Source organism: Myxocyprinus asiaticus, chromosome 13 (assembly GCF_019703515.2).
Source record: "Myxocyprinus asiaticus isolate MX2 ecotype Aquarium Trade chromosome 13, UBuf_Myxa_2, whole genome shotgun sequence".
Lineage (NCBI taxonomy): Eukaryota > Metazoa > Chordata > Actinopteri > Cypriniformes > Catostomidae > Myxocyprinus > Myxocyprinus asiaticus.
Genome location: NC_059356.1, coordinates 16767913 through 16889808, shown reverse-complemented (window position 1 = coordinate 16889808; position 121896 = coordinate 16767913). Strand labels below are relative to the sequence as shown.

At 40.0% G+C, this 121896-nt stretch overlaps 4 protein-coding genes and 1 pseudogene across 8 annotated transcripts; 2 read left to right on the top strand and 3 right to left on the bottom strand.

The window, feature by feature from the left end:
• The first annotated feature begins 14495 nt into the window (after nt 1–14495).
• Nucleotides 14496–23263, top strand: gper1 (G protein-coupled estrogen receptor 1). Its single transcript, XM_051713641.1, has 4 exons — nt 14496–14591; nt 15000–15115; nt 16128–16244; nt 21208–23263. The coding sequence occupies exon 4, from the start codon at nt 21587–21589 to the stop codon at nt 22649–22651; it is 1065 nt and encodes a 354-aa protein (XP_051569601.1). The 5' UTR covers nt 14496–14591; nt 15000–15115; nt 16128–16244; nt 21208–21586; the 3' UTR covers nt 22652–23263.
• Nucleotides 23264–28807: 5544 nt separating this feature from the next.
• Nucleotides 28808–32219, bottom strand: h3f3a (H3 histone, family 3A). The gene is made up of 4 exons (XM_051713663.1): nt 32073–32219; nt 31061–31203; nt 30690–30843; nt 28808–30323 (listed from the first exon to the last, which is right to left on the bottom strand). The coding sequence occupies exons 2-4, from the start codon at nt 31186–31188 to the stop codon at nt 30195–30197; spliced, it is 411 nt and encodes a 136-aa protein (XP_051569623.1). The 5' UTR covers nt 31189–31203; nt 32073–32219; the 3' UTR covers nt 28808–30194.
• A 420-nt stretch (nt 32220–32639) lies between these two features.
• Nucleotides 32640–63798, top strand: unkl (unk like zinc finger). Of its 5 annotated transcripts, none has more exons than XM_051713599.1 (16): nt 32640–32942; nt 33811–34020; nt 39032–39208; nt 41690–41823; nt 42015–42150; nt 48295–48412; nt 48544–48628; nt 48830–48993; nt 49482–49670; nt 50303–50365; nt 52973–53150; nt 54137–54229; nt 54330–54563; nt 56683–56879; nt 58158–58415; nt 58648–63798. In XM_051713599.1, exons 1-16 carry the CDS (start codon nt 32878–32880, stop codon nt 58801–58803), a joined length of 2457 nt encoding a protein of 818 aa, XP_051569559.1. In that variant the 5' UTR covers nt 32640–32877; the 3' UTR covers nt 58804–63798. The 5 variants fall into 5 exon arrangements, with proteins under 5 accessions (XP_051569559.1, XP_051569560.1, XP_051569561.1 ...); XM_051713601.1 differs by having other exon boundaries at nt 32641–32942; nt 58508–58787; XM_051713600.1 differs by lacking the exon at nt 50303–50365.
• Nucleotides 63799–63932: 134 nt separating this feature from the next.
• LOC127449956 (dynein axonemal assembly factor 8) lies at nt 63933–72217 on the bottom strand. Its single transcript, XM_051713611.1, has 16 exons — nt 72141–72217; nt 70992–71146; nt 70745–70871; nt 70497–70628; nt 68721–68888; nt 68291–68584; nt 68158–68214; nt 68038–68076; nt 67782–67951; nt 65645–65840; nt 65459–65553; nt 64914–65022; nt 64541–64755; nt 64368–64453; nt 64205–64274; nt 63933–64116 (listed from the first exon to the last, which is right to left on the bottom strand). The coding sequence occupies exons 2-16, from the start codon at nt 71058–71060 to the stop codon at nt 64045–64047; spliced, it is 1899 nt and encodes a 632-aa protein (XP_051569571.1). The 5' UTR covers nt 71061–71146; nt 72141–72217; the 3' UTR covers nt 63933–64044.
• A 10799-nt stretch (nt 72218–83016) lies between these two features.
• Nucleotides 83017–84659, bottom strand: LOC127449962 (insulin-like growth factor-binding protein complex acid labile subunit; annotated as a pseudogene).
• Between the last annotated feature and the right edge of the window lie 37237 nt (nt 84660–121896).

Sequence of the window (121896 nt, the reverse complement as noted above, 5' to 3'; positions counted from 1 at the left end):
CAGGACAACGACCCTAAGCACACAGCCAAGATAACAAAGGAGTGGCTCTGGGACAACTCTGTGAATGTCCTTGAGTGGCCCAGCCAGTGCCCAGACTTGAACCCGATTGAACATCTCTGGAGAGATCTGAAAATGGCTGTGCATTGACGCTCCCCATCCAACCTGATGGAGCTTGAGAGGTCCTGCAAAGAAGAATGGGAGAAACTGCCCAAAAATAGGTGTGCCAAGCTTGTAGCATCATACTCAAAAAGACTTGAGGCTGTAATTGGTGCCAAAGGTGTTTCAACAAAGTATTGAGCAAAGGCTGTGAATACTTATGTACATGTGATTTTTTTTTTTCGTTTTTTATTTTATTTATTTATTTATTTATTTATTTTTAATAAATTTGCAAAGAGTTTGTTTGAAATTCTTTCACGTTTTCATTATGGGGTATTGTTTGTAGAATTTGAGGAAAATAATGAATTTAATCCATTTTGGAATAAGGCTGTAACATGAAGTGCTGTGAATACTTTCCAGATGCACTGTATCCAGGGGTGTAGTAACCATTATAACTGGATGGGACATGTCCCTGTCACTTTTTAGAAATAACTAAATTTGTAAAACATGAGAGAGTTTCAGATTGATGCCTGCTGATACATTCTCTCACACGGCGACGCTCATGTGCGCTTGCTGCAGCGTGACATGAAAACGTGATGGCTTGCGGCGTATTGAATCATAACATATGTGTCATGTGTCTATCTTATCGTGAATACATCGGCGATACACAGCTCTATTAAAAATTGCTATCAGAGAATGTTAAATATAATATTTAATATTTAAATATTTTAAAATATCTAAAAACCCTTAAAATAAGATATATTTACCAGGGAAGCAAAATATAAGATATTTAGACTTGCTTCCAGAGAATATACTGTATCTTGAATAAAAGTGTATTTGTCTTCACCACACCTTTATAAGTACAAACAAGTTAAAATATACACTTATATATAAAATTCACTTATATTCAAGATACTATTTATTGTCTTAAAGCAAGTCTAAATATCTTATATGTTGCTTCTCAAGTAAATGTATCTTGTTTTAAGGATTTTTAGATATTTTTCAAATGGAAAACAATGATTTTTTTGACTGAATTAAACTTTTTTTTTTGTTTTTTTTTTTTGTTTTTTTTTACCTTTAATTCAGTGAATGTCATTTAGAGGTATTTTTAAAAGATGATTTTGTCCTCTCTGTTGTTAGTAAGCACATTTAATACATCCTTTTAACTTGAGGCACAAGCTGAATAGTCGGTTAAGGGCCAATGATTAATCGTTGCAATAATAGCCCGAATAATCGAATAATCGTTTTAATTATCGTTAGATTAGTCGATTATCAAAATAATTGTTTGTGGCAGCCCTACAATCTACCAAGACGGGAGCAAAAAGAGAAGTCATCTTTGACTATTGTAAGTTAATGTTGTTAAATAGATGAAAACATTTTACATTTTGGGAACTTTTGGCGAGTTTTCAATCTTGGACGTCTTCATTGTTAGTCTTTTTCACAGAAACACTAAATGACTAAAATTTCTAATGAACATCCACCAGTCAAAAAAATAAATAAAATTGAAGGGGACCGATATTCTGGACTTTTTTCATCAGCATCATGTGTGTGACAACAATAATCCTATGTCATAGTATTCATCTAATTTAATAAACAAAACTATTGTTTTCTATAATAAAAATGCTTGATTGACTGATGTTTCATAAAAGTTCAGTTGTTATGCTTTCAAATTATATCACATATTCTTCAAAACATATAGCATCTGTCTGTCTGTCTGTCTGTCTGTCTGTCTATCTATCTATCTATGTTTCTCTCTGGTATCCATCTATTTCAGCTCTCCAAGTGAATGAAGAAAAATGTCAGCAGAGTGCCTTCGCTAAGTTGCTATGGTGATTCTTATCATTGAGACAGATCCAATTCCACTACAAGAATCATGTAGCCCTGGGGGCCTGGGTAGCTCAGCGAGTAAAGACGCTGACTACCACCCCTGGAGTTGCGAGTTCGAATCCAGGGCGTGCTGAGTGAATCCAGCCAGGTCTCCTAAGCAACCAAATTGGCCCAGTTGCTAAGGAGGGTAGAGTCACATGGGGTAACCTCCTCATGGTTGCTATAATGTGGTTCTTGCTCTTGGTGGGGTGCATGGTGAGTTGTGCGTGGATGCCGCAGAGAATAGCATGAAGCCTCCACACGCGCTATGTCTCCGCGGTAACGCACTCAACAGGCGCGTGATAAGATGCGTGGACTGACAGTCTCAGATGCGGAGGCAACTGAGATTTATCCTCTGCCACCCAGATTGAGGCAAGTTGCTATGTCACCACAAGGACTTAGAGCACATTGGGAATTGGGCATTCCAGATTGAAAAAAAAAAAAAAAAACAGCACTGTAAATGTATGTTCAGTAATAGAGGCCCTTTTATTTATCTAAGTTGATTGTTTTAGATCAAGCTCTCCTTCCAGTAAAGTGTGAGTGTATAGAGCTATTGTTCATTGCTTTAGAACAGGAGAACCAAAGAACATTGTACATTATTAGTATTCTGTCTAAAAAAAATGATGAGTGTATCAACTAATTTAATGGATCTTCTGCTGTCTGTAATTCATCAGTTGTTTCTGGCGTTATAATTAATCAGTTCCCTCTAGATTATTCTATGAGTCCCTGCCAGTTGCACTGATGGAGAGTTTAATGGTAGAAGTGTGGGAGGCAAACAACAGCCACCCCATTTATGATCAATACCTTTGAGAAAATATTGCTTGGGAACAGGTGAACACTTTGGGACTGTAATTAAGATGTGTAAGCATAATATAATATATTAGCATATTAGATGTGTTTTATAAACTATTATGGAACAATAAAGTAAAATTATGAGAATGATGCATGGTGCGAAAGTGCGAGCCAGTGGAGTTCCCTACCTGTCACTCACTCGACGTTGGTGTCGATGTAGTGACACTAGGGGTCACTCTTGGGAGCCCGAGACACCTCTGGTCTTTGATAAAAGGCCAATGAAAATTGGCGAGTGGTATTTGCATGCCACTCCCCCGAACATACGGGTATAAAAGGAGCTGGTATGCAACCACTCATTCAGATTTTCTCTTCGGAGCCGAACGGTCATGCTCATTGAGCTGAATACTACTGTTCATTCACCTGCTGGATCTGACGGCGCATTTCAGCGGCTTCTCCCTCCTCTGCACTGGTGCACTGCAGAGAACGCCCCTGGGCGCTTCGGCAGAAAAACTAGAGAGTATATTTTCTGAAAGAGCATTTTTCCCCTCTAAAAGAGTATATATTTCTCTAAAAGAGCGCACACACGGAACGTCTTTTTAAAGACGCGTCTTTTTAAAGATGCTTTTCCGATTGTGTGTTATTCCTGGTTGTGCTCATTATCTCTTGCCTTCTAACGGTCACGGTCACTGTCTTTCGTGTCTGGGCACTGCTCACGCGGAGACAGCGTTCGTGGATGGTCACATTCTCATTGCGCGAATGTGTCCATGGCAACGTTGCGGTCGCGGCTCGCCTTCGTAAGGAAGCGAGCCACCCCAGAGGCTCCCGCCTCGGTCCTTTTACCCACGGGTTTGAGGCCAGCGCGGCTAGCACTGGGGGCGATTTGGGGACCCCAATGGGACCGCCTCCGCCGGGTATACCCCCGCGGACCTCCCATTCCCCAGCACGCTCGTCTGCCCCGATCGGGCTTCCGGGTGAGTCCGCCGGCTCGTCTCACGGCGAGTTCGACCTCTTATTCGGAGCCCGCGAAAGTGATGAGCTCTCGAGCGCAGCATCGGAGAGCGGGCTCGTCCAGTCGGAAGCCTCGGCTGGGCTCCTCCCTTCGGGGTCGATCGCCCAGTCACAGGCTGACGCGGAGATGATGACATGCTTTCCCGGACAGCCGCGAGCGTCGGTTAGAGTGGATTTCACCGCTCTTTCCTGAATCCTCGCGGCTCTGTGATTGGTTCCTGGGCTCGCGGCGCCGCTCAAAGCCACGCCCCGCCCCGTTCCTTTCTTCCCGGAAGTGCATGAAGAGCTGACAAGGTCGCGGGAGGCACCTTTTACTGCCCGGTCCCAATCTTTTCAGCTTCCCCGCTCTCACTACCCTCGATGGTGGGGCGGCCAAGGGTTATTCGGCAATCCCCCGGTGGATAAAGGCGCTCGCGGTGCACCTATGCCCGCAGAGCGCCGCCACCCGGCGCGGGTGCCCAAAGCCCCCGTCCAAGGCCTGTAGGTTTACGTCGTCTCTGACGGTCAAAGCCTACGGCGCTGCTGGACAAGCCGCCTCCGCCCTGCACGCCATGGCTCTCCTGCAAGTCCGCGAAGGCGCTAAAGGAACTGCACGAGGGTAGTTCCGCCCCGGGATTGATGCAGGAACTGCGCTCGGCGACCGACCTCGCTCTCCGAGCGACGGTGGTCACGGCGCGGTCTCCCGGGCGGACGATGGCCACACTAGTGGTCCAGGAGCGCCACCTTTGGCTCAACCTGGTCGAGATGGGTGAGGCCGACAGGACACGATTCCTTGCTGCCCCCATTTTCCAGGCAGGCCTATTCGGCGACACTGTCGAGGACTTTGCCCAGCAGTTCTCGATGGTAGAGCAGTAGATGGATGCTAGCCGGCTTGTCCTGCCCCGGCGTGGCTCAAGATCCCCCCATCTACTCATCGCCGAGGGCGTCCCCCTGCGGTGACTGCACCGGCTCCGCCGCAGCCCGCCCCTCCGGCCCGGCCCCGGCGTGGAGCCCACCGCAGGAACCCGACGCCACCCACCTCACAGCCGGCACCGAAGAACCCACGGAGGTCTTCGAAGCGCCTCTGAGACGGGCGACCCAGGGACAACGAAACCCGCTGCTCTGGAGCTGGTAAGCAGATCTTCTTTTTGTTACCTTTTGCATTTAATTGCGCTGCATGCCCAAGTGGCTGCAGTACTCAAGAGCTCCGCAAGAGTGGTTTCCTTGTTCCCTGGGTCACATATTCGGTGTGTACGGCTGGCATCACGACCACCGTCCACCACTCCATTTGGCAGGTTGGCGCTCCAGCGGCGGTCTCCCGCCCTCAGCGCCCAGCTGTGGCACAAATCCGCCCCCGATGTGACAGTCTCCACGGGTTATGAGGACAGGCCTCTTCCTCCCCTGTCCCAGGCTGTTCCGGGGGTGGTCACAAGGAGCCAGGTAAGTGCTTCGATGTCCTCGGACTCAGCACGGCCACGATGTGGTGTGGCACCTCAAGCTCCGCCCCGCCGCGAGGCCCCACCCGCCGGTACATCGGATGACATTGTCCCTTTGGTCCCCCTTGCGCGGAACTCGGGTGCATGGCTTGCGCTTTCCAGTCCGTCACGAGGGCTGGTCCGGACCGTCCGACTCGGCTGCACGATTCACTTCGCTGGGCATCCGCCCAGGTCCAGTGGTGTCCACTTCACCTTGGTGAAAGATGGAAACGCTGCTACCTTGCGCGGAGATTGCTACCCTCCTACGGAAGGACGCGATAGAACCTGTCCCTCCAGCCGAGATGAAGAAGGGGTTTTACAGCCCCTACTTCATTGTACCGAAAAAAGGCGGTGGGTTGCGGCCAATCTTGGACCTGCGAGTACTGAACCGGGCCTTACACAGACTCCCGTTCAAGATGCTGACGCAAAGACGCATTCTAGCGAGCGTCCGGCATCAGGATTGGTTCGCGGCGGTAGACCCGAAGGATACGTACTTTCACGTCTCGATCCTTCCTCGACACAGACCCTTCCTGCGGTTTGCGTTCGAGGGTCAGGCGTATCGGTACAAGTCCTCCCTTTCGGCCTGTCCCTGTCTCCTCGCATCTTTACGAAGATCGCAGAGGCTGCCCTTGCCCCGTTAAGGGAGGTGGGCATTCGCATTCTCAACTATCTCGACGACTGGCTAATCCTAGCTCACTCTCGAGACGGGTTATGCGCACACAGGGACCTGGTGCTCTCACACCTCAGCCGACTAGGGCTTCGGGTCAGCTGGGAAAAGAGCAAGCTCCTCCCAGTTCAGAGCATCTCTTTTCTCGGTTTGGAGTTGGACTCAGTCTCCTTGACGGCGCACCTTACGAACGAGCGTGCCCAGTCGGTGCTGGCCTGTTTGAAGGCGTTCAAACAGAAAACAGCGGTTCCACTGAAACATTTTCAGAGGCTCCTGGGGCATATGGCGTCCTCGGCGGTGGCCACCCCACTCGGGTTGATGCATATGAGGCCGCTTCAGCACTGGCTCCAGACTCGAGTCCCGAGACGGGCATGGCGCCACGGGACACACCGCGTGGCCATTACGTCGGTCTGTCACCGTCTTTTCAGCCCTTGGACCGACCTCTCGTTTCCACGAGCAGGTGTTCCGCTAGAACTGGTCTCCAGGCGCGTCGTGGTCATGACAGACGCCTCCAAAATGGGCTGGGGCGCTGTTGGCAACGGGCACGCAGCCGCCGGCCTCTAGACGGGTCTGCAGCTGCGTTGGCACATCAACTGCCTCGAGTTACTGGCAATTCTGCTCGCCCTGCGGAGGTTCCGGCCGTTGATCCAGGGCAAGCACGTGCTAGTTCGGACAGACAGCACGGCAGCGGTAGCATATGTCAACCGCCAAGGCGGTCTGCGCTCCCGCTGTATGTCATAACTCACCCGCCGTCTCCTCCAACGGAGTTAGCAGCACCAAGTCACTGCAAGCCACTCACATCCCGGGCAACCTCAACACTTCGGCGGACGCGCTGTAACAACAGGTTACCCTCAAGGGAGAGTGGAGACTCCACCTTCAGGTGGTCCAGCTGATTTGGAGTCGATTCAGTCAGGCACAGGTGCACCTGTTCGCCTCCCAAGAATCCTCCCACTGCCCGCTCTGGTACGCCCTCACCGAGGCCTTCCTCGGCATAGACGCGCTGGCACACAGCTGGTCCCCTGGCATTCGCAAATATGCGTTTTCCCCAGTGAGCCTGCTTGCACAGACCCTGTGCAAGGTCAGGGAGGACGAGGAGAAGGTCGTCCTGGTAAGCACCCTACTGGCCCGCCCAGACGTGGTGCTCGGACCTCACACTCCTCGTGACAGCTCCCCCCGGGCAAATTCCCCTGAGAAAGGCCCTTCTTTCTCAGGGAAGGGGCATCATCCGGCACCCGCGCCCAGACCTCTGGAATCTCCATGTCTGGCCCCTGGATGGGACGCGGAAGACCTAAGCTGTCTCCCACCTGCGGTGGTAGACACGTTCACTCAGGCTAGGGCTCCCTCTATGAGGCACCTGTATGCCTTTAAGTGGTGTCTGTTCGCTAAGTGGTGTTCTTCCCATCAGGAAGACCCCCAGAGGTGCGCAGTCAGATCAGTGCTTTCCTTCCTGCAAGAGAGGTTGGAAGGGAGGCTGTCCCCTTCCACCTTGAAGGTGTACGTTGCTGCCATAGCAGCACACCATGACGCAGTCGACGGTGAGTCCTTAGGGAAGCATGATCTGATCATCAGGTTCCTAAGAGGCGCCAGGAGGCTGAATCCCTCCAGGCCACGCCTTGTTCCCTCATCGGACCTCTGTAGTTTTTCAGGGTCTACAGAGAGCCCCCTTTGAGTTTTGCAGTCAGCCGGGCTTAAGGCACTCTCCTTGAAGACTGCCCTCCTGACTGCGCTCACTTCCATCAAGAGGGTAGGTGACCTGCAAGCGTTCTCTGTCAGCGAAACGTGCCTGGAGTTCGGTCCGGGCTATTCTCACGTGATCCTGAGACCCCCGACCGGGCTATGTGCCCAAGGTTCCCACCAATCCTTTTAGAGACCAGGTGGTGAACCTGCAAGCGCTGCCCCAGGAGGAGGCAGACCTAGCCCTGTCGTTGCTGTGTCCGGTGCGCGCTTTACGCATCTATTTGGATCGCACGCAGAGCTTTAGAATCTCTGAGCAGCTCTTTGTCTGCTTTGGTGCACAGCAGAAAGGAAGCGCTGTCTCCAAGCAGAGGATCGCCCACTGGCTCATTGACGCCATAACTATGGCATGTCTCGCCCAAAACATGCCGCCCCCAGTAGGGCTACGAGCCAATTCTACCCGTGGTGTAGCGGCTTCTTGGGCCCTGGCCAGAGGTGCCTCTCTAACAGACATTGCAGAGCAGTGGGCTGGGCAACACCCAACACCTTTGCAAGGTTCTACAACCTCCGGGTGGAACCGGTTTGGTCCCAGGTAGTGGCACGCAACACAAGCGGATAAGCCCGGGATAGCCGGCTGGGTGTATCGCTTGCACATAGCGCCTTCCACCTCCTTTTGAGCTGAAGACGTGCGCTGTTAATTCCCAGTAGTGTTCACAAAAGTTGTTCCCTGGTTGACTTCCTCCGAGCCCTGTGGCAGTCGAGTTTTCGGAGAGACTCGCTGCCGGCCCAGTACACGCGCTAACTAAGAGCCCGGTTCTGGGGTAGGTGCTCCGCATGTGGCGGTTCCCTGTAAGGCTAACCCCATGCGATCTATATCTTCCGCTAGTTCGTTTCCCTACTGGCAAACTGCGTCTTCCTTGGGCAGAGCCCCTCAGTCTCCATGTTGTAGTAACTCCTCCCCCATTGGGTAGGATCTACCTTGAAGGCTCTCCACATGGTTGGAAAGACCATGTGATGTATTTTTCCACTTAAATACCCCCCTCTCTTGGGGCGAGGTGTGGTCTCCGCGGTGTCCTCCCCTTGGGAGGGACACCCCCGACTAGACCTGGCGGCCCAGTCGGATAATCCCCCTTCTTTTTTAGGGAGTGGAAAAAGAGAAGGGGAAAGAGGCCATGACTGGGTTAAGCCTGTCTCTATCTCTGGGTAGTCGACTTGTCCCCAAAAAGGGCCGTTCGACACTCATAACTGTGTTGGGGGAGGTTACGTGTCGACCTGGTGTGCTGGCTATGAGGCACACAGCAAGTCTGCCCACCACACACCGCCAGTTCACGTAACACAGTTCAGCCTTGTGGCGTTTTGTATAGGGACCCCTAGTGTCACTACATCGACACCAACGTCGAGTGAGTGACAGATAGGGAACGTCATGGTTACTGGTGTAACCTCCGTTCCCTGATGGAGGGAATGAGACGTTGGTCCCTCCTGCCACAACGCTGAACTACCCGCTGAAATGGCCGGACCTTATATCGGCTCCTCAGCGTAAAACCTGAATGAGTGGTTGCATACCAGCTCCTTTTATACCCGTATGTTCGGGGGAGTGGCATGCAAATACCACTCGCCAATTTTCATTGGCCTTTTATCAAAGACCAGAGGTGTCTCGGGCTCCCAAGAGTGACCCCTAGTGTCACTACATCGACACCAACGTCTCGTTCCCTCCATCAGGGAACGGAGGTTACACCAGTAACCATGACGTTTCTGGTGCCTGAGGATCATACCTAATGGTTATGTAAAGGAAGATAGGTTCTAACTTATGGAAATCTTTCTAACAGTTTCTTTTTATTTTGTATTTTTTAAGTAATTTAGTGCTTTCCAGCAAACATGTGCTACAGTTAGTGAGCTGCTAAAAATTTGCCAACACTTTTTTTATTGTGGCCCACCCAAAAGTCATTTTCTGGCTACGCCACTGACTGTAATTTTGACAATTGTGACCATATCAATCTGTTGAATTGATATTCAATTTATTGTAAATAAATAAATATATATATATATATATATATATATATATATATATATATATATATATATATATATATATACATATATACAGTATCTCACAGAAGTGAGTACACCCCTCACATTTTAGTAAATATTTTATTATATCTTTTCATGTGACAACACTGAAGAATTGACACTTTGCTACAATGTAAAGTAGCGAGTGTACAGCTTGTATAACAGTGTAAATTTGATTTCCCCTCAAAATAACTCAACACATAGCCATTAATGTCTAAACCGCTGGCAACAAAAGTGAGTACACCCCTAAGTGAAAATGTCCAAATTGGGCACAATTAGCCATTTTCCCTCCCCGGTGTCATGTGATTCGTTAATGTTACAAAGTCTCAGGTGTGAATGGGGAGCAGGTGTGTTAAATTTGGTGTTATCGCTCTCACTCTCTCATACCGGTCACTGGAAGGGTTATGTCTGCTGTACTGTATTTGTTTTATTTATTTCGTTTTTATAGATGAACAAATAATACAAATAATATCAGCAGTCTGGTTTGCCTATATGCACTGTTTGACTTCTCAGACATTATGTGTGTGTGTGTGTGTGTGTGTGTGTGTGTGTGTGTGTGTGTGTGTGTGTGTGTGTGTGTGTGTGTGTGTGACAAGCGCTAATGTAAACAGACTTGGCTGTGTGTATCGGATAATCACGCTCGATCAGCATGTTTTCACTGTGAGTATATGAGTTTTAAACTGTTATCGTGGTGCTTTTGTGATAGTTTGAGAAATCTGTTTAAGAAAAAAAAAACATATTATTTGCCTGAAAAGACTTTGAATTGCTGTTTGTGAGAATAAACCTAATCAGCAGACGTGGCTGTGTGCATGGGAAGATCGTGTTTAGATAGGATGGCTGTGCATATACAAGCTGTGAACAATTATCATGGTACTTTGGTGACAATTTGGCTGTTTGTTACATAAAATAAACATATTATGTGCTTGGAAAGATTCTTTGAGTAGCTGTTTGTTTGACAAATGACAACTGCTACTAATGTAAACAAATGGCAGCATGCATCGGAGGAAGATCGCGTTTGACATATTGACTGTGTGTATAAGAGCTGTAAACTTTTTATTGTGGTATTTTGGTGAGGAGTTGGATGTATGTATATAAAATAAACATATTCTGTGGTTTAAAAGACTGTATGAGTAACTGTTTGAGTGAATAGAAATAACAGATGCTTGACCAGCGCAGCCTGTGTTGGCGTGAAAGCCGATTTGAATCTGGCTGGCGGCTTGTAATGTAACTGGCAGTTGCAGAAACACATACAGTATGTGTGACGCTACTCTGCGGGGTCCAGTTATTAACCGTCACATATGTGTATGTGTATGGGTATGTATGAAAGGGTTAAGCAGTAAGTTCATTTCACTGGTTTTCTTAGGTAGCTCTGCAGGTGGCATATGGTCCTTTAAAGAGTTAGTAAATTGAACAAGTTTCCTCAAAAATAGATTATTGCATCCATAAAGATAATTCACTCTGCCATAATGCAAGATGATTAAATTTGTTTTCCTCCACTTCGACAATGATACAAATAATCCCCTGGGATACCGATTGTGATGCCACAACCTGCTGAGGGTGATAAGACAGTAAAACAGACCCTGAAACTTCTGTTAGTCCTCACATGTTTTTTAATCCTAACATTGTGATATTAAGGAACTATCATTAGTAAATAGTTCACTCCAATAAATAAATAAATATAAAAAAGATTATTTACTTTTTTTTTTATCCTTTTTGGAGTACTTTTTGTGCCACTGAAGGGAACTGCAAAAATAAACATTGATTTCAAACAGCTTTTTCGCACACTCCTCCCTTGAATGCTGTTGTTCGAACCAACAAATAGTCCCACCTCCAAACTTAGCCATTGGTCGAGTCAGTGTTCCTGTGACGGGTGGTCGTGATGCTCAAAAAACAGAAATATTTTTATAGTGCCACAGAAATAGTGTTACGAGTTTTCAAAGAAATCATCATATGGATGGTTTCCTTAAACAGTAATCTGCATATTAAGATGGAATAGCAGAAAATATTTTAACATCGAAAAAGTTACACTATTGTTCACCTTAAAACAAAAATTCTCTCATGATTTACTCACACTCATGCCATCCCAGATGTGTATGACTTTCTTCTGTTGAACACAAATGAAGATATTCAGAGGAATATTTCAGCTCTGTAGGTCATACGATGCAAGTGAATGGTGACCAGAATTTTGAAGCTTAAAAAAGTGCATAAAAGCACCATAAAAGTAATCCATAAGACTCCAGTGGTTTAATCCATGTCTTCATGATATAATAGGTGTGGGTAAGAAACAGAACAATATTTAAGTACTTCTTTACTATAAATTCTCCTCCCTGTCCTGTTGGGGGCGATATTCATGAAGAATCTGTGTTGCAAAAAAAAAAAAAGAAAAAGAAATAAAAAAGAAATAAAATAAAATAAAAGAAATATAAATAATGTGAAATTTACAGTGAAGTTAGAGATTTATAGTAAAAAATTGACTTAAATTTTGATCTGTTTCTTACCCACACCTATCATATCGCTTCAGAAGACATGGATTTAACCACTGAAGTCTTATGGATTATGTTTATGCTGCCTTTATGTGCTTTTTGGAGCTTCAGTGTTTTGGTCACCATTCACTTGCATTATATGGACCTACAGAGCTGAAATATTCTTCTAAAAATCTTAATTTGTGTTCTGAAGAAGAAAGAAAGTCATACACATCTGGGATGGCATGAGGGTGAGTAAATGATGAGAGAATTTTCATTTTTGAGTGAACTACCCCTTTAAACTGTGCTGTATCCATATGTTAATAATTTTTTATAACTTTCTGTATTTTTGTATTTGTTGATTTGAAAATGTATATTGGCCATAAGAAAGAGGATACATCAAATAAATTAACAGGCAGCCCAGTACTTTAGGACATGGATTCACACCAAACCATTGACTTCAGTGGGTGTTCGACATAAAAGTTGATGACACATCTGATAAGGTGACAAGAACCCTGTTCAGAAAATCAAATTACAAGCATAATAGTTTGTTACTCAGTAATCTCACAGACTGCAAACGTTTACTTGTCCCCGTTCTCTCAATAAAAGTAAGTGTCGGTTGTCAACGTTGTACTTTTCACCACTAAAAAATTAACATTACATATAATTCTGTATTCTCTCTGTTTTCATGGTACTCTTTTCAGATACATTTTAATAAACATTTTGCAGTCAATAAACAAAATGTAAAGTCCCTTAAAGGTGCACCACCAGCATCACCCAATGGAATTACAAAACTAACTGTTTTCATACAGGTTTCCCACACCCTGTTTAACATTGGTTAGCAAACAGATAGTCCTGCCACAAACTCATGCCATTGGTTGAGCTAACGTTGCTATGCTAGGTTAGGTGAGATGCAGTAGTGTAGACTAGGGCATATGCAGGCATATGCCGTATGCCCAGCTATCTTTGTAAGGATTTTGCGTATGCTTATCTAAAATGAGTAATGATACGTATGGCCGTCAGAAAATCAAGTAGGCTTTTGACCAGTAAATTTTCAATCTACTGAGGTGGTGATGCAACACCGTTGAGTGAATTGTGTGTGTGTGTGTGTGTTTTTATTTGGTTTTTTTTAAAGTGTACAGAGTTCCTCTCTAAATGGGCATGGAGCAGCAGGAGGCAGAGCACAACTGAAGGCATGGCCAAGATAGACAGTCCGACTAAGTTGAGCGATCAGTCAGAACATTTGTTTGAGACGCGATTGGATATTTGCTAATCAATCATATTTTCCGTTTCAGTAAGGGGCAGGACATCTCTAGCATCTACAGTGAAATGATGATGCACCAGTAGCGCAGGAGTCACCATAATTTGCGTTGTATATTTACTTTGCTGCTAGCCTGCTAATTGTAAAAATATTTGTGCATGTAAATAAGACTTATGCAATTAAACTTTGTGAAAATACTGTGTGTCCAAATGCTGGACCAGCATGTTTTATCAAATATTACATAAAATTTATCGTTTTTATATCAAATGTCATTTTTATCTGACTTTTACATGCTGTCAGTAGTGATATTTCAATGTATATTTCTAAGATGGAAAACCATAGACATAATTCTTATGTATAGGTTGAAATAAGATAATTTATATTGTGAACATTACTACACTTATATTTGCTATACAATGCTTAACAGTTTATAACGTATTATGTATTTTATTAATTAAAAGTATTTATAAAGGATTACCCATTTTACTAGAAATAAAAAGAACATTAATCAAACCTATTAATTTAAACAGAAATTTAACATTGAGTTACCATGCCCTGGTTCTCTTTATAGCGTACTGTACACCATTCCAGCAAGACATACTTATGTTTTATTCTGACATACGTTCATATGGGACTGTGAATACAACAGACCATAATATACTGTGTGTATGCCCACAGTATGGGGGGGGGATGCCCACAGTATGCCCACAATATGCCCACCTCTTCAGTCACTACTACTGTCACGACAGGACTGTGGCATCATTGTCCCATGTCTGTCTTGTGTTTCATTGTCTGTCTTTGTGTGAGCGCACAGTTTCGGTTTTATTCCCTGCCGTGTGCTCTTCAGTCTGTCTTGTTTCATGTCTGGAGCATGGTGTCTGGATCCTGACTTCCTGTCTGGTTCATTTTCGGTCTGTGACAGGATCCGGACACTCATGCTCCATGTCTGTCTGTTACTGACTTGGGTGCATCGTGCTTAAGTCATCTTGGCAACATGCACACGCGTCAATAGTTTATGTCTGTCTCTTGCGAACACGGGTGCGCCTCACGTTGCTGCGCCCGGGTCGCGAGCTGTGTTGTGTTTAATGTCCGGAGCATGGTGTCTGGATCCCGACTTCCCTGTCTGGTTCAGTTTCGGTCTGTGTCGGGGTCCGGACACTTATGCTCCATGTTCTGTGTCTGTCTCTCACGACCGCGGACGTGCGTTGCGCCCGGGTCGTGAGCTGTCTTCACACTGTGCTGAGGTTCGGTCACTTCAGTTTGAGATTTTGGGTTTTGTGTGTGGCTGAACTCTCGCACAGGTGTCCTGTCTAGTTTTTGTCGCCTGTTACATGCATTGCGTGCCGTTTGCCTCGCGATGTACGCTCAGGTTTCGTTTAGTGTGAGAATGCGTGGCATTGCTTTGTTTGGCGTTGCTAGGCATTCTCTTGTCTTGTTTGTCAGTTGGCATGGGCGTATATTGCCTTATTGTCTTGGCGATGTGCGCTCATGCCATTCGGGTGTTTTGTTGTCTTTTGAGAGCACGTGGCTTTGTTTTGTTTCTGTATTGCCGTGTGTCTCTCTGTCTTACGTCCTACTTGTTTGACCATTATTAGATTATTAGTCACACCTGCCCTGTCTTGTTAACCTGTTGATTTCTCTCCCTATTTTAGTCTCCTCATGTTTGCTGTCTGTTTCCAGTTCATCTTGTTTCCATTCGCTTGTTTGGTCTCCCATGTCGGTCCGGTCTGTCGGTCCTGCTTCATCCCTTTTCCTGTAGCCCGGTTCTGTGGGTCCTGTGCCCTGTTTTCCCTACCCCAGCCTGGATACCCTTTTCCCACTTTGCGGTAGTTTATGTTGTTTTTTCCCGCTTGTGGGAGTTTTGGTTTGTGTTTTTTGCCCTTTGGTATTAAATTCCCTTTCATTTTTCAACTCTGCGTTTGGGTCTTGCCTCTGCATCCCTGACATCTACACCACTGGTGGGACGCTCAAACAAACAAACCAATGTTTTGATAGCACCAGAGTCACCATTTTAATAGTTTTTGTTTTTACGGGAATCAACTTAGGACTATGAATTACCTCAAGAAAATTATTTTAACATAGAACAAAAAAAGCGCTTCATCTTTTTAAAAAGTTGCACAATAATGGAATATTCCTGCTGCTCAGAGAGCAGGAATTCTACAGTGAGGAGATACATTTGTTTATTTAGCATATCCATTATTTAAACACTCTGCTAGGTGTTTTATTTGATGTATAGTGACTTTTATTTGAATCTCACTGTGCAAATATCCTCTTTTATAGGGACTAACGCACTGTGTATTTAAGATACCAGCACTTTACATCATCTTTAATAGTTTAAACTTTACAAAATCTAATAAATATACTAGATTATTCAACCAAGTGCTTGATTAAGACATGGTCAAGGGATGTCTCTTCCCAAGTCTGGGGCATTTAAAATCCTGCACCTGTTAATTTAGTCATTCTTTGAACTAAAAAAGACTGTAATGAGCGCTAGTGTCACATGTCTCAATTATTAAGACAGATGAAATGAGCCAGCACCCATATGTCCTGTGCTAAGTAGCAGTCATTGGTGGGTCTCCTGCTCTTGATGCTGTCCACATGCATGTAGTCATGCTGGGGGGAGTCAGCGGAGAGAGGAGAGAATGAGGAGGAGAGATTAGACAAGAAGGGGTGGCTAGTGAACAAGTGGTCACAAAGACAGGAAGCTATAGTGATAGTCTTATCTAGACCTTCCTTGGAGGCAACTAGTTCTGTGTTGTCTTGTCATTGCCTTTTAACAGTAGGTGGCGCCAGCAGTGGAACTTGTCCTGGTAAAGGGATTACAAACCAGTGGCAACTCTTGAAAACATCTGCAGCAGAACTCGATATTGACTGCATCACAAGCCCTCGCCACTAAAGTGAGTGTCCATCCTTTTTTTTTTTTTTTTTTTTTTTTTTTTTTGCTCTATGATTTTCACTGTGGTTTATGGATTTATTGCTAAATTAATAATACTGCTGAGAAAAGAGGGTTATTGAATCACATGATAGTTTAATTACAACAGAGATTCAGTTTTTGAGGCACTAAAAAACAATTATCCAAAAATGTCCTTCATGTAATATGTATGTAATATCTAAATTAACTGGTTTGATTCAAGTCAAAATATATAACATAAATATATAAAAAGTATGTTATATTTTTAACATCACTAAATCAAACTTAATGTAATAGGTTATACCAACTAAATTAATTGTAAGAGTTAAATCAAGTACAAATAGCTCCTTTTGGTAACAAATGCTGGTTATCACTTTTTGCAGTGTATGTTGTGTATTGAATGTTGGTGTAAAAAAAAATTTTAAGCCTATTTTTAAGATTTATGCTTTTTAAATTCCATAAAATTGAACTGTAATGTTGAACAAAATGAATAAAACTTTAATAAATTTAAGTTTTTATGAATTCAGTTTTGTAAAAAATTACTCAATTCAATTTGATGGAATTTTGTTATGAAATTAAAATGCATAAATCTTAAAAAAATCTTATTTATTTAGTTTAGTTTACTCACCAGGCTTTTTAACTAGCTTTACGAACAAACTATGTCAGTCAACCAGCTTCAGCAGTTAAATTTTGTTATTATTGTACAACATGGCTATGCTGGTCCACCAGCAAGACCAGCACCAAACCATCAACAAGCTGCCTGGAACTTCATAACTGGAAATTTGATCTTAACTCGAAATTCATGCAGTGTAAGCTTGTCTTTTCAGCAGCAAAAACTCCACTTCCAAAAAAGAATTTTCTTAACCTTAGAACACATATGTGGGTCAAAAATGTCCCAGCGTCTTGTTTTTATGATTTTTCTTTTCTTTCTTTCTTTTTTTTTTTTTGTACAAGAAATGGTCTTTTGATCTGCCACTCCAGACATTCCTTGTATCTTCTGTCATGTGAAGTGACTTTTATTTAACATTTAGTTGAATACTTTTTGAATTATAAGAGAATAATTTGCATCACTATGGCATATGTGGGTCCTTTTTAACCCGTATGTGTTTCCTAGAAGATTCAATGCATTTAAAACTGGTATTATTTTTGTAATACATTGATTGTTTTCAGTTTTCATTTGTTATGTAATTAAATGCAAGTTAAATGCCATGTTCACGATTATATTTATGTTTAGTATCCAAGTATAGAAAGTTGTCATTTAGCCAATGCTTATATCCAAAGTGCTTGACATTACACCCATTATTGGGACAGTCTTAATGGAGAAAACTGAGGTTAGATGACTAGTTCAAGGCAAGGGCACAATGGTAATAGCTTCTGGAACACTTTTTAGTGTGTTTGAACCAGAATTATTATGTTTTTTTTTTTTTTTTAAGTACACCTCACCACTACAAATAACGTAATATGTATTATATAGCTACATAATATTGAAATATAGTGCCATATAGAGAGATACATACATGTAGAGTTGATAAGGTTGTCAGTTTATCATAATTCTTTTTGTAAAAAAATAAATAAATAAATAATATTTTATCCTAGTCCATTGTACTTCTATGTATGTGTTTGTGTGGGTAGAGTTGTTGTGACATTTCATATTTTTCCACCAAACATGGAAATTGCCCAATTTTCTGTTGTACAGGCTTTTTCCACTGTCACCAAAAAGTCCTACTCCATTTTCAATGTGTGTTAAACTCTACAGAACTGAATAAAATATATATAAACTATTTAAAAATGTAAATTACTAATACAATTATAATCAGACTTAATTTTCCTTGAAAAAAATAATTGTTTTATAAAGAATAAGCATTTAGATTTCACCTAGGTCTTTTTTGACCCACATATGCATTTAAGGGGTGTGAAGTTACATATAGGTTTATAGGGTTAATCAGTATTTTTGGCCTGTTTTCCAGTAAAAATATCTAAACATCTTTACACCAAGATAAATGTACAAAATGTATCTTAAAAGCAAAATTGTGATAATAAGATAAGAATTGTTTTCAGAGCATATGTTGAATTAAGTTTATTTTTCATGCCCCATTGAAAGTTGTTTTTTCTTAATTTAAGCAAATATATAATGGAAATTTAGTTAGGTTTTTGCTCAATACAAGAGAGTTTCTGACATTGTCTGGGGGACTATCTTGTCTAGTGTTGATGTGACTACTCCATCACTGAATATACTGATTAATTATCATGTCATCCTGCACCTGTGAGTAAATGCACAGATTCCCATGAAGGATTAACAATAACAAATGTTTATTATTATGCAGTGATCAAATATGACTTGAGAATGAATCATAGTCACATACTTTTTAGACACATGTCTGTTTGTTATGAGCTTTCTGAAACAAAAGCAAACCTTACTTAATTATTAGTTAATGGTATTAGTTAAGTTCAGTTTTAAGTACATAATAGCCACTCAAAACCAATGCTGTGTTTATATACAGTATATCAGTATCTGAGGTAAGATATGGACAGAAGCTTTAAATACTTATTTTTCTAAATTAATAGATATTTCAAACTGTCAATCACAATTAAGATTGCATTTGATATGCATGGATATTGGATTTCCAAAACCATTTACATTGCCCAAATACCCAAACGTTTTATTTTTGAAGCCATCTGCGTAAGTCTCAAAATAAATCTAAGTTTAATTTTGGATAGCTGGCAGTACTGCTTAGCCTTTACTGCTGCATGCCAACCAGTTTCACTTGGAATTTAATCCAGGCTCATTCTTTTAAAGGTTAAAGTATTTTGAGTCCGGAATGGTCACATAGACCTCATTAAAACCACTGAGTTTCTTTTTCCTTCTCATTGTAAAACTGGTCTTCTTCGGCATGATTAAAATTATGTATAGGTATTTTTGTCATTGGCAGCATTTAAAATTTTAAAAAGTGTTCCTACATAGGAATTGAAAGGGCAGATTTGTTCTGATTGCTTACTGAAGATCAAGGTTTTCGGCCACACCTTGTTATAGTTCTTATAGATTGGACTATTTAAGCACAACATGAATTTGGCAACTATTAGGACTACTACACCAAGTTAACTTGGATTAATACAGATCTATATGTAGATATTTAGATATCGACATATGTATTTCAAATATACAGTATATGAATTGTTACGTAATATGTATTTCAATTAGCCTGGAATATTAGATTAAACTCATTATATACATCATACTATGCCATAATCATCTAAAATTAGCAATATAATGAGATTCTATTTTCTTTTGATACCTATTAACTCTTCGTAAGTGAAAATTATCACAATGCCATCACAGTTCACTATCTTGGATTATCAATTAATGTAGTCAGAACATAAATGCTGTGTAGTACCATCCAGTTTACCATTTGCTCTTGTGAGGAAAATCTAGTTAGATCCTTTCCATCCTTATGAATTAGCTGTAGTGCCCAGCTTTTTCCTGCTTAATAATTGTGAGGTTAGCACATGGGTTGTTTGACAGCCCTGGTTGCTTCAATGCATCTGTTTAAGACCTTGCTTTGCATTTTAATAATCTAGACACTCAGTCCTTAAAGAGAATCGATTTAAACTGTTATGAAGGCTGCCATCAAGTGCAAAAGCAGATAGTATTAACATAATATTTACATAGAGTTTAGACTTGCTTAAAGGGATAGTTCACCCAAAAATGAAATTTCTCTCATTATTCACTTACCCTGATGCCATCCCAGATGTGTATGACTTTCTCTCTTCAACAGAACACAAATGAACATTTTTAGAAGAAAACAGAGCTCTGTCAAGTCCTTATAATGCAAGTAAACATTTGCCAGCACTTTGACGGTCCAAAAGTCACATTTAGTCAGCATGAAAGTAATCCACACGACTCCAGTCGATCAATTAATGTCTTCTGGAGCAAATCGATCTGTTTGTTTACAAAATAAATCGATAATTAAAATGTTACATCTTTTAAAAAGCACTTCCTGCCAGCAGTTGATGCATCACGTAGCTGTCGTGTGACGTAAGTGTGTCAGTGAGTTAATGCGAGAATAACAGAAGAATGAACATCACGTGAGAGTTCGGCCATTTCAAACAACTTCAGAGCCCTGGACGGAAGCACCGATTTAAAGTTAAAAACGTTTTAATTATCGACTTGCTTCTAACATAAACCAATCGATTCGCTTCAATAGACGTTCATTGATTGACTTAAGTCACATGGATTACTTTTATGCTTCCTAAATGTGACTTTTGGACCATCAAAGTGCTGGCACATGTTTACTTGCATTATAAGGACCTGACAGAGCTCTATCTTCTTCTAAAAATCTTAATTTGTGTTCTGCTGAAGAAAGACAGTCATACACATCTGGGATGGCATCAAGGTAAGTGAATAATGAGAGAATTTTCATTTTTGGGTGAACTGTCCTTTTAAACTGTGAGGTAAATGGCTTTGTTCAGAACTCAAATCCGTATCTGACACAAATCTATTTTGGAAAAAATATAACAAAACAAAAAAAAAAAAAAACTAAAAAAACAAACATGAAATTTGATTTACAAACCTAAACCTATTCACATCTCTACAAGATGTCATGATTGGCATTAGTGGCAAAAATTCTAATTTTCCATTCTCTCATCCACATTGACTCTCAGTTGTTGTCTCTTGGCATTGTGCTAACAGTTACATCATTAATATAAGAACCGATGTAAATACACTGGATATTGACTACACTGTCTGAACAAACAGATCAGATTTCGTCACTTGCAAAATGACAAGGCAGACAGTCAGTCCTATAGATCAGATTTGAAAACCAAAGTGGATTTGTGTGCAGTGTGAAACTAGTGATCACAAACGACTTTATGTCTGATGTTTTATTCTTGAGATATTATTTTCCTCCTTTTTTCTCTCTCCTTTACCCTTTTTTTCTCTTTTACTGTGGCAGACAGAAAAATCATGCTCATGGACTGGAGGAGAAAAGATAGCAGTGGATTTAACACGTTTGAAGAACCCAGTGTGCAAAAGAAAAAAAGGAGGCACAGTCCCTAAAGAGAGACCCTTGGTGTTTGATACCATGGATCATACAAGTCCAGGCAGCCTCCATAGCTGAGAGACTGCCTTGAAAATGGATGAGATTATTTGTGCCTTCTTCCCTAGCTGTATCTCAAAAGGTGAATCTTCCTGGGTGGTCTCTTACAACCTTTAAGAGTCCATGTGAACAATTTGGCCTAAATGAAGGACACTTTCTACAAAGCAAACAGGCCACTGATACAAATGAAGTATGTAGCACAGTTAATGGCATCTAAATCAGAGACTTGGTCAGCATGGAAGAGCAGACTACCACTGTGATTCAGATTTACGCGAAAGGCACTGAGCAGCTAAATGCTTCGTATGACTTCAACCTAACTGATGTTAAAGAGAGTACAGACACTTATGAGTTTTATATCATTGGCCTGTTTCTGTCCTGTCTGTACACCATATTCCTTTTCCCCATTGGCTTCATTGGAAACATCCTCATTTTGGTGGTCAACCTTAACCACCGGGAGAAGATGACCATCCCTGATCTGTACTTTGTCAACCTGGCTGTGGCGGACCTTATCCTGGTGGCGGACTCACTCATTGAGGTCTTCAATCTCAACGAGAAGTACTACGACTACGCCGTTCTCTGTACCTTCATGTCCCTATTCCTCCAGGTGAACATGTACAGCAGCATCTTCTTCCTGACATGGATGAGTTTCGACCGCTACATTGCTCTCGCCAGCTCCATGAGCAGCAGTTCGTTGCGAACCATGCAGCACGCCAAGCTCAGCTGCAGCCTCATCTGGATGGCTTCCATCCTGGCTACTCTACTTCCTTTCACCATTGTACAGACGCAACACACCGGCGAGGTGCACTTCTGTTTCGCCAACGTCTTCGAGATCCAGTGGCTTGAGGTCACGATCGGATTTCTGGTGCCCTTCTCCATCATTGGCCTGTGCTACTCCCTGATCGTTCGCATTCTCATGCGCTCTCAGAAGCACAAGGGCTTGTGGCCCCGCCGGCAGAAGGCCCTGCGCATGATCGTGGTGGTGGTGCTGGTGTTCTTCATCTGCTGGCTGCCTGAGAACGTCTTCATTAGCATCCAGTTGCTCCAAGGCACGACCGACCCATCGAAGCGCACTAACACAACGCTGTGGCATGATTACCCATTGAGCGGGCACATCGTCAACCTGGCTGCGTTCTCCAACAGCTGCCTGAACCCAATCATTTATAGCTTCCTAGGAGAGACTTTCAGGGACAAGCTCCGGCTCTTCATCAAGCGGAAGGCCAGTTGGTCTGTGGTCTATCGCTTTTGTCATCACACTCTGGACTTGCAACTTCCACGACTCAGGAGTGAGTCTGAAGTGTAGCACAGAATCGCACAGCCAGAGGCGCACTGGCCATCGGGAGAAACAAGACGTTTTCTGATGGGCCGCCCATGAAATGGGGCCATGATATGCCAAAGTGGGCCACGATAAGCTTAAGGGGTCTGCGAAACAGTGCCGCGATATGCTGCAGGAGGCCGTGAAATGCAGAATGGGACAGCGAAACACATTACAACACCCTCCTTCCCCCAGTCGACAACTTGACATCAAACCCCCCCCGCCATCTACAAATATTGTCCTGGGCCGATTTTGGTTCCCAGTTCGCTCCTGAAGTTGTCGTTTATCTTACATAAGAAATTCTAAACTCTGTGGTTTTACATATAAGCTTACAGAACTTTGGGAAGCTGTGATCAAGATGTGACAGAGAGACCCATGGGTATGGCTTGTAGAAATGAACAGAGGAATCGATTTTCAGCTGAAATCAGAATCACGGATGTTTCAGGGTAAATAATGGGTTGATGAAACAGATTACAAGACAAGGATGCAAAGCTTGGCTTAAAAGCTGCCTTTTTATTGATAATTAAAATACATAGAGATGACATGATAAAATTAAGACTATTATAGGATGATATTCTTAGTGAGCCCATTGTAAAGGAAACAAATAAAGACATCAAAGCACATGCGACTCATTTCCCCTCTGTTTAATTGTGATATACACTCAGTGACCACTTTAATAGGTACACCAGAACACCTACTTATCAGTTAGTGATTATCTAATCAGCCAATCATATGACAGCAGTGCAATGCATAAAATCATGCAGATATGGGTCAGGAGCTTCAGTTAATGTTCACATCAACCATCAGATTGGGGGAATAAATTTGATCTCAGTGATTTTGAGCATGGCATGGTTTTTGGTACCAGAAAGGCTGGTTTGAGTATTTCTGTAACTGCTGATTTTCACGTTCAACAGTCTCTAGTGTTTACTCAGAATGGTGCAAACATTTTTTTAAAACATGCAGTGAGTGACAGTTCTGCAGACGGAAATTTCTTGTTGATGAGAGAGGTCAACAGAGAATGGCCAGACTGGTTCGAGCTGACAGAAAGGCTACAGTAACTCAGATAACCCCTCTGTACAATTGTAGTGAGCAGAATAGCATCTCAGAAAGCACAACATTTCAAACATTGAGGCGAATGGGCTACAACAGCATAAGACCACATCAGGTTTGACTTCTGTCAGCCAAGAACAGAAAGCCTCAGTTTTCTAATAACTTTTTTGATGCTCTCGACCATCCTCAATGCTTTATCTGCACCGCTGAGCGTGGCACTCGACTTCCTTAGGAATTCATTGAAAACGCTCGCTCACCACTCGCCAGTGGAAACATACGGTCAGACGTTTTGCAGGTAGAAGTTTGGCTTCTACGGAATAAAGAAGGCTATTACAGTACTTTTCTAATGGTGCAGAAAAAATCCGCTCACACCGGCTCAAATTGCTAGACAGCTACCACTTTGGGGCGTGTTTGTAATGTGCAAAGCCAGTGTGAATTGTCTATCATTGTTTTCAGTATACGAGCAATAATATCATCTTATATATGTTCGATTACAGTTGGAAAGATGCCAGCTTCATTTCTGAATGCCCACAATGTACAAACAGTGTTGATTTATTACACGTTTGCTTACCCAGTAGCAGCATTGCCACAATTAATGCATGCTATCATCATTTAAGCATTGAATTCAGCAGAAATTCCAGCATTTTCATAGATTTCTAAACGTTTCTGACAGAGGTCCTGCCTCAGGGGAATGCGCCAGGGAGGGGCTACTGCCAGGAGAATCAGGTCTGAAAACCAAGTCCGGTTGAGTCATTACGGCGCAACCATCAGGACTTGATGCCCGTCCTCCCTGACTTTGCACAACATCTGTGCAATGAGGCTGTGCAAGGGAGTCTTGGTCGGTTCCTCCAGGTGGATGCACCCTGCGGGCATAAATGCACCACTACGGCGCACTCTACCTGGGGAAGCTCGATGTATACCTTAGCCGCTCCGCCGTCGAGGGTAGTTAAGGTGGATGAGCCGGCGAAGCATGTATGGGCAGAGAAAGGTGCCTTCCACGACTTCGTGAGCTCCTCATGCACTTCCGGGAAGAAGAGCACCAGGGCGGGCCACGGCCGTGTGTCGCGTTCCGAACCCAGAAACCAATCATCCAGCCGCGAACAGTCAGGGCAAGGTGGAGGGTTCCACTCAAGCCCGATGTTTGCGGCCACCCGGGCAAGCATGGCTGCCAACTCAGCATCCGCCTCATCCTGAGCTTTACTGCCCGAGAGCGGGAGCTCAGATGATTCGTCCGCTTCCGAAAGCAGAAGCCCACCCTCCGATGCTGCGACTGATAACTCATCCTCGTCACGAGCCCCGAACAAGATATTAAATCTGCCCTGAGGCAGATCGCCTGCCTCGTTTGTGAACTCTACCGGGCAGAACGAGCGTGCTGGGGGATGGGAGGTCCACGGGGACTGAGCCGGCGGAAACGCTCCCATATCCACATCCAGATTGCCCGCGGTGCTCGCCGACGCAGCCGCCTGAGTCTCAACCCAAGATGGACCAGGCCGGGAAGCAGCCGCGGTGGCTCTTTGCTTCACGAAGAAAGAAGAGAGCCGCGACCGCAACGTTCTCATGGGCATGTTCTCGCAGTGAGAACATGACCCCTCCACAAAAGCTGCCTCGGCGTGCTGGCGACCCAAGCACTCGAGACAGATTTCATGGCCATCCGGTGGGGAGAGATAATGGCCACACCCAGTAGCACAAAGGCGAAAGGACATCTTTAAAAAGATGCCAATCGTTTGTGCGAGCTCTTTTAGAGAAAATATACTCTCTTTTAAAATATACTCTTTTAACACCTGTGGACTCAGCCGCCGAAGTGCCCAGGGGAAGCACAATACTCGACCATGTGAGGGTGACCGCTGATATGCGGCGTAATTCCAGCAGCGATAGCAAGGTGATGGGAGGAACACACACATGTACTCGACCCCGAAGAACAAGTCTAAATGAGTAGTGCACGCCATCTCCTTTTATACCCGTATGTCCGGGGCGGAGAGTGGCATGCAAATTCCACTCGCAGTTTTCATTGGCTGCTGCTGAATAAAGCAAAGGTGATTGGGGCTCTCAAGAGCGAACCCCTGGTGTCACTACATCGACACAACGTCGAATGAGTGACAGACAGGGAACCACTACTTTCTCTATGGGCTTACACAGAAAACATCATTAGGGAAACATTGAAGTAAATTCAGTTCAAAGAAAAACATATTTGGAGGATTACAACTCATTTGGACAAGTGTTTTCGACACTAACCCCAGGTGTTAGCTCCTGTTTTTCTGAGGCTGGAGCCAGTGGGCAGGTGGTGTGCAGAGAGCATATAAACACATTATTCAAGACTTCAGAAGTGCTGGGTCCACTGGTGCTGTTTACTCAATCCAACTACATTCCCATTCCCCTCACTTTCTTCCTGCTGATCATGAGGTCACTTTAGCATCAGCAACAGACACATTTGAAATAGATTATTTTGAGCTGTGGGAAGTAATTCTATAAGGTCAAATTCATTTAGAATCAGAGTGTCCATTGCCAGTGGAGAGACAGATTAATCTGAATGCACTGTAAGACGTAAAATTTATGAGACAATGTTCTGTCAAAAATGTGATCTGATGTAAAATTGTTTTTAATATCAAATGAACTTACTCTATTTTCATATTCAGAAATCTAAAATGATTAAACCATGATAACATTAGGATCTTAGGAACAGGAAGATGATAATCTCCCCTACAGAGAGCACTGTCGTGCCCAGGGCTATAACTATATATGACTTACATTATTCATAAACATAGTGGCAGTCTGAGGGCTCTTTCGCAAGCAATACAGATCACAGATAAACAAATAAAAAAGGAAAATAAAGATTTCAAAATAATCCCAAGATTGGTCTTTTGGGAATTTATTTCTCTTTACTATGGGTACTTCCCCTTAAGACACAAAACAACGTTTAATAAATTTGACCACTTGGTGAAGTATATGGTGATGTAAGGCAATCTGAAAAATAATTATATGAAAAGAGATACAGATTTCCACATGTTTACACTAAAGTAAAAAAAAAAAAAAAGTTAATTACATTTCTCATTACTGTCTTCACTGTCTGTTTGAAGATAGCTGCCTGCTACATTTAAAACAGAAAAGCAAAGAAATAATGATGCCCAATTAATTTTCTTCCTTCTTATATGTGGAAAAAAAATATTACAGACCATATTTTTAGTATAATAAAATACTGGTTTGTTTATTCCACAGTTAACTTGCAGTTTATTATCCAAAGCCAATGCAACAGGAAATCGATTCGCTTTGGAAAGTAATACAGGACATAGGTTTTAGTATTTGTCAAATTGAAAAATACAACACATTACAGAGGTAAATAGACAAGACATTTTAGCAAATAAAAACACACTGTTCCTGTTGGTACGAAGTCATCTTAAAGCTTATTGGTTATTTAAATTGTAATTGAAATAAAAATAACAGAAAAAGTAAAATGTCCACATGCATTATGGTACAGTGATTTTGAGGGTGAAATGTGCTAGAAGTGCAAATGTCAAAATGCACAAGATCTTTAAAAAAAAATGTAAATGCAAAATATAATTTCCTTTTTTTGGGGGGGATGTTCTGGAAATGGTCTTCTATCTGAAAGATTTCACTGTAATTGGTCTAAGGTTTGTCTGGAACAGAGCAATTCAACATGCAGGCCTGGTGTCATTTGCAAAAAATAACCCACCAAAACGAAGAATTGTTTTTCCAGCTGTGACAAACCAGTATGGGAAAAGAAATCTAACCACCATTTGAATAACAATTAATGAATGTGCATAGACATAAAAAAATAAAAAATAAAAAACATCAGTCTGGATGTGTATATGTACTCAAATTAACTTTGTGTCACAGACAGACTTGTGGGGCATGGGTATGATTGAGAATCCATCCTGTGAATGGCCTGAGGATGTTCTTTAATGCTTACAATCACAGAAAGATACATGTGATATAATGAATGATGAAATAATGGCAGGGGGCTTGTTAGACAAGAGAGATGGACCCAGAACCCCAATAGCTGGTCCCTGAGAAATAGCGAGTAGCAGACATGTTAATTTTGCATCAGTACAAACCTTAATAAATAGTCACAGGGTGACTCTGAGATAGACAAAGAGCAAGAGGTGAGGGAGAGAGGGCAAGACAGAGACTGTGAGAAGAGTGTGTGTGCAGCTGGGACTAGAGCAGGGCATGACGTCACTGAGAGCCAGTGCATACTTTTGTCTATTATTTCTCTTTTAATGTGGTTCAATTAAACCGTGCAACAGGACTCATGCTGTCCAAAAAACATTGGAACATCGAAGTATTTCAATGTTTACATGCTTACTGTCTTTATTCACATACAAGATTTAGTATTGTCACCCAAACCTCCACTACACTTCATTATTCCCATACACTGAAATAATAATAATAATTTGTGAAAATAAGACTCATTTTCAGAGAATATATATTCCAATTACTTTCTTGTTTAAAGTACTGTATAAACCATAATACACTTGTGTAGATTTATGTTAAAATTGTCATTAGAGTAGCAATTAAGCCAAAAAACAAATTACAAGTATGCCATGAAAATATTGTGGCTAGTAGGAGGATGAAATGTGAAAGTGATCTAACAGACATCTTATAAAATACAAGTTGACCAACACCTAGGAGTGACTGCCTTTTGCCAAGAGTAATTAAAGTAGTGACAGTTAATGAATATGCTTAGAGAATACAAGTTTGAATAAAAGATTTGATCCACAATTACATTTACATATTAAAATCTTCTCTGGGGGGTGGTGGTGAAGAGACAGGACAGTGCTTAGGTAACATCAAAAACGAGAGGGTCAAAAAGAGCAAAAGTTTGCTTTGGCCTTTGAGTATAACCTTTGTGAATTGTAAAGGTAGTAGACAAAAACATTAGAACATCTAAGTGACCTATTTGCATTCCTGGATACAAACTGGCTTTTTACCACGAAAGGGCGCCTGCACACAAGCACGTTCGTAAAGATTTGAACAGAAAGAACATGACTGGTGAATGTTTTTGGTTTGAATCTACAGAGTAATGACATTTACAAAGAATGGCTCCTCAATTCTTAGAAAAAGTAACTTGGAGATATGTTGACGAAATCTGCATATTTAATTATGTACAGTCAGCTAATATTAGGAGAGGCATTCACAGTAAACTGAACGAAATGAACTTAAGCGTACTAAAGAAAATACTGAGAACTTAGAATTTTATCAAAATATTCTTAGTGTATTAAACTTGTGATGTTCCAAAATCCATGAAACTACAATCAATTTGGACACAATTTTCTTGAAGACTTTGAGCCAAAACGACACAATTGCGCCCCCTGGTGGTTCACAAGGCAGGTTTATAACTGCTCATAGTATTAGTGCCTTAAGTGATATTTCAATCTATGAAAATTCTAATCATACTCACCATCATGCCATTCCAGATGTGTATGACTTTGCTTCTGCTGAACACAGTATTTCTCTGCTCTGTAGGTCCATACAATGTAAATGAATGGGTGCCAAAATTCACATACGAGCAACATAAAATTATTCCAGACAACTTGTGGTTAAATCAATATGATCAAAGCGATTTTATAGGTATGGGTGAGAAACAGACCAATATTGAAGCCCCCCCCCCTTTAATTTTAACTAGAAATTCTCCTCCCTACTCGAGACTATTTCCACTTTCTCCTTCAGTTTTTGGTGATTCACATCCTTCTTGCATATCGCAGGGAGAATTTGATAAATAATTACTTGTATTGATTGGTTTCTCTCCAACACTTATCAAATCGTGTTTGAATGCATGAATTTCACCAGTCATACAGATTACTTTTATGCCTTTGCTTTTTGGAGCATCAATTTTTGGCACCCACTCACTTGCATTGTATGGACCTACAGAGTTTAAATTTACATCTTAAATAAGTGTTCTGTATTTGAAATCACATATGGGATGGTATGGAGTCAATCATGAGAATTTTCATTTGTGGGTGAACTATCCCTTACGGTACTTGTTCTCACAAGCAACAATTACTTGGGACACTTTAAAGTGTTAAAATTAAAGTCAGCCCACTTAAAAAAAAAAAAAAAAAGGAATTGGTAAAAGCAGCATCTAGATACCCTTTGGTTATATAAATGGACTTCATTTGTGTTTTCACCAGTACAATTTCTCATGTTATTGTACTTCTAACAATTTATAAAATTAAAATCCGGAGGCAAAGCATTTACAATTAACAGACTGAATTACCAGCACACAACTGAGGTAGTGTAATTTTTTTTTTTTTTATTTACAACCAAATTATGTAAAAGAGAAGTGATAAATACTTTAAGCATGCAACTAAAGCCACTCTACAACATATATTCTAGATACACTCACTTTAAAAACCTGAGTCTGTAAGGAATGTTTTACAAAATGACTCCAATGTACAAATCCATTGATTTTGAGTGTCTCATTAAAACAGAAAATAAAAAAAATAAAAAAAAAAAAAAAAAAAAATTATGCCCTCTCTCCTCGGATTCGCCTTGCAAGCTGGATGTCCTTGGGCATGATTGTGACCCTCTTAGCATGGATGGCACACAAGTTCGTGTCCTCAAACAGACCAACAAGGTAGGCCTCACTTGCTTCCTGTCAATAAACATGTTAGATTAATATTGGTTCAAGATAGTTACTACTTAAAACTGAACACTACACAAAGTGATTGATGCATGTTGTAGGCTAACCCCTAGTCCGTTAAAAAGGTTAAGTCCGGTAACCTGGAATGTGCTTCAAGTGGGAACATTGGAATTAACTGGGTTTTATATAAAAACAAAAATAACTTGAGACCAAATGAACTCCAATTAGTTCTCAATTAGGCTACACCATAATTTGGAGAAAACAGACATGGATCATTATGGTAACAGTTACATACAACCACTTTTCTTTACAAAAACTGCAATATAGTGGGTGTAAATTATGTACATTAATATGCATACATAAATGTAATGCACACACCTGAAGAGCACCGATGGCTGCACTCTGGAACCTCAGGTCAGTTTTGAAATCTTGTGCAATCTCCCTGACCAGACGCTGAAAGGGCAACTTGCGGATGAGCAACTCTGTTGACTTCTGATAACGACGGATTTCTCTCAGAGCAACAGTTCCAGGCCTTTAAAAAAATTAAAAATAATATTATTTTATATATATATATATATATATATATATATATATAAAAAAATAGATTTGTTTTAATATATATATATATATATATATATATATATATATATATATATATATATATATATATATATATATATATATATATATATATAATCCGTGACAGCAAACTCCACCACAGCTAAACACTGCAGTCTCCCTTCACTCACCTGTATCTGTGAGGCTTCTTGACGCCACCAGTAGAGGGCGCGCTCTTCCTTGCGGCTTTTGTCGCCAGTTGTTTCCTTGGCGCCTTTCCTCCAGTGGATTTACGCGCAGTCTGCTTGGTACGAGCCATTGTTCCTCAATCTCTCTAGAATTCAAACAGCAACGACATTATATTTCGAACACTGGACATGTTTCAAATATTCAAACTGACACTTAAAATGGCGGCATCATCCGGGCCTTGTATTTTGCCACTTCCGCTTCAAACATAGCCGCAAACTGCATCTTAAATAAACTAGTTTAATTTAGCAAAAGATTTCCATACACCAATTTACACCTTACTATCCATCTAAAACAATGCGTATTTTGTCGTCAACACAACCAAACAATTTCAAAAGCAGTTTCAGCGGGAGATATGTTGTCGTTATACTATGACAACCGCTGATCAGCCTCCATCTGCAGCCAGCACAGAAATACCCTTCAATACTGCAGATCACACGAAAACTAGCCATGTAAACACACTCGCCGAGAAAAGCGCAATTACAGAATTTAGAAACGGCGGGAAACTGCTCAGAGGCACAGGGGTTAAATTATTTGAACGCAGCACCCCTAACAACCGGCAACTCGAGCTCTTCATGCTCAAGCTGAAACAGTTGAACACAAACCATTGTCCAAAATGGCGGGCAAAACCCCCCCGTACATTGATAAAACCGACGCAGAAATATCAGATGCCATGTACACTTAAAAACCATAACTGTATACAATTTTACCTTAAACGCCACAACGGCTGAAGAGACGTTTAAATTAACTATGTTTAAGGTTGCCTTCGTGTCGGTTTGTTTCATATAATGTCGAAACTGAAAATTAGTCAGCAAATGATCCGTCACTAAGCACGAGAGGCTGAAAGCCTGAGCAACTCTTCTGTAAAGTCCGGGTTTCTTCTGAGTTCCCTAGTGGAACTACTATGATTACCCACCAATATTAAAAATAATTTTAAATATTCAAAAATAAACTTACACAAACTTCCTTTAACCAAATATATCTCCCACGTCGTACCTCGTATTTGAAAGGACAGGGGTTGGGCTCCTATTTATATATTTTTGTGTCCTTCCGTTAGACACACCCACGCATGACGTGTCCCCTTCTCATTGGTTTAACTTTACACATATTTTCCTCTTAAGTTGTTTCGGTTGATTTACATTGTTTACATGTTGGAAATGGCAGAAAATACAATTGAATTGTAAACGTCTTTACACCGTAACAGTAAACTTAATAGTAGTGAAAAACAAATGTTGATTTGCACTAGACATTTTTTATGAAACGGACAATGGGGAGTTATAAAGACTTAAAAGGAACAGTTTAGGAAATGTCTCCAGTGTAGTATTTAGGAATTCACATCGTAGGAATAGTTTCAAACTTATTTCAAACGTATTTATAAATGTTCAATTTATTATTTGTTTCAATAAAATGTTCAGTTACCACTCGGACCACAGAGAAATCAGCTCAAATAAAAATAAATAATCTCTCTCTCATATATATATATATATAATTTATAACTGGTTTCTCTGATGTCCGAGTTTAAACATTCTGAACGCCTGAATACATAACTAAGCAACGCAATTTTGTATTGTGTGTTTAGAAAGTATTATATAGTCTCTTTTGTTGGAGCAATCGTGCATTATGGCAGTGCTGCTATGCAGCATGGTCATTGTCCCCTGTTTGTTTGTCCCGCCAGTTGCTCATATTGGCCTTGCAGCGGCGCGCGAGAGCACGAGTAGACGAGAGGGTCCCCGCGCACGCGCTGTTATTGTTTTGACTGAAAATGCCGTCGGTTTCGAAAACGGCGGCGTGCGCTTCTCCTCAAACCGAGAAACCAACCCACTACACGTAAGTAAAGTAAACACGAAAGGGACGAAAATACGCTTCTGTACACCGGGGTGCCTATTCGACACTCGGCGGTCGGATCTATATTGGTAAAGCTCGCTTGTTTGCTCTCCCTCCGTGCGTTTTAAAATGGTGCTTTTCCTTTTGTAAATTCTTGCGAATGCACGCGGCTGACTCGGCTCAGTGTTGATATAATCAAACAATCTAATCTCAGATAAACATTGCGTTGTATTGTTTTAACACTTTTGTTGCGTTTTGCGCCTTCGGCGATTGAAAAACTTAAAAGTGTTCTTCGGTATTTTGCTCCAGCCCGCTTCTGCAAAGCGTGAAGACATGTACATTGCACTGCAAAGCGAGCGAATCGAGACGCTCGCTAGATGTAGCTAGCAGGCTGGTTTGTTAGCTGCATCCGCCTCCTCCTGCCCGTGTTTCTCACTCTACGCTCCTTTCCCACCGTATGCACTATTGACTTGAATTGGACGTACGTCGGAATTTTGACGTAACTGTAAACGCTAATCGCAGAATACTTGGCGTAAGCTTGTAGCGTTGTGGTGGGTAGCCTTGATAAATAGCTCACCATGGCTAGAGTGGATTCAGTTGGTTTTTAATGTCGTTAAACTGAGTTTTACCCACTTAGCTGTTCAGTGAACATGTATAATGACCATATAAACATGTTTTATAGATGTGTAAGAAGTGATGCATGAAATAAAACATTTATGTAGGGATAGTTCTGTTATCGTATAGTAGCATCTGGGAAACTACGCAGTGTAGTAGACAAGCCACCACAGCTCCAAAGTTGAACACTGTGAAGTCTTGTGCAGGTGGTGTCAGGGCAACGCTTTTAAACATACCTTTTCCATTTTAATTGCAGGTATTTGAAGGAGTTCAGGACCGAGCAGTGCCCATTGTTTTTGCAGCACAAATGCACACAGCACAGACCCTTTACGTGTTTCCACTGGCATTTTCTAAACCAGCGAAGACGGAGACCCGTCCGGAGGCGCGACGGGACTTTTAACTACAGCCCCGATGTATATTGCACGAAGTATGACGAAACAACAGGAATATGCCCAGATGGAGACGAGTAAGTACCACTTTAAATTTAATTTAGACTGAAATCGTTAAAGAGAATACACGTTTTGTAAAGTACTGTAGCAGTAGTCATTTTTTCGCGCCTGTATTACATTATTTTGCACAAGCAATGTCTTTGTGCGTTGGATGCTCGAAACGTACTGTTTTGAGTCGTCTTGTTGTTCAGTGTAGTACACGTGCTCAGTCTCCATAAAATGTGTGACCAAGCTGCCCGTTGCCCTGTAAATTCATTGCAGTGTTTACTCATGTTTTACTACCCAACTCGACTTGTAAATTGGTAATTGCCTAATCGATTTATCGCTTTCCTCTGGCCAGTCTTTTGCTATTAATATTGCTATTACTCGCTTTTCGTTTCAACTTTAGCTAGGATATGAAAGACAGCGGTCCGATGGTGGAGAGTCGTGCTGTTTTGTTGCTTTGCTTGTGTACTAAGCTTTGGGAACTAAGGACACGCCCCCTGTTCTCTAGCTTGTGATTGGCTCTCCTGCGCACGTACTTTGCCCTGATTGGCTCACACCTCGATATTCTCTCGCTTCATAAAAACTCGTGTATTTACAGTCGTTTGTTCGTAGTTAATCGTATTTGTAACAACTAGGTTAACTTTCACTTTATGGAGTCTCTCCATAACCCAGTTTGTGCAGTTTATATATTAGGTCACATCTTTAAAATACCAGAACTCACACTTCCACTTTGACTTTGTGTGAAAATTGAAGAAAAACAGTATTTGCTTTCATTATAAGACATTGCCCAAGATATATTGATAGCGACTTTATTGATCCCTTCTGTGGAATTATGCTGACCTTCTTTGCTGAAGTATTAGTATCAAGGGTTGTTGAAATCAGAGCTGTGTGCTTATGTTTTTACTTTCTTAATTTCCTTAGTTACTGGTTTAAGTTTTAAGCAGCTCTACAAATGGCCTACAAGCATCACCCCATTAAAGGGGTAGTTCACCCAAAAATAAAAATTCTCTCATAATTTACTCACCCTCATGCCATCCCAGAAGTGTATGACTTTCTTCTGCAGAACACAAATTTTTTTAGAAGAATATTTCAGCTCTGTATGTCCATACAATACAAGTGAACGGTAAAGTCAAAAATCATAAAGTCAGCATATAAGTAGTCCATATGACTCCAGTGGTTCAATCCATGTCATCAGAAGTGATATGATAGGTGTGAGTGAGAAACAGATCAGTCCTTTTTGTCTATAAATTCTCCTCGCTGCCCAGCAGGTGGCAATATGCACAAAGAATACGAGTGGTGAAAAACAAAAAAGAATGTCAAAGTGGAGATTTATAATAAAAAAGGGCTTAAATATATTTTCTCTCACAAAACCGATTGGATCACTTTATAAGACATGGATTTAACCGCTGGAGTCGTATGGATTACTTTTTTGCTGACTTTATGCACTTTTTGGAGCTTCAAAGTTTTGTTCACCATTCACTTGCATTGTATGGACCAACAGAGCTGAAATATTCTTCTAAAAATCCTCATTCGTTTCTGCAGAAGAAAGTAAATCATACACACATGCAATGGCATGAGGGTGGTAAGTATGTGTATACTGTGTGTGTGTATATATAGATATATATATAGATATAGATATAGATATATAGATAGATATACACATACACTACTGGTCAAAAGTTTTGAAACACTTGACTGAAATGTTTCTCATGATTTTAAAAATCTTTTGATCTGAAGGCGTATGATTAAATGTTTGAAATTAGTTTTGTAGACAAAAATATAATTGTGCCAACATATTAATTTATTTAATTACAAAACAAAAATTTTATTTAAAAAAAAAAAAGTTTTTGAAATGGATGACTTGGACCGAATAATTAAGAAAAGCAGCCACTAAGTGCCCAACATATAGATGGGAACTCCTTCAATACTGTTTAAAATCATCCCAGGGTGATACCTCAAGAAGTTGGTTGAGAAAATGTCAAGAGTACATGTCTGCAAATTGTAGGCAAAGTGTGGCCACTTTGAAGATGCTAAAATATAACACAGTTTTGATTTATTTTGGATTTTTTTTTTAGTCACAACATAATTCCCATAGTTCCATTTATGTTATTCCATAGTTTTGATGACTTTACTATTATTCTAAAATGTGAAAAAAAAATAAGGAATGAGTAAGTTACCCTAAACTTTTGAACGGTAGTGTGTATATATATATATATATTAGGGATGCTCCGTTTGATCGGCCTGGTCGGTATCAGTATCGGCTGATATTCATGTCCTATGACTCGATTGGTAATTTGGCCGATCGCATAAACCGATCGCTCATGTCTCAAAAGACGCGTGGGTCCTTTAAGACTTCAGCAGGACTGTCATGGTATCACCGAGTGTGGGGAATACTGGCATAGTGTTGTAAGACAACAAAATTGATTTATCAGTTAAGAATGATGCAGTGGGAGAGGTTTGGCGAATATTAAAAGTTTGTGTACTGTACTGTTAATGTGGCGTTTCACATGCGACAAGACAAAGGGGAAATAGTGCAAGCTGTGAAACGGTCCTCATTATCGTTCATGGTGGCAGCTTCTTTGTCTCCGCTGGGCATAGGCATCTTAGTAATAACTTGAGTTACAAGATGTGATGTAATTCAAACATTTTTTTTTATTAAATATCTCCCAATTAAACGGCTTTAACAAATGTAGCACCTGTAGAGTCCAGAAACATGCAGCAGTTTCATGCAGCAACAAGTGATAAATTATCTATTAAAGAAGCCCTATTATGCTTTTGGGGATTTTACCTTTCCTGTTGTGTGTAATATAGCTGTTTGTGCATGTAAACGGTCTGCAAAGTTACAAAGCACAAAGTCCACACCAAAGGGAGTTACTCTCTCCCACAGAAAACACTGCTCCTGAACTGCCTGGTTTGCCATCCAGCCATTACTTCTGTGACATGGCTACATCACTATGTAACACATTTGCATAATGCCCGCCTAATGCCTGGAAGCTGAAACTCGTTTATGGTAAGGGGTGTTACATTTCAATCAATAGTGACAGTGTGCAGAAAGCTTACATATAGCCAGTTATGACAGAGATCCTGATAAAAGGTGAACGGATCGGTATCGGCCGATCAGCTGACAAGAAGATCGGTGGTTGTATCGATTGTAAAAATCCTGATCGGAGCAAACCTAATATATATATATATATATAGTGTGTGTGTGTATATGTATGTTGAGATCTCTAATTTCTAAATAATGGAATGGGGACTTTGTTTTGCTTTTGGAAATACTATCGTTTAATATCAGATGGTATTTCTGATTTCTGGTCTGCAAGATTGTGATCAAGATCTGCAAGATCCTGTGATTCAAAGGATCCGTGATTTGTTTTTTATTATTCATCCTTTGTTATTTTACACCTATTGTGCTCTGACTCACTCATGAACTCTCATATAAACAATCTTCTCCCTCGCAGTGCACATGCATGTTATATAGGCTAGTTTCAGTATATGCATAGCTCACACAGTCATTTATCCAGTAGCAGCCATCCTATGGTGACATCACTGCTGTTGCCATAGTTACTGTTGCTACCTGAGCAAGATGCAGTTGCTATATTTGAGAGGATTATTGGGTATGTAGCATTTTCAGTATAAATCTGTGCTCTGCCAGAGTGTTATCTGTATTGTCACAGCACTATTTTCCCTGTGCCTTAAATCCTGTCTCTCAAATTAAACTCCTATGCTGTTGTTTTTCTTAAACTGATTGTTTATTTATGTGCATTGCTTATGTTGTACTCCGTTTCAATCAAGTTTGCAGTATTTTGAAACTTGAAAAGTGTAGTTGTCTATACGAAAATTTATTTAGAAAGGATGATTGCAATGATGACAACAGATTACACTATTCCATAGACCATAAAAAAGTAAAATAATAATATTAAAATACTATATTAAGATGTTGTGACAAGGAGGAGGGTGTGACTGGACCATAAGGATGGACACCTGGCGCTGAGTTACCCCAAATAGCCGGGAGGGGGATAAAGAGGAGCCGGAGACGCCAGTTTGGGAGAGAGAGAGAGAAGCACGCAGCCACTAAACATGTGCATTCCTCGTGTTGGGCTGAAAAGCCAACGGAGTGAGAGAGCACACTGAGCTGTGTGTGCGCGCGTCAATGTTTGGTTATGCTAAAAAGCAGTTTTATGTTGTCTAATTAAAAGCCTTCATGGTTGTTCACCTGGTTCCCGCTTCCTCCTTTACGATAAGCAAGAGACCTTTTGCCACAGTTTGAAAATATATAATTAGGCTATTTTAATATAGTGTGAACATGTCCTGTGTGAAACAATAAACAACCCTATTAAAACCAGTAATAATGTAACTGTATATGTAAACAACAGCTGTTGTCAAGTGTAGTCTGTCAACCTGAATCAAACCTTGTGTACTATTTATAGAATATTAATTTATAGTAAAAACAGTTGTGCTAGGGAACGTTGGAAGGCCAGTGATAAAATAATTTCCAGGACATGCTTCCTCATATTTTTTCACAAATGCTTGGCCCGCTTGGCCAGTGGTAGTAATTTGGAGGCAGAGATGCACAGAGAAATGTTGATATATGATCTAGCACATAGGAATGCAATAGAAAGTTTGTTGTCTTTATAATTTTTATCACTCTGTTCTCATATTGTGGTATGTTAGGAATGGCTGCAAGGTGAGAGCATGAACCCAGTCTTATTTTGCAATCAGAAAAATCAATAGTGTTTCTGGGCCCTGTACCTTTTTATTTTGTAAATTTTTTGTAATATTTTTTTGTTTGTGCCAGGAAGTGCAGTAAGCAAACTATAAATGAGACATGCCGAGCCACATGATACTGGCGTAATATAACATTCCAATAGAGTACATATGTAATTTCATTGCTTTGCATTACTTTCATTGTTTTTATTGCAAAGTGAACAGAGAAACTGTACCTATCTGCAACTACGTGTGTTAAAATAGTTGTTTTTTTTCCCTTCTTGTAAACATTTAAAATGTATTGTGTTCATTCAGCATCTATATTTTTCTCCCCCACAGTTGCCCTTACTTACACCGGACCACCGGTGACACAGAGCGCAAGTACCATTTACGCTACTACAAGACTGGCACTTGCATCCATGAGACAGACGCTCGTGGACACTGTGTGAAGAACGGCCTCCACTGCGCCTTCGCTCATGGACCACATGACCTACGGCCGCCAGTTTATGACATAAGGTAAGGAAATTCCCTTTCTGTATCCTAAGCAAATGTATATGTATAGCACATACCTTTTAATTTGAGAATCTTAGAGTGCGACACTCAATGGCAGCAGCAGGAAAAGGAAGTGCTTTGGCTTGTGGCTCTCAAATTCCTGTTTTTCAAACGCAGGGGAATTCTGCCACCCTGTCCAATCCTCAACAAATGTAAATGGCGTTAATCCAAAAATAACTACAGTTAGCGCTAGGCATTGTTTTGCTATGACAATTGCTTTCAGTTGCAAAAAGCTGCACAGGTTTTCAGGTGATTTGCACCATGTGTATTTGCATATGCATACAAGTCATAAGAAAGCAGCCAAAGTGCTTATTACGAGTGGGGTGTGGGATGGGGGCAGAGTTAACCTAATTTGCAAAGTTGTGAACTTTTTTTTGTTATTGTACTAATTGCATACCCTGATTGACAACCATCCATGAGATTATCTAATCAGCCAATCGTGTGGCAGCAGTGCAGTCCATAAAATCATGCAGATATGGGTCAGGAACTTCAGTTAATGTTCACATCAACCATCAGAATGGGGAAAAAATTAAATCACAGTGATTTGGACCGTGGCATGATTGTTGGTGCCAGATGGGCTGGTTTGAATATTTCTATAACTGCTGATCTCCTGGGATTTTCACACACAACAGTCTCTAGAATTTACTCTGAATGGTGCCAAAAACAAAAAACATCCAGTGAGCGGCAGTTCTGTGGACGGAAATGTCTTGTTGATGAGAGAGTTCAACAGAGAATGGCCAGACTGGTTTGAACTGACAGAAGTCTACGGTAACTCAGATAACCGCTCTGTACAATTGTGGTGAGAAGAATATAATCTCAGAATGCTATTCTGAGATGCGGGTTGGTGCTGTTGGCACGAGGGGGACCTACACAATATTAGGCAGGTGGTTTTAATGTTGTGGCTGATCGGTGTAAATTATAATTTCATTATGAGCAGTCTGCACAACAAAGCAGCAGATTATTTGATTCCGCTCCCTAAATGTGGCTAACCAGTGATTTAAATAACATGAAATGCAAAGAAATACCCCACCATAACAGTTGCCTAGCAACTAGGGATGTGCGCTATGACTAATTTGACTGTCGTTTAAACGGAAGTTTTGTAACCGACTAGTCGACTAGTCTAAACCAACCTTCAGAAAACAGTAAAAAAAAAAGTGTGTTTATGCGACCCATTTAAAATACTTAATCTATTCCAAATCCGATGCTAAATTCCACTGAAAAGGGGCATTTATCTGCGATGTGCTCACCTTGAATTATGATCATTGTACATTAAATATAGAACATGACACGCATTCACTGAATCAACATTAGCGAATATTTAATAGAGATATTTATTGAAACAATTATATGAATAGTGCAGGATCAATGGAACAACTCTAAAAGCCTGTTCTAAACGGAAATCACCAAGTAAAAGTTACTTAACATATTAAAACAGTCAGGACATTGTTGAAAATAATTAACAGGTAGACTAAGCCAAATCTATGAGAGAGAAAAAAATGCGCTGAAAAGTCACGCGTATTTCACGCCGTGCAGTCATGCATTAACCATTGATCTAATATGACAGCTGTTTGGTAAAGAACGTCAACCAGTAACAGTTATGATGTAAAAAAAAAAAAAAAAAAAAAAGTAGCTATAGAATAGAAAAAAATAGGCCTGTGATGTAGCCTGCAATAAACCTAATGTATTCTTAACATGACGTGCACACAGAATAAAAGATAGTTTAACATGTTAAGCAGTCGGCACCTCGTTGAAAACAGCCTTCTTAATCAGCAAATTAAAAAAATTGCATACCTAGTCTAAAACAGTTATTTTCTAGGCTACTTACTCAAAAGCATACATTTTTGGATGAGTAAAATTAACACGTGGACATGGTCCGGTGAAAGACGGGTATCCAAGCATGCACAGATGTAAAGAAGACTCAAATGTGAAAACATCCAATAGGGACTTTCAAACATTTAGAAAGCCGATTCCCGCACCACCGAAGTGATTTCATTACTACTTTGCTGAGTTTGCTTATCTAGCGAGAGGACATTTTCCTGCACGCCGCGAGTGAGAGGGGGGAAGAAGCACGTGCAGCCTGAGGTGAAATGAAACTTTGTATCTGCTCCAGATATCCTGTTTTTAAAATAATATTTGTATTATTAATTCTATTTAAAATATGTAACATTAATATGACAGTAATTTAAGTGCAGCCTCCGTAAAAATATAAAGCCAAACGTAAATGTGTAAAAATGATGATCAGTTTAATGGGGGGAAATATTAACCGACTAGTAATTCCAGTGTCGACTAGCAGCATCAGAACCGTTTAGTCGACTAGTCTCGCACATCCCTACTAGCAACGTGCATATGGAAATAGCTGTTGCCTTTTTTTTATTTTTTTATTGACCATTCAGAGTTGTTGGTTGTTTTGAATGGGTGGGCTGACTTGAATAAAAATGTTCACAGAGAGATCCAGGCACAGGAAGCTCTGCAGAATGGCCAGTTAGGATCTGGGGAGGGAATTCCTGACCTGCAGCCAGGTGTGCTGGCCAGCCAAGCCATGATTGAGAAGACCCTGAATGAGGACCCCCGCTGGCAAGGTGACACAAAAGCTTCCCACACTGATACAAACCCAGTAGAACAGAAAAAAAATGAAACAACAAAGATTGCAGAGGTAGAAAGGGAACAGTCATAAAGTTACATTGCATTCAGTCAGGTCAACTGATTGAATTGCAGTTTATGCTGGGTGTTGAAAGCAGTAATCTGATGTTTCTGTTCTCCTTTTCTGCAGACACCAATTTTGTTTTGGCTAACTATAAAACTGAGCAGTGCACCAAGCCTCCACGTCTATGCAGGCAGGGCTATGCATGTCCCCACTATCACAATAGCAGAGATAGGAGAAGAAATCCCAGAAAGTTCAAATACAGGTAAGATGGTAACACATGAAGAAAAAAATATTTTTCCCAAATAAAACAAATTTTTTTCTCATGTATAAAGCCAGCCCCACACTAGCCGATTTTTCATCTGATTTTTGTCATTTCTGCGCCACCGAACAAAATTCCAAAGAGTCTTCTGAAAATGTCCTCCGTCTGCTGTTGATCAAACAAACAGATAGTCGAGCCAATGTTGTTGTGTCAGGCTGGACATGTTGCTCAAAACAAAGAGGAATTTTTATAGCGTCAGAGACATATTTACATATTTGAGATAATTTACCTACAAATGGCTTACTTATAGTTAGGGTTGAACAATTAATAAACAAAAAAAGAAACCGAATTATGAGAGTGTGCTTATCAAACAGCGATGGCTACAATTTAATACAGTTAATAGTCTGCATGCACTGCTCGCTGTATTACTGTATGTGCGCAGCTCTGTTCTCTGTAGTGTTGCACATACTCAAAGCGTAAAATTTTTATATTACAATAATAATCACATACCATGTTTTTTTTATATAATAATTACAACAGCAACAATAATAATAGGCAAAATAAATTGACAGTCTGATTTCAAACGGAGAACATAAAAAACGACAAGGGAGTCATTGCATGAATGTAATCTTTAGTTTTAAACCTGGCCTGCAGTTTAACAGTTTAGGTGTTGTTTAATAGGCTGAAGGCAAATAGTTCACTGGAATAAGTATACATTCTCAGGAAAGTGAAAAGCAATAAATACATTGCTGCGATTACAGAGTCCATCCCGAATGGCATCAGAATTATTAATAATGTTTCATCGGCCTCTAGATTATAGCAGCTGCCTCATGAAACACCTGCTGACGGAGCTGACATTTTTTGTTTTACACTGAGCAGCACATCTGCAGCTTATCTTGAAGCAAATGAAATGCAAATCTCATCAATATTGTCATTGTCTCCCAACACAAAGATATTTTAGACAAGTTTATTGTGACTTAAGTACTTTGCCCATGAATGTTACTTGAACGGTGCCGCGGAGAGAATTAATTTCTACAGAGCTGTAATCGTGAAGATGATGAGTCATAGTGAAATAAAGTTTAATAATAAATGTTAATATAATTGAGGGAATTTAAACAAGTGGATCTTGTTAAAAACTGCGCTGGCTTACGGTGGCTATTCTTACATAAAGCCAGTCATTCCATTGGAACATGAGCATCTACCTGAACGGCAAATTTACAAGACTAACAAGCACAGTCAACAGAGAATTAAATTAAACCATCATATTTTCAACATGCACTCATCCAAGGCTCTTCAAGTTGATTAAAGTGAAGTAATGTTTTGTCTTTGGGACTTTGCAGGATTTGTCTTTTCGTGAGTTCGTCTCTGTTTCTTAGCGCTTAAACTACAAATCAAGCATTTATGAAACACATCACACTAGAGCATGAATGGCTATTACGTTGAATAACATTTTTTAATTCAAGCAGTACATTGCAAAAGCAAGTTACTTTACCTGTGGACAACTCCCAGCACTGTTTCCTCTCACATTCACTGCTGCAATAGCAGTCTTGCTTGCAATTTCAGAAATTTCCGCTAGATGGCGCCAGTTATCGGCGTATCCGATATTACAAAAAAGAAATCTGATTAAGGAAAAATGCTTGAATATCAGAAAAGATATTGGAAAATCCAATTATCGGTCGATCTCCACTCTATATTCACTAATAGAACATTTGCATTATTCCAAATATGCTTGGCTGCTAAAAGTTACTATCTAAATCTAAAGTAAATTTAATTAAAACACAGTTTTTGTGGACAGAAGAATGGATAAAAGCATTTCTCTTCATTGTAATGCCATTGCCAACTCAACCACAAACAAAAATGTCTTCCATCAGTGTTCCACCAAAATAAAAGCTTCCACCAAAACAAAGGGTTAAGGGTTTTACCGGACCATGTGTGTACCTAAAAAAACCATGTCGTCCGACAGATGCATCTGGTGTGCGACTCCCTTTAAGTTACTCTGCCGCTCACACTTTACCAAAGTTTTGTTGAGAAATATGTTTAAAGAGACTTAAGACTGCTGTGCAACGAGCAGCCCTATTTATATCAGAAAAATGCAGATTTAGATCGCTAATCAAAATTTACTGATTATCGATTCATTAAAAAAGTGTGGATCCCATTATTATTATTATTATTATTATTATTGTTGTTTATTGTATACAAAAACGTATTTCATTGAAATATTCTTATCTTGATAATAACTTATTATTAGATTCAGAAGGCTGAGATCCTATCACAAAGTTGACAAATACTGGTACACAGTGAACAGATACAGGGCCCTTTTTTAGGAGGCCATAATTCAAAGTCAGTGGGCATGGCTATGAAGTTTTGGTATTTTTGTGCAAGCATGTGCTAAGTCTAGGCGCAAGTGGGTTTGGCGAAATCGCACACGCAACACGCTAAGGGGCTGGGTCAAGTGCAATATAAAAAAAATTCTGCTTATTCCACCGTCTGCGTCCTATTATATAGTCCATTCCCTGTCAAGTACCAGTGATATAAACAAAGGCAGCAGATTCATAAGAAGATGCTATTGTAAATGGACTGTATGCGATGAATTAGAATAATATAAATATGGACACGCTCCTTCTATATGCTTAGAAAATTTTATTCTCATTAGGACTTGGATGTACGCTCCATTAATTTATAAGGAATGTAAGTATTATTGTAAAGGTTCCAGTATCAAGGAAGGAAGCGTGGTGGCAGTCCAGGTAAGTCAACCTTTAATGGCATTTCAGTTTCACAAACACAGTCTTTGGGCTTTTCAGCCTAACAAATGATAACAACAGTAAACTTTTCAGTAGACACACACAATGTCACTGGACTGTCTCTCTCTGTCTCTCCGGCGTTCTCGGGAGCCTTTTCAAGCCCGTCTCCATTGTCACTGTGTTAACAATCACCAGGTGATGGCCCTTACCGCTTCCTCTCTCCCCGATGACAGACACACGACCATGTCCCGCGCCACAATTATTAATTCATCCTCCGCCACCCGGATCGAGGCAAATTACTACGTGACCACGAGGACTTAAAAGCGCACTGGGAATTGGGCATTCCAAACTGGGTGAAAGGGGGGAAAAATACAAAAAAAAAAATTATTAATTTCACCTACTGACAGTAGGGGTGTAAATTGCCAGTTTTATCACAAAGCGATCTTGTGTCGATTCTCTTAGCCACCGATCCGATGTTTGCCGACACCTCAAAGTCTACCACGATACGATTTCGATTGGATACGATTCAAGGGCCTGCGATCGATATTGCGATATTTTGTGTCTATTTTACACAATTTAATTTATAATGTCAAAAATGCAACCAAAATATAATTGTAATATTTTATTGAGCTATCTGAAAAGTGCAAATCCAGTACCCACATTGGGACATCCACAACAAAATAAGGTACTTCAGTTAATACAGAAAAAAAAAAATGATACAATCACAAACAAGTGATCATCAATCGTTTGATGACAGATCATTGGATTGTGGAATGAGGTAAACACTACAGTGAGAATTTGTCATCTCTACAACAGTCAAGCAAGTCTTTCAATCCAAAATACTTAAATACCCACGACAGGAGAATGTGCTATCTGTGTTTTTTCTTGGCTGCATCTTCCATGGTTGTACTGGAAAAATTCAGTTACAGTTAACAATAGTAATAATTGAAAAATAAACCATGACCTATAGATAGTTTAACACAAAACTCTTGTTTCACAAGACGGCTACAGCTTTGATCGTCAGGGACATCATTTGATGTTCCACTATATTTTCAGAGTTTGGACATTAACTTTATTACCTGGTGGAATCTTCAAACTGCAAATCCAGGATCTGAATTTAGACTGTGCGATGAAAGCAGACCTACTTTTGAAACAACTTAGAACAATGAGCTATTTCTCAGGAAAATAGCAAATTGCTCTTTACACCACTTAATTAGCATACAATACACCCACAGAAAGCGCAAACACTCCTACCCACGCCCACTTGCGCTTTGTGCTGGCACGAAAATTGCACTTAAAATTAGCGCTCTCACAAAAATTGGATAAGACTTATTGACATATTGAGCTGGGATTGTAGAAAGTATTTTGACACTGAAAAACGTTGCACACCTTAGCTTTAATTTACATATTTGCTGGCTGTAAATCGAGGTAATTCATGACTTGACTGACTCAACCCCCAGCTGAGTTAATGGCAACTGGAAAAGGACTTTTGTTGTGTTTGAAAACTGCACTCTGTGGCAGGCTGGGGAGCAACAGCGATGACCAGGGCTCTGTTATATTTGGAAATATTTACTTTTGTTAAGAAAAGTGTGCATTTTCTTGTGCTTTTTCCAGTCATTGTGTAAATTTGTTTGAGCATCTGTATTATCTTGTATGTGTGTTGCAAAATTCTTTAGTCAAGTTTAATTATATTGCACATTTCATGCACGATTGTAATTCAAAGTGTGTTACATATAAATGGCAAAGAGAAGGAAAATTAAAAATACATACACTTGTGGCCAAAAGTTTGGAAAAATGTATCAAAGTGGCATTCAACTGATCACAATGTATAGTCAAAAATTACTATTACAAATTTTTCAGAACTTCTTAAACTACTTCAAAGAGTTCTCATAAAAAAATCCTCCATGTGCAGCAATGAGAGCTTTGCAGATCCTTGGCATTCTAGCTGTCAGTTTGTCCAGATGCTCAGGTGACATTTCACCCCCCACTTCCTGTAGCACTTCTCACGCACCTTACAGTCTAGCTGATCCCACAAAAGCTCAATGGGTTTAAGATCCATAACACACTCTTCCAATTATCTGTTGCCAATGCCTGTGTTTCTTTGCCCACTCTAACCTTTTCTTTTTGTTTTTCTGTTTCAAAAGTGGCTTTTTCTTTGCAATTCTTCCCATAAGGCCTGCACCCCTGAGTCTTCTCTTTACTGCTGTACATGAAACTGGTGTTGAGTGGGTAGAATTCAATGAAGCTGTCAGCTGAGGACATGTGAGGTGTCTATTTCTCAAACTAGAGACACTGATGTACTTATGATGCGTTCAATTTACCTCGGAAGTCGGATGTCGGAGCTGGGAATGATGTCACACCCGAGTTGACTGTGTTCCGGTACACAAGTTGGAAAACCAAGATGGATGTGTCCAGGCAAACCTTTGTTGTGTTTGCTCTTTCGGAATACAAACAACTACAGAATAAATATGAAGTCCACCTAAAAACATCATGGAAGAAGTATCATGTCCACAGATAGAGGTTGGATAGTACTGTGTGCACCACTGAGTTTGAGACACAGACAAACAGAAGTGCTAATAAACAATATATTACTACTGTTTCACTTACTGTTGATGCGCTGAGCAGCCATTTTGGATTCTGAAGGCGGGGTTGTTGTGGTTCCTCCAAGTTTCCGAGTCGGAACTCTGACTTGAGGGGGCATTCCAGTTAAAAGTTCCTACTGGGAACTCGGAATTTCCGACTTCCGAGTACAAATGGAACACACCATTATCCTCTTGTTTGGTTGTACATCTGGCCTTCCACATCTCTTTCTGTCCTTGTTAGAGCCAGTTGTCCTTTGTCTTTGAAGACTGTAATGTATACCTTTGTATGAAAGCTTCAGTTTTTTGGCAATTTCAAGCATTGTATAACCTCCATTCTTCAAAACAATGATTGACTGACGAGTTTCTAGAGAAAGCCGTTTCTTTTTTTTTTTGTGCCATTATTGACCTAATATTGACCTTAAGACGTGTCAGTCTATTGCATACTGTGGCAACTCAAAAACAAACACAAAGACAATGTTAAGCTTCATTTAACAAACCAAATATCTTTCAAAAGTGATTTTCTAGTACCAAATTAGCAATTTACTCAAGGATAAGGTGTTGGAGTGATGACTGCTGGAAATGCGGCCTGTCTAGATTTGATTAAAAAAATTAATTTTTCAAATAGTGACGGTGCTGTTTTTTATATCAGTAATGTGCTGACTATACTTTGTGATCAGTTGAATACCACTTTGGTGAATTAAAGTACCAATTTCCTTCCGAAACAGCAAAATATGTACATTATTCCAATCTTTTGGCCACCAGTGTAAGTCTATTTTAAAATAATATTTTTACATAAAGCTTATTCCCTGTATATTATCTGACAGGTCGACACCATGTCCGAGTGTAAAACATGGCGATGAATGGGGCGAACCATCCAAGTGTGAGAGCGGGGACAGCTGTCAGTACTGCCACTCGCGCACTGAACAGCAGTTCCACCCAGAGGTGAGATTGCTATACCTTTACAAAGCTTAACTTTGTATAATTTGATTTTACTTTGATTTTATATTAACCTTCATTTTATATGCCTTTATATTATTTTCAGTCTCTTAACATCTTGTTTTTCCTATTTCAAGATATACAAATCTACGAAATGCAATGACATGAGGCAAACTGGATACTGTCCAAGGGGGCCATTCTGTGCTTTTGCACATGTGGAAAGTAAGCATATAAACAGTTCTGACTGATCAGAAAATTGTATGTGATTTTTCTAGTAATTAAACACGTATAGTAAAGTCAAAGTGTTTTGTAACATTTTATTTATTGCTAAATTTAATGCATTGCTAAATTTAATTTATTTATTGCTAAATGTAGATTTAATGCTAATTAGTATTTGTGCATGTGTACGTGTGTGTCTTGAAGGAATTCCTTCCACAGAAGAGGCAATGAGTACGTTGCTCACAGTGATGCAGTCGGGTCCGCACTCCAGTCTGGGCTCTCAGCAATACCCAGAGTGTCCAGTCAACGAGTGGAGCAACACAAATTCCATCACCAGCAGTGCTAATAACAACGGCCAAACAGGAAACGTATGTTTTCCTTCACCTGCACACACCTGCCAAACATCAGTCTTACAGAGGGATCTTCATCCATATGTAGATTGTTCTGTTAAATATGGGTAGTAATGCCCCTAATTTTGAAAGCAGTTTACAGATTTGTGACATAAGAGCTTTTTTTTAATTTCTGCACTGTTTCATTTTGTTTATATTGGTTTCTTTTGCATTCCTTTGTGCTTATTGCAGTTTGTGTTGGAAGCACCTCAAGGTTCTGATCAATCAATTAATAAACCAATATCGCACGATCGATAAATCAGGAATGTATACTGACTTGAATTAAATTAAATCAAAATGGCTTTCTGCTAGTAGTCTGCTCACATTTTTTCCTGTTATTGTGAGGAAAACCCTTTCTAGCTCTTCCTTCACATTTGGATCTTCTAAATCAACAAAAGAAAACACCAACTCTATTTGGCTGGCTCCCAAACCACCTCATAAAGATCATCTGTGCTTTTCTCCTTCAGGTGTCATGCTCTAATAGTCCGACTGTAACACCAAGCTCAGGAAGCAACAGTTCTTTGTCCCCAATTGGACCCATCGGCAGGCCAAAATGCTTTACTAATGGTAGCTTATGTTCAGAGTCCACCACGTCCAGTGTTTCGTCTCCGACGTCTAACTATCCCAAAGCTCCGGGTTTTGAACGGGAGGATCAGGTACACATTGACCGTTTTTGTTTTTGTTTTTTTTTAAAGCCCTTTCTGAAGGGAACTCTTGCAGGATTGCAGGCATGACACACACTGCAAGCTTTCTGTTTCAGTTTGATTTCTTTGCTCTTAGGTTATTTCATTTTTTGCCACCACTTTTCTGTTTTGTTTTTCAGTCCTTTGTTGCTAAATGAGGATCATTACTCTTTAGTTGTCAATTACTCTTTAGTGTTAAGCACTCCATCTGTGCGATTCATTGTGTGGTAACATTGTCTAGTCAGGTATTAAATACATCGCCATTTGAAATGCCTTCCATATGAACGTGTATATCGGAAAATTCTCTCTGACCCATTTTGGGTTATTGTTCATGTTCTGGAATTGCACGTGCTCAGCCCTGAAATAATCATTTTTAACCTTGCCGTTATCTGAGGAAGAAACCCAGCAGTCACATGACCAGATTGTGTTCATCTTAAAAGATCAAAATGAAGCAGACTGTAACATTACACTGTTTTCAAACAATTTAACAGAATGGTGTTACCTTTTTCTTTTTTTTTTGAGAGAGAGTAGCAACTTCCTACATAACACTCCTGGTTGCCCTACCAACATCAAGTCGCATGATAGACTTTATTATCTGATTTTAGGCAAAGAACCTGAAGAGCCAGTCTGGAGAAAATAATCAAAAGTTAATGGACCAAGACAAACAGGTAAAGCAGCCTAGTTCATTTTCATGCATCTTCAACCTTACAAATACGGATTGTAGATTACATAAAAGTTCTTAGTGATAGACCAAGTTATCATCCGTATTTCATAGAAAACATTGCTGTCTTTATTTCTAAGGAATCATGCAATATTAGAATCCTGCCTAACATACCATCTAAACACAATCCATTTAATATATAGCCCTGTAAAGAAATCATTAATAGGCTTGCAAAAGTTTTGCAAGACATTAATCACTTTTGGCAAGAGCTGTTTTTAGTCGTATCGTCTTGAAGGTTCTTGCCTTCTTTTTATTCTACTTTTGCAATGTGAAATAAAAAACGGACACTGCGGTCTTGCGATCTGGTCCCCCAGACTATGAATTACTTCATCAGACTACATTTGGAATCTCTTGTTTCTCCACAAATCCTCATTCGCATCTCTCTCCTGGTCTATTTTTGCAGGGACTCTTTCAAACTTTTTCTCCCGTTCTTCACCTGTAATGACTTTAGTGTCCTTTACTGCAAGAAAAGGAGTTTCAAAAGGAGGGACATGCAGTAGAACAGATACCTTATTTTTTATCTGTCAAAATGATGGAAAGCATCATTAAAAATTCAGTAAATTATCGAAACTTTTTGGTGGAACCTCTGAATAGAATAGTGACATATTTGAAAGAAAACTAGGGCTTTTAACTAGGGCTGTCAATCGGTTAAAATTTGTAATTAAATTAAATGCTGATTAGGGCTGCAACTAATGATTATTTTCAATGAATCGACTAATCTAACGATTGTTAGAATGATTATTCAACTATTCGGGCGATTGCAATGATTAATCATTAGCTCTTAACCGACTATTCCCTTAATCATCTTTTAAAAATAGCTCTAAATGACATTCACTGAATTAGAGGGAAGAAACCAACTTAAGTTTAATTCAGTAAAGAAATTCACTGCACAAAATCCTATTATCATCAAGTGTTTGTCTTGTTTTCCATTTAAAATTGTCTAAAAATCCTTAAAACAAGATACATTTACTTGAGAAGCAACATATAAAATGGTAAGAATTGCTTTCATAGAATGTATCTTGATTATAAGTGTATTTTATATACAAGTGTATCTTTTCACTTCTGCCAGTGCAGTAAAGACAAAATGTACTTATATTCAAGATATATTCTCTGAAACAAAGTCTAAATATCTTATATGCTGCTGCTCAGGTGAATGCATCTTTTTTTTAAAGGATTTGTAGATATTTTAAAATATTTGTATTTTTAATATTATTTTCAACCTTCTCAGATAGCAATTTTTACTTCTGCATTATAGCTCCTAAGTAAATGTATGTTGTTTTAAGAGTTTTAGATATTTATATTGGGAAACAAGCCAAAACAAAAACAAATTTACCCACAAATTTAACTCTCAAGAAACAAACTTTCTTCTTAATAAAGCTGCGTATTACCGATTTTCACACAGTGGCACATATATTATGATTCAATACGTCACGAGCATAACGTAATAATCTAGCTGTAGCAAGAGAGCGCGTGAGGGACAGGCGTCCCCACACCAGAGTGTGCATCAGCCGAGTGCAGTTTCAATCTCTTCCCCCTTAGATCGGGTCACTTCACACGAAATTACAATTTCAGAGTTTGTACTTACTTACATGACTTGCTTCCTTATTATTTGAACTTTAATAAAGGATGCATTAAAGATATAACACTGGGGTTTTTCCCCTTTAAAGATGCTCGACACGCAAGTTTTGCTTAAGCGGAACGGCGGCTCCGCTTTATTTCACAATGAGAGTGCTTCTGTATTTACTTATTTTGTATTTTTGTATAATTCCCTCATACTTTGCGATCTACATCACCTGAAGCTGTTTGGAAAATTTGGAGTACATCTGGACTGTGAGCTGTTTTCTTACTCTCCTCAGTCAGGCATGAGCTGCAGTGCTCCTCTGGCGCGTCATCATTAGTTTCATATGATCTCATGTTACGTTAAATGAGATCAAATGACAATTCGACAACGAAAATTTTTGTAGACAATTTTTTGTTGTTGCTGTTGTCGATAACATTGACTAATCATTTTCTCCCTAATGACGATTATTTAAATTAACCACTTATATTAAGATTTGCTGAGAAAATCGAATGATGGTTGACTTGGGAGCGTTTCAGTATTTTTGGCATTTGGAACCATAAATTACACGTTTTTAGGATGCTATGTCAAGATATATATTTTTTAAAACTTGAAAAAAATTCATGTAGACCCCTGTATTCTTTTGTGTTCCATCCAGCTGTCTTTGAACAGCTGTTGGTTTGTTGCCTGTACAGCTGGAGTTGCGCTGACTGCAACTCACAAAAACATGAAAGTGGTACTTCAAGCTTGAATTGCTTCGTTGGTAAATCCTTATTACAGAATTTAAGTACAGTCAGGGGGCATGATTATTTGCGTAATTTTTGTTTATTTTATTTTTTTATTAATCGTACTGAATTTTTGCGTTAAATTGACAGCCTTGTTTTTAACAGATGCTCAACTGAAATTGCAAAAAGATCTTACATTTTCTTCACGTGTTTCGAGTGATTTAATCAAACAAAATTCACAGATGTCCTGTCTGACCACTTCCATTCACAGGCTCACAGCGGTGTGTTCTCAGTGGTGAACCCACTAGCATCCAGCATAACATCAAGCATCACATCCAGCTTGGCCTCCAGTGTAGGATCTGACAGCTCCTCACCTACCACTTTATCAACAATGAATGCAAAAGCCACACCTTTCTATCCAGGCAGCAATACTGTGGAGTCAGTAATAGGTAAGTGCCACTGTCCTTTGCACCAATCATTTAGCATAAAGCTATCCACACAAACAGAATCCTAGGGTAAAAGTATTGGGTGCTATATATGTGGCAGACTGTGTCCAGATAAGGCAGTGCAGATAAATGCAGAGCATTGTGAAGTGTAAGTCTTTGTGGCAGTGCATTAGCCGTAAGTCAGTAAGTTCTCAAAAACCCACCGACAGCAACAGCAGCCGATAATGACTCAGCAGCACAGATCTAAGTGGATGGTAAGTGCTTTTACCTTTATGTCTGCCTTTCCCTTTGAGGTAATTCAAGTTTTAAATATTTGACTTTTTATATATATAAAAAAAAAACAAACAAAAAAAACACCATGTATATACAGTTATTGTAGGCTCCAAGTGGACTTGGATATCAACTGAAGTGAGCCACATATCACAGGACAGAAGACTGGATTAACAAGCATTTTCAGCTCTACCATTTTAAAGTTTTTATAGGTGCTTTAAAATAACTTCATAAAGGTCTTTATGTAATACTGTGTTTTGAATTAGCTTCATTGTTCCCATGATCATGGAAAACCTAGAAAGATCAGTGATTTTTAAAATTGTGATTTACAGTACTGGAGAGGTCATCCTAAGAAGTTATATTAAATATAAACATTTCTAGTTTTACTCATCTTTAAACTATTTTATTGGCAAGAAATGTATATTTGTGAGTGCAATCTCTAGAAAATTGTTTAAAATCCTAATCCAGTACTTACAAATGATTACAAAAGTCATGGAAATGTACTGGTATTGATAAAGGGGTGTGGGAACCTTGCAACTTACAAGCTTACACCCTTTTATCAATACCAGTACATTTCCATGACTTTTGTAATCATTTGTAAGTACTGGATTAGGATTTTAAACAATTTTCTAGAGATTGCACTCACAAATATACATTTCTTGCCAATAAAATAGTTTACCAAGACATTAAAATGGACACTGTACTCTTCTTGCTCTTAGGATCTGCACTTGACTTAAATTTTAGTGACATCAACGTTGCCTCCCTCGACAAAGAGCTAGAGGACCAAGACAACAATGGCTTTGGCTTAACAAGTAAGAAAATATTTTAGATGTTTTCTGGCTTGTACTTGCTATTAGACACAGGTAATGATTAAACTCTCTTTTTTAAAAAAATTTTTTTTTTTTTATATAGGTCAGAGGTTATTAGGAGGCTCTGCTCCTGTCAATATTCCTGGCTCGCTGGCTCGGTCTTCCTCTCTGCATTCCTCCTCCTCTCTCTCTGCCTCCCCGCTCAGCTCTCTGTCTCAGTCCCTGTCCCAGTCTCTTCTCACTGGAATGACCTCCCAGCAGAGCCAGCCACAGGTGCCACCTGTTAAAACTGAGCACGGCCGCCTGGGAACGCCCACATCTTCACAGAACTCTTTAGGTAAGGTTTGAAAATTTCCACATTCACCCTGTGAAGAATACTAAAAAGTATTATACAAAAGTATTAGACATCACAAGTACAGACTTTTGACTGTCAGCATAATAAAATCTGGTCCACAGTGTATCTTTGGCTAAGTAAATCGATTAAGAATGACAAACAATGTCTATAATATTCTACATTTATTTCAACTTCTATTTAAAAGCGCCCTTGCACTCTCACCTACACCCACACACACTGACACACATGCATAGGCACATACATCGAGTTGCGACCCTTGATGGAAAACATGTAAACAGAGCCTTGATGTAAACACCCCTGCTACTTGATCAATACAACAGTTTTATATGATCTGAAATAAGTTTTAATATCTGTGGAAAGCACTCTCGCGCTCACCCTCTCCCTCTCTTTCGCTCTCACACACACATACACACTCGCAAGCAACAAACAACCTTCATGTCAGCGCATGTCATGTCAGTTGGGATGTAAGCAGTTGTTTAGCAATGGAAAAGCAATATAAAAGAATGGTCGCATTTCCTGCTGCTGAGAAGTATACTTAAACTTGCGTCTTGGCAATTTAAAGCGATGTTACTGCTGTCAAGATCCGCGACAAACAAAGGTAATAACACATGCGATCTCTCTCAGTTTATTTCTCTCACCCCCAAACACATGCGCACTACAGCTGTTCAGAGATTTATTTATCCTCTCAATTACATAATTTCAACTCAATCAAATCAATATTTTATGTCCATGTATTTATGTATTTGGTTAGTAGCCATGTAATAAGCAGAATAATGTAGTCAGTCAGTTTTTATAGCAAAATAAACCCCTTCAGGGTGATACAAGACCCCTCCGCTTCACATCGGGATCCTGATCACCCTGTCGGGGTTTATTTTGCGATAACAACCAGCTGACTGCACATTATCCCTTACTAAGCCTATCATTGGTCTCCAGTCCAAAGCAATCCATTTTGCAACTGAATTCGTCTATCTGTCTGAGGTAGACTTATAAGGGTTTTTCTAAGGATGCGTCTATGTACACATGCATCAGTCAGACGAAGGAGCATCTCATTTTAATTGTGTTGCGTCAAACACAGCGTTTTAGGATGCTGTGTCAAGTTTAATGTAGTTTGAAACTTAGAAAAACACATCTCGAGACCCCTGCATTCGGAGTTGCGCTCCATCCAGCTGTGTTTGAACACAAGAATGAATTCTCATCTTGTGCTGTCTGCAGCATTTAAGTGTGTTTTGTTGCCTCTATAGCTGTACGGCTGTACAGCTGGTGTTTCACCTACTGCCCCCTGCTGAAAACATGAAGGTGGTAATTCAAGCTTGAATTGCTCAGACGGTATGCATATTCCTTTTTACAGTCCAGGAGCATGATTGATTGCGTTTATTTTTAACGTGTTATTTTTTTATATATTGTAGTTAGTCACACTGAATTTACGCGTTAAATCAACAGCCTTATAAATAATTTAAATAATATATAAAAAGTTTTGCATTGCGGTATTGAAAATTTGGGGGTGAAAACGAATATAAATTCACAATGTAAAAAATCTTAATAGTCCTAAAAATAGGCTTCATTGTCTGTGCAAAATGTAATTTGATTTTAAGTAAAAAAAGGACCAGGACATTTTCTTTACAGTTTTGTGAGAATCACCCAATTAGTGGAAAATTTAATTTGTTGATTTGTTGTCAGAATTTCTCCTGTCCTAAAGTACTGAATACAGACTATTAATTGGACATAAAAAACTGTGTTGAATGCATATCTCGTTTACACAAAAATCTTGAATATATTTAAAAAAAGAAATTATGGTATTAACTCAAGAAGCACTCATTGCAGCAAGCTGGTCAAACCTGTAAGCTTGTTGATTGGCGGACTGATTAAGAACTTGGCATCTCTGGCAAAAACCTGTGCACCCAAACTCCTTGAAGTTGGGTAGCAGCCAACCAATCAGTTCAGAACATTTCTCTGTGCAACATGCATCAGATGGTTTGTGGGTGGTCAGTGGGTTTGCTATCTGAAGATCAGACTATTACTTTCTAAACTTGACTATTAATTACAGTCACAATCACATGAAATAGTTGTATTTAAGTTACATTTGTTAAATGTTCGGTTTCAGGTTTGAATGGTGGAGCAGGGAGTATATGGGACTTTATGAGTGGCAGCTTCTCTCCCAGCCCTTCTCCAGTGTTCAGCAGCCTTACTTCCAGCACGGTCAGCTCCAGCAGTGCAGACATCGGACGGCTCCTCCGAGAACTGGATGAGGCCAAGCGCAAGATAAAGCAATGGGAGGATGCCTGGCACCAGGTCAAACAGGTCAGACATGCTAGTTTTTCTTTGTTATTCTTATTTATTGGTCTCATGGTCAAGATTCTAGCCAACATGAGTGCTTTAGTGGTGCTTACAAACAAGCAGCTTGCAAGCAGCCATTTAGTTTGTATATCTTGTGTTCACTTAGGTTGTTTCTTAGAAAGTGGGAGCCATTTAGTTTACAGAGTTATATACCGATCAGCCACAACATTTAAACCACTTGCCTAATATTGTGTAGGTCCCCCTCGTGCCGCCAAAACAGCGCCAACCCGCATCTCAGAATAGCATTCTGAGATTATATTCTTCTCACCACAATTGTACAGAGCGGTTATCTGAGTTACCGTAGACTTTGTCAGTTTAAACCAGTCTGGCCATTCTCTGTTGACCTCTCTCATCAACAAGACATTTCTGTCCACAGAGCTGCCGCTCACTGGATGTTTTTTGTTTTGTTTTGGCACCATTCAGAGTAAATTGTAGAGATTGTTGTGCGTGAAAATCCCAGGAGATCAGCAGTTATAGAAGTAGCAAACCAGCCCATCTGGCACCAACAATCATGCCACGCTTGAAATCACGGAGATCAGATTTTTTCCACATTCTGATGGTTGATGTGAACATTAACTGAAGTTCCTGACCCATATCTGTATGATTTTATGGACTGCACTGCTGCCACACGATTGGCTGATTAGATAATCTCATGGATGATTGTTGGTGCCAGACAGGCTGGTTTGAGTATTTTTGTAACTGCTGATCTCCTGGGATTTTCATGCAAACAGTCTCTAGAATTTACTCCGAAAGGTGCCAAAAACAAAAAACATCCATTGAGCAGCAGTTCTGTGAATGGAAACATCTTGTTGATGAGAGAGTTCAACAGAGAATGGCCAGATTGGTTTGAACTGTCTACAGTAACTCAGATAACCGCTCTGAGCAAATGTGTTGAGAAGAATATCAACTCAGAATGCTATTCTGAGATGCAGGTTGGCGCTGTTTTGGCGGCACGAGGGGGACCTACACAATATTAAGCAGGTGGTTTTAATGTTGTGACTGATTAGTGTATAAACCTTTCATTGGAAACCTCTCCGCACCTCAATTAAAGTGATTCATTTTTAGTTGCCGGCTGTTAATTTACTTATTAATGCTACAGTGATACTCAAAGCTATTGTCCTTTTGATTTGCAGCTCGAAAACAAAACAATCAGGAAAAGCTCACAAGGTTTAGAATACATTTTGATGAGAGGTTTATTATTTTATCTTATTAAAATGCTCTTCTGCTTACCATTTCTCGAAGGCCTGTGAAGCGTGGCAGAAAGACGCTCACGAAGCAAAAGAGCAAGCAAAATCGGCAGAGGCGGAGCGGCAGCTGGCGGAACAGAAGCGGGAGGACACTGAGCGTAAGCTGAAGGAACTGCAGGGAGACTTTGACATTTTGTGTCGCTCCCCCAACACGCCTCTTCTGCGCAGCTACGGAAAGCTGGACCAGCTCCCCCTGCCAAAGCTCCGCTCCATCCAGAGCCAGCTGCGCTCTGACCTAGACCTCATAGATGGGGTAAGAAGGACCAGGTCCCAGCACACATATACGTCACCATGTCACATTTACACACACTCTAATTAGACTGTCGTACTCTTCTCATCACATAGATGTAAGTGTGGTGATTTCATGGCTTACGGGGGAAGAGTAGGCAACGTGTCAGTCAGTCATGCATGACGCACTGCATTGCAATGGTCCTGACTTCTGTAAAGCGTGTGACTGATGTTAACTCTTCTTTTTCTCAACACAGGTAATATATCAGCTTCAGTCAAAGAAATGTATAGTTTGCCAAAAGCATGATCGTTCCATTGTCCTGCAGCCTTGCCAACATTATTTACTTTGTCAGAACTGTGCGTCTGGTAAAATGGAATGTCCTTACTGTAAGACAAAAATATTGAAGTGGTGATGTGTGGCAATTCAAGGTACTATTGAATGGTCTAGCCCTTTGAAGAACTACTAATACATTACCTACTAATGCTTACCGTTTCTAAATAGCATTTTTTTGTGTTTCAGTATTTCATATAGTGATTAAATTGATTAGTTTTATCAGAATTTAATAAGTGGTGTTTGACTGATACAAATCAAGAACTTAAATGCAATACCCGTTTTGTACAAGCTAGAATATCCATTTTCATAAAGCATTAAACAATTTCCCCTTACCGCTGATTTGACTGTTAGCGACAAATTAATCGGTCAGACATCTGCATATTTGCTACTAGATGTGTGAAGAGGATTCATTTCTTGTTAAAAGCACTTTGTTGACTTGGAAAAATTTATCTTGAGGGTATTTTAGAAATGTTTGCTTTAAGCTGCTTTGTAGCTTTTGGTTATTTTTATTTTCTTAGATTTATATTTTTCCCAAATACGCTAAAGTATGAAGCTTTTGTGTGTACTGTGAAACATAATAGAATATTTCATTTTTCTTACTGTTAAATCATGGTATATTGTATATATCTTGTTAGTTTTCATATAAAATAGTACTAAATAGTAGTTACTACTTTCATTGTTACTTAAATTTTTCAATCAAATAAGTGCAAACTTTAAATGCATTTTAGGCATAAGCAGCAGCTGTAATTTCAGTAAGGCACATACTGTATGCTAAAGCATTTAGTAAATTGGTTTCTCTGTCTTATAGTGACTCTTTAGGTAGACATTATGTAGTTGTTAGATGAGCACATGTGTTCTGATGTCTTCAGTGACACAGTATTTTTTGTTTGTTTTGACTTCAGCTTTCAGATGTTAGAAGATATCTGATTCTGGGCCACTCCCTTTTAAGTGCCTTGCCTTAAAATATTTGAAGCATCTTTGAGGAGCTTAGGATTGTAGTACAAAACCCATAAGTGTAGTCATTGCTTGTGCAAATTGCGTATTTTTCTGTAGCACCGTATGTACTTTATTTGAGCATGTATTGGCCCATTCAGTACTTAAGTATTTCCCAGAGATTTCTGGGCCTGATATTCAGCTAAAGTGTCGTTCCCTCTTTCTTCATTAACAATGGTGCTTTTTGGGTGCAGCTTCATTATCCTTAGACATGTTGAATCGTCCTTAATTTAAATATGTAGGGATATTCAGACCAGGAAATATATATATATATATTTCTTTGATTGCAAAAACTAAACTGGCTTAGTGGATTTTTAGTTTTTTGAAATGTTTAGAATCATAGTGCTCTGTAGTGTTTACAGACAGAAATTGTCAATGTTTTTTCGTATCCAAATTCGACAGTGTAATGTGCTTAGGTAATTTAATTGAAATGACCTGCTACTGTGTTATCTGAAAACTTTTTTCCTTTATTTTCTTTTATTTTCTTGTTCCTTTCATATTTACAGCAATGTGCGGTAAATTGTCAGGTACACAAAGGTGCAAGTTTTTTTTGTTTTTTTTTAAATTGGGATAAACAGTTTTCTTCAAAAGGGATGGTTATTGAGGATCTAATTGTCCAGACCCTCATATTTTATTTCAGCTTCACGAGGAACAGACAGTGTATATATTATTTCCCTCTGCTTTTCTTCTTACGTTCGTATCTAAATCCACAAGTTCTGTATGTAGCTCATGTTCTTGACATTTGGACTGATTTGTCTTAAAAAAGCATTCACAGCATGTGTGTAGATTTTGTTAACCAGCTGAAGCTCTAGATCACACTGCCAAATGTGTTTGTGTTGAGCAGACCTTTCCAGTTGTTGGTCATCACAGTCGATAGCTCTTAAGTATTCAAAAATGTTTTTGTACAATGCTTCAAATGCATTGTCTATGTGCTTATATTTTCTAGGATGATTAGCGAAGCCGTGTTCTTTTTCATAAGATGGTTGGCGTAGATAGGGTGTAAACATTTGTAATGGATCAAAGTAGCTCTGGGTATTGTGATATTTCCAACACTCAAGTGCTCAAGAGCTTTGTTGAGGGATTAATTCCACTTGTTTGGTTATCGGACCATAACGTAGGATTGTTTCACAAAAAAAATGCGGTTGGAATGTTTGGGATCTCACTTGACATTTATGTCTGAAACGAAGAGTGTGGTCAAATCAAATGTTGACTTTACTCAAATGAACCAAAGTGGTATTGTAGTTTATATTTGTTTCAAAGTTCAAATGAAGTGGTGTACAATTACTATGTCAGTTTTTCAATGTTTAATTTGACAGGACAACTATGCCAACTGCTTTTGCTGACAATATTAATGGACTGAAAGCCCATTTTTGTAGTTTTTACCAAAGACCTTTACTGTTTTTCTTTTTCTCTTCTCAATTTTATAACTGCATTTTTATTTGAGCATTCTGAGGAAATAGTTAGAAGTAGAAAAATGACCAAATCTAGTACCTTATTTACATAATATGTGCATTTAAAAGAAAAAAATCGTAATGGAATCATAATCATTTTTTTATATAAAGATTGTGGTTCTTTTTTCTTTAATTCCTCAGTAAAAAGAAAAGCATAGTATTGAATTGGCTGTAATCCACAGTGAAGGAATGTCCTAGTAATGAATGAATATTTGTGTAAATTGTTTTAAGTGGCCAGATGGATCAGTGCTTATTTGAAGTATATATTTCTTTTTCTTTTTTTATACTAATAGTACTTAATTGTACAATTCTCAAATCAGTTTTGAAACATTAGTGGTTGTGCGCTACTTGTATGCTGTCAGGATTTTAGAGAGTATAATTGGACCGTAAGGTGCTTTCTTTAGTTTCTTTTTGACTGGTGTTTTGTTTTTCTGTACGTTTATTTGTGATTCTTCAGCATTTGGAGATAAAATAAGAAATCTTCTAACTTTTTTTTTTTTTAATCTTGAAGTGAAGTCCATTGTTGTGTCAAAGGTTGTCCAATATTTCTTTGTAAAACATATTTGATTGTGATGTAAAATGGGTCCCTTGTTTGTGCTAGTTGAAATGGCTGAAACAGACAGTGGGTCACATTTATGAAAACAGTTAAAATATCTTCATTTCCTAGCCTTAAACCACACTTTATTTGGCCTAGTTAAGTTTTAATTTTGTTAGATTTCTGAAAATATAAGCTTGTCAGACACTTGAACAGTCATGCTGCTTGTTAATACTGTTAACTATGTTAATTTTTGAAAAGAACAAATTTGTGCCTTTATTACAACACATTGAAAGTATTTGAATTGAACAAATGGGTAATTCAAGCTTACAAATGAGCCAAATTTTAGTGCCTTTTGACATTTTAACCTGCGTTTCGCAATGCACGAGAATATTGCAACAGATTCCTACTGACTTTACCAGTGTATTAAAATAATACCTAATTACTTTGCCATGCCTTTAAACTTTTGGCTTTGAGTAATATAAAAGTGATATATTTAATATGTATTAAATTCTCTTGAAAAACAGCATGATGATGCATTACAGATTACAACTGTCTGTTATGAGCAACAGTTAAGATATAATGCAGTTGTATTCTCTACCAAGGATGTGTTTAAATTGCAGGCTAGCAGCTCATTTAAACAGATTGTGAAGTAAGACTAAATTACAGTAGAATAATCATTTATAATTATAAGTTTGGGCTTCCAGTTAATTTTGTGTGTTCTATTATTGGTTTCCTAAAAAGTGATTTTCAGTATCATAAAAATCTGTATTAATGGCAAACAGCAATTTTTGTGTAATGTCTTAGTCACATAAATTTTAATCACAGCAGAGACTACATGTACATTTGATGCATTTTAAGGTTTCCCACCTAACCCCTCTGTCTGCATCAGCCATTTAATACCAACTGTAATCTTTAACAAAAATGACCATTTAAATTCAATGTATTGTGGTTTATGAAAGACCAGGCATCTGCAATTAAAGAAGCACCGAGGACAGTGTCTTTTTTGTTTAGCAATTTGTAAATTAATGTATTGGAAATTTACCACAATGCTCTGCAGTGGAAATAATCATATTATTATTATTTGTTTTTTTAATTCTTGTGGATTTTCTTTCGTTCATTTTTTTTTCTTTTCTTATTTTGTTCTTTATCAGTAGTGTGATTAATGAACCTAAGGATTTATGCAATCTTGTATATACATATTACATATGTAACTGGTTAAATTTAGCAAACTAGCCAGGGAAAATACCTTTTACAACAGTAAACGTACATAAGAGGCTAAAACAAGTGATAAAAAAAAAGGGGGGGGGGAAAAGCCAGAAGTTAGGAAACACTGTTCCCTATAATTAATGTTAAGATTAATCTGACATAAATCCCTGAATATATTGAATGTACCATTCAAATTAGATATGATATGGGTCACTATGGAGAACAGTTAATCGATAATGATGTAGCATTAGTTTTTTAAATTGCGATACATTAGAAATAAATTATAAGTTAAACACAATTGCAGTTTTCAAGTTTGTGTATTTATTAGTGTAACAATTTGATGGAAATATGAGATGTATTTTTCTCAGGGTTTTACAGGAGAACTAGAATAGAGAGAGATGTCCAATTTTCAAAGGAAACTGCAACTCACAGATTTATTTGCTGAGAAGTCAAAATGAGGAAAACATTTATATTATAATGAAATGAGAAAGAAACATATCCCTTATTTTGGTACAGTATGCATCCATATATAGAACTACTTATATTCTAATTAGTGTTGAAATACTATACAATTTGCTGTCAATGTAATACTTTGTGTATGTGTTGTCAACACAAGACCTTAAAACATTTACTGGGAGTTATGTGTTTAAGTTATGGAGGCTTCTTTATGGAATAGTTGTGCGTTTTGATGGCGTGTAAGGCCAGATAGGTTTTTTTTCACTAGAATTACTTAAGATGGTATTATTTATAATGCATAATCTTTTTCTCGTAGTGTATCATTTAAAATTGTTAACACTTGTCTACACTACAGCAGTTATGCAATGGTTTACAAAATTCATGGAATTATTTTTATCATCTTGGAAATTAAATAATTTTTGATCTTTAACTTGTCTCAAGTGTTGTGTTCTTTCTCATTTGCCTCTTGTATTTATGTTCTCATTTTTCCTTATCATTTACATTAAAAATTGAGAGAACAATTCTTCATTCTTTTGTTGAGTTAGAAACTGTTTAATAGACACAATATGCTAGTCTTGACTTAATATATTACTTAGGAACAGTGAAGTTAATAATCAGTTACTTTGAAATAAAAATGTATAAAAGTAGATATTCATCACTGAGTACTAACTGCTGGTTATCGTGGAACTATGCTGTGATGACTGTCAGGACAGGATATGTCGAACAAGTAGCACATCAATTTCTCTGCCTGCAGACATAAACAAGTTTAGGGGAATTATGGAAAATGGTTAAAAAAAAATAAGACCAATGTAGAATGCTTACTGTGCATTTCTTACCTCACTTTCAGAGTTTGGGTAAAGAAGCTTCGTCCGAATTCTCTCAAAGTCAGGTCGCTCCCTACAAATGCTACAATACAAAAGCAGAATACAGTTTTGAATATGATGCATGATAAGGGCTAATAATGTCTTCTCCAAAGCATTATGTCTGCCTTGTTAGTACCTCTCAAGAAGGATATCAAGGCAAGGAACAGCATTATCTTTTTGCAAAGCAATGATAAGACAGGGGCCTTCAGATAGAAGTGATCCCTGAATGCAACACAAAAATAGACATTACATGTTTTATGCATTTAATTAAAATGTGTTTGGCGTAACTGGTGAAGATAGCCAACGCACATGAAATGCTCCATCAGCAGGGGGCCTCAGTAGCTCAGACATGTGCCGCCTTTGATTCTCATCTGGAGTGCAAAGCCTTCCAGCCACCAGGTGGCAGTCTGTCCTGAGCAGCCTCTCTAGTATCTCTGAGTAAAAGGGAGGCTGACTCTGCTGCATGAGGTTGGAAGGTATCAGCAGGCAGGTGGTCTGGCACAGATTGCTGGAGACTAAAGGCCCTGCTGCACCAAAACACAAAATAAATAACAACGGTTCCTGCTCTCATTTCAAAGGTCGGTTGCAGCTAATTAAACATCAAGTTTTGATTTATGTTGTTTCATTGGCTCTGTGTTCTGATGTGCAAATAGTTGGGTGAGGAAGTGGTAGAATGCCTTGCCTTGACTGAAACCTGATTCTGAGTGAAATTTGTCCTTGACAGCAGTTCGGAGGGTGTCCGATAGTTCACGTTCCGAACTAGCCTCAGGATCTGAACACAAACAGCAAATCTGAAATAAGAGAGAAAAGATGCTTAGCTTGAAAAATAAAGTAACTATATACTTTTAAAGGAATTTAAATACAAGTTGAGCTCAATCGACAGCATTTGTGGCATAATGTTGATAACCACAAATTTAATGTCAACTTGTCCCTTCTTTTCTTTAAAAAAGATATGGGTTACAGCGAGGCATTTCCAGTGAAAGTGAATGGGGCCAATCCCAAAACAAAAAACTCAAAACTATGGACACGAGATGTAAACAATGTTCATGTTAACATGATTTTAGTGTGATAATATCTCTTACTAGCCATCTCTGTGTAAAGTTATAAGAAAATAACAAGACAGACATATAAAAATATTTCAACATTATGGCATACATTCTGTCGAATGAGCTTAATTTGCACTGAACCCAGAATTCCTTTAAGATCAAGTAACACGAGCTACAATACCTGCTCGTGTCTCATCATTGATGTTTCTGTGCAGCACAAACCCTCTGGAAATATCAGTTTTATGTCCTCTACTGCCTTTCGATACGACAGTGATCCTGTAACACAAGAAACAAATGGTATCAGTAGGCTTTGACCAGAGATTTTCTACAGTGCACTGGTGATTATTATTATTCTTGGATTGCTGACCATAGATGCCACTATGCAGTTTGTCAGAGCAAAAGTGGGACCACCATGGGGTCTGATCTTCATTGCAGGCTGCAACAGGATCCTCAGGACCCATCAGCTCCAACAGCCTCTTAACTGCATTTACTCTCAGTAAGCACAGAGCCAATGAGAAGCCAGATCTCAAGTATTTCATCACCAGCACCCTTTTAGTTGGATTCTGGACATACAGTACATCAGACAAAACATAGTTTCACATAAATCTCCCAAAAATAAAATAGAGATGAATACTTAGATGTCATGTTCTGCATACATGAAACTAAAAAAAGTAAATAATATTTTGTAGAATTTGTCTTGTTAAATTTTATTTTGGATGTTTTTGAACCACTGGGTTCATTTTTTTTATTATTATTTTTTTATGGTTTATGACCTTCTCTACCCAAACTGTTGCGTTTATGACCACTGCTTTGATTAGAAGCTTCAAGCATCATGCTGTGCTCTATGTTAGCCCATCAATATTATACAAGAACATATTACCAATATACAGTTTAATTTAATTTAAAATATGATTTAAAATCATGCAGAATTATTTGATGGATCTTTTAGGAGTGGATCTTGACCAATTTAATTTTACCAATTTAATTTTACAGGTATTAATGTCTGATACAAGCATATGTATGCGTACTATAAAATTGGTGGACATGTAATTACAATTTTGGCAAAATCTTCTGGTGTTTTACAGTGGTCTTTTTTTAATAATAGGATCAAGTGGACAGATTCAATTCAAATCAAACATTATTGGCAAGAGAAACTTAAGTGTACATTGCCAATGCATTTTTAGACACAATGCATACAGATATAAAACATATTGAATGCTGAAGCTTAATTTACTGAAGTTTAAAAATGTTCAAACTCTTATTTTCTCTGGCTGCCGTTCAGTCTCTACAGGTATGCAGCTTGCTGAACGGCCAGGTCCTTCTCAGTTTCTATTGCGCACATGCTGGGTCTCTCGCGAAAGTGCGTTTTCTGGTGATTCCAAGAGATACGGAAGCTTGCCCGTTTCTCTCGCATGGCTGGTTCACCACATGTGGGTGAAGTCTCTATCCTCTGTACAGTAAATCAGCTCCCATGTGTATTATGCCTGGGAAATGCATTGCGTATAATGAATAAGCATGCACTGCTCCACACAATCAGTTTTGTGCTAGGATGTACAGTTGAGGCAAGCTTGTTCCTCCTGAAAATGTATATACTGTATGCCAATTTTAGCCACAGAAAGTGGGGAAAAACCTTAGTGAAATTTTGCACATGGTACAGAGGTGCCTGGGTGTGTTCTTGGCAGACAGCAGATGCTCTAACCCCGTCACCACCTTAATCTGAGCCTGTAAGGCTGAGTAGCCTACCAGGAACAACTCGAGACACCTGTCTCCTATTGCGTGGAGCATCAGGAAGTAAAAAACGAAACAAAAAAATACGGATACTGCATTAATTGTATTAATGTCTTTTTACGTTTAAAACATTAATGTGTAAAATTCACCAGCCCTTCTATATATTACATAAAACAAAAATGTGCTAGCATATTTTATTTTTATAAAACAAAACCAGTAATATTTAGGCCTATCTTTATCCACACATTGAAATATGAATACCAGTAACTACTGCCCGATTTAAGTAAGCCTCAAACATTAAAAAACACAGTGACAGGTTTTGGTTCATTTCGAGCTGGACATGATGGTAGTCAGATCCACTAAAAAGAAACGGCTCAAAAGTGTCATTCGTTCTAAAACCTCATAACATTGGTTGTGCTGTTTACCGCTGTAGATTTAAAAGAACCATTCATTCGAGAGTCATTCATTCGGGAACAGCACTACACTGGTAAGGCTGAAGATTCAAAAGACCGGCTCATAAGATTTGTTTGTTCGGGAATCAGACTACTGGTAGTGTGATATGTTGCATGTCAAAGATTCAAAAGAACCAGCTCATTATAGTCATACGTTCAGGAATCAGACTATACTGTACATGCTGTGTGTTCCACGCTGTAGTTTTAGTAGAGGGGCAGTGCTGCTGGTGATTAGCTCAAGTACACATGTAGAATAAATGTAGAATAGAAATGTGGTTATTTGCACTTTTAAAGATACTTTGTTCTAGAAAAAATAAGTGAGACCTGTTGCTCTGGTGGAAGTATCAGTGCTTGAGCCATGTTTGAGTCCAGTAGAAGTATGCGCAAGCCCACTAGAGTGAAGCCATTTTGTTTGATCATGCTGAGAATTTTACCAAAGCAGTGTCTCCAAGCTCCAGGTTTAAACAGCGCCAGAGTCAAAATGGGCTCTGGGCCTATAGAGTACAAAGGGAGGAAGTTAAGAGAAAAAGCCTTGAAGGACAGTTCTGAAAAGGACATGTTCCGAGAAGAAGACACTTACCCTCTGTCATGTAACTGTAAAGCGACTGACTTCTCAGACCTGAGGGGTGTCAAAGATTGTTAGTTAGATATCAGAGTGAAGCACATAAGAAATGCAAGATATTTTGGCTTAGTTCTGTACCAGGAGTGTCAGTGTAAGGCGGTGCTAGGAATTTCAATGATGGACGACTGCTGTGATCTAAAGAAAAATGGAAATTAGGTTTCAACTCAACTGCAAAATATCCAAAACTGGTATTGTCTATTTGAATCCCCACCTGGGACCAATTCTGCCTCAGAAAAAAAGAGGCAGGCCTGTCTGAAAGCAGTCTCTGGAGTGGGGGACATCAGTACGCACATGTTTCCTGGGTCACTTTGTGATAATATTCTGCGTAGAGTGATGAATGCCCTCACCCTCCTCAGAACAAAGACCAGGGCAGGGGTCGACATCAGGCTGAGCACACTACTCTGCCACTCTCTTTCCCCAACCTCAAAAGGACTCAACTCTTGTGCCTGCCACCGAGACAACTTTGGCATCCACTTCAATGCCAGCAACTCAAATTCCTCTTGTCCTGTTTGTGAAAGATAAAGTTTGATTTGGGAGCCATATTCTGAACATTACTTTGAAGAGATTCGGTCAAACAGATAAAGTCCATAGGTAAAATTGTGATGGTATAAGTTCAGCTACTGGTGTAGTTAAAGGTGTACCTGCTGTATCTCCCCTGAGAACTTTACGAAGCAGGCCCATCTCTTTCTCCACAATGTTCTGACCAGTCAGAGTGAGAATCACAACCTGCTCGATGTCTGGACAAGAGAGATACCTGTGTTTTGACAAGATCACGTGGCTGAAATCTGGCATTGTCCACATGAGCCCACCTGTAGGACATTATATCATTGTCAAACCTATTGCCTTTGTGGCCATTCAGACAGAGCTTGTTCTTGCGCTAAAAAGCTAGATGCAATGAACAGAACAGAACATAGGCATCTCGAGAAAAATTTTTAATGTTAAAAGTTGACGTTCTTTTTCACCTGACAGCATCTAAAAAACACAGGGTCATGTCTAGAAGCGAATCATCGGCTGGGAAATGTCTCGCGAGAGTCATGTGACATTCATACACTGGATTTATTTGGATACACACAAAAACTCTATACCTAACCTTAACCCTAAACTTAATAACAGAAAATATCCTCCGTGAGCAAGACGTGAGCAGCACGCTTTAGTTTCGGCACCCATATTAACAGATTACACCCTTCACATTGCAAGCGTGAGTCACGAGGTGACACATCCCAGACGCGGCAGCGAGCGGATAGTTTTGTGTTGAGCCTAATTTTGCTGCACGGCTCACGCTGGACTCAGCGGCTCTGGGTGTAGAAAATCAAAACTAATCAGGAGATTTTAGAAAATAACCAAAAGCAATTGAAAATATTTCAGCAGAGCCTACAATACACTACAATCTGCAAACAAACAAACACAAATTAACTAAATAAAAGAATGAATAAATAAACTGAATTGCTTTTGCCTGTTTATGTATATATATATAGGGATATAGTAGGCTATGGGCTTTACAACATTAACCAATCACGACCATGTTCGCTGATAAACAAACAAATGCACGACTGCTTTTGTTGAAGCAACAATTTACATCATTCCGATTTGCATGGTTGAGAATTGCAAAGTGCTGTACAACCCTCAGCATTTATTATACAATGATTTATTAGCTAAGGAAAAGGCGTGGGAGACGGTAGCTTCAGCAGATTTGTATAGATGGTAAGCTAATGTTTTAATTTACTGTAATGGCTGTTGTGCCTTCATGTCGTGCAATATAGTCTACCTAACACGGTTTTGTCAGGTGTTTTAACAAAAAAATGGCATTATTTGAATGTTTTTACTTATTTAACTATTTATGGGCTGTCGGGCTGGATGTAAACTCTAAACGCAGGAACACAGTTTTTGTTCTCTGACTAAATGCAGATGATTAAGGACCCAATACTGTGTGGGTTATGGCAGGGGTCTATCTGTAAATTATTTATCATTTACGATTGATCACAAACGATTTCATGAAGACCAAATTTGTTATATTTATTAATTACCCCCTCTCAAAATAAATTACAATATGGCCTTATTAAAGAAAATGTTTGGTAGGAGTACAGAGATAACTATTTTCTGTGCAGAGCCGCAGCTGTGTCTCACAGAAGAGGCGCAGCCAATGTGAATGTCCAACCCACCCGCGCAGCACACATCCCGCTCACGTCTCGCTCACGTCCCGTTCACGGAGGATATGTGAAACCTGCATGAGACTTTCCCAGCCCAATGGTTTCCTTCTATGACCAAAAAACAGCAAGATGTGATGCAATGGTAAAATATGTCTGTCTAGGGCATGTTTACATTGAAAAATAGCACAGACAGACACAAAAACAGGTTCTGTGTTAACGGCCCCCTAAGGTGGTGAACTGGGCACAGTATGAAAACTTGAATGTATGTACCTAGTATTTTGAGTAGATTTTTAGAGTAGGGCAAAGTGTGAAAGCAAAGATGTGGAACCAGAATCAAGTCATCTGCGAGTCTTGCACGAATCGATCCCATAAAGCCTTGAGCAGCAAGCTCGTTCATCAAACCTTCATCGGACAAAGAAACAGGGCACTTTACAATAAAAATGTTATAGCACCTCTATATAGCTTTGCATTAAATGACTAGCATGTTATGCGCTATACATTAAGGCTGAGAACTGTACCTATAGACAGTCTGGAACAGTGCTGCACTGCGCTTTCACTCCTCATCAGCAGCACCAGGCAATGAGAGGACAGCTCAACATGTTCTCCATCCAGATAGACTGTGGAAGCCTGACAGAATACTGCAACCTAATGCAAACAGACAGAGTTTCCAGACAAACGCAATCAGTATCAATGTCATGGTAGTGTCCCACTATCAGTTTCAATGTATCTCTGTACTTGTACAGGCTCACTGTTGGGTTTATTCACCTGCTTGGTTGTAAGACCCAGAGATTTAATTTGTTTTTTGGAGATCTGCACCCTTTGAAGTCCCACCATACTGAAGCCTCTTTTTGCACATGCAGATAGAACATAGCTGTAACAGCATGGTCCAACCACTGGAGACACAAGTAGAAATATATCTGCTGTATAGGGCAAGGGATGAAAGTCATTTGTTAGATGTCAGTGTAGTGTGCCATCTAACCATTACATTACATTACTGTGCCAGATAGCTAAGCCCAGACAAAATCTGCAAACTTTTATTTCATATTTTCTGTTCTAATATTTGGGAGAAAATCTGCAGAATTCTGTTAAATGGATATGAACTGGATCGAATGGATAAAACGTATTAAAGGGAGCTCAGAGTACTACACTCTTATCTGTAGCTGAATCATAATAAAATTAGCCAAAAATAATGAATATGTGAAACTGGTAATGTGTAGAACTTTGTGAATTATTCTACAGCCACAGGTTCCGTGTGGGCCCACTAATAGGGGACTTTAAGCAACAGATGCGGATGGGTCAGCTTAGGCATTCTATTGTGCATGTGCAACTTTAACTCACTACTTCCTGAAATGGTACTGTAAGCGTATACTATGGAGAATCACAACTTTACCGTAGTCGAAACTATGTGACGGATTAGGTCAGTAAATGTTTTCCAAGAAAAAATGTGAAGCGAGCACAGTAAGTAGCCTAAAGTATCTACTTAAAACTCATATCTTAAGTTTCTTACCCACTGTTAATTAGAATAGACTTTGAATAAAAAAATATATATATATATATATATATATATAAAAAGATATATTAATAATAATATCTAGGTTTTTTAATTTATTGACATCCTACAAGAGTGAAAATTCTTTCTTTGACAGTAGGTCATCATTAGACACTAAAAGTAACCCTTCTCTTCTTATTTTAAAAAACAATTCGTACTTGGGTGATTGAATGCCTCGTTCCATCATCCTCTATATTATTACTTCATGATTTTTGTGTTTCTTGGCTACAGCATTTGATCAGTTTACTTTGGTTGCTGTAGTGTCCCATCTGCAGCTGTTGCTAAAGAGTCCCTAAAGACTCATTCATCTACTACAAATGGTATATGAATGTTATAGTGACAAATTGTGTTGATTCTCTAGTCACCTTTCACAGTGGCACATAAAGTTGCTAGAGAAGAGGTCAGAATAAAAGAACCTCTGTCGCCATTATCACCAGAATTCTGAATCCTGTTTAAGCAACAATAATCAGATTTAGTTGGTGGTTCAAATCCATGTCATTGTAGCATTAAGTCCATGACAATACATATACTGTTGGTACAAACTGCCCAGACGTTGCCATGGTGTTGTTTGCTATTCTACCACCAAACCACAGACAGAGCCCCAGATGCACAAGACTGGATTGACAGGGTGAGTATAGCAGGGGCTGGTCTTGACTGTGACAGTACAGGGCGTTGATGGTTGCTGGATCTGTCCTCCTTGCCAGCTGGTGGTCTGATGGCCCTGTGATTTCTTGCCACACTGAGTTAGCATGAGGACCATGAAGAGCCAGTGCAAGCACTGGCTGATGAGAATGTTCTCCTCTATGCATGCTTGATACACTGACTAGAAGACAGGATATGTATTACAACATATAATTTGTATACTTTTTTTTTTTTTTTTTTAATGGTGGGAGAAGATATTTACCTGCAAAGTTTGTCAGTAGCTCATGAGACGGGTAGAGGAAACGGATCCCACATACATCTAGACTTGAGCTGTGCATAAGCTCAAGAGTATGATGGATTGCCAGTGGATTGAGAAACAGTGATCTGTATATCAGAGCAACTGCAGTCTAAAAGCGAAAAAAAAAAAAAAAATTTACCTTGCAAATTTACCAATTCTGTAAGAAAACTCTGTTTCTGTTCATGGGAAAATATAATGCCATTCACAAACAGGGTTGTTTGTAAAGGCATCTTTCACCTCAGTATGACACTCCTGAGAACTTGTGGCTTCTGTCCTTTGACATTTTTGGTCTTCTGTCTCCAGAGTTTGCCAGTAAAATCCTGGAGTCATACCAAAGGCCTTTTCAACAGCCTAAAACAAAGTGCCATAAAGCCAGTAAGTGGAAAAGGATTTAGGTGCATCTCAGGAACAGCAAAAGTGAAGAATACATGAATCATGACGGTAAGACCTCTCTGTTTGGGTTGACAGAGATAAAGCAGTCCAGGTAGGATGAAGGCAAGTGGACATGTGTAGGATAAGCCTGTTCTTCCAACAAATGATTTAGCCGAGTCACCCAGGACGCAACAGTCTTCAATGATGTCTGAGAAAAGAACCTGCATACACGTTGATGAAACATGCTCTGTTCCTTCTCCATGTCACCCGTCTATGGGCAAAAATTCCATATCTTAGTGTGCAATATAGTAAGGTGCTGATTTAGAATTAGCAAGATGTTATCTTCTTCTTGGTATATACAGAAATATACTCTTATCCTATACTCGATATATACAGATACATTTTACACACCCTGGGTTTCCTACAGCCTGGTTGCCCATCCTCAGGAGACATAGCACAGATGTATAAAGCCAAGCCATCTTCTCTATAAAACTGCTGTAGCCCAGCCACCCAGAATGGGACGTCAAACTTATTACCTTTTCTACTACAGGTGTTGGGCACAGTCTATCACAGAACAGAGGTGACAGAAATGCAACAAATTTAAAATAAAAAATAAATAAATAATACTTCTCTGCCAGAGATTACATAATGGCCAACTCAAACATTTGTATACAAAATAATAGACACACCAAAGACAAGAACCAAGCTACAAGTGCATTGTACACATGTGATTTAATGAAGAATGAATCCACTGTATGTTGCTTTCTCTGCACTCTTCCAGCAACCACTCCAGGACTGGACAAGGCCACAGTCAGCAACAAACACTCCCTGATCTGTAGGTCTGGAGGCAGTGTGTTCACGGAAGGAAGGTAGGATGCTTCCTAAAGTATGGATAAGGGAAATGAGGACCACAGTGTGACTTTAAACATGAAAATGGAAAATTTTAAAGATAAATAGCAGGTAACTCCAACATAATCACACAGGAAGTCGGTATGTTTTTTTCAGAGAGTTCCAGTACCCTATGATCAGACACACGGTTTATAAAATTTGCATTCCTATTTACTGTATTACATCATGTACAGCTGAAAACTCACTTTTGGTGCCCCTCTGTGGACATTGCACCTAAAATGGAGCTCACAAGTGCCCATTCCCCAAAAACACTTACTGCATTGGCCACTGTGGGCAGTGTTTTGAATTTCGGTAAGCACTGACAGATTTAAAGGGATAGTTCACACAAAAATGAAAATTCTCTCATGATTTACTCACCCTCTTGGCATCCTTGATGTGTATGACTTACTGTCTTCTACAGAGCACAAATTATGATTTTTAGAAGAATATTTCAGCTCTGTAGTTCCTCACAATGGAAGTGAATGGGTGCCAAAATTTTGAGGCTCCAAAATCCACATAAAGGCAGCATAAAAGTAATCCATACAAATCCAGTGGTTTAATCCATGTATTCAGACACAATATATATAGGTGTGGGTGAGAAACAGATCAATGTTTAAGTCAATATTTAAAAAAGAAAAAAGGACACAAATATTAATCTGAAGTGATATGATAGGTGTGGGTGAGAAACAGAAGACATGTATTTAACCACTGGAGTCGTCTGGAGTACTTTTATGTTGCCCTTATGTTGATTGTGGAGCTTCAAAATTTTGGCACCCATTCACTTGCATTGTATGGACCTACAGAGCTGAAATATTCTTCTAAAAATGTTCATTTGTGTTCAGCAGAAGAAAGTCATACACATCTGGGATGGCATACGGGTAGTTCATTTTTGGGTGAACTATCCCTTTAAGTTGAAGGAAAGTCAACCTACTGTTTTAAATTTCACTATGAGATCAGTCTGGTAACTCACAGGATCATAGAGAATATCAGTCATCTCATCAGCTTCATCCTTTTTATTTCCAGAATGCTGAGATTTGAAGTCTTGCAAGAACTTCAGATCCTTCTGCTGTCTGACTGTATTACTGTGTTGCTCTCTTTGCAAATGGTTACTGTTAATAAAAATTATCAATTATTATTATTATTTTAAGTTATTTAATGCATAAAACACACACACACACACACACACACACACAAAAACACAAATTGAAAAAAAAAAAAGTATTGTACCTATGATTATTTTGAGATTGAGTTGGTTTGTCAGAGGATAGAATACTCTGTGTTTGTTTATCATATTTAACAATAGAGCAAATATTGGCCTGCTGAATACAAGCAGGTTCATTGTAGCTTGTTTTTGAATTACTAAGCTGCACTTCCTTTATCCTTGATGTGTTTTTCTGCTGAGGCTCAGCAAAATCTTGTGGATTTCTCCTGCTCTTCATTTTTGCCAGACTTTGTTTTGACTGTCTGATGTTTTGGAGTAATAAAGTCTTCCCAGAAAGTTCTCTAGACATGGAAATAAGTTGCATAAGATGGTTGTAAGATGGGTGTAAAGAAAAACATTACACATGTCATATGAGTTCAATTAGTTAAATATATAGGTCATAAGAATATATTTTACTGTCCATCAGCCATTTGTTACCAAAAATAAGACCAAGTATTTTTTTTCCCTGAATATTGAGTTTGAATTTTATATAAACACAGTGCTCAACATACATTTAAAAACTATCATGTAATTTTTAAGTTTGACCTTGCCATATACTGAAGATGATCTAAGATTTTTGTGAACACATACCCTTTCCTTCCGTCTTCTCTTGCATTTGTGTTACTCGTCCTCTTAGTGGAGCTCATTTCCCTGTCCAGATTTACAGGACTTATGGCACCATTACTGTCACCAAGGTTTGTTTGTTTTGTTTGAAAATCGTTGTAGCGCAAATCAATATATATTGTGGGAGATTGTTGATTGAGTTGTAATTGTGCCATGGCTCTGGTACTTCTGAGCAAAGTAACAGATGCATTTAAGCTACAGGACAGTAATCTGGTAACGTCATTATAATGTATGCCAATTTACAATTTTATGCCCATAATGGTGGTGGTATAATATGGCTGTACCTGAGGAATGGTCTTTGAGATGCATGATGTGTTTTCAAAGATGAAATGTCTGTCTTTCTCTCCATCACTTTAGCCTGATTCTCACAAAAAGCCACCAGCCGCTCCATTACACTATTTTCACACTTCTCATTGTCATTACCTGTAACAAAATGATGTTTTCCTTTTACGTTTATCTAAAATGTAGGTGTATTCGAAAGAATTAATAATATAAAAAATAAAGCTGTCTGCAATCCAACCTTTGAGTTTATCAGGTTGAATAGGCATAGGCTTGACAAGAGGTTTGTGTTGCTTTAAAGTTTGAAGTACTTGGTCAAGATCCCAGTTACTGAGAGCCTGTTGAGAGAATGATTTGTTATATACATTTATCTAGTTGCACTGGTTTGATGTAATGTGAATACAACCTAACTCACAGTCAGAGGTAATACAGGGCAGGACTGTGTCTTTATCCACTCAGGCTTGTTTGCTTCATGTTGCAAAAAGGGTGTGCTAAAACCATTTCTTTCAGTGGTATGTGCCAATCTTTCAGCCTGTGATCCTTCTGTTTTATGATCAGATGGAATCCGAGGTTTAGTGTTGCCTTTTTGGTCATTGTCTTTCCAAGTGAAAGGGTGTGTAACTGATTTGAATATATCCTGTATCAAAGAAATATGTGATATGAGAGATAAGAGATGGCAGACTTTCAGTACACACTTACAAATGCATGCACACCTCGATTTCTGGCTCCTCCACTGAAACACTTAACAAGTCCACCCCAGTCGCCTCTGGTAAATGAAACACTGTCCTCTCCTCTTCATTGTCCCACTGCAGTTTGAAATGTTTAGTTTAGCAATGGTTATTTCAGCTACTCCAACATTATTTATAGCAAAGAAAAACTAGTCAGTATGGTAGCTTGTATGATTGATAATTTAACTGGAAATGGAAATCTCTGCCTTTATATATGTATGTGTGTATATATATATATATATATATATATATATATATATATATACATACATACATACATACACACACACACACTACTGGTCAAAAGTTTTGAAACACTTGACTGAAATGTTTCTCATGATTTTAAAAATCTTTTGATCTGAAGGCGTATGATTAAATGTTTGAAATTAGTTTTGTAGACAAAAATATAATTGTGCCAACATATTAATTTATTTCATTACAAAACAAAAATTGAATTAAAAAAAAAAAGTTTTTGAAATTGATGACCAAATAATAAAGAAAAGCAGCCACTAAGTGCCCAACATAGATGTGAACTCCTTCAATACTGTTTAAAAAGCATCCCAGGGTGATACCTCAAGAAGTTGGTTGAGAAAATGTCAAGAGTACATGTCTGAAAATTCTAGGCAAAGTGTGGCCACTTTGAAGATGCTAAAATATAACACAGTTTTGATTTATTTTGGATTTTGTTTAGTCACAACATAATTCCCATAGTTCCATTTATGTTATTCCATAGTTTTGATGACTTTACTATTATTCTAAAATTTAAAAAATAAAAAATTATAATAAAGAATAAGTGTTTCAAAACATTTGACTGGTAGTGTATGTGTGTGTGTGTGTGTGTGTGTGTGTGTGTGTGTATATATATATATATATATATATATATATATATATATATATATATATATTTGGCTATAATAAAAATAACTTACTGTTGATAAGTCACAGTCAGGGGATAGTATCTTGGACATATTATCTAGATACAGATTTCACTGCATTTCCGAATGTACTCGACAGGTGTGCACAAATTTTCTCTAAAAAAAGAAAACTATTAATGAAAGGCAGCTGAAATAAAATGAATATAAATTTAGTTGATTCCGAATGCGTCTCAAGCCCAACAGCCAAACGAGCGAAACTGTGGTTGTCACAGCAACCGCACGCTCTGTGGACACCTGACACGCGCGCTCAGTTCTGGAGTTTGTTGACTTATCACGTACCGTTTGTACCGCTTTAGGTCATGTAGTTTTTTCTTTTCTTTTCTTTTTTTTTTTTAAGCGCGAAATTGCTGAGTTTTTACTGGAATCTTTTGCAAAATAATAATAATAATAACTCTATCAGCATCGCTGCCTCGATCAAATGCATGAATATGTGAACCTTAGTTACTGCTGTGCAACTGGAAAACGTTGGTACTTTACATATATTACTTGTCAACCAGCTTCATTAGCTAACTACAAACTCTAAAGCTATGTTCTGAAGAAATGGTCGACGAACAGGGAATTGATTTTCTGATATTAAATACATGGCACCACTGGTATATTAAAACCTGGAGGTGTTGCTCTTTGGACTTTTGGATCGATATTATGTACATAAATCCATATTGGGGTTTGGTTTATCAGACTGGGCATTTGCTCAATGTCCTTTATCTCTTTATGATGCTTATTTAGAGACCTCAATAAAAAAAAAAATAAAACAAAATAGATTTTTGAGGAAGAGTTAGCCAAATGGTACCAGAGACCATCTTAAAGGGACAGTTCACCCAGATATGAAAATTCTGTCATCATTTAGGCCACTCACTCTTATACCGTTTTAAATACATTTGACTTTATTTCTTCTGTAGACTATAAAAAGAGATGTTTGATCCAGAGGCGGGGTCTGTCGATCGCACTCGTTCCCGCATGAAACCATGGTTACCGAATGAATGAATAATTGAATATTTTATTATATCTCTTAGTGACACTACACTCAAAGAGTTTATTGTAGTAAAACCAAGGTTATTTTATCTTAGGGTTAGGTTTAGGGGTAGAGGTTAATGTAGTTTGTCTGTGGGAACCTAAATAAATACTATATATTAGTATTTAAATATGGGTGCAAATAGTATCTGACACTATTTGCACCAGCGTTAGGGTGCAAATACTATCTGCCACTATTTGCACTGGGATGTAAATAGCATATACCATTATTTGCACCAAAAAAGGATGCAATGAAAGGGAATGGTGACTGAGGCTAACATTCTGTGTAACATCAAAGTCCCCAAGCAGCATAAAGTACAGCTCCTACCTCATAGGTTACTAACCTATGATCGTCAATTGCTCCTTAACTTGCGGTCTGATGGAGAGCACTTCTTTAACAGTTGTTATTCCACATCCTTTCCTATGAGTATGTGCTGTTTTCCCGGCTGCTCACTACACCGTAAGGGGCATCATGGAAAACGGGGGAAACGAGGTGGTCTCCTAGTCAAAATTAGGAGACCCCTGGTCACTTCAAGGGCGGCTGTGGGATCCGTGTCTGATGTCTTCCATGGAAATGCTGACTGGTGTGGTTACAGCATCCCTCGGCATTCGCTGGAGTCTCAATACACCTGCCTCCGGCCCATTCTTCCAGATATGGTACATCGCATTGTGCTCCAATTTCAGCGAGACCGCAAATAATCAGAAAAAATGCGGATTTATAAAATCTTTGCTCTCAGGAATATCACAAGCTGTCAACAATATCATCAGACGCTCTTATGACTGAGGATGGGAAACTCCACCATGCAAATCTGGCCTTGATAAATGCAAGTTCCCTGTCCAGTAAAACTTCCATTTTAAATGATTATTCACTTCACATAAAATGGACTTCCTATTTGTGACAGAAACTTGGCTCAATGTTGGTGAGTTGGATCCTCTATTTGAACTTTCTCCAAGTGACTGTGACTTTTTCTCCAAGTGACTGTGACCCACCACGACCTCCCCCAGAAGTGAAGGACGTGGTGGGGTTTAGCCACAGTTTTTAAAAAACACTAAGTGCTGTTTACTGCCTTCAGAACATTACCAAAGTTTTGAAGTACAATTGCTTAAGGCTCAGTTACCCAGTCTGGTTCTCTGTGCCCTCATTTACAGGCCTCTAAAGTACAATAAGGACTTTCTCAATGAATTTGCTGATTTTCTCTCTAGCATTCTGCCCTTAACTAACAATATTATCATACTTTGTGATTTTGACATTCATGTGTGCTGCCCGTCCAAACCACTGGTTAATGAGTTCATAAAACGTATCGATTCTTTTAATCTGACAGAATATAATTGGTCCAACTTCATGGGCACACCTTTGATCTTGTTCTGTCACTTGGTATTCCAATTTGCAATGTTAACATCTCTGAGTTTTGTCTATCGGATCACAGTCCTGTTATTTTTAATGCTTCATTCCCGTGCCAGACTTCAAATTCCAATTTGTCTGGGTATTATTCGCACCAACCCCTTCCACAGCCAAAGTTTTCTCTGATGCTTTTTTACCTTTGCTTCTATTTTTATGCACAATTCCCTGTCAAACTTGACTTAAAGGAAATAACTACTATGTTTAATGCCACCTGCACAAATATTTTAGATTACATTGCTCCTTTTAAATTTAAGAAAACCACCAGTAAGACTTAGCCCTGGCTAAATAAAGATATGCACGCGCTCAGGCAGGCATGTAGAAAAGCTGAGCATAAATGGAAAAAAGACAGGCTTCAAGTGTCCTATGAAATTTTAAAGAATTGTCTATCTGCATATCAGTGCTCTGTTAAGGATGCTAAAAATAGGAATCTGTCTGAGATAATTTCTTATAACTCCCAAAACCTAAAATTCTTTTTAGCACAATAAACAAAGTACTCTCTCCTGTTGTCACCTCCTGTCTTGAGGTTACCTCTGAGAATTGTACACGCTTTTTGGACTTTTGTACTAGTAAGGTCGGAGCTTTCCGTTCATTCTTCGCTGATAATTCTGAAGAGCCCTCTGATTGTGTTATCTACTCTGCCCATTTAGATCGGTTTGAATCCATATCTCTCTTAGAGTTAAATTGTGTAAACCAATGGATGAAACTAACGACCTCCTCTGCTGAAGTTATTCCCCCTTGGCTCTTTATAGAAGTGATGGAAACTGTTGGTTCTAGTGTTTTATCCATTTTTAACAGCTCCCTAAGAGACGGCATCATTCCTTCTTGTTTTAAGCATGCAGAGGTCCTACCTCTTCTTTAGAAGCATTATCTGGATCATACTATTTCCAAACTTCCATTTTTATCTAAAGTCTTGGAAAAAAATAGTGTGCTCTCATCTCTCCTCATTTTTAGATGAAAACAATATTTTAGATAAATTTCAGTCTGGGTTTAGAGCTCGTCATAGCACTGAGTCTGCAATTCTGAAGGTGACTAATGACTTGCTCCTCACTTTGGACTCTGGGAGATCAGCTATTTTAATTTTGCTTGACCTGAGCACTGCGTTTAATACAGTAGACCATACTATTCTTCTAGATCGGCTTAAGTGTGAGGTGGGAATAAATGGTACAGCCTTGGACTGGTTTACATCTTAGAACTGTGAGTGTTAGGATTGGGATCTCTTCCTCTCCCTCTGTACCATTCACATGTGGGGTTCCACAAGGTTCTATTCTGGGACCAATTTTATTCTCAATATACATGCTTCCATTGGGCTCTATTTTCAAGAAGCATAATATATAATATCATTGTTATGCCAATGACACTCAGTTAAATGTCCTTCTCAGTCCTAATGGTGATTCCTTTTCTTCTATCATTGCTTGCCTGGAGGAAATTAAATGCTGGATGGCAATAAATTCCTTCAGCTCAATGAGAGCAAGACAGAAATAGTTGTTTTCGGACCCCCAAATGCTGTCTCTGACATTACAAGTAATTTGGCATCTTTGTCGTCAGCTGTTCACCCCACTGTCAAAAATCAAGGAGTGATTTTTGATTCTGCACTGAATTTTGATAAAAAAATAAGTGCTGTGTTGAAAAACAGCTTTTATTAACTCAGACTGATTGCTAAACTAAAACCTATGCTTTCTCTTAAAGATTTGGAGGCTGTTATTCATGCATTTATTTCATATCGGCTTGACTACTGCAAAGCCCTTTACTCTGGAATAAATCATATGACATTACGTCGCCTGCAGTTAGTCCAAAACGCAGCCGCCAGGTTACTGACTGGCACTAGGAAGAAAGTATTCCTCCTGTTCTGGCATCTCTACATTGGTTACCTGTTAAATACAGGATTGATTTTAAGATTTTGCTCTTTGTTTTTAAAGCTTTAAATGGCTTGGCCCCACCCTATTTATCAAAACACCTTGTCCATCAGCATTCCTCCAGGACTCTCAGATCTTCTCCACGCTCCTGCTTGAAGTCTAAAGGAGATTCTCTGCGTTCTCTGTAATTGGGCCTAAACTGTGGAATAGCCTGCCTTTGTACATTAGATAAGCTCCCTCTTTACATATTTTCAAATCACAACTTAAGACTTACTTGTCTTACTTAACTATCGGGCGTTCCAATTTCTCCCATTCATTTTAATACCAGTGGTCCATCTCTGGCTAATAGTCTCTGGTAACATCTCCTTATGTGTTCCATGCAAGATGGAAAGTCATACAAGTTTGGAACAACATGAGGGGTGATTAAATGATGACAGAATTGTACATTTGGGGTTAACTATCCCTTTAGGGTTATAACAAATGTCACTTTTTGCTGTCTAATAGATATATAGATTTATTTCAGTTGCCTTTTGAATTTTTGACCACAAAATGTTTATGTCTGAATATACAGTATCAACATAGCAACATATACGGTAGCCAGCTGGTAGGTAGCTGTGCAGTGTGTAAACCTCACTCCCATTACCTCAAGAGGTGCACTAGTGACTAACACTAGAGGCTGTAGCCTTTAGCATTCTCGTTAGTGTGGAGACCCCGCCTCCGACATCCTCCCATGTCGGAGACGCCGGTTCAAATCCCGCTTGGACTGGGTCGAGCAGGACCGGTTACAAACACAATTGTCTTTTGTTATTTTAACATTACTCGGGAAAGACAGCCTGTCATACCACCTTATTAAAGTCTGTTTGCAACAACAACAACAACAACAAAACTGTTGCTGGAGATAAATAACAGTCATGAATTGAAGCTGTGAGATATGGGTTAGAACTATAATGATTGAATAGAAACAGTAATCTATAGTGTGTAGTCAGATTAGAATTAAGATCTTTAGATTTAACAGTTCAGAAAATTTTCACTTCCAATGTTCTTCATGTCAAGTCCAGAAACACTGGGTTGGCTGGCACATGCAATGTTTTTGTATATTGTGACAAATGTATGAGGCTCCTCACCCTCCCCAAGTATTTCAACTTGCAGTGGAACCACATGTGGCTTCTGTAGACTGAAATTTTTTAAAGGTTTAGCACTACAGTCACATTTCCACTTGTTACCCGAGAGCCAAAGTTGCTCCAAGCTATCAGGTATAGACGCAGGGAGGTTGATCAGTGCGTTGTCTTTTAGGTTCAAGTAACGTAAACCTGGCAGCATGTATATTGTAGCATTAAGTATGTACTGCAGCTTGTTTCCTGAGAGATCCAGCTAAGACAGGTGTTGCAGGAGCATCAAGGCTTCAGCAGGAAGATGGTGAAGGAAGTTGCCTGACAGCAACAGGAAATTAAGGTTCTTCAGACCAAAAAATGTGGTGGAGGGGATGGATGTTAACTGGTTGAATCTCAAATCAAGCTGTTGTAGGAAAAGGCAACAAAGGCCTGTTAGACCAATGAAACTTTGAGTTGAGTCTTTTGTCAGACAGCTTCGATCAAGTTGAATACTTTGGAGCATCGACTGACCCTTAAAATCTTGATCTGGGAGGCTCTGGAAACAGCTGCCAGTAAGTTTTATTACAGCAAGGAGGTTAAGGCCCATAAATGTGCCCATGCGTGCCTCTTGTAGCTGGTTGTGCTTCAAGTTCAGCACCTCTAACTGACTCAGCCCTTCAAAGACTCTCAGTCCCAAGGCTCGTATCTGATTGTGACATCAAGGTACTGAGATCACGGAAAGTCCCTGGTCCTAGGCTACCGATTGAGTTATTTAACTGTCACTATCTGATTTTGGGCCAGATAAAGCTTCTGCAGCTTTGGTAGTTTCAGAAACACATTTGCCTTTATGACCTTCAGATAGTTTCTAGTTAGGTCCAATTCCTTGAGCTTGGTCAGACCCTGAAATAGTTGGGGTTGTAGATAAGCCAGTCGTTTCCCAACTAGAACTAACTCTCATAATCCATGCAGGTCATGGAATCCTGTCTCAGGCAGAATGGACAATGAGTTCTATCCTAAGTTCAACAACCACATGTGGGAAAGCCCAGCGAACAACCTGTCATCTATTCGAGACAGCTGATTATTGTTGAGGCTGAGGGATGCAAGATTGGGTGTGCCCTGAAAGACAATGCCAGGTAATGAGTGAATATTGTTTCTCTCAAGGTGCAGGTGAGCAAGGGCTTGCAGTCCTTTAAATACATTGGCATCAAGGGTTACCAGCAGGCCACTCTATAGGTTCAAGAACTCCAGATTGGACAGATTTTCGAAAGCAGCTGCTGTTAAGTTTATAAATAGGTTTTCATCTAGCCATAGTGAGCGTGTAGACACGGGGATGTCGGAGGGATCTTGGGTGAAGTTGCGTGTGCTGCAGTAGACGTTGAGCTCTAAGGTGTAGTCATCTTGGATACAGGTACACTTCTTTGCGCAGGGATCACTCTTTGGACCAGTGGGTTCCTCTGAGGGCCTCGGCTCCTCTGAGGGTCTGGATTCCTCTTTGTTGGGGTCTGCCAGCACCACTGATGTTCCCAGTGCATACAACAAGAGCAGTACTAGGGGTTTCATCCCAACTAAGAGACAATATCGAATTAAAAAAAATAAATAATAATAATTATATTTTAGCTCTACATGTTACGATATAACATTATTTTTATCTCTTCTGAATCCCATTACAGAACATAAGTTCTGACTTAATCAAATTAAATAATAAAAAATAAAATACTAATTAAAAATGACAGATTTGTTTGTAAGCTATTTGTGTATTAGCAAAAGTTTCAAATGAGAATTTTTGGATTTGACTCTACCTTTTTTGTGACAGCAGCCCAGCAGCAGTTCACTAGAAGAATGCCATGTGAGTGAGTGAGTGTATGTGTGTGTGTGTGGGCAGGTTTGGGTGGTTTACGAGGACATTTTTTTAGGTTACAAACTGGTAATTACAAGGTTATTATGCTATAAATGTGGTTTATGAGGACATTTCTAGTGTCCCCATAATTCAAATCGCTTAAAAAAAAAACATACTAAACGATGTTTTTTTGAAAATGTAAAAATGCAGAAAGTTTTTTGTGAGGGTTAAGTTTAGGGGTAGGGTTAGGGGTAGAATCTATAGTTCGTACAGTATAAAAATCATTATATCTATGGAGAATCCTCATAAGGATAGCCACACCAACATATATGTGTGTGTGTGTGTGTGTGGGCAGGTTTGGGTGGTTTACAAGGACTTTTTTTAGGTTACAAACTGGTAATTACAAGGGTATTATGCTATAAATGTGGTTTATGAGGACATTTCTAGTGTCCACATAATTCAAATCGCTTAAAAAAAAACATACTAAACGATGTTTTTTTGAAAATGTAAAAATGCAGAAAGTTTTTTGTGAGGGTTAGGTTTAGGGGTAGGGTTAGGGGTAGAATCTATAGTTCGTACAGTATAAAAATCATTATATCTATGGAGAATCCTCATAAGGATAGCCACACCAACATATATGTGTGTGTGTATGTGGGCAGGTTTGGGTGGTTTACAAGGACTTTTTTTAGGTTACAAACTGGTAATTACAAGGGTATTATGCTATAAATGTGGTTTATGAGGACATTTCTAGTGTCCACATAACTCAAATTGCTTAAAAAAAACAGACTAAACAATGTTTTATTGAAAATGTAAAAATGCAGAAAGTTTTTTGTGAGGGTTAGGTTTAGGGGTAGGGTTAGGGGATAGAATCTATAGTTCATACAGTATAAAAATCATTATGTCTATGGAGAGTCCTCATAATGATAGCTGCACCAACATGTGTGTGTGTGTGTGTGTGAGACAGGTCCAAACTACCTCTGTCCCTAAACATCACCCAGAAAAAAGACACACAGTGTTCTGCACAGAATTAACCTCTTCATTTCCGATGTTTGCAGTGGCAATGGAAATGGATTTATTCCTTCATTTACAAGTGTTTATGGATCTTTGTATCAGTATTGTGGCAAAAGACTAGAGTAAAGCTAATCCAGCTACTGTCTTTTATTTGTTAGGCACAAGAGTTAGGATAATCTCTTTCTTAATTTATTTCAATGTTCTGAAATTTAACCACATATTTTCCCCCAAGGTTTACTGACAGACATATGATATGGCAGGAAAATAGATATTTATATTAGAAGTGTGTTAATGGAGATGTTCAACATTTTTTGATTATAATAAAGCATTTTTTTATCATGTATTTTGTGCTGAGGTTCAAATAGTTCAAAATCTTCTGTGCAACAGTACCACAAGTTTTAGGTGAAAAAACTTTGACTTCTCTAAATGGTGTTCCACAGTTCATGTGTATCTACCGAGCCATCAGTGACATTTAACAAATGGTACTTACTCCAGTTTTGGCTATCTGTTGGAAGACATCCAAGTCTAAAAAGTTGAGTCAGTTAAAGAACAGGGCCCAAGTGAAAGTCATATTTTCTGATTTGTTTTTTGACTGAAACATTATGGAGCGAAATAAAAGAAATTGATAACACTGATTAATGAGAAAAAAAGTTTCCTGTTAAATATGAAAGTTTCTTTGAAGGACCAGAAACCACATGTGTAAGTCATTCGAAATCAGTAGTATTCAAATAATTTTAGGAAGTGGATTCTACTGTAAAGGTAAACAGAGATGGGACCCTGCTCTGGCAAACATTGCTGTCCTCAGTACTGATATTGCAATCATTCACATACTAACCTAATCTCATTCACATACTGTAATTTATAAATGCAGAAGTGGCTTTCTGTCATAGGGTTAATGACCACTAGTAGACACTTGTAGGCCCAGAGTATAATCTATATGCTAATGTGTAAGCTAAATAAAAGAGGTGAGCAAAAAGAACTAGTCTAGTCCATGACAAGATTGACCATCACAGCAGATAATTATTGCTGAGCTTACTTGCATTCTAGAAACCACCTACAGTATTTAAAGGGATAGTTTAGCCAAAAATGAATTCTCTCATCATTTGCTCACCCTCATGCCATCCTAGATGTGTATGACTTTCTTATATATATATATATATATATATATATATATATATATATATATATATATATATATATATATATATATAAGCTCTGTAGGGCCATACAATGCAAGTGAATGGTGATCAGACATTTGTAGCTCCAAAAATCAAATATGGAAACATAAAAATAATCCATACAACTCCAGTTTAAATCAGAAGCAATATAATGGGTGTGGGTGAGAAAGAACAATATTTGTCCTTTTCACTCTAAATCTCCACTTTCATGCACTTTCAGATGTGAAAGTGAAACTAAACAGGCACCACATCTGATTTTCAGATGTAAAAGTGAAAGTGGAGATTTAGAGGGAAAAAAGGACTTCAGTTTTCTCACCCACACCTATTATATCACTTCTGAAGATATGGATTAAACCACTGGAGTGTTATGGATTACTTTTGTGTTTCCTTTATGTGATTTTTGGAGCTACAACAGTCTGATCACCATTAACTTGCATTGTATGGACCTACAGAGCTGAAATATTCTTCTAAAAATCTTCATTTGTGTTCTGCTGAAGAAAGTCATACACATCTGGGATGGCATGAGGGTGAGTAAATGATGAGAGAATGTCTGGGTGAACTATCCCTTTAATCTGTAAATTACTGATGTAGGAATAGATGGAAAAGTAAGAAAATATTGTATTTAAGACACATTGCTTTAAAATCACCAGTAGAGGGAAGTACAGCCTTTAGCTCACAACATTTCAATTTAAGTTAGTTCCTAATTTGACATGGTTGCAAGAAATAGCTTACATATTTTCAGCCCTATTATCATAAATGTGTCAATCTTGAATATAAATTGAAAAAGCAGTCACACACATCTCAAAATAAACAACAGTTCTCCTTTTTCTGTTTTAATGTAAAGCTAGTTATCTCTGTTTGTATTTTTCTTAGCTATGAAATACATTTTCTAAATAAAGATCCAAAAAAATAAAAATAAAGATATAAAACTCACAATTAAGCCTAATTAAGCCTGTTTGTGTTACTGAAAGGGATAGTTTACCCAAAAATGAAAATTCTGTCATAATTTACTCACACTTGTGTGTTCCAAACCCATACGACTCTCTTCTGTTAAATACAAAAGGATATGTTAGGCAGTATGTTAGGCCACATCCACACTAATAAGTTTGAAAATGCATTAATTCAGTGTAAAGGTTCCAGTAATAAGGAGGGAAGCAGGGTGGCAGTCCAGCTAAGTCAACTTTAATGGCGTTTCAGTTTCACAAACACAGTCTTTGGGCTTTTCAGCCTATCAACCACAGCATTTAACTCTTCAGCTTCACAAATGATAACAACAGTAAACTTTTCAGTAGACACACACAACATCACTGGACTGTCTCTCTCTGTCTCTCCGGTGTTCTCGGCAGCCTTTTCAATCCCGTCTCCGTCATCACTGTAATGAGACACCGGTGTTTAGTGTTAACAATCACCAGGTGATGGCCCTTACCGCTTCCTCTCTCCCCAGTGACAGACACATGACCACGTCCCGCTCCACAATCAGTTTACGCCTTCGTTTACGTAAAAATTGTATGCCTTTCATCCACATTAGAACAGAATTTTCCACCAACAAAAATTGAGTTTTTTGAAAACGCTCACCATTTCCTCATATTTGGAAAAAGATGACGTTAGGAAAATGAACAGACTGATCTCATGGTGAATCCGAAACAGAAGGTACTAGGTTGACATTTCTTGGGTTAAACTCGGTCTGCTCTTACTGAAATTTGAAGCACTGCCCCCAGTGGTTGAAGCTGGAAGTGTTTTTGAATGTGAAGGCACATGTAAGCTCCGGATTCTACTAGGGATGTGAATCGATTAAAACTTTTTAACTAATTAATCACACATTTTTCTTATAAATTATGTTTAATGAAACATTACAACAAAGCATAAAAAAAACATCATAAAAATATTTACTTTATTGTCTCAAACAAATTGCAAGAAATTGGTTAGTCATCATTTTATTTTAATTATTTAAATATGTACATGTTCAAATGTTTTTTTTGTGCAGAGTTAGAGACATTTTTACAGGTATTAATCTTTAACACAAAGTATATGTATACATGCCATAAAATCAGTGGACATGTTCAAATCATGTGGCAAAATCTTCTGACTTTTTTTATTATTATGATCAAATGGGCAGATTCAATTCATATCAAACTTTATTGGCAAAAGAAACATAAGTGTACACTGCCAGTGCATTATTGGACACTATACATACAGATGTAAAACATATTGAATGCTGAAGTTTAATTTGCTGAAGTTTAAAATCTCAAAACTCTTATTTTCCCTGGCTGCCGTTCAGTCTCTACAAGTATACCTGACTGCAGCTTGCTGAACGGCCAGGTCCTTCTGTCTCTATCGTGCACTCGCTGGGTCTCACTCGGGTGGTTTTGCTTTTCAGTTGAAAGTGAATGAGCGTTTTTGTTCAATGTGAAGAGTTACGGAAGCTTGCCCGTATCTCTCGCATGCCTGATTCACAGCATGTAGGTGAAGCCTCCATTCTCTGTACAGTAAATCTGCTCCTGTGTTTATTATGTCCGGGGTATGCGTCGTGCTAATGAATAAGCGTGCTCTGCTTCACACAATCAGTTTCTGTGCTAGGATGTGCAGTTGAGCGTGTACCTCCTAAGAAAATTATATATGGCAATTTTAGCCACAGAAAGTGGAGAAAAACTTAATGAAGTTTCACCCATTGTACAAAGGTGCCTGGGTTTGTTCCTGGCAGGCAGCAGATGCCCTAACCCCACCCCCACCCTAATCAGAGCCTGTAAGGCTTAGTAGGCTGCCAGGAACAACTCGGGACACCTTTCTCCTATCGCATGAAGACCCAGGAAGTAAAAAAAAAAAAAAAAGATATTGCATTAATTGCATTCATTATTTTTACGTGTTAAACAAAAAAATATTAAATTGCAGAAAATTTAAATTGAAAGAAACTGAAATGAGATGAGCACCAAAAGCCATTTATAAAGTGATTTAGTTTTACCTGTAAACTATGTAATAAAGTTGAATGCAAATTTTATTAACTGTTCACTCAGACCTAAACCCCAACCCTAAACCTAACATTCAGTGGAGAAAAATGTAACCATAGAGGGTAAATGGAACCTCTAAATCGCGCTTGTCACTGCTTAAGCAAACTTGATTATTTCCTGGTTTCAACGCAGGACGAGAACTGAGGTCTACCACAATGCTGGCGCAATGCACTTCCGGTCACACCACAAGAGAATGTAAATGCACTTGGATCAATGCAGAGATGGCGATGTGAGTAATTTGGCAAAATAGGGCATGGGAAGTCAGGCTACTGGAACAGTCAGAATCAAGATTCTGATCAAGAACCCCAGAAACGGAACCGACTGTGCATGAAAAGCACACTTCTCCACCTTGACGAAAAGCCGATTCTCTAGCAGTCGCTGGAGCACCCACCTGACATGCTGCACATGGTCCTGGATATTCTGGGAGAATATCAAAATATCGTCTAGATAAACAAACACGAACTGTCATGAGGCTGTCATTCTTCCTAACATCTCCTTTTTTGTTCCATGAAATAAAATTATATGGTTTTGGAACAACATGTGGGGAAGTAAATGACAAAATTTTCATTTGTGGGTGAATTATTCCTTCAATGACTATTGACCTCTGTGTTGAAAGCAGGGCAATTAATGATTCCTTTTCATTAAGCTTGCTGCCTTATTTCCTCAGGGGCCGGATTCACAAAAATGTTCTTAAGAAAAAAATGAAGAAAGTTCTTAGGATAAATTATAATAAGTTCGTAAGAACGTTCCTAAGTGCAAATCTTGAAAAATTCTTAAGAAGTTCTCAAATATTTTCTTAAGAACATCTTTATGTTTTTCTTAAAAATAAAAATACAGGCTTCGACATTGTCTGATCAGCCTGCTAACGGAGTTGCCTTGTCTAATAGTCTACAACAAATTCAATACTTCAACACTGGTAAATTGTAACGATACATTTTTCTCGAAACTTTTTTTTAAGTAGCAAGCACCTCGCGATAATTTTTTTGAATGTAAAGTGCGTGAGATGTGTTAGTTTAATGACATTAACCGTCAAAAGAGAATTTATTTGCTGCTAACCATTTGTTAACTTTTAATTTGACATGGAGGAAAAGAAAAGAAACAAAAACTTCAGTAGAAAATAGCTGGATATTCTTGTTGAGGAAATTACTGCAAGGAAAATGTTCTCCTTGGGAAGCTTGATAATAATATCACGTCGGAATGTATGAGGCGGTTAAATGGGAAAGGGTGGTGGAGACTGTCTCCGCTGTGCCCAGCTCTGGGGGTGGGGGGAAGAAAGTCTCAGCTTTCTAATGTTATAATTATTATGTTTCTATGAACTCTAAAGATTGCAGAGAGAGAGCACTATATGTAGCACATCCGTTTGAAGTAGCATGATTGGTCACCACATTAAGAAGCTTCAAAACAACATTTATTGTTTGAATTTGGTGATAACATTTACATGGTTTACAAGCTGAAAATAAAAATACAATTAAATACAAAAGTCAAAAACTTTTTTTTGGTCTAAAATAAAAATTATATATAAACAGCCCATTGCGACTTGAGACTAAACATGAAAAACCCAGTAAATTAAGAACAGTCTTAAGAAAAAAGATAAGAACTTTCTTAAGAAGTTTATTCGGGAATACAAAATATTCGTCACTTAAAGTTACAAATTAAGAAGAAAATGTTAGTTAAGAAGAAATTTCTTCTTAAGAACGTTTCGTGAATCCAGTCCCAGGTCTGTTTTCCACTGCTTATGCTGTCTTTGTCTCATGTTCTTTCTGTATGTGAGATGTGCTTTTATTGAAAACGAAGAGGGAACTTTAAAATTTTGTTTTGCCATTTTCTCTTCCTCGTGTTTCACAGGCGTGCTTGACTGGCATGATCGGCATTACCATGGGAACATTCATTGTTCTCAGTGAGGTGCCAATCATGCCACTGATTGCTTGTCGAGCAACACCTGATCCAGCCTGATTGCACTCCATACATATGCCCTGATGTTTCTCTGTTTCTTTGCCAGATTATTATGCTAAATTGAGTACTAACCTCGCTCTCCTTTTTTGGTTGGTTGTGGTTTGCCTTTCAGTCTTTGCTGAGTTCATCCTGGCAATCCACAAAGGAATTCTGGTCTATGCCTGCATGCCGGGTATTTACACTTCTGCTGTTGCTCGCATTATCCACTGGACATCTCTCTCATTGCCAAGCTTCTGCGGAGGATTCTGCCAAGCTCCTCATGACTTCCACGATGCACACACTCCACTGACGAACACACTACTCTCTACTCTGCACGGTGGCGCATTACTGACTTTATTAATAAATATATTTGGAACTGTTACCTCTGCTCCTGGGTCATTCTGTCCAGTACCTACACGTTACAGAATAATCTGTCCAAAACATGGACCCAGCGGAGGATTCCACTCTTTGCTCTGCCCTTTCTCAGCAGGGAGTTCTGCTGGGACGTCAACAAGACCAGATCGCTGGCGCTAACCAGGATTTGGAGGCGATGACCTCATGTCTCACCGATCTCACCTCCTATGTGCAACAGCTCCGTCCATCTCAGACTCCTGGATCTCCGTGGAAGGTTTCTTTACCAGCCCCCGCAATGCCTGTGTATTCTGGACATTTTGAAGCCCGCATTCCATATTCTACCCCATATGCAGATGAGGCTGAATCCTGCAACACATTCATCTCACAGTGTTGCCTGTTGTTTACATTTCAACCCTCCATGTTCGCCTCGGACACCATGAAGATGGCTTGTGTCATTACACTCCTCACCGTTAGGGCTGGTGAATGGGGCAATGCTATGTGGGACAACCAACATCCCTGCTGTGCTTCATATCGGACATTTAATTTGGAGCTCCACCGAGTGTATGATCGCTCGGCTCAAGGCCGGGAGGTGGCGAGGATTTTGTCTGGATTCTCCCAAGGAGATCGACAAGTTGCAGATTATGCAATCGAGTTTTGCAGTCTTGCTGCTTCTTGTGAATGGAATGATCACGCTATGAGAGATCACTTTCTGCACGGGCTTTCTGATGACATTTTGGATGAGATTATTCATTGGATTTACCTCCATACTTTGAAGATTTGGTGAATTTGGGTCGATCAACACCTCACTCTACATTGCCATCACCGCAAATGCTGATTTCCACCAGCTATGGTGGTAGATCATCCTGCCCGGTCTGCCTTGCCAGCCTACTCACCTGAACTTTCCGATTGTGTGTTATTCATGGCAACGATGCGGTTGCGGCTCGCCTTCGTAAGAAAGCAAGCCACCCCAGAGGCTCCCCGCCTTGGTCCTTTTACCCACGGGTATGAGGCCAGCGCGGCTAGCACTGGGGGCGATTTGGGGACCCCAATGGGACCGCCTCCGCCAGGTATCCCCCTGCGGACCTCCCATTCCCCAGCACGCTCGTCTGCTCCGATCGGGCTTCCTAATGAGTCTGCCGGCTCGTCTCACGGCGAGTTCGACCTCTTATTCGGAGCCCGCGAATGTGATGAGCTCTTGAGCGCAGCATCGGAGAGCGGGCTCGTCCAGTCAGACACGGAAGCCTCAGCTGGGCTCCTCCCTTCGGGGATGATTGCCTAGTCACAGGCTGATGCGGAGATGACGACATGCTTTCCCGGGCAGCCGCGAGCGTCGGCTAGAGTGGAACCCTCCGTTCTTCCCTGAACCCTCGCGGCTCGATGATTGGTTCCTGGGCTCGCGGCGCCACTCAAAGCCATGCCCCACCCCCATTCCTTTCTTCCCGGAAGTGCATGAAGAGCTGACAGGGTCATGGGAGGCACTTTTTTACTGCCGGGTCCCAATCTTTTCAGCTTCCCCGCCCTCACTATCCTCGATGGTGGGGCGGCCAAGGGCTATTCGACAATCCCGGTGGATAAAGGTGCTGGCGGTGCACCTATGCCCGCAGAGCGCCACCACCTGGCACAGGTGCCCAAAGCCCCCGTCCAAGGCCTGTAGGTTTACGTCGTCTCTGATGGCCAAGGCCTAATCTGCCGCTGGACAAGCCGCCTCTGCCGCGCCCCACCGTGAGGCCCCACCTGCCAGTACGTCCGATGACGTTGTCCCTTTGGTCCCCCTTGCGCGGAACTTGGAAGCGTGGCTTGCGCTTTCCAATCCGTCGCGATGGCTGGTCCGGACCGTCCGACTCGGCTACGCAATTTAGTTCGCCAGGCGTCCACCCAGGTTCAGCGGTATCCACTTCAACTTGATGAAGGACGAAAACGCTGCTACCTTGGGCGCGGAGATCGCTACCCTCCTATGGAAGGGCGCGATAGAACCTGTCCCTCCGGCCGAGATGAAGAAGGGGTTTTACAGCCCCTACTTCATCGTACCAAAAAAAGGCGGTGGGTTGCGGCCAATCTTGGAGCTGCGAGTACTGAACCGGGCTTTATACAGACTCCCGTTCAAGATGCGGATGCAAAAACGCATTCTGACGAGCGTCTGGCATCAAGATTGGTTCGCGGCGGTAGACCTGAAGGATGCGTACTTCTACATCTCGATCCTTCCTCGACACAGACCCTTCCTGTGGTTTGCATTCGAGGGTCAGGCATATCAGTACAAGGTCCTCCCTTTCGGCCTGTCCCTGTCTCCTCGCATCTTCACGAAGGTCTCAGAGGCAGCCCTTGCCCCACTAAGGGAGGTGGGCATTCACATTCTCAACTATCTCAATGACTGGCTAATCTTAGCTCACTCTCGGGACATGTTGTGCGCACACAGGTACTTGGTGCTCTCACACCTCAGCCGACTAGGGCTTTGGGTCAACTGGGAAAAGAGCAAGCTCCTCCCGGTTCAGAGCATCTCTTTTCTTGGTTTGGAGTTGGACTCAGTCTCTTTGACAGCGCGCCTCACGAACGAGCGAGCCCAGTTGGTGTTGGCCTGTTTGAAGGCGTTCAAACAGAAAACAGCGGTTCCACTGAAACTTTTTCAGAGGCTCCTGGGGCTTATGGCATCCTCAGCGGTGGCCACCCCACTCGGGTTGATGCATATGAGACCACTTCAGCACTGGCTTCAAACTCGAGTCCTGAGATGGGCATAGCGCCGCGGGACACATCGCGTGGTCATCATGCCAGTCTGGACCAACCTCTCATTTCTACAGGCAGGTGTTCCCCTAGAAAGGGTCTCCAGGTGCGTCGTGGTCACGACGGATGCCTCCTAAACGGGCTGGGGCGCTGTTTGCAACGGACACGCAGCTGCCGGCTTGTGGACAGGCCCGCGACTGCATTGGCACATCAACTGCCTCGAGTTGTTGGCAATTCTGCTCACCCTGCGGAGGTTTCGGCTGTTGATCCAGGGCAAGCACATGTTAGTTCAGACAGACAACATGGCAACGGTAGCATATGTCAACCGCCAAGGGGGTCTGCGCTCTCGTTGTATGTCACAACTCACCCACCGTCTGCTCCTCTGGAGTCAGCAGCACTTCAAGTCGCTGCGAGCCACTCACATCCTGGGCAACCTCAACACTACAGCGGATGCACTGTCACGACAGATTACCCTCAGGGGAGAGTGGAGACTCCACCCTCAGGTGGTCCAGCTGATTTGGAGTCAATTCGGACAGGCACAGGTGCATCTGTTTGCCTCCCAAGAATCCTCCCCACTGCCCGCTCTGGTACGCCCTGACCGAGGCCCCCTGGGCATAAATGCACTGGCACACAGCTGGCCCCCTGGCATGCGCAAATATGCATTTCCCCCAGTGAGCCTACTTGCACAGACCCTGTGCAAGGTCAGGGATGACGAGGAGCAGGTCATCCTGGTAGCACCCTACTGGCCCACCCAGACGTGGTTCTCAGACCTCACTCTCCTCGCGAATTCCCCTGTGGAAGGACCTTCTTTCTCAGGGACGGGGCACCATCTGGCACCCGCGACCAGACCTCTGGAATCTCCATGTCTGGCCCCTAGACGGGATGCAGAATGTAGACACGATCGCTCAGGCTAGGGCCACCTCTACGAGGCCCCTGTATGCCTTTAAGTAGCGTCTGTTCACTAAGTGGTGTTCTTCCCGACGGGAAGACCCCCAGAGATGTGCAGTCGGATCAGTGCTTTCCTTCCTGCAGGAGAGGTTGGAAGGGAGGCTGTCCCCTTCCACCTTGAAAGTGTATGTGTAAGTCCTTAGGGAAGCACGACCTGATCATCAGGTTCATAAGAGGTGCCAGGAGGCTGAATCCCCACAGACCGTGCCTCGTTCCCTCATGGGACCTCTTTGTAGTTCTTCAGGGTTTACAGAGAGCCCCCTTTGAGCCTTTGCAGTCAGCCGAGCATAAGGCACTCTCCTTGAAGACTGCCCTCCTGACTACGCTCACTTCCATCAAGAGGGTAGGAGACCTGCAAGCGTTCTCTGTCAGCGAAACGTGCCTGGAGTTCGGTCCAGGCTACTCTCACGTGATCCTGAGACCCTGACCGGGCTATGTGCCCAAGGTTCCCACAGCCCCTTTTAGGGACCAGGTGGTGAACCTGCAAGCGCTGCCTCAGGAGGAGGCAGACCCAGCCCTGTCGTTGCTGTGTCCGGTGCACGCTTTATGCATCTATTTGGATCGCACGCAGAGCGTGAGCAGTTCTTTGTCTGCTTTGGTGCACAGCAGAAAGGAAGCGCTGTCTCCAAGCAGAGGATCGCCCACTGGCTCATTGATGCCATAACTATGGCATATCACGCCCAGGATGTGCCGCCCCTGGTAGGGCTACGAGCCCATTCTACCAGGGGTGTAGCGGCCTCCTGGGCCCTGGCCAGGGGTGCCTCTCTAACAAACATTTGCAGAGCAGCAGGCTGGGCAACACCCAACACCTTTGCAAGGTTCTACAACCTCCGGGTGGAACCGGTTTCATCCCAGGTAGTGGCACGCAATACAAGCGGATAAGCCCTGGATAGCCAGCCGGGTGTATCGCTTGCACATAGCGTCTTCCACCTCCTTTTAAGCTGAAGACTTGCGCCATTAATTCCCAGTAGTGTTCACAAACTTTGTTCCCTGGTTGATTTCCTCCGAGCCCTGTGGCAGTCAAGTTTTCGGAGAGACTCGCTGCCGGCCCAGTACACGTGCTAACTAAGAGTCCTGTTCTGGGGTAGGTGCTCCGCATGTGGTGGTTCCCTGTAAGGCTAACCCCATGTGATGTATATCTTCCGCTAATTCGTTTCGCTGTTGGCAAACTACGTCTTCCTTGGGCAGAGCCCCTCTGCCCCAGTCTCCATGTTTGTAGTAACTCCTTCCCTGCTGCGTATGATCTACCTTGAAGACTCTCCACATGGTCGGAAAGACCATATGACGTATTTTTCCACTTAAATATCCCCCCCTCTCTGTGGGCGAGATGTGGTCTCCGCAGTGTTTTCCCCTTTGGAGGGACACCCCCTGACTAGACGTGGCAGCCCAGTCAGATTATCCCCCTTCTTTTTTAGGAAGTGGAAAAAAAAGAAGGGGAAAAAAGGCCACGACTGGGTTAGCCTGTCTCTATCTTTTGGGTAGTCGACTTGTCCCCAAAAGGCCGTTCGACACTCATAATTATGTTGGGGGAGGTTACGTGTCAACCTGGTGTGCTGGCTATGAGGCACACAGTGGTCTGCCCACCACACACCGCCAGTTCACGTAACACAGTTCAGCCAGTTGTGGCATTTTGTATAGGGACCCCTAGTGTCACTACATCGACACAACGTCGAGTGAGTGACAGATAGGGGACGTCATGGTTACTTGTGTAACCTCCGTTCCCTGATGGAGGGAACAAGACGTTGTGTCCCTCCTGCCACAATGCTGAACTACCCGCTGAAATGGCCGGACCTTGTTTCGGCTCCTCAGCATAAAACCTGAATGAGTGGTTGCATACCAACTCCTTTTATACCCGTATGTCTGGGGGAGTGGCATGCAAATACCACTCGCCAATTTTCATTGGCCTTTTATCAAAGACCAGAGGTGTCTTGCGCTCCCAAGAGTGACCCCTAGTGTCACTACATTGACACAGTGTCTCGTTCCCTCCATCAGGGAACGGAGGATACACAAGTAACCATGACATTTTCTACCGCACCTATTCTAATTACTCCCGATCCCGCAAATCAGTTCGTGGTGGAGGTGGATGCGTCCGACGTTGGTGTTAGAGCAGTCTTGTCCCCATGCTCCTCCTCGGATGGAAAGATGCATCCGTGTGCCTTTTTTTTTTACATCATTTAAACCCAGCTGAATGGAATTACAACGTTGGCAACCGAGAATTATTGGCTGTCCAGTTGCCGTCACTGGTTAGAGGGTTCGGGGGTACCTTTTGTGGTCTGGATTGACCATAAGAACCTAGAGTATATTCGTAGTGCCAAACATCTCAACTGTAGGCAGGCCCACTGGGCATTATTTTTCACACGCTTTAATTTCATGCTTTCATAACGCCCGGGCTCTAAAAACATCAAGCCCGACTCTCTCGATGTTTTGAAGTCGAGACCTCCACTGTCCCACTGGATACCATTCTATCCTCTACTTGCATGGTGGGCATGGAATCCTGGGAGGTGGAGACCAAAGTCTGCACGGTGCTATGCAATGCTGCATCTCCAGTCACGTGTCCAGTGGGTCGGTTATTTGTTCCGCAATCTGTCCAGATGCATGCCCTACAGTGGGGCCACTCGTCTAATGTCGCTTGTCATCCTGGGGCGACTCGTACCCAGACGCTTATATACAATGATTCTGGTGGCCATCACTAGCTCAGGACGTATGTCACTTCATTGCAGCTTGCCCCATTTTTGCGACTAACAAAACGTCCTGTGAACCCCCAGCCGGGCTCCTCCAACTGCTGCCGGTCCCTTCGAGACCCTTGTCGCACATAACCATGGATTTTGTAACTGTTCTCCCCCTCTCCCATGGCAACACAGCCGTTTTGACTGTAGTGGATCGGTTCTTGATGGCGTCTCACTTTATTCCTCTCCCCAAATTACCTTCAGCGAGGGAGACAGTGGTAGCAGTCATTAGTCTTCCGCATTCATGGCCTCCCGGTCGATATGGTTTCTGACAGAGGCCCCCAATTTGTGTCACATTTTTGGGCAGAGTTCTGCCGACAGCTGGGGGCTACAGTGAGTTTGTACTCTGGGTTCCATCCCCAAACAAATGGGCAAGCTGAGCAGGCGAATCATTTGCTGGAGAAAGCTCTGTGTTTTGTGGCCTCTCGTAATCTGTCTTCTTGGAGTGATCATTTAGTTTGGGTTGAGTACGCCCATAACTCCTTGCAGTCGTCGTCTACGGGGTTATCGCCCTTCCAGTGCAGCCTCGGTTACCAGCTTCCTCTGTTCCCTGCACAAGAACCTGACATCCAGGTTCTGTCCATTCATGCCTTTTTGCAGAGGTTCTGATGCACCTGGAAAGCAGAGAAGCCCTCATGTGGAATGGCGCTCACGTTAAGAGGTCTGCAGACCGGCACCGGGTTAAGGTCCCAACTTACGTGTGTGGGCAGGAGGGTACTGTCACGGTTCTGACACGGTTTTTTTTTTTTTTTTGTCATTTTCTCTCCCTCGTGTTTCGCAGGCCCACTCGACTGGCATGATCGGTGTTTCCATGGGAACGTTCATTGTTCTCAGGGCGCGCCGATCATGCCACTGATTGCTTGTCGAGCAACATCTGTTCCAGCCTGATTGCACTCCCTACATATGCCCTCATGTTCCTCTGTTTATTTGCCAGATTATTATGATAAATCGAGTACTAACCTCACTCTCCTTGTCTAGCTGGTCCTGTCTTGTCACTTTGTTGGTTTGTCTGCATTGTTCGGGTTGTGGTTTGCTTAACAGTCTTTGCTGAGTTCAGCCTGACAGTGTACAAAGGAATTCCGCTCTATGCCCGCGTGCTCGCATTGTCCACTGGACATCCCTCTCATTGCCAAGTTTCTACGGAGGATTCTGCCAAGCTCCTCCTGACTTCCACGACGCACACACTCCACTGACGAACTCACTCCTCTCTACTTTGCGTGGTGGCGCATTACTGACTTTATTAATAAATATATTTGGAACTGTTACCTCTGCTCCTGGGTCATTCTGTCCAGTACCTACACATTACATCTAGCACAATATTGTTTGATAGATTACTGCAAGCTCCTCAGCAGTAAAATAAAGTTCCTTCTAAAAACACAAAAGTGCATACATGTTCCTTTGCGTATTCTGTATGAATTATGGAAGGCACTCTGTGACTTTTAATGATTGCTTCTTCACAGACAAACAGCTCTAATTGGCTCAGTCTCCTACAGTCAATAAGATGTAAATGTTTGGAACTTTGACATTTGGATGTGTCTCACCTAACATGATCTCACCGTAAGCAGAAGAGGTGTCAGTCTGCATGACAGTACCAGCTGCTCAAACAAACACTGCCAGCTGAACCAAGGTGCCAATCAGCACTGTTGACATGCTTCACAAACAGGCTCTTACATCTAGCTGAGCTAACTAGCGGAGGAGTTTTAGTGTTTTCTCAGTGCTGCAGGTGCAGGCCTAAAGGGCAAAATGTCAGATTGAATTAGAGAGGGAATAGTTATGATGCTGATGTTTCCCTCTCTGGTCTTCCCCCATCTGTCCTCAAGGAATCAACGTATATCCCTGAGACTCACAATCCCTGAGACTCATTGCTTTTTGTTTTCGGTTCCAATGGCTGATTGCTTTTTTCTGTTAAGGTCCATATACAGTATAACTAGAATTCAAGCATCAGCAAAAATGCTACCACTCATTTAGCATGCAATATTTTATATATATTTTAAACTGCATCATGCTGTACACTAGGATATTGTTGTTGTTATTGTTGTTGTTTGCTGGATTGAACTCCTTGTGTTAGGAGATAAGATCACATTTGAAAATTCAACACAAAGGACTTCCCCCAAGCATGCTGAGGATATTGCATGAATATTGAAATACAAGGATGTCAGCCTCAGTGATAGAAAGAGCAAAATCCACTTCTCTCAGACTTGAAGTTGACTGGGAATACTTTAGAAAATGTACAAGAGTGTACTGGAATTACATGATGTTATGAAACTTGGAAACCACTAGAAACAAGCGTAAAGCAAGAAAACAAACTTTTCTTGGCCATGTATATGAAGTCAGTTCCATTAAGTTTACACAGCAGTACTTTCAGTCTTTATTTTGAGCTGTATAACTGTTGTTATTACCATTTGCAACCAAACAAACTTTCTTTTTTGTAAAATGTTTCCACAAAAAAAAAAAAAAAAAAAAAAGTGTGTGTGCTGCAACCTGGTCTCACAGTGAAAACATAGCTATATACATTCTTGCAAAGCTTGTTATATGTGTCTGCAAGTAAATTCCCTGCAGTTTCCATGTGAAATGAACACTAGAGGTGCTACAATAAATTTGTGTTTTATTCACTTTCACTCAAATCATGACTTAAATGGCTGATTATGACTTTATATATACTTATTTTTGTCTCTATTACTCAGACCCTGCTATTTTATGATATCGACATACTTTTACTCAAACACATCTTTTGAAATACAATACATTTTAATGCTTTTCTCACAGACTCACCTACATATAAACTTATTCCAATACAAATAATGTGTGTGGTAGCTCACCTGATAGTGTGTCCAACTTAAAGAGTCGGAGGACGGCGGTTTAAGTCTAGCCATGAACTAAGCTGACATTTGACATTACAGAGTCATAGAAGCGGCACAAAATGTGGTGTTTGCTTCAGAAAATTTGCTTTTTTTTAGGTATTGATAAGGTAAGGATGTCTTTTTTAACTTCTCATATATATTTTAAAACACTAATGGTTAAGTTTAGGCGTTCATTTGGTAAGGATGTCTTTTTTAAACATCTCATTTATATTTTAAACACTATTGGTTAGGTTCAGGCACATGTTTTAGGATAAGGAGGTATGTTTTAAAAAAAAAATAAAGTTCACTTTAAAACTGCATCTGAATATGACACAATTTTTCTTGTTTTTGCTGCCCCCAGCTGGACATTTCACTGGAAACCTGCAGCCAAACGTGATATACAGCACATAAATTTGGAATTGCAAAAATGTTGTCATGTTCATGTACATTTCATATATATATATGGTTGGTGGAATGTGAGTTGTGAGGCACGGTGCGAAAGGTGCGAGGTGTGGGGCGAGCGCGAGGTGATAGTCTGTGTGCCACTACTGCTACCAGGTCTTTGAATAACGAATTACTTGCGAGTAATGCCAGCCGGTGGAGTTTCTGGTGCCCCCCTAGGGAGTGGGTGCCCTACGCAGACTGCGTAATATGCGTGTAGGGAGCGGGTGTACTGACCGTTACCACCACTTAGACCTCCAACAAGTGGACAAGGGCAGCGCAATTACTCTAGTCAGTGATATTTACATGAATACTTCTCTCTGCAACTCTAATGCTATAGTTTAAAATGTATGTCCAATATGGCCAAAGGATGGTATACTGTTACCAAATGATTGCAGCATTTTTATTTTTATTTTAGATCTTAAAGTGCATTACGAGTCAGGCAACCTCAATAATGAAAAAATAAAATAAAAATACTATCACCATTATCAACATTCAGTTATAGTAACTACTGGAGAAATGGTGAGATTACCTGACCTCACCAATCCACACACATCCTTGAAAATTTCAGCTTTCTGATGCATCTAAATATTTTCTCCTTTCATCCTACAATTAGTATTTTGTATTGTACATTGTAAGTTATCCTTCCCTAGAATATCTCATTCGATTAATTTGTTTTTTGGATTAATTGCTTGACCACTATACTTAGCAGTGTGCTTTAACTGTGTTAAAAAATCAGGCAATTTTTCCTTTATGCTGTGAAGCCTCACATGATCTCCCAATAATAAGGTTGATTAAACTGTGCCTATTTGAAATCATTGTGGTGGAGCTTCTAATAAAAGGAGTGTGATTTATTCTGTAGTGTGAATAGCGAACAATTTTGCTCTCACACTATAGCACACGCGGGCCTAACAGTCAGGGGGTTTCGACTGAAGAATACACGGGATGGTTATTTGTAATATCACATCTTATTTTTAGGCACAAGCAATGGCAAAGCGTCCTTAGAAAATGAGCTGATTTGACTTTGCAGGCCTTTCTTTGGCGCTCAGTTATGTGGTTTATTCTTTTCCCAGCCATTCTGATATCTGTTTTAAGTTACATGGCATGCCAAGTCTGTGTGTGACGATTCAAAAGCAATAACGCTCTGATGGATAAGTCTGTCTGTAGCATTGGGCGGCAAATGCACACAAACAATTCTGCTTGTTTAAATCTATTAATTCAGTAGATTGGTACCTGAGATCAAATGGACATCCACCCCTGTACTTTCTTGAAAATGATTAAATATCTTGTCCTGTAATCAACAACTGTGATTGGTCCATCCGATCCATATCTGCCAGCGCTGAGAAAAATTACATGTACCATGTGACCATGCTCTCGTAAATGTGCGCTCCATCAATGATCTGGATGACAACAGCTTGCGGAGTAAAATTTTGCTTTGTTCTCACCCAAAATTGATCATATCCCTTTAGAAGACATGGATTAAACAACTGAATACTGAACACTCTCTCTTAAGTATTCCAAATACATCAAATAAAAAGTAACGTATTCAGAATACAAGAACACTTTTAGAATACATATTTATAAAGGCAAGGCACGCTTGGAGGAATTAAGTGTGATATGTCATTATTATCTTATCTGAACCATTAAACCTCCACTTTTAACTAATCTAAGTCAGTCTGAATAGCTAGTTTCTTTAAATGTGATGTGTAGTTAGGAAGGAAGACAAACAGAGGGCAGAGTATTGACTGAAAAGGCAATGTGTATTTTGACAGTTTACAATGTTCAGATTTTCCTGAAATGCTGTAATCTCCTCCTATTCTGTTTTACGATCCCGCATTTGTAGATTTGTATAATATTGTGTTGTGGTTACTAATGTTTGGAATTGCACGAATGCTTGAACCTGCATTACTTTGATTTCACAATACACGTGAACTGATCTGAGAGCGCCACCATGCATGTGCACACAGATCAAATGTTTATTTGTCTTTAAATTACCGCCTTTTGTGGATTAATAAACATATGACCAACTCGCCATTTTGATGATATTTTGATTAATTGTGCAGCCCTGAAAGATCCTAAAATTAGTCTACTGACAGACTGGGGAGTAAGGAATACTTGTAATGGCGTTATATAATCAGGACACAAAAATGTAAAACTGTAATCCATTACAGTTACATAAAAACTCAGCGTATTCAGATTAGATACATTTGGTAAAAATTGGGATTACTAGTAGGATTACAATTTTCAATATATAAAAAATAAACAAAATATCCTCCTGACATAAAATGATAAAGACCGCTGCTTGCTTTAGAGTGGTACAAATACGATCAGATGCGCGCTGGAGATCTCATCTGGTTCTCTCTCATGGCTCACGTGAATCTGGCGCCACTTACTGTCGCATGTGTAAATAACATCTGTCTCACATCAGCACTATGCTCTCCAAACGAGGTCAAACAATTTAGGGCTGTTTTATCGCAATGGCCACTGGAGAAATATGATTATTTTGGTGGAAATTCCAACATTCTTGTCACTTCAATAGAGAAAAGGGAAACAACTTGTGCAATTTATTGCTTCTAGTTGTAAATATGCAGTGTTTTTCAAAGGACCCAACACATAATTTAAAGAAACATTTAAAGGTAAGACTCACATGAAAATCATGTTAGCTAGGATAGTTAAACTTAGTCATAAGTGTTCCCTAATTTCGCCATCCGACTGTCTGTCGATCGTTTTCGCGGGAACAGGAATAGAAGCAGAGAAACGACCACTCAACCAGCGAATGGCCAATATTACGGTACAAGGGACGCCTACAGTCGAAACTTTAGTGTGACTTCTCATTTCCATCTTAACTTAAGTTGAAATACTAATCTCTGAAATGCGTTCATGCATAATGACGCCAGTAATTGGGACAGCATTTCTTTTTTTCTTTGTTGAAAAAAATCCAGATTGTCCACATGAATATCAAATTAATTGAAAATGTTTTAAGATCTTAGAGGAAAGTGCAATGTATAATTTATCTAATTTTGATACTTATTATAAATGTATCGTTAAGAAGTTCAAAAGTATGGGTGAGGGAGAAATACTGGCAAATGTAACATATGAAAACTCATAGAAGGTAGGAATAAAATTTTTATTTTTTTGTCATTAAAATCCTCCTTAAAGTTGCAGTATGTAAGATTCAGTAACGTCTCGGTTACTGTCGTAACCTCCATTCTCTGATGGAGGGAATGAGACATTGTGTCGATGTAGTGACACTAGGGGTCGATCTTGAGAAAAGGCCAATGAGAATTGCCGAGTAGAATTTGCATGCCACTCCCCCCGACGTACGGGTATAAAAGGGAGGCTGGAATGCAGATTCATTCAGGTTTTTGCACTGAGGAGCCGAGACAAGGTCCCGGCCATTACAGTGGTGTAGTTCAGCCTGTGGCAAGAGGGACACAACGTCTCGTTCCCTCCATCAGGGAACGGAGGTTACGACAGTAACCGAGATGTTCCCCTTTTGTCACTTACTCGACATTGTGTCGATGTAGTGACACTAGGGGTCCCTATACGGCCTGAACTGTGGCTGATGGCTGAACTGTGTTACGTGAACTGCCGATGCAGGTGTAGGCAAGCTACTGTGAGCATAGGAACAGATGCACTCGGACTGCACGTAGCCTTCCCAGATGCCCCAAAACGTCATGTAATTCTCAACAACCCTGAGGGGGGAAGGAGACGTATCTAGTATGGGAGCAGGCCACGCCAGTCGGCCTTTTCTCTCTAAGTTTTTCTCTCCACAGAAAATTTGATTCGGCTGGGGCCTTTAATACTTATAATGCCACACTCCTTGTGGAGTGTGCTTGAACCTGCAAGGGGGTGGGCACGGACTGGGTCTGGGAGGCCAAAGTGATGGCGTCCACGATCCAGTGGGCAAGCCTCTGTTTGGAGACAGTGTTCCCTTTCCGCTGTCCACCGAAGCAGACAAAGAGCTGCTCAGAACATCTAAAGGTCTGCGTGCGTTCCAAGTAGATGCGCAAAGCACGCACCGGACACAGCAACGATAAGGCTGGGTCTGCCTCCTCCGGGGGCAGCGCTTGCAGGCTCACCAACTGATCTCTAAAAGGGGTCGTGGGAACCTTGGGCACATAGCCCGGTCGGGGCCTCAGGATCACGTGAGAGTCTTCCGGACCGAACTCTAGGCACTCTTCGCTGACAGAGAAGGCTTGCAGGTCCCCGACCCTCTTAATGGAAGTGAGCACGGTCAGGAGGGTGATCTTCAATGAGACGGCCTTTAACTCGACTGACTCTAGGGGCTCGAACGGGGCTCTCCATAGGCCTAAAAGGACCACGGAGAGGTCCCATGAGGGAAAGAGGTGCGGCCTAGGAGGGTTCAACCTCCTGGTGCCTCTCAGGAACCTGATGATCAGGTCGTGCTTACTGAGAGACTTACCTTCAACAGCGTCGTGGTGTGCTGCTATAGCAGCTACATAGACCTTGAGAATGGAAGGGGATAGCCGCCTGTCCAACTTCTCTTTCTTTACCCTGTGGAACCGTACCCATTGAAGCCCCCAAATCGCCTTCAGTGTCAACCAGGGCGGCCTCGTACCCGTAGGTAGAAGGACCAGTAGGGGGGGACAGTTGAAGTGGCTTTCCCTCGAAAGAAGGAAACGGCCTTTCCCTCAAAAGAAAGAAAGCTGCAACTGCAACGTTGCCATGGTCATGTTCTCGCAATGAGAACATGAACCATCTACGAATGCTTCCTCAATGTGATTTTGGCCCAGGCATGTGAGGCAGTGATCATGACCATCAGAGGCGGAGAGGTAACGACTGCATCCAGGAACTGCATAGAGACTGAAGGGCATCTTTAAAAAGACGCATCTTTAAAAAGACGTTCAACATTACTGTGCCTGCTCTATTAGAGGAAATAAACTCTTTTAAAGCGCTGTCGAAGCGCCCAGGGGCGTAGTCTGCAGTGGAGTGCAGAGTGGAGAGAAAGCTGCTGGAATGTGCTGTATATCCAACAGCACACGCTTCTGAAGAGGTGAATGGATCAGTAGTTGTATTCAGCTCGCTGAAATACAACCGCTTGGCTCAGAAGAAAAAATCTGAATGAATCCGCATTCCAGCCTCCCTTTTATACCCGTATGTCGGGGGGAGTGGCATGCAAGTTCTACTTGCCAATTCTCATTGGCCTTTTCTCAAAGATCTGAAGGTGTCTCAGACTCTCAAGATCGACCCCTAGTGTCACTACATCGACACAACGTCGAGTGAGTGACAGAAGGGGAACCCTTGTTATTAATGACACCTGTGGCCATTAAGTGAACTGCAGCCAGCTAGCTATGCTTCTGCTCGTGCTTGTGCACACACTCTATAGGGACGTGAGCGAGCGAGCATCGGCCAAAACAATGACCTAACGTACAAAGAGACTGAACGTGATTCACCAGCATCATGCTGACAGATGAGGTAGCATAATTAAAGTTACAGTTATGATTGTTTTACTACAAACTTTGAGACTAAACTAAAACTACTTATCAGTTAACATAGCATACTGATACACACATACAGCTACATACTACCGAACTATACCAGACAGTTTACTGTTGCACTGCACTGTTATGTTGCACTATTGTATGTTTTGTATGTCATATGTTGTACTACTATCAAGAAACCAGCGTATTTGCTTAAATTTATCCTGTATACCTGACTTTTAGTATATTAGAAATTATTTGAAAGTTACGAAGCAAGGTAGCTTGCAATTCGTTAGAGTTAGCAGGTAAGATCAAGTTAGCTAAAATTACACAGATCAGTCCTTATGGCACTATATTTCACATGCTTTTCAGTTATATAAGCTTACCTGTCCAATAAGATGCCAATTCAGGGTCGGTTTTGATCTCCAAAACCGAACAAAGGTCCCCTCAGGAATCAAATGCCCTGCCGATGTTCACTCTAGTTTTCGCTCGACCACGATCACGTTCCCGCTTAGCCAGACGGGATTCAGTAGATAAATGTTTTTTTTTTTTTGGCTTACTCCGAGTTTGTGTAGGAGTCGGTGTTGTGCTGGGAGCCGGACATTTGCTGGATTCCATCTCTAAGATAACGTTGCCTAGTGTTGCAGTTTGTTGTCGCTGTTGAATAGCGGAAGAGAAGCACTGAAGCAAGGCTCTCGGGAGCACACATAAACGTCACATCCTTTGGATTTTCCCAGCAAAAGCGACCCGCTCCTTTCTTATGAAAATCAGTCTACAGGCTTTAATAGGCAACCTAGGAAGTCCGGGACGGGCTCATTTTTTACAACCCCAATTCCGAAAAAGTTGGGACAGTATGAAAAATGCTGATAAAAACAAAAAGGAGTGATTTGTAAATTATATTCACCCTTTGCTTTATTGAAAGCACTACAACTACACATTATATGATGTTTTTCCTTGTGAATTTCATTGTTTTTTGAAAATGTACAGTAATTTCAAATCAGATGATTGCAACACGCTCCAAAAAGGTTGAGACAGGGGCAATTTAAAGGGGACCTATTATGCAAAATTCACTTTTACATGGTGTTTGAACATAAATGTGAGTCGGCAGTGTGTGTACACACCACTTCTCTTTCTTATATTTTAATTAATCTAAAACAGTGTCTCAAAGTGATTGGTTTTCATTTCTGCTCTAACGTGACGTCACGTTAGAGCAGGCCTCGCCCACGACTGGTGACGGACTCCAACCTATTATCATAGATCCTCCCCTGAGTGATCTACACACAGTCCGCCATTTGTTTTCCGTGCTGGAGCAGCTACGGTGAGAAGAATAATGTCTCAGCTTCGTAAGCATCATAAGTGTTCTGTTGTTGGCTGTAAAAGTGAACATAAGAGTCTTCATGTACTCCCGGCATCAGAGCCACTGAAGATGCAGTGGACAAGTTTTGTTTTTGAAGCAAATCATTTTACACCGGACTGCTTTGTGAATGAGGGTCAATATAAAGCAGGATTTTCCAAAAATTGGATTCTCAAACATGGATCAGTACCAACTGTTTGTGTTCCAGCTTTATATCCTGAAGATGTAAGTATCGCACTTTATATTTTGTGAATGTTTGCAAATCGCCTTTCCGAATGTGCTTGTTAGCTGATTCCATGGCTATTGCAGCTAAAGTTACCATTGTCTCTGATTGTATTCACGGAGAACAGAGCTATGTCGTTATTTTTTATTTTTAACCTGAAAATGTTTACTGTTAGTTACCATTGTCTCTGATTGTATTCACGGAGACCAGAGCTATGTCGGTTGGGGAGCAGCAGCTCATTTGCATTTAAAGAAACACACACGAAAACAGCGTGTTTTTGATTCCACCCAAAAAGAGCATTTACAACATGGTATAATAAATGATCTGTGGGGTATTTTGAGCTGAAACCTCACAGACACATTCTGGGGACACCTGAGACTTATATTACATCTTGTAAAAAGGGCAATAATAGGTCTCATTTGAGACTAATAACAATTTGACGAGTTGAAATAACAAGGCGATGTGAAACAGGAGATGGTAAACAGGTGAGGCAATCGTGTTATAGTATATAAGGAGCCTCCAAAAACAGCCTTGTCCTTCAAGAGCAAGGATCATTCGAGACTTGTCAATTTGCCAACAGATGCTTCAGCAAATAATCCAGCACTTTGAGAACAATGTTCCCCAAAGACAAATTGGAAGGATTTTGGGCATTTCACCCTCTAAAGTGCACATTATAGTTAAAAGATTCAAGGAATCTGGTCAAATCTCAACACGTAAAGGGCAAGACCAAAACCATTTCTGAATGCGTGTGATCGCTGATCCCTCAGACGTCACTGTCTTAAAAAACAGCATTTATCTGTAATGGATATCATGAACACGGGCTTGGGATAACTTTAGTAAACCTTTTTTAGTCAACACCACTCGCCGCTGCATCCACAGTTGCAAGTTAAGACTTTACTATGCAAAGCAGATGCCCTACATCAACATTTTCCAGAAGAACTGCCGACTTCTCTGGGCTCGGTCTCATCTTAGATGGAAAGTAGAACAGTGGAACTGTGTTTTTTGATCTGAAGAGTCCACATTTCCAGAAATGTTTGAAAAACAAAGCCGTTGTGTTATCCGGGCCAAAGAGGAAAAGGGCCATCCAAGCTGTTATCAGGTCCAAAAGTGTCTGTATGGGCCAGGGGTGTGTCAGTGCCCACAGCATGGGTAACTCGCACATCTGTGAGAATACCATGAATGCAGACAGATATGTAAAAATTTTGGAGCAACATATACTGCCATCCAGCACCGTCTTTTCCAGGGATGTCCCTGCATTTTCCAGCAGGACAACTTCAAACCACATACTGCCCAGATTACAAATGCATGGCTGTGTAAGCAGAGAGCGTGGGTGCTAGATTGGCCTGCCTGCAGTCCTGACATTTCTCCAATTGAGAATGTGTGGTGCATTATGAAGCACACCATATGGCAATGAAGACCCCATACGATTGTGCAGCTAAAGACCTACATAATGGATGATTGTGGGAAAATTCCACTTTTTAAACTTAATAAACTTGTGTCTTCAGTGCCCAACTGCTTAATAAGTGTTATTAGAAGAAATGGTGATGTTTCACGGTGGTAAACACTCGACTGTCCCAACTTTTTTGGAGCGTATTGCAATCATCTGATTTGAAATTACTGTACATTTTCAAAAAACAATGAAATTCACAAGGAAAGACATCATATAATGTGTAGTTGTAGTGCTTTAAATATAGCAAAGGGTGAATATAATTTACAAATCACTCCTTTTTGTTTTTATTAGCATTTATCATACTGTCCCAACTTTTTTGGAATTGGGGTTGTAAGTTGCGTTACAAGCTGTTCACACATTGGCAAAAAAAAAAACAAAAAAAAAGGCGAATAGTACATGAAAATTGTTATATACTGCACCTTTAAATATAAACATAGAATCACCCATAAAGGTTAGCTGGTGATGTTTGACTGTGGATCATGAACAAGCAGAGGACAGACACTGGAGGCATTAATAATAATAATGATGATGATGATGATGATAAAGAAGATAGCATGTGATCTGCCTATTGCAGGTGGAAGTTAATGAATGGTCAGTGCCAATTAGTCTACATGCTAACTGCAATACATGGCAGAATTCAACTTTGTAGTGTTTTTGAATCTGAGGTATATCCTGTCATATTTTGTTAACCAAGACATAATTCAGTTCATCTGATCTAATTGTATTTGCTTAATAAGGAAATAAACTATTTTCTGTAACAGATCACCTGATTTGTTTTTCACCTGATTTTAAAAATGCGGAGTTGTTCTACATTTTAACATATTCTGTTTTCCTATTAAGGAGGCAGTGTCCCTGTTTTTCATGTATTTTTTCTTATACTGTATATAATAATAGCTACATCACTCATAACATTATTCAAATATGGTTTGTTTGCATTCCGAAGGCATGATTAAAAGTCTGAGAAAATATTGCTTTTCTCTTGACTTTATTCACATATGCGATCTTGAGGTAATCAAAAAGTAACAAAGTAAAATGATTACATTACTTTCTTATTGAGGTAACTGGATTAAGTTACTGAATATTTTATTTACTAAGTAATCTGTATTTGCAACGGATTACATTTTAAAAGTAACCCTCCCAACCCTGTCTACTGATGCGCTCTTTATGAACCTTAATGGCCAAATTAAAGCACATTAAAATCATTGCGATATTCATAATACTGGTCAATTTTATATCGTCAGCAAAATTATCTCGATTATATAGTTAATATTCGATATATCGTCTAGCCCTATTCTGAAAACAGGTGCTTGAAAACGTAACGGGGCTGAAGACAGTTACTTAATTTTTGTATTCTGAATACATAATGCTGTTACATGTATTCTGTTACAGCCCAATCCTGAACACGACACGACGACAGTGAGATGCTCCAAAAGCATCCATCTGAAGCATGTGTACAGACAGAACTCAAGAACTTGTCCTGTGAGCAGGGCCGCATTAATGCACAGGCTTACCTGGGCTTAAGCCCGGAGGCCTGCGGCAATACCAGTGGCAGTATTGTCCCGTCAACATTCTCAGGAGGGCGTATGTAAACGCGGTCTGCGGGAGACACTGATGTAAACATAGAGAGGGTGCGCAGCGGCTATACCCGTCCGTGAAACACACGATCATCGAGTGAAAACGTTTCGTAGGTTTTTTTTAATAAGATCTACCTTTGACATCCTTCCAAGCCCTGAAATTGTGTCTCTGTGGTATGGTAAAGAGGAGAGTTGTCCCCTCTGCAAGGCCCCAAGAGCAAATCTGCAGCACATGTTGGCTGGGTGCAAGAAAGCCTTGGCACAAGGACGGTACAGTTGACGGCATGATCAGGTTCTGTGAATGCTGGCAGAGATCCTAGAGGTGTTTAGGATAAAGGCCAACAAAGGCCATCATGCTCCTCAAAGGAAGTACATTGAGTTTGTTAGAAAGGGAGGTGCAGCACAAGGCACGGCATGGAGGGAGGAAAGGTCAATCCTGGCACATGGAAGTGATTGGCCAATGGTGGTCGACCTTGGCCAGCAGCTAAAATTTTCTGTTGTGATCACCATTACCTCCTTGAGGCCAGACATAGTTTTATGGTCAGCATCAGCTAGGGAAGTCATAATGATTGAACTTACTGTCCCATGGGAATAGGGTCTGGAGGCAGCCTATGAAAATATGCTGATCTGGCGGCCGAGTGCAGGGAAATGGATGGAAGGCTGCCACTTTCCCTGTGGAGGTCAGATGTCGAGGGTTTATTGGAAATCAATAAACCACATGTTGAAAGACATTGGTGTCTTTGGATCAGCGTTGAAGAAGTCTCTGAAAGAAATGGCAGAGGAGTCAGAAAAAGGGAGCTACTGGCTATAGTTAAGAAGGAATGATGAAAAGTGGTGTTGTGCAGAAGTGATGAAGTAGAAATAGGGAACAATTGTGATATGTGGTGAGGTAGTACGTAAAAGAGGAAAGGGGTGGGGAGGAATTATTCCACTGACCCACTCGGTCCTTATCCAGGGGTTTCTAGAGAGGGATTGAGTGGGGGAGTGAAACCATGCCAAGCTAGGCATTGGAGGGATGGCTGACAGACAGTAATGCCCAGCAGGTTTAGACATTTGCCTGTGCATCTCATCTGATTATAATATTTTTTATTTTTTCACACTATTCTGAAAATTTTGATGGAGTTGAATTTTGTTTTTATATTTTTCCATCTTAACCATGTGTTGTACACTGGAGCATTTAGTTTTTTCCCTCAGTTAGCTGCCTCTATAACTTAAATTAAAATGCCAAAATTATTCCACAATTCTTAACAGAAATTATCACAATGGGAAGACGGAGTTGACATGTTGATGCTGTGACCGCAGAGACTTAAACATTGTATGTTTAAAATATAAAAATATAAAAATATATAAAACTTATGAGACAACATGTCCTACTGTTGCATCCACCATGAGCAGAAAGTGGGAAAAGGGTTGAAACAAAGTGAGGACACATCTTTGATAGTTTTTTATGTAAAATTAATTTAAAGTTTACTTTATGTATTGTTTGATATCTTACAGATATTGAGGTGTAAACACTTTTAAATCAATTGAGAAAAATAAATCACCATAAGAAGCATTATAGACATTTTTCCATTATGGAGAATTATAAACAACATTTTGTTAGGTGTGTTGAGATAAACCTTCTAAATAATGGTGGTAGGTAAAGGATCTGGGCTACAACTATAGGGGTTATCCATTTACCGAGATCCCCAATCAACATTGTGCCTTAAAGCGAAGCACTACATCTCAACATGCTCCAGGGCGATGCACTCTAATAGGTGTGTTATAAACTGCTTTGGATAAAAATTGCCACTAAATGCCAAATTATGGAATGCTATTTTGCTTAAGAAATAAATATATTCCCTGTGTCCAGACTTAAGGCCCCAGCATGGCAAGTGCTTCTTCGTTCTTTGCTCAAGAGCCAAAAAAAAAATAAAAAAAGTTTGAAACAGCTGAGCAATGACATACTGTTCCTGACACCCTCTACACCATTGGGGGATACGTTTAGAGGTACATTTAAATATGAGGACTCAAAACTGCATGTAAAACATGACCTAAAATTAGTTTTTCCTCATTTGAGATCAGTAAAATAAGTTGTATTAACTACTCGATGATAATTTAAAGTAATATAGTATATGCAGTAGATAATGTGCAATTTATAATGTTTACCTTGTGCATTCATGATGAGCTAACACACTCTACATGAACATAATATGTGCTGATTACACTCTGTTATTGTAATTTATGATAACACTGTTACTACTGCAAATATGGAAGTATAAAAGAGTGTTAATGTGTAGAATACAAAGAATGACATCCATTACAAAAAAAAAAACCATAGAGTTCTGGCAAACTTGCTGCAAACTTGCCGCAACTTCGCCACTCATTATTTTCACATGCAAATGAGCTTGCAATTTGCCACAGATGTTTCACAAAAAGTACTTTCATATTCCCTAATGTAAAACCACCCTGTTTTATAGGCTGTTTTATGTTAAACTCCATCCTCAAGTGAACTTAGGTTTGCTCTAGGTTGCAGCACCAAAATATGTATTTGGTTAGATGCTGGAGTTAAAGGTGAAGTGTGTTATTTCTACACCACTAGCGTCACCAAACAGAATTGCAATGGTTGGACAAACAGAAAGTCCCGCCCCAAACACACGCCATTGGTTTGAACCAATGTTGCTGTGTCAAGTTGGTCAGGATGATCAAATAAACAGAAAAAAGTTTTAAAAGTGCCACTCAGTGTTTACAGTTTTTGAGGGAATCAGCCTAAACTGAAAAAAAAAAAAAAAAAAAAGATTTTGTGGTGAAGTAAATGCAGCAGAAAAGATTAAAGGTGCTGTAAACTATTTTTTCATGGAAAAGTATGCAAAAAAATGTCCTAAGTGTGCTGATATATCTTACCAGTCTCTGTGACAGCTGTAGATTTTGTAAACAGCAAACAAAAATGTATCCGCGGACTGCGGATATTGACGCTTCTCACCTGTCAATCATTTTGCTCGTTCTCATAGTGTTGTATTTGAAGCGGATCATTGAGGCTATGATTCATAATGTTTGTCAGTTGAGAGTGCTATTGTGCCACTGTTGAATTTGACAGCCACAGGAACAAACAATGCTGCTCTTTTTCAGATTTGGTCTCAAAAGTATCTTTTGGGTGTGGGGTTTTGGAATGAGGGGGCATGACTAATTCAACGGCTCAGTCACGTGAAAACTGCAGAACGCTAAAATCACTTACACCTTTAAGTACTTTCTACATTTAACAAGTTAAAGTGTGAACTTGAAAATATTAAATACATTCTACATTTCTACTCAATTCAAACATGTAAAAATAAATGCTCTAGTTTAAAAGTAAATATTATTTATTATTGTTTGTTATCTATTTGTTAAAACGGACAAAATATTTTGCCAGATTCTTTGGTATGGTGAAAATGATGCCACAACAATGGGACAGTTGTGAATTTTAAAAGTTTATAGAAATAACTGTCAAACAATAAATATTAAAATGGTTTATGTTTATCACACTTTTTGTTTAGATTACCATAGTTTTAAACATGTAATAATTTATATTTTTATAATGGGTCTGGGTCTGGGACAAGGCTAAAACAATAAAATCTACACATTAAAGGCATTTGAAAAGTACTAAAAATAGATGATGTGTACATGGTAAAAAGTTTACAAGTCAGTTTTGAGGTGACCTTCATATAACAAAATGAAAAAAAAAAAAAGGGTTTAAACATGTACTGTATTAATACAAATCTAAACCCTAGGAGAATAAATTGCCGGAATTTGAACACCAAAAATTTGGTTGACTTAGAAACTTGGAGTTAGTTCAGACAGAATACTTTTCATTCAGTTTTCATTACAATGTTTACACAATTGCAGCTGTGGCCCCCTCCTTTTTCCACATTTTGCATTTCATTTTTAGACAATTGCAAAATTGTTGGACTTTTACGTTTATCATTAGTGCTTTGTTCACAGAAGAGGTCCAAGTCTCATTTTTAATGTATATTCGTACAGTCCTCAAGGTAATGTTTCCACAAATGGAAAGAGAAAAACAGTTTCAAAGAAAATAGCCCAATTCCTGCAGTCAGACTTGACTTAGGGAGTTCTAAACCCAACTGCTTCCACAGGGAAGTTTAGAAAGAAGAGATGTTGATGATCAGTTAAATCATTTTGACAGTCCTTCTGCCCAGCCCAAGTCCTATTAATACACCCCATTATCCTCTCTCCTCAAGGTACATCTCATGAGATTTCAGATACTTTTGGAAGCTGTCTATAGAAACCTAGTAACTTTTTAAGCACCTTTTTATTTATATGAAAATAGAAACAGTGCTAAAATAACACTTAATCCAAAGGAAAAGTGCAAAGTACAAATTAGTTCAATTTCTCCCAAATGAGGAAAGTTTACAGTGTTTAATTATGACAATTATCACCTTGGACTTGTTAGAACATTTTACCCTAATGTTTCCCATTATAGACTTCAACTTTTATTGTCGCTCCATATTTGATGTTGTTATTTGAGAGAGTTTTTTTATTTTTGCTGACTGGAGAAAAGTTGTGATCTTCTTACCATAATGTTAAGGATTTTGCACTCTTCGCAGAACTTTGAGCTGTTGTCTTGTAAAAATACTTTGCCAGTTGTTTCTTACTAGAAAAAGATCATAGTTATCAAAGATGAAAACAAGCCTCTGATGTTGCTTTTGTTAGTGATGAGACTTTAAGATAAACAGTCAAATTATACTTAGCAATAAGCTGATAAACACATTATATTTTAGATTTTCGCTCTAAACGAAACGCAGTTCCTTCTATGGGTATCCCACTGGCTGCATGTGCCATATTCTGTGAGACTTTGGTTACAGAGGGATTGATGGGAATAGAATTGTGTCCCTGGTAGAGAGGAGGCTGCATGGTGTGTGTTGAGAGGAGATTAAAGAAAAGGAGAGAAGCAGGTGGAAGCCTGGAGCTGAACAGCAATATGGGCCATGAAGTCTTGTGGGAGCTCACATAACATCCTCCCTTTGATCTCTTTCCTTATTAGTATCCTTTTGCTCTGCAAATCCAACAATGAATACTCCTGCAGCCCCTGTGGTAACAGTGGGCTTCATTAAAGTGTGGCTGTTGAGACACTCATATTGGATTAAAACATATATTTGCAAACATATTCATACGACTCATGATAGAGGTAGTAATCCAAATGCAGCCTCTGATTTACTTTTTCTGAAAGCCCTACACTGAAGGAACACAATCCTTTGATACTCTTTACAGACTACGAGTTTTAATAAACAATATGGGCAATTAAAGGAATAGTTCACCCGAAAGTAAAGATTCAGTCATCATTTATGTACTCATACTCATGTATTTCCAAAACCAAAAGAATAGATTTTTTAAGAATTATTACATAACTTTTTTTTCAATGAAAAAAAAAAAAGACCCACCATAAAATGAGAATAAAAATATTCCATTATATTATATGTAATATATTCCAAGTCTTCTGAAGACACGCAATAGCTCTGTATGAGGAACAGACAGAAAATGAAGTTGTTATTTACAGACGATCTTGCCCTCCCAGATGCTTGCGTCTAGCCCTTGTTCCCATCCAGAATTCAAAGTTGACGTGTCACGTTCTGTTACTAGACACATAAGAATCAATGCACTTTTGGCATATGATACGCACCATTTTTTAATCCGGATGTGAACGCAGGCTAGAGACAAACAGAGGATAAGATTATAAGTGAATAACAACTTACATTTTGGTCCACACACACCACACACACACACACACACACACACACACACACACACGTTGGTGCAGCTATCATTATGAGGAATCTCCATAGATATAATGATTTTTATACTGTACAAACTATAGATTCTATCCCCTAACCCTACCCCTAAACCTAACCCTCATAAAAAACTTTCTGCATTTTTACATTTTCAATAAAACATTGTTTAGTATGTTTTTTAAGCGATTTAAATTATTGGGACACTAGAAATGTCCTCATAAACCACATTTATAGCATAATACCCTTGTAATTACCAGTTTGTATCCTAAAAAAAAAAAAAGTCCTTTAAATTGTTTGACTTTGGTCAAATGTTTTGGGTAGCCTTCCACAAGCTTCTCACAATAAGTTGCTGAAATTTTGGCCCATTCCTCCAGACAGAACTGGTGTAACTGAGTCAGGTTTGTAGGCCTCCTTGCTCACACATGCTTTTTCAGTTCTGCCCACAAATTTTCTATTGGATTGAGGTCAGGGCTTTGTGATGGCCACTCCAATACCTTGACTTTGTTGTCCTTAAGTCATTTTTCCACAACTTTGGAGGTATGCTTGGGGTCATTGCCCATTTGGAAGACCCATTTGCAACCGAGCTTTAACTTCATGGCTGATGTCTTGAGATTTTGCTTCAATATATACACATAATTTTCCTTCTTCATGATGCCATCTATTTTGTGAAGTGCACCAGTCCCTCCTGCAGCGACGCACCCCCCACAACATTATCCTGCCACCCCCATGCTTCACAGTTGGGATGGTGTTCTTCGGCTTGCAAGCCTCACCCAACATAATGATGGTCATAATGGCCAAAAAGTTTCACTTTTGTTTCATCAGACCAGAGGAAATTTCTCCAAAAAGTAAGATCTTTGTCCCCATGTGCAATTGCAAACTGTAGTCTGGCTTTTTTATGGTGGTTTTGGAGCATTAGCTTCTTCCTTGCTGAGTAGCCTTTCAGGTTATGTCAATATAGGACTCATTTTACTGTGGATATAGATACTTAGGGGCAGTGGTGGCTCAGCAGTTAGGCTCTGGGTTACTGATCAGAAGGTCGGGGGTTCAAGCCCCAGCACTGCCAAGATGCCACTGTTGGGCCCTTGAGTAAGGCCCTTGACCCTATCTGCTCCAGGGGCGCTGTATCATGGCTGACCCTGCACTCTGACCCCAGCTTAGCTGGGATATGTAAAAAAAAAAAATTCACTGTATATGTGCAAATGTGTGATAAATAAATAAAATTATTATTAATTATTATTATTATTATACTTGTCTACCTGTTTCCTCTAGTATCTTCAGGTGCTTTGCTGTTGTTCTGGGATTAATTTGCACTTTTCGCACCAAACTACGTTCATCTCTAGGAGACAGAATGCGTCTCCTTCCTGAGCAGTATGATGGCTGCATGGTCCCATGGCGTTTATCTAGTTTATTCTCGAAGGCCATGGGTGGCCTTGTGTTTTCAATTGTTTACATTCAGCACATGTGTACTGTATTGCTTTATTAAGTAACCTGGTCAACCAATACACCATTTAAAAGATCTAAGGCTGCAGATTACATCCAATGAAAGCATTGATCAATCTAAATTACTTTCAGCCAATGATTTCTTATTTTGAGTAAAGAGTGCACAATAGACAACACAACAACAAAGCAGGAAGTCCTTTCCTTGCTTTTGTTATGGAAATGTAGATTCTGCTCCAGCAATGATGACATCCATCTTTTTTGATTGCAATAGTCCATTACACGACATCCATAGTAAATCTTTGCCCAAAAACACACAAACTTGTATAAAAATCCATAGAACTTCCATTGTTTACATCATGAAATTCGGTAAACACGATGATTTCAACCTTTTTATTCGACAAACTATGCACGTCTAACGTGCCCTTCGATAAAACAAACCGTATAAATGCATTTAGAAGAGTGTCTGGAACAGAAGTATCGCACCCCTGATGTTTTCTGAATAGAACTGGCTTCATAGTTTTAGAAAATAGTGCATGATAACAGCCATTTCTGATGATGTCTGTTCATGCATAGGCAAATTTGTTCGGTTAAAAAAAATCTACCAATAGCACTCGAGCGTTGTAATTTATGAGGACATGTAACCAATTAAATTACGAATACGGAAATATGTGGGTGTTGATAGTTCGCATAAATTATTGCGTTATTTCATAAGTGAGAACACTTCTGATTGGAAGATTCAAATGCGTGCGCTCGGTCTCCTTGACAACGCTGGCCTTTTCCGAAAGGCACCCAGACAAGCACTTAGATAAAGGCTTACAGAAAGCTTATTTTTGCTAGTATCACCTTCAAATTTGAAACATAGCTTAGTAAGACTTAGGGCTTTAGCCTGTTTTGTGTTCCCACAGCATTGTGTATTTATTTCATAATAAGTGTGAAATATGATTTTTTTTTCTTTTTTTCTTTTGTGTTTGCACTTCTTTATCTCTGTGTTAGTAACAGATTGAGTAATTTTGAAGATTTCATAGTAAAGTCTCAAGTGTTAGCTTTCTAAAGATACTTGATTATGTGTGTAGTCAGAGGGACTCATGAGCAGTAAACCTTTTATTTTGGGTATGTCATTTACCCTGTTCCTCACCAAAGTGGGGGTGCCAGGTAACAGGTTATACTTGCGTACTATTGTTTGTACAGATGAACATGGTACCTTCAGGCATTTGGAAATTGCTCCCAAGGATGAACCAGATGTGTGGAGGTCCACTATTTTTTTTTTTTTCCTGAGGTCTTGGCTGATTTCTTTTGATTTTCCCATGATGTCAAGCAAAGAGACATTGAGTTTGAAGGTAGGCCTTAAAATGCATCCACAGGTACACCTCCAGTTGACTCCAATTAGACAATTAGCCTATCAGAAGCTAGTTGGCTAATTGCCTACAGGCTTGACATCATTTTTTGGAATTTTCCAAGCTTTTGGAAAAATTACTCATGTCATGCACAAAGTAGATGTCCTAAACAACTTGCCAGAACTGTAATTTGCTATTATGAAATTTGTGGAGTGGTTAAAAAATGAGTTTTAATGACTTCAACCTAAATGCATGTAAACTTTTGACTTCAACTGTAGCTCTCTGCAGAATAGATCTCCTTGGTATAGCCTAAGCTTGGATGTAAGGAAATTGTCATCTTTGATTGGCTTCATGGTGTAATCCAAGTTTATTGCATCAGTATAATAAAATATTTACTTTTTGGTTGTGCTTTTAGCTAACCCACAATGCTCCATTAACTCCATTCAGGCCAAAGGATGTTGTAAAATAAGATACACAAACTCATGTCAACTCATCAGCTTTAATGAAATTACTAGACAGACTCAGACTCAACAATGTTGCCACTTACAGGCTAGAGAAAAATACTAGATGAAAGTGAGATAGATCTTGACTCTCAGACCACGTCCACACTAATACGTTTTTAGTGACACGTTTAGATGTCTTTTGACAATCCATTAATATGGCTACGTTCCCTGTCTGTCACTCACTTGACGTTGTATCGATGTAGTGACACTAGGGGTTCCTATAGGAAAGTTCGACACCGAACAGTGCTTAAGAATTAAGCTCTGTCCAGAGCCCCGAGACTGCCTGCCCATTGCACATGCTGCCCCTTGAGACCTACTCTAGGGGAACACCTACCCGTAGAAACGCCAGGTCCGACCAAGGGCTGAAAGTCTGATGGCACAGTGGCGTGATGGTCACATGCTGGGTGCCATGGCGCCATGCCCACCTCTGGACTCGAGTCTGTAGCCAGTGCTGAAGCGGTCTCATATGCATCAACCCGAGGGGGAGAACTGCCGCCGAGGATGGTATATGTCCCAGGAGCCTCTGAAATTTTTTTACTGGCACCGCTACCTTCTGCCTGAAGATCTTCAAGCAGGTCTGCACTGACTGAGCATGTCTGGTCATAAGACGTGCCTTGAGAGTGACCGAGTCCAACTCCATACCGAGAAAAGAGACACCTAATTGACCGGAAAGACTTCCAACGCCTGGCCGTCGCGAGTGCGCTGACCCAGGTAAGGAGGAAACTG

Excerpts from the sequence above, each read along its gene's own strand:
- gper1 (XM_051713641.1), top strand. The coding sequence starts at position 21,587 with ATGGAAGAGCAGACTACCACTGTGATTCAGATTTACGCGAAAGGCACT.
- h3f3a (XM_051713663.1), bottom strand. The coding sequence starts at position 31,188 with ATGGCTCGTACCAAGCAGACTGCGCGTAAATCCACTGGAGGAAAGGCG. Across the intron at positions 30,844-31,060 it reads AAGAAGCCTCACAGATACAG|GCCTGGAACTGTTGCTCTGA; the intron begins GTGAGTGAAGGG and ends ATTTTTTTAAAG. Across the intron at positions 30,324-30,689 it reads CAGCCATCGGTGCTCTTCAG|GAAGCAAGTGAGGCCTACCT; the intron begins GTGTGTGCATTA and ends GTTTATTGACAG.
- unkl (XM_051713599.1), top strand. The coding sequence starts at position 32,878 with ATGCCGTCGGTTTCGAAAACGGCGGCGTGCGCTTCTCCTCAAACCGAG. Across the intron at positions 41,824-42,014 it reads TGAGGACCCCCGCTGGCAAG|ACACCAATTTTGTTTTGGCT; the intron begins GTGACACAAAAG and ends CCTTTTCTGCAG. Across the intron at positions 49,671-50,302 it reads GTTTTGAACGGGAGGATCAG|GCAAAGAACCTGAAGAGCCA; the intron begins GTACACATTGAC and ends ATCTGATTTTAG.
- LOC127449956 (XM_051713611.1), bottom strand. The coding sequence starts at position 71,060 with ATGGTGGGACTTCAAAGGGTGCAGATCTCCAAAAAACAAATTAAATCT. Across the intron at positions 70,872-70,991 it reads TGGGTCTTACAACCAAGCAG|GTTGCAGTATTCTGTCAGGC; the intron begins GTGAATAAACCC and ends TGTTTGCATTAG. Across the intron at positions 65,841-67,781 it reads TACTTCCACCAGAGCAACAG|AATCCAACTAAAAGGGTGCT; the intron begins GTCTCACTTATT and ends CTGTATGTCCAG.